The sequence below is a fragment of the Corapipo altera genome, unplaced genomic scaffold (assembly GCF_003945725.1).
Source record: "Corapipo altera isolate COAL_440 unplaced genomic scaffold, ASM394572v1 1, whole genome shotgun sequence".
Taxonomy (NCBI): domain Eukaryota; kingdom Metazoa; phylum Chordata; class Aves; order Passeriformes; family Pipridae; genus Corapipo; species Corapipo altera.
The window spans coordinates 41,989,914-42,134,092 of NW_020884873.1; the positions used below are offsets into that span (position 1 = coordinate 41,989,914).

The 144,179-nt window shown below is 36.5% G+C and overlaps 1 protein-coding gene and 1 long non-coding RNA gene across 6 annotated transcripts; one reads left to right on the forward strand and one right to left on the reverse strand.

Moving 5' to 3' along the window:
- Positions 1-23,655: 23,655 nt before the first annotated feature.
- On the forward strand, positions 23,656-99,242 carry MDFIC (MyoD family inhibitor domain containing). Of its 5 annotated transcripts, none has more exons than XM_027659376.1 (6): positions 23,656-23,663; positions 46,938-46,969; positions 47,434-47,589; positions 58,991-59,122; positions 82,912-83,187; positions 95,639-99,242. In XM_027659376.1, exons 3-6 carry the CDS (start codon positions 47,499-47,501, stop codon positions 95,884-95,886), a joined length of 747 nt encoding a protein of 248 aa, XP_027515177.1. In that variant the 5' UTR covers positions 23,656-23,663; positions 46,938-46,969; positions 47,434-47,498; the 3' UTR covers positions 95,887-99,242. The 5 variants fall into 5 exon arrangements, 4 of the variants coding, with proteins under 4 accessions (XP_027515177.1, XP_027515170.1, XP_027515202.1 ...); XR_003530315.1 differs by lacking the exons at positions 23,656-23,663; positions 46,938-46,969 and adding an exon at positions 45,325-45,420 and having other exon boundaries at positions 95,639-95,961; positions 97,456-99,234; XM_027659369.1 differs by lacking the exons at positions 23,656-23,663; positions 46,938-46,969 and adding an exon at positions 45,325-45,420.
- LOC113954714 lies at positions 32,600-45,232 on the reverse strand. Its single transcript, XR_003530317.1, has 4 exons — positions 45,011-45,232; positions 41,862-41,902; positions 34,692-34,885; positions 32,600-33,919 (listed from the first exon to the last, which is right to left on the reverse strand). It is a non-coding gene; the product is annotated as an uncharacterized LOC113954714 (long non-coding RNA).
- Positions 99,243-144,179: the final 44,937 nt, after the last annotated feature.

A 144,179-nucleotide genomic window follows, 5' to 3' on the forward strand; every position in this document is an offset into this window, starting at 1 on the left:
TTATGTTTCTCTTTCTTATATGTTTTTTATTTTCTATTGGAGATCATATCTTGACGTACATTTTTACTATGATTAGGTCATTTAGGTATTTCCCCCTGTATGGATTATTTGATATAATCAAATCTGCTCACACTGCAGCCTTAATATAATTAAGCAAAAAATGTCAACCAACACAATTTCTTTTGAAAGCAGTCTGTCTTAGTTCCATGGTTCACACAACTCCTTAGTCCCTTCCATTTGGTTTCCAATTTCCTTTAGTCCTTGAATCCTCTAGCTTGTGCTTATATCACATTATCATCTGCAGAATATAAAGCCCTTTCTGTATGACAGATATTTTGTTATAGACATTCTATTTAACTTGAAGAGTTGCACAGCTTGTCCGATGTTTAACACAAGGTAAGTTTCCGCATGGGTGTTATTTTAGAGGAGTTAGAGAACCACAAACGAGCACACCTGCATACCAAACATCCATGTGAACTGAACTTATTCTGCCTTGACTTACTGATTCTGTCTACATGCTTCCCATCCCTCTTCATAACGAAATATATTCAAAACTTAAGTTTATATGATTTCTTTAAAATGTCTTTGTCTTGTCTGGTTGAAAATTTTTGACCAGCTACAGTTAGTGACTGAACTTCCAAAAGAGAATATTGCCCATGATTTGCTTCATGGCTTTTATGGCTTTTCTACCTAGTGGTAGAGTGTTCTATGGGATAGAATAGTCCTCTGTGATTTCAGAAATTTTTTGTGGGTGTTACTGCCTGCTGCAGTTGATGTACCTACACAATGAACTGCAAAAGTCCTGCTATGTTGGTGCAGCATAGGTCAGCAGAATTAGATTTTCTGTTGATGAAGTTCTACCAGTTTCCTGAAAATAAGTTGAACTCACTTCAAATAGCAAAGCTTTTTTAGCTGTGGGGTTTAATTTTTAGGATTTTGTTCCCAAAACACACCTGTAGCAGTAGTATGTTCATATAGCCTTACCTTTTTTATTTGCTGTCATGTAAGTATATCTACTTATAAAAACTGAACCCAACTAGAGTAAGTATCAGCCACGGAGACTCTTTGGTGCATTCCTTTGTACTCACAAAGGAAACATGATTAGAAATTATTTTAAGATCAAAACTTAGTGTTTTTGTTAAAGATATCTCTAGTGTTTTCACGTTACTCAGAAAGCCCACAGGAATGTTGTGTGGGCACAATCCACTTACTTATTTGCAATGAAAGATGCTTGAGTATCTGGCACATGCCAATGAAATGGTGTAAAACCCTATTTCTTTTTATTGAGCCACTAAGTGCTATTTTTGTCTTAGCAACAGGTAGCTCTTCTGCCTTTTTGTACTTTTTTGGAGATAATTTTTCAAAAGAAAGATCCTATTCAGAAGCTAATTTCATTACTTTTATTGTTACTTTTTTCACCCTATGAGATTTCAATATCAATTTGAAATGTTTTGTAACGTTGAGACAAGTGACACTCTGAGCATCTTTCAGAGGAGACAAATAAAAAATTAAGTGTAAATAGTAATTTGGAAAAAATTACTTGAAATGTTCCTTTAACAGTTTTGGGTACCTGCTGTTGCTTTTCCCTGGCTAATTTTAGTGACTGCAATGCTAAATAGGAAAAAAATATTGAAGCCTTTTTTGAAATCTTTAGTGGTCATACCAAATCAGGTTACATACAAGAAAAAAAAAAAAGTCACATGTATTGTACCATGTTATCTCTGGTACATGTAGAGGTGTAGATGTATTTGAAAAGAAAGCATGCTTCAAGTCCATACAGCAATGAATGGAATAAATGGTACCTGCAGAAGCATATGGTACTTCCAAATTTCCACTCTTATACATTTAATTTCATTGTGGACACAGATAGAGAAGAAAATGGTGAAAGATGAATTTACATGCCAACTAGGATAAGATATGAAGAATACTGTTAAGCTGGAGTTTAAGAAACTATTCAAATTCAGAATACTCTAACATGAAAAAGTAAGAGATGTGGCGCAAAGCTGGTATAAGGGTGAAAGTCAGCAACATGTAGGAAAAAAATAATATCTCTAAGAGGAACTGGTTCAGAAATATCACTTACTGTGCCCAGTTAACTTACTAGAGCTTTGCAAATCTGAAACATGTGTGATGCACACCATCAAATAGGGGATTTCTTAAATTACAGTTGTATGCTAATTACTCACTTTAGGCAGTGGTTTGTCTGAAGCAGTAAATGATCCTAGACTTCATGTCTTAACAAGAAAAAAATCTTACCACTGAAATGTTGGGGACTGTTAGTCACCAGTGCAGGAATTGCCACTTTTCTAAATCTTGAACAGAAATGAATTCAATAAAATGGGACATAATGACAGACTTATAAAAGCAACGTTCCTTTACATAACAGATCTTATATTCTAATATTTCTTTACTATAATCCTTTACAATTATGTAAAAAATTTATTATTTAAGTGATAGTAAAGAATTCATTAAAAAATTAATAGTTCTGGTTTACCAATTCACTTACCAGGTCACTTAATTATTTAGTTCATTAATTCTGTAAATGTCAGACTTACCATGAACTCTAGTGATTTCCGTAAGTAAGGTTATAGTTCTGTGAGCAATTGTCATCTAACAACTTCAAAGAAGAATTTGGCATTTCTACATTTCAAATGAAAGAAAGTGTCTGTGTCTACACACACAAGCACACACGCGCGCACACACACACACGCACACACACACAACTACAGATAGTGATGGGAAACCAATCTGGCTGAATGATCTATCAGAATGGCTTGGTGGAGGGGGGAATATTTTTTACCAAATGATCGAGAAGATACCCTCCAAGTTAGACTATATCTATAGGATCTCCTTTAGGAGCCACATTTCTCATTAAAAAAATAATCAGTCTTTGAAGAAAATATGAAACCTTCTAAAACCTCATTTAAAAAAAAATTATTAAATAATTATTTATATTTATTTAAAAATTTTATGTGCTGGAATAGTGAGATGATGGTTCATTGCAATTATCAAAAGGATCCTAGTGCTGAGGTGACAAAACATACATTTACAATATCCTTATGTGATCCCAACACTAGTGTTTACATATATAGATCTGTATGTGTACACACACATGTATACGAGTGTAAACACATCTAGAGATACAGAAGAAATACTTGTAAGAACATTGGAAATAGTCTGAGTAGCCATGAGCTGTTATTTAATCTTTAGTAGTAGCCATCAAGGCAAGACACTGTACAATATGGCAGGATGAACCCTCCTTTAGCATAGGTGAAGTTTTCCATTCACTTGGTAAGCCTGAGTGGAGAACATCAATAGCTGGTCATTATGCACCATGTAAAATAATTTGAAGTCCTGTGATGCATACGGACTAAGTAAGGCCATCTTAAATAATTTTTATTGTGGAATGATTTCTTCCATTACAGATTCTATGCACTGTAAAATAGCATGGGGCTGTAACAGTCACAAGCCAGTGTGTACCCATGTATCTTGCTGCAGTGAATGGCTAAATGTGAAAATGAATCCTTTCTGGCAAGCTAAACTCACAGCCCTCTGTATTAGTGGCATCTGCTCTGGCATGTGAATCAACCAGGCTCTTAGTGGGTGCCTGCCAAGCAAGTACAGGTTTCTAGGGGGTAATACATAATCTGTTCAGATCCACTTCTACAGCCCCCATGAGTGAATATATTAAGTACAATTAATCTCGTAATTAAGGGCCACAGTATTAGACACTTCAAGCATTATTTTTTTTCTCTTTTTGACAACACAGAATCAATTTTGTTATAGCTTCCCTGCCATACATTCTTAGGTCTGGATAAACAAAATGCGAGAATTATAGTTAAAATGATGTGAAAGCCAGCAAAGCATGAGATGCTCTTACACAAATTACACTTATTCATATCTGTGGAGTAAATAGGCATAAATAGAAGCAGAATAAGTCGGTGGTATACATATCTATATATAGAGAGATATATATAGAGAGATATATCAAGGAGCTATAAAGGTGTAAAAAATATGAGTTTTAGAGACAAGAATATTTTGATATTTTCACCTAAGGCACCTACATGTGTTGGATATTTCCTGCTGGACTAAATTGCATCCTTTGCAGTGTCAGTCATTTTGGGAGCAGCAATGTGAGTTTTTGTATGATTATGGGAAACATTCAGTAGTTGTAATATGAAGAAAAGTAGACTGGAAGTTTTGTGGATTGATCAGCTACTTTACGATTTCCTGAGATTGTCAATGTGTGTTTACAGACAGAGAGGTAGGGACTGGACTGTTCTCAGTGACTTTGGGACACAAAAGGGCCATAAAATTCCTACATCCTTTAAAAAGTTTTACCATGTTAAAATGGGGACTTTGAAGGGAAAGAGTTGAACAGAAAAAAAAAATCAACGTAACTCAGCAGAGAGCTGGTTGGGAACAGGATCCAAAGTTTATGGATATTCAGTAATGTTTGGGGACAAACTGAAATGATTCTCCAAAAGTTGCAGATGTCTTATAATCTTCCCCTGCTTTACTTCCAGCTAAAAAGTCAGGTTTTTGTCTGTTTGGTGGTAAGCAATATTTACTCAAACATTTTTACTAGCTCTAAAACCTTTTGGGGAGACGAACAGAAACTCAACCATACTGAAAAGCATTTAAAAGGGTTTAAACATGTTTACTTACAAAATACTTTAGACAAAATTATTGCAAATTTACTTCTAGATTTCAAATTTTCATCAATACTTTTGTTGCCTAATTAGATACTCGCCCAATTAATCTTGGAAATCTGAGGGTCCAATCCAACCTTAAATGATAATATGGCAAATCTGAAAATCCTGTAAAAATCACCCACAGCAGCAGATTTTAAAAATCACCACAAAATCAGATACAGTATGACAGTACTAGTGGCCTTGCTTGAGCTTCTGGTGCTTAAGTTCTTTGTATGTGTTGCCCCTGTGTGACCAATGAAGTTCTTTATGGAATTATATGAACAGTAAAGCAGTTGGTTAATAGGAATGAGTTTGTTAATATCTAATTTAAAATTAAAATAGCTGTCTTCTCTCGGTTCCTCAATTGTCAGGTGTGGTGGCAGAAAGATGGGCTGACAGTAACCTCCCCCATTTAGGTGAGAGGAAACGAGTTAGGTGGGATTGTTGCCTTACCCTCTAAAATATACTGTTTGTTATTTCCCAGATGAGTTTGCTTTCCTACATGCTTTGAACAATGACTTGAATAGTGCAAGCAGAATGACAGAATACAATACCCAATCCTCTGTAGCTCAGTTGGGTTGCTGTGATGTCCTATTAGTAATAAGTATTAATTTTCTAACTTTACAGAACTTGCACATGCAGAAATTCTCTAAATTTTCCTGACCCTTAGACATGTAAGAACAGCAACCTTAAATCTGTAACTGTGGTATGTTGTTTTTAAGCATGTCAAGTACAGAGGTGATACTCCACATCCAAAACTAGAAATAATCCAGTCTGTTAGGCAGCCTCCCAGGTGCTTGCAGATGCAGCTGGTTTGGGTTGGAGGCTGCAGCTGAAAACGAAGTGTGGCTGAATGCAGCTTCTAAATACCAGGCCAGAAGCCCAGCTAATGTATACTGGCACAGCTCTACTGAAGTAGCTACAGAAGCTTATGGCAGTTAGGCTCTTGCTCAGGAGCTTTTCTGATACGCTAACTTGGTGCTGTTGGAATTTGTCGAGATCACTCTTCTGATCTAAATAAGATAATCCTGATTTCTTAAAAGTGCAACATTAGCCTTCCCAATGCAGGGATTGTTTGTATGTGTTATTTATCAAGTAAAAAAAAAAGCTGTCAAAACAAAAGTGGTACTTCAGGGAAGCACAAACCTCACACAGTTGCTTTATGTTGAATTATCCAGCAGTCTGCAAAAAAATAGTAGTGTTGGATTAAGTATGCTGTAATTTGTGAGGAGTATTTTGAAGGCGATGGACGCAGACATTTTATCAGCTTTCTATTACTGAAAAATTGGAGGACTCCCTAATGACAGTTAACAGCCAATGAGCATATATTCTTCACTATCTACTGGTCAATAGATTATTTTGGAAATATCCTTCCATCTATTTTTGGAATATAAATTGGGTCAAAGCTCTGCCTTCTCTATTATTGTGGTCAGTCTTGGGCATTTCTGGAGAATAACTACTCAGGCTTCCTGATTCTAATAGTTCTTTGAAGGATGAAGCTTTAATAATGCTTGTAAATTATGCTGTACATAAACTTAAATGTTATAAAATAAAAATTGAGACCATTTATGGTTTTACAATTGTCTATGTGCTGTTTACATTTCATCCTGTATAAAGTTTTAAATTTCTTTTACTATGAAAACTGAAATTTGAAGCAAAAATATTTGTTCTGAAGAAGTGGAAATATAAACATATTCAATTCTATTTGGAATGATAGAGATAGAGCACTACAAAATAATCATTGGATTAGTAGTCAGCCTGTGACTATACAGACTATTGCTCAGATAAAATGACAAAAACAAATGTGAAAGTTCTATGAAAAAACATTCAAGGCTGTGAAAACCTAAATACAGGGGACATATTCTGTAGTATCCATTCTCCATCTTTCTATGGTTTAATCAAATACCATGTTAATAACTTTGATACTGTAAGACCTTTTACTAGCTTGCTCTGATGTTTTTCTGTCAAGGGCTAACTAATAGTTTTAGCTCTCCAAAGAACAACATAACAAAGATAAGGCAAATGCCAGGAAATGTATTCATTAAATAGTCAAGAGAATGCCAAGGACAAGCTCACTGTATAATGTGTTAGGAGAACATCAATATTTGAGAAAAGAAAGATGCTGCTTTGGTATAACATATTTGTGGAAACTGGAATAAGCATGTTTTAGTCAAGGCTTCTCTTTAATTATTGTCTGAGTTTCACATAAAGTCTGCTTCATCAACTGGATAAATATTTGACTGCTGTTCAGTAAATTGCATTAGTTTACTTTAACTGTATGCTCAGCCTTATTCAGGCATCCTACATTAGGCAATGTAGTGTGTAATGCATCTCTGCAGGTGACCAGAGCTATTCTCTGTATGAGGTAAATTAAAACTCATATTTTAAAAATTAAACATTCTTGCACTTCATGATTTCAATATTTAATTATAACCTGTGTCAGGGCCTAATCTCTGACTGAGTCAGGCATGAAATTAATCAAAAACGAGGCACAAGCTTAGCAGTTCTACTGCACTGTAAAAATAATTTTTTCAGCATTTCTGTGATTCTTACAGAAGTTTTATGAGAAGGATGCTAATGAACACGTAGTTAGGGCAACAATTAAAAGGTTTGTAGCCAAAATAGTGATGATTTTTGTTAGTTGCCTTGGAAGATATCTGGAAAAACACTTTACTCCTGAGGTGTGAGTGCACTGAGGACATTGTAACATTACATAGGTGATCAGACAAGGAAAGAAATCTTTGACTCTTTCTTAATCTATTTCAGGAAGAAAACCCAACTATTTTAACAAAGCACAGCTTTAACTTACAGGGTAATACATCCAATACAGGAGTGGATTATTTTATGTGAAGCTAAGTATACTGCAGCTATAGGCAGTGGAATACACTTCACTTTGAAAAGTCCTTGTGCAAAATAATTTGCTGTAAATGTACTATTTGTAGTTATATTTTTTGACTGATGGAAAAAGTTGATGCAGAGCAGTGAGTTTCTTTTTCACTGTGCATAATAACCATATCTTTCCTCCCTTTAAATTCATTGAGTTCAGTGCCAAACTTTGTAGCTAAGAAAAAAAGGAAATGGTGATGTGCTGAAAAAGACTGAAAACAATTCTCAAAGTTTCATAAAATTCAAGCTTTTTCTCAAAAGTAATGAGATTATGCCTTGGTTTTACACAAAAAACATAGGTTCCATTTATTTTGGTTTATTTTCATGGATTTGTGTATTTTTTGCAGCCTCAGCACTTCCTGAACCAAATCATCTATAAAAACAGGAAGTGTACATGTGACCAACAAAAGTGGAAAATTTTCCAAATGAGCTCCTAAAAGCTGGCTGAACTATTTTTGGTATAATATTATAAAGGGTATAAATATGTTTGAACATACAGTGTAAACTTTCTCCCATCCTGGCACAAAGCTGACTGGCTTCTGAAGGCAATTATTCTATTTAGCTCAGTTCTATATTCTGCTCAGGCACAGGCTGCCTTTGTAGTTTTAGGCTAATCATGTGTGACCTCCTTAGTTTTACCTGTTGTAAAACAGCTAACATTGCAAATGATTTGTCTGAGAATTAGGAGGTTGTTTGGTATATAAAAAATTTCTTATTGTTGCTGGAAGAAAGATTTAGAAGGGAGTAGCTGAGCATGAACTTAACTGCTGGTTTGTTTATTTGGGAGAAGGAGCTGTTCTGCAGGCACAGAACTTGAAGTGCTGCATTTTAAAAGGAAAGAAAAATTTTGCAGAGTTTATTCACATGAGTCTGATGCCCAAGGTGGCCAAGAACAAGTCTAGTCTCTGGTGATAGTTTGAGAACCACCAACATACACCCTCTTTGTCCTTTTGTTAAGATTATCCCTTAGCCCTAGAATCCCACTGGATCTCATCACCAAAAACACCTTGGCTAGCTGCAACTAGAAATCTAGCTGGCTTCACCTAGCCAAGGCAGTGTTCTCAGGGAAAGCCTCTCGCTCCCTCTACATACACGATGTGAGGTAGCTAGTGTTAGTATCATTGCTTTAAATGCAGATGGGATCACTGCTTTCATTCCCATAAAACAAAGTAAGTAGATACAGACTAAATATTTCTCTCCTGTATTCAAAAGCCAATCCAGCTGTCCTTGAGAAGCCAAATCTTGTGAGAGCCATGATGACTTACCAGGTGGGACTTACTAGGCCTAACTCTGCCTGGTTTCCTGATCTTAACTGAACCACACCACCTACACAGGATTTGCAATCATTAACATACCTTCCGGTGAATCTACCAATAATTTTAATGCCACATGTTCATCCTTTAGAATTAATTTAATTTTATGATAACATTAAAGAAAATACAGAAATACTGCGTGTAAAACAAGTTATGTGGTCTAATGCACTGGTAAAATAAATTATTACAAAGCATATTTGTTTTTAATAATGTTAGACAGCTTCTACTATGTGACATGAATATTACATATAGTTGTTGAGAGGACTCTGTTAAGAAAGATTTAGCAGACATGCTGAATATATATTTTCAATAGACTGGAATAGAGTATAGAAAATCAGAACTATGTTTTTCAGTTAAGTGCATCTTAATTAATACACTTTTCTGAGTTCCTTCAGGATTTTTTGTGTTGTTTGAGACCTGGAGTTTTTCTTGTGCTTTTGGTTACAGGATAAAATCTGCTTCTTTATAGGTTTCTAATGTGTAGTGAATGCAAATTATTTCAATGAGTTTGGTGAGACTATATTAGCCACTGTAGCTGTTACTGTCACTCAAGGCTCCCCAGGTTTTTCTTGGAGATTCCTCAGCTGTTGATCAAGCAGATCAACTCCTCAAAATCAGAATCACACGTTTCATGCATGCTACTCCCTTTCCTTGCGGGAGGAGAAGAACTTAGACCCAGGTGTCATCTCAGAGAAGAGATGTTTCCCCTATATGTTGAATAAAAATATCAGCTTAGAATAGGCCCAACTTTTAAGTAAACTCAAATAATTTATTCTTTCTAAAATAATGTACATTATCAATTTTCTTTAAATTTTTTAGACTTGAGTTGATATCCTAAACAGTTATTGCAGTGAATATGTGCTTGTATTTGTGAGCCTTAAACAATTACATTTTTTAAAACTTATTTTAACTTTTTTTTCTGGTTTTGAATTATAAAAAGTACACTGTATTCCGAATAACGGCTGCTTTGCTTTTAAAGCAAGATTTATGACAACAAGGATATTGTAATCCATGTAGTTATATTGTTAACCAGTAGAAGAAGATAGCTGACAAAATATCCCCTCTTTTTCATGCAGTTCAAAAAGGCTTTACTTAGCAGCCTGAGGGTTATTTGGTGTAACACCCTATTTACTAGGAAGCTTCCATAATTTCCCAATATTTTCATTTCTAATAATGGCCTAAAACAATTATAGTTTTAGGAGTTCTATAGCCCTCACTGCTCTAGAGGATTTCTAAATATTTTCATTATCTGATATAAAATGGCTTTCTGCTCAGTATACCATACAAATCTGACCATGAAGTTACTTACTAGGGTAAGTGAAAGGTGTTGGTCTGTGCTTTTATTGCCCTATTTATGGATTGATTGCTAAACCCGACAGTACCTTATAACCTCATGAATAAATCATGGAATCAGTCACTGTATTTATAAAAATGTCTGATACTTCTTTCCAGTTTCCAGCATTTGAACATTTTTGGGTGACTGAAATATATAACTACTACATGGCGAGCAAATAAAGTTATCAGAGTTGGCTTTTGTTGCTCAAAATGACTGCAAGCAAGGGTTCCCCTGAATTAAGGAACTCTGAATGTCAAAGCTAATTCATCTGTGTTTACACATACACCCATCCATATTCTCGTGCCTGTCTGATTAGGAAGAAGTTTTTTTCAAATGTGGACGCAGCCTTGCACTAAGAGGCAAAAATCTCATATTTGAAATTGTGTCACAGTGCTATGCCTCCTTTCTAACACTTGCCTTCCTGCACAGCCTTTTGGACCAGAGGAATGAAGCTTATATGCATGAGCAGTGAAAGCAGCTCCCTAGGCAGGCTGTTAGAGCAACAACACACACTACCATGGGGCAATGACAGCACTGCTGAGTGCACCCCTGGTCTCACTGCTTGCTGGCTCTGCGCAGTGGTCCTCGGCTCCATCCTGCTCCATGACATCAGGAGAGGGAACTAGCAGGGACAGCAGCAGGGCTGCTGCGCAACAGTACTGAACTGAGTTTGTGCTCCTCTTGCCCCACTGAACCTGGCTCTATCTGAGGCTTGAGGAGTTAGCGAGATCTTGTTAACACTTAAAGGCAGAATCAGAAGCATGGCATATGTGCTGGGAAATCTAATGGTACTGCCAGGTCCTGAATGCTTTATCATGCTTCCTTCAACAGTTAGGTTGATATTGTCAGCTATTTCCTATTTCATGGCTGAGTACATCAAGAAAATGGCTACAACCACTTTGTCAAATGCTATACAGAGATAATGCTGCATTAATGTTCCATAGAACCACACATTTGTTCTAAGCTGTATTTTGTATCTTTTATTCAAAATTCCATCACTCCTGTTGATAACTTTACTAATGTGCTCCAGAAAACTGCGGCAGTGATAGACAGCGTCTCAATTTCAAACAAATTGTTAGTGCTACCTCTTCCTAGAAGACAGGTCCTGAACACTCAGTGGTCCTGGAGGTCTCACTGAGCCTGTACTTGCTAGTGAGTCCTGCAGATGGTTGAAAGGGTTCTGTAAGAGATGTCATTTGTACTTCAAATAACCAGTGGATCCTGTGGTCTGCATCACAAAGCTATGACCGTGGCTGTTCCTCACAAATTGCGTACTTGAGCCAGAGTCACCACTTACACTGTCTTTTTGACACCAAAGTATAGGAATATTGCTACTGATTCAGTTCCTTCACATAAGCGGGCCAAAACCCTGTTAACTCTCCTGTGCCTAGTGGTAGTTTAAACAGCTGGTTTTGTTGATTGAAAGCAAGTGAAAAACTCTCATAACAGGGACTGTTGCTCTAAGTGGAGAAGATTTGAGCTGGTTAATTCTTTGTTATATCTTTGTTATATTGTTGTGTGGTATATATTTGGCTGTAGATAGTCTAGTACTGTAAACAGTAAAATGATAAGTTAGTTTTCATTTCAGTACAGTAAAAAATAAGTTTAGATGATTTATCTTGAAGGAAATGTAAACATTTCTATGCAAATTGGGTCGACCTGGGACTCATCTGAAAAGGATAAGGGAACATTTATTTCTTTGAATGTCAAAGATATCTAACCTAACAAAATGTAGATTCAGTGCTTCTGACAGGCACAGACCGTTCCTTGGAGATCTTGTGAACAGTTTCTCTCTGTGTCTGACTTGCCAAGAATAATTCCTTATCTATCTCCAGCACTTGCTGCATTGTTTCACTCCTCGTGAAACACTTGCTCTGGTCCTATTTTGAATTGTTTTATGTCTTCTGTATTATTTTATTGTAGGTTTCAGGTCGCTGAAAGTAAATTTCCAGGACAAATATTTTAATATACGAAAGTCTGGATAAATAGATAGATAGATAGATAGATAGATAGATAGATAAAGTTAAATTTAGATACACAGATAGGTAACTGAAACTTGGACTTTAACATCATGATATTTTTGTGCACTTCTGTCATTTTTTCAGTCTTTTCAGATAGGATTTTCTGTATTTGTAAGTAAAACAGGTAGAAATTCATTAAAAAGTCCACATTTGCCATCTTTCCCTCCCCACACATGCTGTAGTGCTATATGACCGATTATTTTTGGAAGCATTGGCAGCATTCATCCTCCACCTGCTGGTATCTTTGCAGTGACAGTTTCTGTGCTATAGGCATTTTTTAATAGTTCCTGATACACGAGAACAGAATGGACTTCAAATGTAGACCGTTTAAAATGTAAGATTTGCCTTCATATGTAACATTCACTTATAAAAACACCAGGAATATGTAAAAAGCACTTCTCAAGTAACTGTAGTAGTATATATAGGCAAATGCATAGTTTTCCATGTAAATGAGGAAAAAATCCTTCTGGTAGACTCAAGCTTATTCTCAGAGAACTGGAAGTCCATTTTCATTTACATAATTTCAATTACTTATTAAAATTCTGTTAATATTTGGTGGGCAGAACCAGTATAAGGGACAAATATATTTTTCTTAAGGTTCTTCATTGTTACTGTTTTTCATCTGATGTAAAACACCTATTGACAAAGGCAAAGGGAGATTCAGAAACCAAGCATGGTTTATACTACACTTATCTTAAAAGAAAGAACCATTGCGTGCCTATATGAATTTTGTTATTAGTTTCTTCCAATGTTAGTGTCCATGCACATCATTTGGGCAACCTATTATTGCTTTTCGGATGATAGCCACCTATATCTGCAGTGTCAGTGGAAATATACTAAAATTAATTAATTCAAGGGCTAAACAAGCCTGTCTCCAGTTCAGATTTAAAAGCATGTCATTATTTAAAGGCAAGGTAATGTGGGAACTCCCTGAGGCAAACAGAAAGTATGTATCTCATATGAGGAAAAGAAACTCCAGAAGATCTGAGTTTCAGATACACATTCAGGACATTATTTGTATACTTAGACATAAGATTGCAATCTTTCAGGGGAATTTTTTTTCCGCCATGGAAATACAGACTCATGATCAGGTTATCTTACCTGTAATGTGTCTGATTTAGTCTCCTCTGAATGTGGATGTAGAGCTATCTGATTGTATAAGACTAAACCTCTCAACCTTTCTGATGGTACCAGCCCTTTGGAATATTGGATCAAACAAGATGAATACTGCCCAAGCAAAACTTATAGTAGGAAAATCACTAAGACTAGGGAAACCCAGATATACAGTAGCCTTGTTAAAGTTCTTGTTTTTCCTTCAGAATGTTTCTGGTCAGATACTCTGGTAAGAAAAAAATGTAATGTGAGATTACATTTTGTGGTTAAGTTTTATTTTTGCAAATCTGTATTATTTTAAAAATAAAATACCTTTCTATAGAAAGTTAACATGTTTCCTGTATTGTAAACTCCTCAGTATTAGCTGTAATTGAAAAATTGGTTTCTCTGAGTTTAACTTCTTATCTCATATTTAGGGTCAATAGAAAGCTGAAAGTGTAGTTATTTTCCTAATGTCTTTTTACTCTACCCTGCTCTCAAAATTTGTAATTCACATTGATTTTAAATAGCTAAAACTGAATAAATATGTCTTCATGTGACTTAAAGAACATTAAAACTTCCATTACCCATGACTTATGGGAGCGCTGGCAATCTACAAAACAAAGTTACTATGATGTGATGTGGTACTTCATTTCACATATTGAGAATATTTAATGAATAGCTTCATAGACAAGAACTTTTACATCTTTTTAGATACTTCCTCTTGTGATGAATCTTGATTAATATTTCTGTGGTCACTGCAAGAGTCAAGTTGGAAAAAAAGGTTGTAAGGAAAAGCCTGTAATATATGTTTAGCTATCTTAATGCAGTGGCACTGCAACACATGAAAAGAATCAGGCTGAAAAATGTAAGTTGTCATGAAGTAGTATTTCAAGTGTGCAGTGGTCAATTATATTTACTTTAATTTATCTTAGAGCCACTTGACAATCTCTGTGAGTAACTTGCTTATCATATGGAAAGGCTGTCTGTGCTAGAGTGACAGAGACCCTCCATTGCTGGACCAAGGCTGCTGGCTGCTGGGGTGGGTGCTGAACCAGTGGGTGCTACCATTCCCCATGTACTTGTGCACGTAATCACAGTTGCTTTCTTATCACAGCAACAGCTGCCTCCTTTGCTGAAACATTGCTGGCAGTGTTTTATGCCTTTTATTTTTCTCTAACAAGCCAGCAGACAGGTTTACAGACTGATCAAAACTTAAGACATGTAAAGCAGATTTAGGCAGTTTGTCAGTGGTCTCTAACTGGCTCCATTTGTCAGCCAAATAGTAAACAAATAGCATGCTGTGGGCAATGTTTCGCTGTTGGCTTTGGTTTTACCTTTTTAATATATGACATGAAGCACACTAGAAGACCTTACTGCTTGTCAGACTGTGAATTACTGATCTAATGGTTATAACAGAGATTTCAGAAAAAGGACGCCTGGTGCTTCTTCCTACTATTTTCACTGGCTTTCTGTATGACCTTAACCAGATTGTTTCTCTTCTCTTTGTTTTAATTAACTCACCATCTCTGTTATAAAGATATTCATTCCTATCCATCTTGGCTAAATACCAATTATTATTATTCAGTGGTTTCATATGAATGTGCATTTATTAAGGGATATTTCATAAATAAAATTATTTTAATTACTTCCTTTTGTTTTGTGCTATGTCAGTTAGATGCTCTCTTCAAATTTGAACATGGATGACTGTCTCCTGTATCTTAAATGATTCTTCTGTCTGACAATCAAAAAGAGCTGTTTCGATAATGATAAGAACCCCTCCATTTATCTCTAATAGGACCATTTTTAAGACTGGAAAAGCTGTTAGTCCAGTGCAATCAAACAACCTTTATATGCCATTTTGTATGAAAAGTAGTGGTTTTCTTTATTTACTGGGTGCTCAGAATGCACCCAACATCTTTTAGTACAAGAAAGGAAGTTGTTCTGCCTTTTTCCTTCATTTTCTCTGCTTCATTTTCACTGAAGGAATGGGTGGGAAATGTCCTTGTTCTCACAGAATAGGATACTGTAGTGCCTGAACTTTTTATTCCTTTTTTATTTACAGGTGATTGCATCATTTCTTCCATTCAACTAAAATGGGACAGTGCACTTAGATTTTCATATGACCATGATATAGACTGGCAAATAAGCCGCAGGATCTTTATTTTCCTTTTCCTCTTTCAAAGTGATCAGATCATCAGAAATTCAGTTGACAGATTTTGCGAGGGGGCTAAGAACATTTATCAGACTGTTTCTTCAGGAAGATAAAAGTTAACACCCATTTTTTTTGTTTTGCTGTGGGTGGCCAATTATGAAGACCTGTTTTTGGATGAAAGAAATAGGGAGAGAGGGCACCTACCTACTTCCATCCATTTTATGCAGAAATATTTTTCAGTGTGGATCCTCAGCTCATCTAGGTGCTCGTTAGCTGTGCAAGTACCTAAGTTTCAGCCATTGAGCAGGGTGGGGTGCTGATGCCCGTGGGTCGAGACACTTAACAGCTGTCTAAATACCAACAAAATTCTCTATCTTGAGTCCAAAACACAGATTCAAACTTCAGAATTGTTCTCAGACCTTACAGGAATTGGACACTGCAACAGACAATATCTGAAAGATACATTGACCTGGCATGTGTCTCAATGTACAGGGCAGAACCTCCTTAAGATCCTGTAATTAGTGTAACTTGAAACAGGAATCTGAAGCCAAATCTTCCAAATCTAGTGCCCTTAATGTTCTTACCATCAGGCTTCTTGAAAGGAAGGCAGAATTTCCTCAATATTTCCTGTTAAGGCTATTAAATGTGTTAAATGACTAAATATGGATTAGAAGAAAGGTTAAAGGGAGAGGAAGTAGTATTTTCCTGGGACATAGTAAACTTATATTTACATACCTGTTCCAAAGAATACTTAATTATTTATATGAAATGCTGGTCACTTGGTAGAGAGACTGTAACTGTCAGCTAAACATACAGAAAATGAGAAGACTGATTAGGAGACAAATACATTGCTGTTGTGACTTCAGACCTTGTGATATTTCATCTGCTTGTTCGGTAGGTAATTCCCTTTTGATTAAATGGTGAAAAATTAGTCTTTTTTTATTACTCATTTGAGATGGAAATGATTTATCCCCATCCCCTTTTTAAAACAAAGTTGAATGTCATCCTGGTGTTGCATGGAGAGGCAGCAGGAGCCGTGATCTGGTAAACTAATTTTATTTGTCTAATTTACATTTAGCTGCAACCTCTTCTTATGGAACCAGCACTCCCAGTGAGTAATCAGGGAAAGATGGTTTACCTTTGAGTTTATACCAGTATGGCTTAGACTGAATAAATGCTAGGTGTGCAGAGTATCATCTAATTGTCTAGTTTTCCCTACGGGGGTCTACCTCTGTTAGACAAACGCTGTGCCAGCCCAGCAATGGCTTGAACCTAACCTGGGTAATAAGTGCACATGAAATTTAGTAGCTCAGCAGAACCCAAAGCTTTTGACAATCAAATGGTTAACCCTTTCACAGATCTGTTTCTTGGGAATTGAATAAATGAGGGTATTGTAATGTAAAGAACATTTGTTGGCTGAAGGCCACCATGAGGGAGATTAGTGGGGGGTATTAAAGATGAAATTATAAAGTCTCAGTGAAAGAGATTCAGTTGAATTCAACGATAAATGACAGTGAAAGGAAGAGAGGGATATTTCTGAGATGAGCTGTATTTCCCTAAAGAAAAATACTTGTGAGATCAGATTTTTAAAGAAGGAGTATTCTTTTTTTATTATTGAAAAGGTTAGATTATATCATTTTTGAGAGCTCTGTTCTACTGAATGTAATAAAAATTGGCATGAAATGTTTTAAGTTTGTTGATAATTCCATACTATTCTGACCCACTTTATCTGAATATCATAAATTCAATTTCACTTGTAGAAGGTATTCTCATATTATCCTGCTATATAGGCTACAAAAGGCTGGTAAATCCATAGATGTTCACGACCACTCATGCAGAAATGAAATATTTAACTACAAGGGTATCTTGTATTTCAGAAGTTATTTGCTGACACTTCATTTTCTGATCCTTGTAGTCCATACAAAATGATTTGCACATAGGAAATATAAGTAAGTGCCTTACAAATTGACTTTTTGAATATTTTCTCACTACTTCTAATAGATTTTATTAAGTGCTTTCTACTCTAAAATGTTTCAAAAGTTGGGGAGGGGTTTATCATTTGAAAGCACATTGCATGTATTAATCTTCTTAAAGGATTCTTCAGTTTTCCTCAACAAAAACAATAAGAAGATAGGGGTGTACATTCTCATAATAAGACATATGAAAGCTGATGTGTATTTATTATGTTTATTAATTTAAGTTTATTAAAAGAATGATTAATTATAATGATTTCATTATAGGAAAAAATCCTTACGTATTTCACCTAGGTCTAAGCAATCAGTGATTTCTAACAATCATTGATTTTTTTTTTGCTTAGTTTGAGTGGTTATGAATATAGAAATCTAACTAATCTTCCTTTTTTAACATTTAGAACAAATTACCGTGCACATTTTATCCAGGAAAAATGCAGCCTCATGTCATTCTAAATCACATTAAGAAACAGTTGAAGTTGGGGAGGTGGATGTTGAACTGTCAGATTTTAGAAAGAGTAGAAAAACTTGAGATCAGATTTTCAGCCTACAGATTCAGATGGAAGAATTTAATCAGCCACTTTCCATGTGCTTCACTGACTATCAGAAGTTCTGTCTGTCACATACAGATGTGGATGTGAGTGTCTGATGTGTGTTTGCCAGCTCTACCTAATTGGATAACTACAGAACTAGTATTAGAATAGACAGTTAATAGTCAGCACTGCAAACTGGACAACAGTCAAATTTGGAAGAAAAACTATATCTTTTCAGTGTACCTTCTGTGACAATAAACTGGAAAAAATATTTAGCAATGAATCAGCCTTTTCACATTAGATTTTAGGATACAGTTTCTATTATAGAAAATAGGTTTTGATTGTTTGTTTGAAAGAAAAATCTTCAATTTTCATGATATTAAATAGCCTTTATTTTTATTTTTGCACCCTGGAATGGAAGGAGAATAGAATGACCCTTAGCAAATGTTAGAAAATGCCTATCTCACTCCAAAGATTTCCATTCTTAGTCACATGCCCAGGTAACCCATAGGGAGTCCCAAAGTATTAGTAGCCACTGTCATGGACGGAAATGTGAGCATTACAAATTTTACCACTGTAAAACACTTTCTGAGCCTGCCTCTTGTGTTATGCAAAGGCTATTACCCCATCCAACTCTGCAAACAGACTGTCCTTTACTATGTGTGTGATAGCATTAACATCACAGACAGTGTTCATTTTCTTACCGATGCCCACTACAGCACATGAAGAAAAAAGCTTCATGATTGAGGCAGATGCTGTTCAGCAGAATTCGAGCATTGACAGAGCAGGTTAAATAGTAACATACATTTGAGACATCGTATTGTAAAATTCCTGTAACACATCTGGTCAGCGCTGTTGCTAGAAGTCATAGCCTGACTCCACCGGGCACACTGTTTTGCCTCAGTTCAGTTACTTCCATTTAAATACAGCCTAGGCAGAATGGAAAGGCAATGAGATTTTTGAATAATTTGCTGGAGGGCTTAAAATATCTTAGTAGAACAAGACGACTATCTAAAAAAAAATAATTCTCCTGGGTGGCACATTCATGGCTTCATGACTAATTTGAGATGGCATAATTTTAGAGATACTATGACGAGGACAGAGCTGCTGCATCCTAAGACTTCAACCTACTGTCATAATGTGAGGCTATAAGGACTCCTGAAAGGGCACAATACTTGTCATTCAAATTAAAAGTGCCAGGATGGTTGTCCTTGTTGTTGAGTTTCTGAAAAGGCAATATCTCTTGGTTTTTTTCAGATGTCACCAAAACTCATGCTATCATCAATTCAGCTATGGAGCATTTCACAGTCTCTCTGGGGAGATACATTTTAAATCAAATTGTTAAGTAAAGCAGGATATTAATTGGTTTCTTGTTCCTATTTAATTTCGAGTAGAATTTAAACTTTTTGGTTATGCAGATCTAAACAGTTTGAAAACAAATTACTTGTGAGGATATTATCTCTCTGTGAGACATTTTGCCAAAATTGCAGTTGAAAGGATCTTTAAAAGTTTATTCATTTGAGCGGGGGCTCTGGTACATGGTATTCTCCAAAGTGGTTCTTTAAACTGATTTGTTGCCTTGGTCTGAAACGGTGCAAACAGATCAGTTTACAGGGAACACAGAAAAATCAGATCTTAGTTAGGTTCTGAGGAAGGCAAATTATGATGTGAAATGGCACTTTAAGGTATGATGGAAAACTGGTAGGATTTTTCCCCCTTCTCCTTTTTTTTTGTTTTTACCTGTTGTAGAGGAAGTATCTAAAGAATTTTTCTTTCAAGATCAAAATAAAGAAGATAAAGAAATGTGTAATTTAGGTGAGGCCCTCAAATTAATTTTTTTAGAAGTTAATTTATTAAGGGGAAGGGGAGTAAGAGGGCTGTGTGCCTTCTCCACACATTTAGTGCTCATATTCAGTGTCATGGCTGCATCTTGAACATATTTACACTTTACTAGTTGTAAAACTAAACAAAGAAAGAACGAGTCTTTTTAGGAATTTCCTGGAAGTACAAAGTGTTTCAGATTCTGAACTTTGATATCATTTGAGAGTATGGTAGGTCTTATTAAACTACTGATACTACAGAGCATGTCTGAAATCTTGATACTGAGGACTTCCAAGCTACAGCTATATTTATAGTGCAAGACAATAATAACATTTAATTAAAAAAATATTAAGCAGCATTGAAATGCAACTTCTCTGGTAAACAAATCCTGGGTTTCTGTTGGATTATTACAGCTGTTCTTCGGATGAATATACTGTTTTACTGCCTTGCCAACCACCAGGACACAGCAATGCCAGATGGTTGGGGTTTATAGCCAGCAATTTTTGCATATTAAAAAATATCTAATGATACTCTAATCATGCTCATGAGTAGCCTGGATTTAGAAATAATGTCTCAGCCACCAATCACCTGCAAACAATGAGTAACCCCTGAGAAAGAATGCCAGAAAAAACAAGAGAGTATGTATACTTTCCTGGAATTATGAACAGATTCCTAACTTGATGGAAATTCAAGTAATGTCAAAAGTTGTGCAAAGAAAATGTGTAGAAAGGCTATATATATAATAACCCAGAAACACAGCTATATTATATTTCAGTTTAGCATGACAAGAAGTATAAAGAAATTGAGTTGAAGTGTAGCTAGATATGGAGATAGTGTCTCATCGAAATTTTTCACCTCCTGCCTCGAAAAGGTCTCTAGGAAATTTAAATAAGAGGAAAATTACACAAATATTATAGTGCTTGAGTCACACCAGATTTAAAGATGATATTTTCATGTTTCCTGAAAGTGTTGGAGATCTTGAAAATACAAGTAAGGAGCTGAATGCAGAGAAGTAAAGACAGCAGAGTAAGGGAAGTACATGGAACATAAGAAATCAGGCAAATACGGTTATTAAAAAAAAAAATAATTCTGTGTACAACCTCTTCATGCTCAAATAGAGAGAGCTCATCAGTCATTAAAACTGATTCATGGTTCCCAAAATAAGAGCCTGTTTTCTTTACTTGTAATTTTGCCAAGCCTGAAACTTCTGTTCTAAAATTTCCCATACAGACTAAATTTTTGGAAAATTTCAATCCCAACAGATATGTTTCTTCCAAGAACAAGATTAGACTGAAAAATGTGATGATTTATCCAGGGCAACAATGGAAAATTGAAAAATATGAACTAAGCCTGCACCTTATTGGAGCACAGTGGCTCAGTCACAAGTTAGCTCTTCTTTACAAATCGACATGATATGTATGTTTCATAATTGTATGATTTACTAAAAGTCTGCACCCCTTGAGAGAAGCACTTGCCGAAGTCATTTTGGCTTTTTTGTATTAACCTCTCTGCACGTTAAACATGTAGTCATGTGAAATTGCAAGAACATAACTAACTCTCATAACTAAGTGGTATCTCTTGGCTGCTATATGTTGCTACTTATCAGGATGTGATAATGTGGAAGCTATAAAGGAGGGAATTGATCTTGAAGGTTTTTCTTCTTCATATATTTCTCATTAATTACCATGAATAATACAAATGTGTTTTCAGTTGTACAGTGTTGGAAAAATACAAACTGTGTCAGAACATGATGGAGCTGCAGAATTACTGCTGAGGGAGGTTTTATTTTTCTCACAAGAATGGTAGTTACACCAAGAGATTTCAGTTCAGTTGTCAAAAGAGATGACTAGAGTTCACTGATAGTAGAATTGGAGAGGAGCCCTATGCAAACCCTAAATTTAGCCACCTCTATTAGGAGGAAGCCTGGATCATGAACCTGGCTTCACACTTTGGGCCCATTTCCATAAAATTCAGAGGGGTTTAGTTCAACATACACTGTTTAAGATGCATCCAATTCAAATAGCCTTCTGTAGAGAATCTTCAGTGCATTCATTCTTCCACAAAGAGGTTCTCCATAAAAGCTCTCTCTTTCAAGCCAGATAGCTCCTGTACATGAATAACTTTCACCATAGGAACTCACTCAGGCAGCAAACCCTGATCTTAGTGTCTTTTCAGAAATAACAGGCTCTTGGAACAATATTCTCTAAGACCCCTTCGGAAGCAATTAACTGTTTCCAGTACACCTGGAGCGTATTAAGCCTGAGAGAGGCCTTAAAGCTACAGTTCACATTTCACTTCAGTCTGGTAAGAAATCAAATAAAAGAGGGAATTTAAGAACTCAGGTAATGCTTATTCCATATTTCTGGCAAGCAAAATATTCTATAGAAGGTGCTTGCTTCCTTTGGCAAGAGAAACCCTATTTCCAGCCTAGGAAGCTTCATTTTGTAGGAATATTTAATTTCCTTTCACCTTAACTAGACAAAATATACAGTAGGACAATTTAAAGGCTTTTCTCAGTTTCCAGCTTTTTCTGATCTATACATCCACAAAAAGATCTATGGCATCTGCTGTCTGCTTTCAGAAATGACACAGGTGTAACTATGGTCACCAGCTTGTCACATATTGAGTTATTAAGTGATAATGATATTTGATTATATACATTAACTAAAACCACCAAATTAATGACACCTATGTCTCTCTAAATATTCCCCCTTTGGCTTTGAGTCTATTCTCAGCACATGGATGATTTGGAGAAAAATATAATGAAATTATTTGGTAACCTCTGTAAAGTGCATGTACATTCTCTGCTAAAGTTTGTGTCCTCTAGGCTATACAAATTCACAAAGGGTGGCCATTACCTGGATGTGAATTTCTCCTTCTCTGAGAAAGTGAAAAAAAACCAAAACCAACCAAACAAAATTCTTTGGAGAGATGAAAAGCAATTAAAGAATACCTAGAGCTCTAGCCTTTTTTTAAAACTAGGATAAGGTTTTTGAATGTTCTAAAGTCCTGATAGCCAAAGAGGACAAGAAATGGCAAGTAAGCACACATGAGTATGTGGCACTGAGCAGACAGTTTTCATATGCTGATCATACCAATCATACCCTTTAACGTTTGATCATGCTCTAGGTAAAATCTCAAAGATGTGAATGAGAAAACACTGAAAAAAACTTTTTGCTTTGGTAAACTGCAGGAATCTGAGACAGAATCCATCTAATAGGGATCTAGCAGGAAAAGTAAAATACTGATTCCTAATATTAAAGAGCCATGACTTAAATGCAAGCACAATGCACTTTAGAATAAATGTGCTGACCCAATGTGGTTGGCTTTATTAGCTAATATAGGCTATAGACAGCAGATCAGCTTCTTCCTGGTGAATGGATGAGAACTGATTGGTATTTCATTTTTGTTCTGTAGCTTGCCTTGCAACTGGTTAGGAGCATTTATACCTGTTTAAAGACTAGTAGGGTTTTGGTTTTTTCTAGTTTAAAGGTTCCATGTAAGGTCCAGATGGTGTTCTGTGAAGTGGAAAATAATACATGATTGAGAAGCCAAGGACACTAAAGGACATTAAACTGGGAGAAGCTGTTGACTCCCTCAAGGGCAGAGAGGCCCTGCAGTGTAACCTCAACAAACTAGAGAGATGGGCAATCACCAACCATATGAAGCCGAACAAGGGCAAGTGTTGGATTCTGCACTTGGAATGGGGCAACTCTGGTTGCATGTACAGACAAGATAACAAGAGGCTGGAAAGCAGTGCCACAGAAAGGGATTAGGGTTCCTGGTTGATGGCAAGTTGAAGATGAGTCAGCAGTGCCCTGGAAGACAGGAGAGCCGACCATGTCCTGGGGGGCATCAGGCAAAGCATCGCCAGCTGGTCGAGGGAGGGGATTGTCCTGCTCTGCTCCGCACTGGGGCAGCCTCACCTTGAATATTGTGTGCAGTTTTGGGCACAATATAAGAAAGATACTGAGCTATTAGAGAATATCTGAAGGAGGACAATCAGGATGGTGAAGGGGCTGGAGGGGAAGCTGTACAAGGAGCAGCTGAGGTCACTTGGTCTATTCACCCTGGAGGAGACTGAGAGGAGACCTCACTGCAGTCTACAACATCCTCACAAGGGGAAGCAGAGGGGCAGGTGCCAATCTCTTCACTCTCATGACCAATGATAGGACTCAAGGAAACAGCATGAAGCTGAGTCAGGGGAGGTTTAGGTTGGATATTAAAAAAAGATTCTTCACCCAGAGGGTGGTTGGGCACTTGAACAGGCTCCCCAGGTCAAGTGGTGACAGCACCAAGCCTGACAGAGTTCAAGAAATGTTTGGACAACACTCTCAGGCCCATGGTGCAATTGTTGGGGTGTCCTGTGTAAGCCCAGAAGTTGATGTGATGATCCTGAGGGGTCCCTTCCAACTCAGCATATTCTATGATTCTCTAATACAGATATATATGAAATTTGGGTAGATGAACTTTCATCTGGAATTCCCTAATATGTAATCCTGTCTGAAAAACTGGCTATTCAACTTTAATGTTCTTTGAACATATTTTAAATAGGCACAATATAAATGATATTCCCTTCAATTGGCACTTCTCCTGGGATTTGCATGCCTTACAGCATTTTTAATAACTTACAGACATTATATGAATGTAACGGAAAACTGTCTATTGTTCTTCCACTGGCCAAGGAACATTTTACCTTTACAAGAGTACCAGGATATTTTGTGTGTCTCTCTCTCTCTCTCTCTCAAAAAAAAAAAAAAAAAAAAAAAAAAAAAGCTGCTCCAGAAGACTAAGAGTAGAAAGTAAGATTAAAAAACCAAATGGCATTGGTTTAATCTCAGGCAATTTTTCCGACTGGGCAAAGGGACACATCACAGTATGCACATATGTGTCAACTAAATGAAACTATCCACTTAGCTCAAAATGAGCTCAAAAGTTACCATTACCAGTAACTTTTCCAAGGCTGGCAAGAGGTTGCTCTGTGTGATTTCAGCATGCTCAGGAGAAAACAGAGTCAGTTTGGGAACACTGGGGAGAGGGAGTACGTGGGTCTCAAGGGTAAAATTGGAAGGTTATTATCTGAGCATGACTGGTAGTTTGAAGAGTAACATCAGGCTTTTATTTAAATTTTTTCTGTTCTCATCTCTTTTTCTGACTTTTTGATAATTAGCTGAACACTGCCATAATGAAAGTGTCCTGGAAGTAATGCTCTGTTGACTCTTCAACTCAAGCCTTCTCAACATATATTTTGTCCTAAATTTAGAAAGGATTTTTTTTCACTCAACAATTAAATAAAAATGCATAACAATTTCAAAGGGGGGTTTTGTTTGTTTCTGATATATTGGATTGATAATTTTAGAGACTTCCTGTAATCTTTTTGAAGTTCATATTTATAATGTAACAGGAATACAGCTAAATACTTTAAAATAGGACTGGAAAAGAGAAGTTGTGTATGAAAAAGAATGGTATATGAACAGCACAAGAGACATAAGAGAAACTAGAAGAAACTTGCAAATTCATTTCACTATGGCTTTGTGAAAAACGCATGTTTTTGTGGGATTCTGTGTTTTACAACCGAGACAGAAAAAGAGAGCCTATATATTTCACAATTAACTTTATCAGCTGTATATGTTTGCATTTATAACTTTGAAGAGAACTTCTCCTTTTGGAATTGTTCAACTACAATAATTGCTAGAAACTAGTTACAGAATAACTTTATGTTCAACTATAGCAATAATTTTACATTTCCCATGTAATGTTTCTTTCTTTTTGCATTAGATTTTCTGGACTCATTCTCTCCCATTCCCTCAGATTAGTTTATTTCTGGTTTTCTAAAGAGACTTTAATAGAAGAGGAGAAAGTAGTTTAGATCTAGTCTCTGAGAAAGTGGTTTCATTCAGTAAGAAGTTGTCTTCTTTTAGCTTGTGTTTTTGTACTTATGTCAGAAAGGAAAAGGATGTGGTGTTAGGGTTTGAGGATTATTGCTTTCATTTTGTCTGCTTCATGTGATGTTTTGCAGCATTCTCGAAAAATCATATACAAAATAAAATTGCTTTAGCACTTATTTTGGGTACTGGTTTTATGCTTTAAGAGTGTCTAGAAGACACTTTTTCAGCACACATGGATTTTTCACCAGTTTTAAGCTTTAATGCTTCTGGAAGATGGTCTCCAGGTAAGACTTCAGGCCCTGTTTCTGTAATTAGATTCACTGGAGTGAAATCATACCAGGCTTATTCACTTTAAATAACTTGCAGGTACCTAATATTTTCTGTCAGATCTTCAAAGTTATTGTTCTACTGCTGTTGAATGTGTTCAAGGTGCTTCCTATAAAGTACTTGAACCACAACCAAACCAGGCCAAGGATTTCACAAATTTATCTTTTTTCCTCTTATATTTAATCATGTTGATAACCTCAAATTGTACTTACCATATACTTTCTTGCATGAAAAAGACCTGCAAAGAGGTTGGCTTTGTTCTCAGTTGCTCTAACAACTCCAAAGACCTGAGAGACCAAAGAGTTCCTACCTCAGAGGTAGGATTCAAGTGTGAGTCTAGTGCCGGTGAATGTTCTAGTTGAGTCTACTGCATTACTTACACTTGCTAACTTCCTACTCCTGGCTTTCTGCTGTGCCGTAGGGATTAACCTGTGTTAAGTGCCTAAAAACTGAAGGGAGTTCACATCTGAAAACCTGGAGGAGGGAAAAGAGTCAATCAGTGTCCAGCCAGGAGATGGGTGTTCTCTGCCTGGGACTGCTGATAGATAGCCTTACTCACATTTCCTACTGTGTGTCATTTCCCACTTTGTGTCATTTCCCTGCCTTCAGTGAATGCTATTCTCACAAGACTCTTCCTTCAGGGGCTTCAAGGTACCAGGAGCCCATGTGCCTGTCACAGAGTTACAGATTCCACCGAGTAGCAGGGTAATTAGGTTCAACATTGCAACAATTTACTTTGAAGTTCATTACGTGGACATAGCCCTGTTAGTTTAGCTCTGAAGACTGGAGAATGGAATACAGGGATAATTATCGGGAATGGTAGAAAAGACGACCCCAAGAAATAACATCAGGAAAATTAGGAGGTCTCAAAATAAAGGAATTGACCTTGTAATCTATAAATAATGACAAACAGTGGGACAAAGGTTGTGCTTTTATTTTGAAAAATGTGACAAAGGACCTGACAATACTCACAGATAAATAGAAGCATAACATCCACAGGAGCCCCAACTGTCAAAGGTCATTCTGGAGTTACATTTTACAAGTCATAGGCTTCAAGCCTTCTTTGGTAATATTTCACCAAATAAAACAAAACCGAACTTCCAAGATTTCTCACTAACTGTAGCAGCTATTCATCATTCTAAATCTCTGCCGGCACTTTCAGAGCTTTTCTGTCACAGTCACTGGAGTGGCAGGAAATTCCTGTATGGAGCTTGTCTTTTTACCCAGCAGTTCCAATTACTTCGGTCCTTGACTGCCGCTTTGACAGCATCAGTTCTGAGCCATCCAGCAGTGTGATAAAAATTAGGAAACAACAAAAACAACACGCGTCTTTTGAATAGGATATTTCTTTAAAAAGTGTTTGAATATGTGTCAGTTAATTACCGTGCTCTGTGGTCATAAACCAGAGTGGATTTTACCATTTGTATTTCTTTCATCTATAGTCAAGCGTCTCTTCTTCAAGACCTGTCACAATAACTGATACAGTTTCCCTGTGTCTTCGTTGTTAAGCAGAGTTGGGTTTTTTAACTGTTATTGGAATTATCCCATACTTCATGATGAGAATAAATGGATTTTTAAAAATAAATGAGTATGGTTAGAAATTCCTTGATGTTTTCATTCATCAATACTATTATATTTTAAGCATGAACAACTTCAAGTACATATATAAAACTATTTTTAAAGTATTAAAAATCTGAAATAGAAAATAATCTCATTTTCACGAGAAAATGCTGTTGCTGTTTCACCACATTAATTAATAGTCTGTGTTTTGAGTGTAATCATAACCTTAGTATTCCTTGGGAACAATTTTTGCAATAATAAAATTTATTCATGTATTTATGTCCACTGGGCTTGTAAAGACCAATTTTTAGCAGAGTATGAATAAGACAATGACAGTCCTGTTGAATTCTGTGAAGCTTTAAGACTGAGCTTCCCTTTGTTAAAAATCAAAATGTGTCAGAAATCTACTGACTCAGAATAAAATTGCAGGTTACAATTTCACCCTTGGGCTTAATCAAACATGTGGTGTAATATCAAATTTATTGTGTACTTTTGCTTTGAGCTTTGCTGACATTTCAATGCCATCAGCAGTAGAAATGTTGAAAAATGTGACTGTCTTTTTCTGCATTTGGATATGTTGCCAGAGTTCACCTTGGCTTTAACAAGTTTCATAATATTGTCCATTTTTAAGCTCATAGAGGCCATTTTAGAGATCATACTTGTGTATATAAAGAAGCTCATATCTCACTAATGTTATCATCATGAAAAACTACAACACTACTTTTCAGATGCTACTACATAGTTGATTTTACAGTCGACAGTCCTTGATTACCATATTTATGAATGCAAAGATTATGTGACAGAATATGATAAATATCTAAATAATATACTGGATACTTTTTTCCTTTCAGATATTTAATTTATACATTTTAGACCCCAAAGCACAATTTTTCTTGTCTTAATCAAACAAAGAAATAAACCTGTACAAAATGTATACGTTCAGTATCATGTTGCAATATACTTTGTTTTTCAAGCAGATAAAAAGCTTTCAAGTGGCTAGGACACATGCATTATGCCCATGCCTGTGTATAATGTATATATATTGTTTTAGTGTATGAACATAAAAATAAAGCAGAGGTTTGAAATCTTATTTTCTTTCTGTATTATTTATATTGTGAAAAGCACTGTTCTTCTATATCTGGAATTAGTGTTGAGTTTATTGCTATTAATGTCTTAATTAATTCAGGAATCTCAATTTTGTGAAAAGATCTTAATAGTGAATGACATCTTTCTTGTATAAATAAAAAGTAATTCTTACTCTGCAATGTCTTTTCTTCAAGTACCTCACATGCACTGGAAGTTAATTTTTGCACACAATGCTGAACTAGGTATTATTACTGTATTTTAAAAACACAGGAGGTGAGCCACTGTAGGACTACATTGTTAGATCCACAGATCTCGGTGTCTAACTGCATATCTGTGTTGAAAGCCCTCTCAATTCACATGCTCCCATGCTGTGGCAATTGCAGCTCTCCTGTATATGGCAAACCTTGCTTGTCCCCACTACCACCAGAACAAGAGACATAGGGGTGGCAACTCCTTATGATGGTTGTGTCTCTAAAGACCCTTTGTCATGAAGTCATTCCCTCATCTGCCATCTAATCAGGGTGGTGTTTGCACTCTTTCTAATAGAAACTTCCACCAGCTAAGTACATGTTTTTGCATAGGTCCAGACATGCTTGTCTCTGTACTGTGACCTGGTGGACACACATCAGCTGCAATATCACAACTGAAAAATGGGTTCAGGCACAGTGTTAATGTAGAACTGATGCAAAATTTGCTTAAGCATGCACAGGGTCTTATGCCATAATAGAGAATACCCAGGTCTCCCAAAAACCAGAGCTAAAACTTCAGAGCTGTGGGTGTTTTTTCATATTTTGTTCCTGATGCTCTTTAGGAAATCAAAGTCTTTATTTTCTTTCTGTAACTATGAAGTCCATAAGAAATGCTACTTATTCAGTGTCGTGTGAATATCAGTGATTACCTCCTAACATAAGTGCAATTGAAAAGATTATTACACTCTGATTAAGGCTTGTTATTATTGTTTGTTTCTAGGCTCTTGTTTTTCTGTAGATCCTCAGGTGCTGCCTACAGAGAATGCTAGATAGAGCATGAAACAGAAATGAGCTTTAAGTGACATTCACACTTCCTAATCTGAGCTATTTGCAATTATTTTCTAATCTTACAAGAGAAGTATTAACAGCTTGAGACTACAAATGGTGCAGGTAACAACCACAAGAATGTCACTGTTGCAGGTCTGGTTGGAATCCTTCAAACCAAATGTTAAACATTTTCCATAACTGACTAAATTCTGAAATGCTTTTTGGCAGTCCTCCTAAATATGAAATGACTCTGTAGCAGTGAGCATTTAACACCATCACATCAAACAAACTCCTGTGTCCAAATTCTGTCTTAACTATTAGGCGAGTAAAATTTACCACTCTGTCAGGTACTACCATACTGTAGCATCCCTTAGTTTTTTTAACCTTTCTGTTTAAAAGTCTGTGGCCATCTCTGTCCCATTTAACATCAGTTTTGGCAGTGTAATCCTGATTTCCTCTTTCTAGTCAGTGTTTCCTGTTATATTTGGTTTAACATTTTGGGCATTTCCACACAGTTTAATTTGTGGGGGTAATTCTTCATGCATTTAGGGGGGCACAGGCTCCATATAGACTCTTTTAGGTTGGAGGATCATCTTGACATTTGGACGGCAGGTTGGCTGTGCTTGTGAAACGCCCAATACAATGGTTGTGGCCCCAACATGCTGTCCTTTATATCTTTCTAATAGCCATATTTTCTGCTCCATGTGCAACCTCAGCAAGCAGTTCTTTACAGGGACTCTGCCTGTCATTGCTCTTCACCACCACAGTGACCCGACTGCCTGAGTATATTGTGGAAAGACAATATAGATCAGAGGAAAGTGTCAAAAGTGAAGTTCTGGGAAAGAGATGAATGGGTTGTCATGTGAGGAAATATCTCAATGGTTGCTCCCATCTCTTCTCCCAGGCAACCAGCAGCAGGACAAGAGGGCATGGTCTTAAGCTGTGCCAGGGGAGGTTTAGGTTGGATATTAGGAAGAAATTTTTTACAGAGAGAGTAATTGGAATGGGCTGCCCGGGGAGGTGGTGGAATCACCATCCCTGGAGGTTTTTAATATGAGACTGGATGTGGCACTTCATGCCGTGGTCTAGTAACCATGGCAGTGTTGGATCAAGGATTGGACTTGATGATCTCAGAGGTTTTTTCCAAGCTGGCTGATTCTATGATTCTATTCTATGACTCTCCAAACCTTCACTGTGACCGGGGCCTTCCCAGCTGAACTGTGATCTGAATGATGATAAATACTTAGGGTAACTGGCGATGTATCTCTCTCTTAATCATTATAAGACTTTCTTTGTAGTAATGATTATATGCATTGCTAAGTGCATCCTTTCATACACCACTGTTTCTTTTGTAATTCTTTACTATTTTGCACTATAGAAAACTTATATACTTATTCGTTAAAATTGGTGTCTGTATTCCTTAAATCCATCCTCATTACCGGGTAGGGCAGGGGGGGAGGAAGGGGTGCAAAACAGATTGGCAAAACAAAAATGAAATTGAAAGGTGGGTGGAGAGTGAGATAATAACATTTGCTAGTATTACAAACTTATTCAGGACAAGAAGGATGAGGACCAGCTGAAAAAAGTTGTAGAACACAATACTTGGTAATAAAAAACCAGTGAAATTAAATGTAAATAAATGTTAAGTGATGTTTGTGGGGAAAAATAACTTCAGCTTTAACTATATATAAATCCTAACTAAACATACACAACCTCTCACTCAGGAATGAAATCTTCAAGTTATAAATAGTGGATAACTGTAGAGAAACAGTTCTATGAAAATGTCAGCTCAAAACAGAAAATATCATTACACCTCTCTGTAACTTCACAGTGTGCCCTCATCTTGAACAGTGTATATACTTCTGGTTCACTTTTCTCTACTCCCTCCCCAATCAGAAAGATACAGAGAAGACAACCAAGATGATCAAAAGCATGAAACAGTTTCAATAGAATTTTAAATAAAACATCTTAAGACTCTTCAGGCTAGAAAAAAATAAAAAAGACAAGTGAAGAGGAATGTAACAGCAGTTTATAAAATTGTCAAGGTTATGAAGGAGTTGAAGGATTGTGTACTGCCTCTTCTAGTGAGAAAAAGCTATCAGATGAAATTTGAATATGGTAAGTTCAAAACAACAACAAAAAATCCTCTTCATGTAATTAAGTTATTACAGGACATTTGTGGTATTAAAAGTTGGTAAACATTTGAAAAAGAATTGGAAGAAAACTGAAAAAAGCAACTGAATAGCTTTTGGCTGGTTCTGAACTGCAAATATGTGTGGCCTGGAAGAGCAGACTTGGGAAGTATAACTTAATAACTTTCTCTACAGCTTTGCAGAGAAATACTTGTGAGATATGGTTGATGAAACACTCAACATGAGCTGGCAGTGTGCACTGGGGAGCATGGCCAGCAGGTCAAAGGAGGTGATTCTCCCACTCTACTATTCCAGACCCCACCTGGAATACTGCATACAATTCTGGTGTCCACAACATAAGAAGGACATGGAATTGTTGGAGTAAGTCCAGAGTAAGGCCATGAAGTTGATAAGAGGACTGGAGCACCTCATCTATGAAGACAGGATGAGAAAATTGAGGTTGTTCATCCTGGAGAAGAGAACGTTGTGTGGAGACCTCATAGCAACCTTATGATATCTGAAGGGGGCCTACAGGGAAGCCGAAGAGGGGCTCTTCATCAGAAACTGTAGTGACAGGACAAGGAGTAATGGGTACAAACTTAAAGAGGAGAAATTTAGGTTAGATACTAGGAAGAAGTTTCTTTAGTGTGAGGGTGGTTAGACACAGGAACAGGTTGCCCAGGGAGGTTGTGGGTTCCCCAACACTGTCAATGTTCAAAGCCAGGTTGGATAAGGCCTTGAGCAACCTGGTCTAGTGAGAAATGTCACTGCATACGGCAGGGACGTTGGGACTAGATAATTTTTAAGGTCCATACCAACCCTTAGCATTCTATTATTCTATGAAATATAATTGTTCTTGCGTAAGCATCTTCTCCTAGTTAACGTTTGATGATCAAACAAGTGTTTGATCTTGTCCTGCCATTTTTCGTAGGCCTTCTGCAGAGCTGGGTTACAACATGCCTGTATGCATTAAAGGAGATATAAAAGAGACAAGATAATGAGGTACATTGAACTTGGTCTTACCTGGTACAGAGATGAATGGTCTATTATGTTCTCTACTTTTTTTATAAATTTAATTAAATAAACATTTCTTCCCTTATGTATCTCTCTAAACAGAATTAATAAGTGTTTAATTCTGCTTCATGTTGTATTTGGTATAGTTTTCGTTCTAGAAAAGTTTATTTAATTTATTAAGATATGCAAAAGTACCTCAATTTTCATGCTATGGATGGAGCACAGGATATTGTTATTGCAGACAAAAAGAATAGTGACATTTTGAGTTTGAGGTATTCATTGTAATATTTCTACTAATAATTAGCTGGTTTTGTACTAAGATCTGGCTTAAGACTGCTTATGTTTGAGGAGGCACGGATTTCTAAGTGTTTCTTTTTTTTAAGGAGTCCATTAGCCCCACAAATTAGAATTCAATAATAAAGTGAAACATGATATATGGGCTACACCTATACAGACAAACTGATCATCCTTTGTTTTGCTTGAGGGTCAAGTTTGTCTCATTAACACCTTTGCATATACATTAAGTTCCAACCTGAGCTAAAAGTACTTTTGACAGAGAAGCCCAGGCAGGAATGGAGTAGAAATTTATGCAAAGCTCAACACCTGACCTTCCATAAGGACATGGAAGCAGTCTGCACAAGTGTCTTCTGGCTGTGGGCCACAGGGCATTTTTACTGCGGATCAGAAAGAGAAGGCCATCCCTGAGACCCTTTCCTTTCTGCCCTGATTTGTTCTGTGAACAGTGACAAAGCAAGGAGCTTAAAGTCAACAGACACCATCAGGCAGTTTGTCCTGGACAGCTTGCTAGCAGCACTCTATCTTCCACAACTAATATCTGTTACCCAGCATATATACCACATGGCATGGAAATGAATTAATCTTCAGAGCATTCCTATGCTGTAGGTAAATGTTGCTCTTAAAGAAAAAAAACCCAAACAATGAGCCAACTCCTCAAAAGACAGGAGACAGGCAGCAACAGGAGGGCTTCTGAAATTGCCTGGTGGCTGGGCTCACAATTCAGGAATTCTTTTCATTCCTGGTGTTGCGTAGAGGTCATCTTGCTCTTTGATGTAGCCTAGAAAATGAAATGAGCTATTAAAGTCTGGGTACATTTCCCCATTAGATTAGAAACATTTACAAGCCCAGCATTGCACATAAAACACAGATAGCACTTCTCATGCCAAAACCATAACCAGACTTTGTTTCTTGTTCATTTTGGATAGTGTGACCTGTGGTCTCTCTTTCTCTATTTCGCTTGTGGTTTACTGCATTATGTAATTGTTACATCCACTTAAAGGCCAGCCAAAGTAAAAGTACATTTTGTTGGAGGTGAGATGTAAACAAATGTTTGATCTTGTCCTGCCATTTTTCTTAAGCTTTCTGCAGAGCTGGGTTACAACATGCCTGTATGCATTAAAGGAGATATATTTTAGAATCCAGATTGGATTGTTCATAAACACTTCAAGGTACTGCAAACCTAGGTTAAGAGCTATCATGTCTCAGGAACTGCCTAAATAGGTAGTTATTGTATACACTCATTGAGTTCTTTACAATAGAACTGTGTTCAAGAGCAAATGGACATATATGAATATTTATTTTCAATGTCAATTTTCACCACTGCTTCCACATGCTAGCTTAAAAGTAATCACTTAAACAAAGACAGCAAGGAATTCTTACAAACCTTGCTGATCTACATCTAAAATCTAAACACCAAATATAAATTATTGAATACTGTTTTATAAGAACTTAAGCATTTTTTCCCTGTATTTTTACTTTAAACAGATGCTGTAGATATAGATGTAGTCTTTTTGCATTTATATAGGTCTGGTGTTATTAAGAATACCCACATGAGAGAAGGTTACAAAGATGATCCTTGTAAGAAGGTGAATCAGATGGCATATATTGTAATATAGGGTACTTCTTGCTGTAGCTGATTGACACATTTAGAAAAGCTGATACTTTGATGAGAAGATCAACTGTACAATATTCTCGCAGAATCTTCTCCAGAGTCTCAATGCAAACTAACATAAGGATGCAACGTCTGTGTCAAGAGAAATAAACACACACTAAACCAGACATTTATTTTCCTCAAACTAAGCTCTAAAAGCATATGCAACAAAATACTAGGAAAAGGTAGAAATGCCAACTTTACAGCAACAGTCACATTTCAGATAAAGAAAAGCTTTTATATGAAGTTGTATCCACAGTCTCCAGCATAAAATATAAATAGTTCCCGCTATAACACTTTATAACTGAGAAGGAAGCATTCCTAGGAGTGAATAATTTGATTTAAAAAATTCTGCTGTTCAACAAGCATTTAGTATTTGCAATTAAAAATGCATATCCATCAGCTAATATGTAGGAACACTGGTAAAATATGTTTGATGATTTTATTCAGGTGCATGATCAGAGCTTAGCATAAAGACCGTCATATAAAATTGGAAAGGACTAATGTTGAGCACATATACTGAGTCATTAATTTATCTTATTTTTAATAACTTGATTGACCTCTGCTATTCCTGTTTTTCATGTGAGGAGAACTCTAGCTAAATGTTTTATTTGTTAATTCTCTTTTCTTAAAATAGTCTGGGAGGAACTGAATGGCATTGTTCTTCCCCTCACTATATGTTGGAGATCAGGGATTTTTGTTTTGCACAAGGCACCTTTGCTTTACTCTGCCTCACCTCCCTAAAATGTCCAGAAGAGGTGGCAAGCTGCTTTTGATCATATGAAACTTACTACATTCAATGGGAAAAGGGAGCTGGTTGTGGTCAGATGTGGGCATCAAGTTGTCATTTAGAAAAGAGTTCCCAGCTAATGGATAAAGTATTTTTAAGCATGCTGGAATGGTTCCACAGCCAAGCTGTTATAAATGAATAGGACTTCTGTTATAAGCCTTGATCTCTTCCCTCCCTCCTCCCTTTCTACTTCCCCCCACCTCTTTGTAAGGATGAGTCAATATGCTTCTAATTGGGTGTCTTTTCTGGACTTTTTTTCCAGGTTTTAGGCATTAAGAAAGTTCAAATCCTTAAACACATAGCCCAAGTGACCAGAAACCATTTTTTTCTTTAACAGATTTATTGCTTCAAGAGGTTATTAGTTTCAGAAGGTTTAAGTATTGTTATGGAATTTTTTTCTGCACATAGAAAATGTAAAAGGAACTCAGTTGTGCTTCAGTGAAATGGCATTATCATCCCAAGAATGAACAAGCTGATTTGTTATGTCCTTAACAAGAAGCCAGTCAACTTCTAAATAGTGTTGTGGGATTGTTCTCAAACCGTGGCCCACTATGCTTTCACAGATAACTACCCTGGTATCTCAGTGGTAGCTCTGATTTTGTCATCACATCCTTTCTGACTGCCTAAGGAAAACGAAAGTGCGTAAAGCCATCTCTGTCAATAATATGACAGATGAGGTGGGCCAAACTTGAATGCTGATAGTCTGGCAAGATTAAAAATCTGGTCATGGAGACTTCTAATGGAGACTCCTGACAAGGTCCTGGTGAAGATCATTGACAGGTGTGTTTACTGATTTTGCAAATTTTTGTCTTGAGAGTTTTAACAAATAATTTCTGCTTGGAATTCACTGGTACCTGCCTACCCAGGATCCCAGGTGAATATAACCTTCCTGGAAAGCAAATACTGCCATTCTTATTTCACAGATATAAAAAGCAGGCAAGCAAAGATTAAGTGCTTTGTTTGTAGATATAGTGAAAGTTTGTGGTAGATTTTAGAAGAGAGTTGAGGTTTCCTGTGTTAAAAAAAAAAAAAAAAAATTTATCTGGGACTCAAAATTTATATGCACTGAGACCATGTTCAGTTTAAGGTTTGAGTGCTTTTTGGAGAACAAAAATGAAATCCCTCATAATATTAGAATGAAATTTTATACATTCCTTTGTGAAGAACAGAATGTAATGACTGAACTGTATAAGCCATTTATGTGTAGGGATAGTCTCTTATATGGACCAAGTCTGATGTCTAGGGTAAAGAATCAGATTTGCTCTTTGCAAATTAGCATAAGATCTCATTGTGTGTAGATGTGAAGAAATTATTCTACACTTCTATTACTGAATTCTTGCACCTGTCCCTGAAATATCTGGTGTTGCCTGCTCTGAGACAGGCTGCTCTAGGAAAATCTATGGAGTGATTCAACATGCCAGTTCCTCAGGTCTGCCCTCTCACCATGTGAGACTGCATGTGTGATGGGAATTGTAGAGCATCTGTGAGCAAAGAGAAGTGAAAATCAGTGCCCTTCTGCAATGACGTGTTCCTTGGTCTTCCTACCTCCTTCTCCTCCTTCTGAAATTACCTAGGGAGAAGAAACTAGACACTGAAATCAGACACCTAGCAACTGTAAATAAAAGTACTCTTTTGCTGTTCAGTAGTGTCCATCTCTTACCTTTGCCAGAATGCTATTAAAAAACACTATTAAATATATTCACCAACTCAGATTTCCTTCCTGTTACCTCTGTGAATCATTACTAGTGGATATGAAATGAGAACGTCAGAAAACTGAAGACAGAAAACTGTTGGGGTAAATGAGGCCTTCAATTCTTTTTCTCTGTAATGCTATATTTCTTTTCTGACTAACAGTCAAGGAAGTACTATCTTTCCAGTGGAAGCAAAGTTATGTGCTTCCTGTGTAGTCTGCTTGGACAGACCCTCCAAACCTGCCCAGATCTTCAGCATCTTCCTTCCAATTTCCTTCCTCATTTCTATTAAATGAAAAGAAGGTTGAATTTTATGCAGATTTAGACCAATGCATATGAGTTTAGAAGAAGAGCAAAAAGGAGAATGATGATCAGAAATGTCACCAGGCGTGTACAGATTGGTTTCCCCAGTTCTGGAAGTCATCAGATTACAGACTAATATTCTTGGGTTTAAAAAAAAAAATGAGTTCCCCAAACTCTCAACTTGAACTTCCTCTCGAAGCTCTTAGGAGGCTTTTCCACCAGAACCTCCCTTCTAATTCTGCAGTGGAGGTAAAAATTAAATAGGCTTGTTCCCACAAGACTGGAGAATTGTAACCACTCTGGACTTGATTCTAACATGTGCTAACAGGCCAGTTTCACAGATGATAATTGTTAACCTTTTACAGTAGCAATATGAAAATGAGTCATAAATCCTAACTCAAATCACATATGTTCATACTGCAGTCTCAGCCCTCAGTTTCTATACAGGTAACTCCCTCACACAATTATTTGTCCTTAGCCCTGCTCTTAGGGAGAGGAACACATTCCTTCTGAATTCTATATAAATTTTACCTATGCCTGCCCTTCACAGGACATGAGCAGGGGCTCTCAACTGCTTTCAAACCTTCATTTATCCAGAAAAATCTGTCTTTTTAATGTTGTTTGTTAAATGTGCTTCTCTTACTGACTGACGGGAAAAACAGTCATGTGGCTGAAATATTCCAGCAATAAATAGCTCTTGTGATTATCGAATGCCTTGGACCCATTTCAGCATTTAATCACCCTCAAAAGCCATAAATTGCCTCATATACTCCTTTACTACGAACATTGTCTCTTAATCAAACTGGACTACTAAGTTTAAAAGACATTACCCACTTATACGTGAATTTTGGTAGGTTATGAGAATAATGAGCCAGATGTACAGGAGATGTAAAGAGCAATAAAGGTTGAAAGTTCATAACTTACAGCTTATAAAACCTGAGAAGGGCAGAAATATGTGATATTAGCAGAGAAAGCAAACAACGGGTTCATGGTCATTTACAGTCAACATGAAAATGTTTACATTACTTCTAGTCCTTAGCAGTGTCAAAGACAAGCTTAGACCTGTTGACAGGAGTAGGTTTCAGTACGGTCTGATACTTAGTACTGCCTATATTTTTACTTGGGAAGGTCTTTGTGTCCCAACCCAGAGATAAAACTTTGCTCCAGAAACCCTTCTTGTATTGACTTTATAGAATTGTGAAAGAGATTGCTTAAAAGGGAATTGCCAGCATTGTCACTTCTGAAGTTTAAATTTATGTACCAATTTTTATTATATGTTATTTATCCATACTTAAAGCAAATAGTCCAAATAATTGCTTTTTTTATTCTGTTCAGGTGCTGTAAGCATTCTTGCTGATAGTTGTCTATAAAAGTCTACTGTACACACACCTTACCACTGTTTATTAACTGCATTAGAAATTAAAGTTTTTAACTGGTTCAACTACATGGGCTATCACAAAGTGTGACATAAGCAAACCTCATCTGTGCACAGTAGCATGGAGTGTGTGTTTGTGTGTTGAATCATAAAGTTGTAATGAAAATATTTTATGGTAGGATCTTCTCAGTCCCAGCTCAAGAGCTTCAGATCCGTGACCTATGATACAGTCTCTGCTAAGCTAAATATAACACTGACTTGGTTTGGTAGTGTGTGTACTTGCAAATGGAAATTAAACATCTAGATTTTGCTAGGGGATTGTAGGTATAGCCTGTGTTTTGCAAAGATAAGTGAGGTATCATAAACTGAACAAGTGGAAATCTTCTGATTTTGCACAGAGTATAGCATAGGTGACAAGAGTACAACTTTTCCAGTTTTAATAGAGCCACATCCCCTGTAACTGATCTAGTTATACAATCAATCTCCCAAATTGCACATGGCACGCAAAAAACTGATTCCTTCCCAATGGTGATATTTTATGAGATTGGCTGTGGATTTATAAGCAGGCAGAATATTTTAAAATGCAACCAAAATCCAAAGACAGAAAGACTTAAGCAGAAAGAACCGAGTAATAAATTAATGAAATTAAACATTCTTTATACATGAAAAAATAAGTTTTAGTATTGATTAAGGCAGTGAGAAGCACAATTCTATCCCATTGCTACCATATTATTGTCACTTCAACCTGAACTTGCAATTTTCACAAGTTTCAGCATTAATCTTTGAAACTGTCATCTGTTATGCTTAATGAAATTAAGTGACAATTGTATTTCTTTTATTACATTAGTATAATTAGAGTTTTTAGAAAACATACTTTAGGGTTAAAATAAATCATAAAAGTTCATTAACTATTGCACGATAAGAAGTCCATCTTGCCAGTTGTTTTACTAAAATATTTTAGGTTTGTGTTACTGTTACTTTGTCTCTGTTAATAAATATTGATTAGGATTAAATACTTTATAACATATCTTTTTCCATTCATGAGTTCTGGGCATCCACCTTCACAAATGAGGATAAATGTATAATCTCATGGTCTAGTGTAGCATATCCTTTATGCATGCACATTGTGAGTGTAGTTAACTACGGATGTCTAGACAGATACTTAGACAGACATTAATGGATATGTATAGAAATATGTTGTGTATTTCTTAAACACTAGCTTTGTTTTACCAAATTCCCAAATTGTATATTTCCCTGCAAAGTGTAGAGCAAATTAATGTAATAGTTTACAGATTGCTGTATCCATGGGTCAAGATTCCAATTTTGTTTGCATCAATGTGAGGCCAAAGTCATTCAATTGTTCCCAAGTTCACTCATTTGAGAAAACGAGATAAAATACTTTCTGCTTTATTTTAAAAAGTAATAATACAACTGAAAGTATTTAAAAACTAATAGTCGGAATGGTGACTATCCTTGAAATGGCATTGGTAATTTCCTCTTGTGTCTTTCTAGTTATTTCAGCAACTCTACAGGACGAGGAAGGGAACTGAGCAAAAGCCAAGTGCTCCTTAGCTTTTCTTTCTCTTTCTGGGGAAAATCCCCATCCTAACAGTGTAGTCACAGAATTAAATCAAACCTAGACCCAAGATTTGTATTCATTTCATTTAGCAAAGTAAGAAACTGAGGCAGATGACTATTTTTCCTTCATTCCTCATTCCTTGTTTTAGAGAAATGAAGTGTCTCTTTCCATTTTTACTTGCATGGGTTGCAAGACAGCTTGTCTGTCAATGTAGACAAACAGTAACTTTTTGATCCAGATGAAGTTTTGTAATCATGTTATTTTGTAACATTATTTTTTAATTTTAGTTCTGTTCAATGTAGAGAATTGTATATTCCTGGCTGGCAAAAGCCCCATTATTTTAGGCAAGTATACAAACAAATAAAATCATGATAGTTAAAAATACTAGTAGAACTAACTGAGGTTTATTTTTATGTTAGTTTTTCCTATGACTTACATTTTACATGAACTATCTGAATGAGCACTTGATGATAAGACTTTAGTCCAGTCATTTATATGGATGCCAAAATGAAAAGCTAGGAGGATATATTCAGGCAATGAAAGAAAATATTGATTATGAGATAGAACAAAGAGAGGAAAAAAACAACCTCATTAAATACTTTACTTCAAGAAAACTATAATTCCCAGAATTAGTGGTACTGGTTATTTTTTTTTCCAGTTGTAAAGATATGAGTGAGAAATAACTGTGTAAGATGGTACAGTTGTGAGTGAGAAGCATGAGAAAATAAATTCTATGTGTAGCAATGACTTTTTATCAAAGATTTGTCAAAGGTTGTGCATTCAGTATTATGGACTCGTAATATGCAAATGCATTCAGCTGTTAATACACATTCACAGAATACATGTTAGTGATTCCAAAGGAGCTGTTACAATATGTGCTCTGAATATGTATTAGGAATAATACACAATATGTAAGTAAGAGTATTATGAAAATATAAGATAGAATGCACAATGTTTTTAATACTCATTCATAGTGTACTCCCTGGCAGCTCAAAAGGAGCAACTGTACTCTGTATTATGAATTCATATTAAAGATGCACAAAATTAACTAAATTTTTATAGATCTCAGGATGTGTTACCATGATTTCACACAGCAATATATCACAGTCTTCTGTTCCACTGCATTATTGATTCTATTTGTAAAACATACTTGGTTTAGTATTTATAATTTTAAAATTTTTGGGAAGGATTCACTAGGTAGTCTTTTCACATGGAAATATTTTTGGGTTTTTGTAGAATTCTAGATATGGTATTTTTCTAAACATCATTTTATATTGGTGATTAGTTTGATACTGCTGAGAAAAGGTAATGTAAATTTCATGAATACTCACAATTGTAAGGAATTAGCAGAAGCAAAAGGAACCTTGTTACCCTGAAAAACATCAGAAATATTTGGCTTAATTTTTTTTTTGTATGCTATAAATACAGCCTCTAGGACTATTAGGACTTAATGTTTCAGGTAAATTCATTACATGATTATTAATTTACTAAGTCTCTATATAGCTCACATTACAATATTCTGTGTTCAGCTAGCTTTTTAATCAATATTCTCTTAAAATTCCTGCCCAGTTAGCTCAAAAGATGCTGTTGTCCATTGCTTGCCTTTGCTGAGATGTTCTCTAATGTGAATACAAGTTCCAAATAATCTTGAGAGCATTAAAAAATCAGTACTGAGTTTGAAACATTATTTTTTGCTGAATGTTAAGTTTCTTCTGAAATCCTAAATAAGCTTTTTATTAATGAAGGAACAATATTAACTGCAAAGTGAAACACTGAATAACTGAAGGAATATATGCAAAGAAATTAACTGTTGCAATCCAGTACACTTAGTTGTAATTGAATACTGAATACTTCTTCTTGACTTATTAGTAAGAAGGTAATGAATTACTAGTTGACATTTTGTTATGATGAAACGTCATTTTGCATGCCTTAATATATGATCTGTTATTTTTCACGGGGTCTATTACCTGCTTGAGTGAGCTACTTGCTTGAGCTTGCTAAGTAATAGCTGAAACTACCAGAAGCCATGTCATGTGATGTGTTTCATCCTAAGCAGGACAAAGCTTGTCGAGCTGAATTCGTCTTCATGCAACTCCTAGGACTTCACTGGAGTTACATCAAAAATAATTAATCTCAGAGATTTGTTTTACTTAATCATTTATCAATTTTAATGAAATCTTTGCCACCTGTGTGAGATGTTTTACAGAAACAAAATATTTCTTACACTATTATACTTACGATAAACAGAAAAATAAAATAGAGAAAAATCCCTTTTCCTATTTTAAATTCATGTTTACACTGAGTTTAACTCACAATTGACAGCTTGAGCCAGCACAAAGCAGTCATTAAGCCTCATATTCCCTTTCTCCCCACTATAGAGTCCATCCTGCTGCAGGAAAACATCAAACCTGAAAAAGTATCATTTATGGTAGAAAACCCTCTTGCTCCCAGGTCAATATACAGCATTACTGGAACAAGTTGCTTCTCCAAAAGAGAATGCATTTCTTTATTCCATTTCTGGTTATGGAAGGAGTTAAATCAGCATGTGTCTAGTTTCATTTTAGATATTCAACTATTTATTTGCTTCTATGTTTGTGCACTTTGGAGGTGGATTTTTCCTTGGCCTAGAAGGCCCTGTTAGGACCAGCTGGTATCTAAGGCACTGGCAATCCCACAGCACTTTATGCTTTATGAAGTACAAATCCTCATCTAGAACGCAGCAGAAATCAGCTCTGCTCTGGCATCTGAGAATTTACATGTCTATAAACAGGATGTTTTGCGGAAGGATAGTATACAAGCTAGGCCATGAACACCAGGCACCAAAGGCACTCCAAAGCAGGCACTTTTTTTTTTTATATTGTGCTTTTACGCATATACTGCACATATTTCTGCTTCTGATCTAAATTAAAAGAAAAAAATAATTTGTAAGCTTCACTTGTATATCTTTTTATTCACTTGTTATTTTACAATATAATTTAGTTTTAACTCCAAGTTTTTTATTTAGCCCTTTTAATGAAAGCAGTCCTCCCATTTCAGAATTTCTGCACTATAAAATATTTAGGACAGAGATCCTGCCATGATCCTAATACTGAAAAGAGCGATGAAGTTTAGAATAATATAGATATGTTAAAAATGCATATTGGAAAGTTGAAAGTCATATTCTCAGACATAGCAGAAGGCTAATTTAAATTCACAGGTACTAAGGTACAAGCAATCAATCACAAAAAGATTCAATAACATTATTGCCCATTTTTCAGAACTATTTAAGTGATCTAGGGTGTTAAGATTGATGGAAAATGTTTTCAGCTTCCTCTGTTCCTGCTGACAGAAGGAAATCAGCATCAGTTAAAGAGTAGCCTTAGGGAGGAAAGAGTAATGTCAAGATAGGGAGAAAATTTGGATACCTAGACCTGCACTGATCCCTAATTAATAGCTATTGATCATATTTTTTATTGGAAGAGTTATTCATTGTTGAGATGAGCATCTCTGCTATCCACAACTTCCTCCAAAACAAACTATCTGATACCCAAAAAAAGCAAAGACTAGAAGTTTGCCTTGGAAAACTCAAGCTAGAAATATAGCTCCAGATTTTAATAATGTGAGTAAGTAAACTTTGCACCAGTTAATTTTCTGATGTTGTGGGTTACTTTAAACAAACAACAACAGTGTCTTTCTAAAACACTTTTTTTGTTCAATGACAAATCTATTTTTATTGGAGGTAATATCTATTGCATGGTTTGTGTAGGAACTCAGGCTAGGAAATGGTGATAAACAATTTTGTCCTGAAGACATACGACTATATTCTACATTTTGTGTGCTTTTAATAGAGATGTGTTTTCATTTTTTTTAACAGAGAAAAAAAATTTGGAGGGTTTTTTGGTGGTGGTGGTGGCATGGTTTTATTGTGAGGTGTTTGTTTTTTGATTTTGGGGGGGTTTTTTTGGACATTTTTACCTGCCTACAAACTGTACTTATTTTCCATTTAGAAACCTTTTGAGTTTCTCTTCACATCCACTCCAAAATCTGCCATTACTTGCCTATAAGACCTGAATTTTATGGTCTAGCAATGGAAGACTATATTGGAATACTTATGTGCAACAGCCTACAACTCAGTTGCTATAATAAGATACAGTGTATCTCATATTTGTAGCTGAATTGAAAGATTGCTGGTGTTAATATCTGAACTGCCCACTTTCTGAGAATTTTCAATAACATTTTAGAATGATATGTATTACACAGGAAAGTAACACAACAATTATTTTAGATTAGCTGAGTATTTGTTAGAAGTATGTTGTACTGCCAGGAAGTGCTTATACCAATGAGCTTTGCCCATCTGTGATATCATATTAACAGTGACCACATCTGGACCCATCTTTTTAGAATTATCACAATCTCTGGTATGTAATATATTATGTATTGCACAATATTTTTAATGTGCTATTTCAGTGAATTGCGGTTTTTGTGTATTGAATTCTCTTACCTTTTCTTAATCTCATTTTGTTTAGGATTATCTCCCACTACATCAGCTGCAATGTCTGCTGGAGATCCTGTTAATTCATCTAGTTGCTGTAAATTCTACAACTGAACCTTGGGAGGATGAGCTCATCCAGTGATCTTTTAAAAGAAGATAAACTGAAAGTAATGGAGTTTACCATATGGTTTCATAGATAAGGTTAAAAAAACCCAAATCACCAACCCTGCACAGTGTTATCTTTTCACAGGCATTTACTATCCAATGAAATATTTTGAAGGCAGGGTGTGGCTGCCTAAATTATTGCTCCTCCCACTGCTCTCTGCTATGTTTCCAGTTTCAGAGGGAAAAACACAAGCTTGTATGTCGAGAGTGAGTCATAACCTCTCTTCTGCTACTGACTCACTTGGGAGTTTGAGGTAAGTCATTCTACCTTGTGTCTCAATTGCTCTGCCCGCAGGACAGCAAGGAGAGGACTATGGAAAGTTATGCAATGTTTTCAGAGATGAGAAGTGTAGATATTGAAACCAATATTATTATTATTCCACAGTACAATAATAACTTTGTGTGCCCCAAAATGGATTTTTTTACACAGCTTATTTCCTACAAAAAACATTCATTTTTTCCCCATTTTGTTATATAAAAATTTAAAGAAAGACTTAGGTTACTGAAATGCTTTAAAATTATAGTATTTCTTAGAGGAAAGTGTATGCACCTTTTGTCACACTGTTCTCCTTTGCACCAACATCAATAATAGTGCTATACAACGGTGCAAATTACCGAGGACGTCTGAAGTCTGAGTTGGCCCTGAAGAGTGTGGAGTTACATGCAGCACTGGCTTCTAGTCAGGTATTTACACGCTGTCGTGGTTGTTTTGCAAACATGGCAGGGAAATGATAAACTTTAAAAAGTGAACTTTTAATACCTGAGCATATTCCTTAGCATACGTGATATCAGAATAAATATCCACCAGTTCTAATCTCATATGTTAGGATGCAGATAGTCTATAATTTGGCTGTCTTCCTACTTTTGTTTCGCAAAAAACATATCTATCGAAGTATCTCACTGTAATGATACATATCAGTAAAGTATATTTACTAAACCATAACAAAAAACCTCCTTGTAAATTTAAAGAAAAATACATTTTAAACATATACAAGCTTTGATAGCGCAAGGTGACATACTGTGACAAGCAAGGCAAAGCATGTAGGTTGGGGACACCAGCACACACGTGAGCAATAACTGCAGTACCCCACGGTGTGGGCAAGAACGGAGCATGAGGCTCATGATCACATCAGTCGGTGCCACGGGAAAGAAATGTATTTCCTATATGGAGAAAGTCCAGGTAACGCTGCTTGGCAGATGACAGCACAGGAAGTAGTTTGCACTCTAGGGTTTTACTTTTGAAAACTGCTTGTTGTATTCTTCGTGTTCTTTGAATATTTCTGTGTGCCCGCTGTGGAGTCCTTTTTATGGATATATGTGCATGTTACCAGACAGGGGAAGGTGAGGGGTGGAAGAGCAGGCGGGGGCCTGCGGCGCTCCACGTGCTGCTCCCCGCGCCGAGGCGCAACTGGTTGCGGGCGATCAGAGCGCCGCGGCCAAGTCGGGAGCAGCGCTGCGCCGTGCGCCGTGACCCGCACCGCACTGCAACCCCTGCCCGGGCGGGAAAGCCTCCCTTTCGCATTATCCTGTTTTTTCCCTTCTTGCCTATTTCTGCCTGATGGGTTTCGGTCTCTTGGGGGAATTTCCACGGCTGGAGGCCCGGCTGGGAGCAGCGAGGCGCCCCGCGGCCAGCCGGCCCCCCAGACTCGGCCCCACGCAGCCCAGCCCAGCCCAGCCCAGCCCAGCCCGCGGGCCCGTGGCTGGCGGGCGGCAGGACTGCAGAACCGCCGCCAGCCGGAGTGGGATGTTTCATTGTCCGGAAATGATGGAGAAGGAGTGACTGTGGCGGCGAGGGGACAGCGGGTGCGAGTGCCAGGCTGTGCGCGCCACTGGCGCGGGGGAAGGCCCGCGGGCGCGGGGCGGGAGAGGAGGCGGCAGCCGGGGCGGACGGCGCGGCGGCGGCAGAGCGGGGAAGCAACGCGAAGGATCCCGCGGCCGGGGCGCGGGGGAGGGCCGGGCGGCGCGGCGGAGCGGGAGGAAATGCGGAGGTAGGGCGCGCCGCGCAGCCTGCCCGCTCCGCCGCGAAGGACGGGCCCCCCCGGGCACCCCCCGCGGCCGTCCGGCTCCGGGCCCGCGGCCGCTCCCGCCCCGCGGCCGCCGCCCCCTGGCCCCACGGGCGCTCGCCGCAGGGGGCGGGGGGCGCGCCCGCAGCCGCGCCGCGAAGTTGCCGCCGCTTCCTTGCTCCCCCTCCGCAGTCCCTCGCCCCGAGCCGTGAGTTTTCTGCATAAAATACGTTAACGAGCCTTTTCATTTGCTTGTTCCTTCAGGGTCGCGTGTTAGTTTTGTTGGAGAGGGGTGCAGGCTCACTGTTATTCGACGCGAGAGCTGGCAGATGTCCCAAGTGAGAGAACCTCTTCCTCCGGGGCCTGGAGGGCCAGCGCAAGCTCCAACTGAAAACAGCTCTTTGATCTCTGTCCCTCGAGGTAAGTTGCTTTAAAGTTTCTCTGTAATTGTTGCGCCTTTTATTTGAATGATACATTTACTGATTTGTTTTGAGAATTTTAACCCCTTTTTTTTTTCCCTTTCCCCTGCCCTCCGCTCTTTAGTGTATCTCTGTAGCACTTTCACTTCACCTCTTTATTGTTTTAACCAGAAATTCCCATATATAAAGCAAAAAAAAGGTGCAGTGATCTCAGCACCGGTTTTCAGTACTTGAAAACCTGCAGTCGTTCAGAGGCAGATGCTACTCCTTAAAAATGCCTTTCCTATTTCTCAGCTTTGTGTTTGTGTTTAGAAGCTCTTTGCTCTTTCCTGTAGAGCTCTTCTTCCAGGTCTTGAAGTAAGTTAAGGAAGGTTGATCCAACAGCAGGAGTGTTGTTCAGGTTGGAGGTCACCTTGCTGTTTTTTTGTTAGATTACTCTGTGACGCTGCAGCTCAAGTCAGTTTCTGAGAATATAACCTGTTTCATTTCAGCTATTAAATAGATTGTTTAAAAGTACGTTCATCTTAAAGAGAAATTCTTTAAGTTATGTCTTATTTGCATTTACAGAAAATATATTGGTACTCTGATCACCTTCATGTAGGGAAGTTTGACAAAGTGTACTGCAGGTTATCCTCAAAACTGGAAGTATATTTGCCTCTCAAGTCCTGGTCTGTGAAGATGAGGAGGGTTTTTTTTATTTGTTTACAGCTACAACCTTATTTTCCAGAATTCTACAGGAGTTTAAAAAGTCTCCAAAGAACAGACAAATAAGCTTGTTGAAGAACTGTAACTTTCTTCATAACTGGTTAACTGGAGCAGAGTCTGGTAACACAGTTGTGCAACTGTGGATTAAGGATGTAGTCGTGTTTTTGTAACTTGGAAAATCAATAGCTATGTGAAATCAAAGCTGGAGACTCATTTGAGAAACCAGAAAGTATCCATAGCTAAGTAAAAAATGTTTTGGCAGGGAGACATAGCAAGTTGGCTTATACTTATCTTATTGTTGGTTGTTTTTTTTTGTCCTAGAGAATGACTCATAACTTCTAAACAGTAAAAAATAATAACAAAAAAGGATTAGATACAGAAGATCAAGCATGCAGAACTGAACTGTTAGAATCATATTTTTGCCAGAACCATCAGTACCTGTGATATGTGTTTATTTTCAGTGTGTTGTTCTTATCTGTAATGTGATCAAGTGGCCACACTGGTTAAATTCTGCATATAGGCCATAGATCAAAGTTACTCAAGTTGTAAGTCAGTGTACTAACAAGCATGGAAAGTGGTCTCATTCTCACAGTGCCACTTTAAACTGAGTTTTTGCTATGAACTAAAATCTTATGTAAGATTTTCAATACATGGCCTTCTGTTTTTTTAATGAAAAGTAAGTAAACAAATACTGATCTGTCCACTGACAAGTTATGTGCAAAAAATCTGAATGACACAGTTATAGCTGACAGCTTTCTTAGGGATCGGTAAGATACAAACAAATAATGATTCAGGTTTGCTCACTGGCCACACCTTTTAAGGCACATGCTCAGTTTTAAAGCATATGTAAAATTCACATAAAGACAAGGTTGTTTTTAAAACAAATACATATTTTTTATTCTAATGAACTTAGATTTAAGGATAACTGTGGATATTTGTTGCTTTTTTCTAGCTTAAGTCTGTTGGGGAAATGGGGGTGGAAAGAGGAAGAGGTGAGTTCATAACATTTCCAGTCTATATTCCAGCAGTTCTGTTGTCAGCTTTGCAGTGTGTGGTTACAGGGTAAGGTAGTTCAGATATTCCAGGGCTGAAGGTCTAAGACTAAGTCTAAGACTTTCAACAGCCCCTATCCTTTTATTTTACCCCCAGGACACTTGATATTGTGCTTTCTCTAGAATTTGGCAAAAATTTTAAAAGCTGTGATTGAAATTCATATTTTTTCTGGAAATGATTCCATATATTCACAGTGAGATACTTGAAATCTGTGTTCACCTAGAAGTATAGATTCCTTTATCAGAAGAAGATGGCTTATGTTGTATGAATATTAAAGTATTAGGGGCATTCTAGTGGGAAGGAATTTTTGTTTTGTAACACCATACTTTAATGTGCTTTCTATATTTGTTAACTGGTATAGACACCTCATATCCTGAGAACAAACTTCTCCTCTTCTGTAGTTCTGTAAAATATAGTCAGAAAATCCAGATGTTCAAAGTGTTCCTTTTGCTTGCTATCATATGCATTCAGATGCTGAAGATTAATTGTATTTTTCCAGGAAAGGAAATGAAACTTCAATTGAATTTTGAATATTCAAAAATAGCTATCCCACAGCCTAATTGAAAATCAGACAAAAGTAATCAAGCTTAGGCAGATTGCGGGTATATTCATCAGGTTGTAGACGTGGTGAAAACTGTGGGTTTGGACATAGTTTGGCCTACTACATAGGTGTGGCATGCTCTGGTTTTCACAATTAAAGAATTTTTGTGTTACTTTAACCAACATGCTTTCTCAATGTCTCCCCCATCACTGTTCTTCCTTGTTAGTTCATTTTTTAATGAATGCATAAATATTAGTGAGAGTATGGAACTTTACCCCTTCATAATTAGTGTGCTGTGAGAGAGAGCAAATGGAATCAGTGTCCTTTTTTGTGGCGATGTCAAAACTGAACTTCAGTCTTCAAACCATTATCTGTGTCAGTGGAGTCTGCTGCTCTAAGATACACACTACAGGATAAAAGGTTTAACCTAATTTCTGCAAACATGTTAATTGTTGCTACATGCCTCCAAAAGTGTAGCTCTACTCATGCACCCTTGTTCAAGATCCTGGTCATGCCCTCTCTTCTCCTGTAGCTCATTGCCCTTGGAACCAAATTATGACTGCTTCTACCTGTGTGATATAGTCAGCAAATAGTGTCATATCTATGCTCAGACCACTGCAATTTGGCTGTGATCAGGTATTTTCTCAACTGGTACGTACCAAAATAATGGTACTAAGGAAGGAATGTTACAATTAGTGACCACTGCACACTCTGCTCTAAGGAAAATGTTCAGTGTGTTAGAGGTTGTGATGTGATTATTGCCTGGACCGTGGGTAGACTTTTTAAATTATATCCTCTGCACTTGAATAAACCATGGAATATAAGAGAGAAATTCAGTGGACATAGAACTGCATTTAGAGAATCAGGCCACATTTTAGAAAATGTAGGACTGTCACCTATAAAGTATTTGGAATGCTTTTACCTTTGCTTATTGTTTACTAACTGTAACCTAGAATAACAAATGAATAATATTTAGGTTTCTAAATTCAGAAAGAAAGTAAAAACAATAATAATAGTAATAATAAACAACTTATGAAATTGAGACTGATAATTGTACTTCAACTCTTTAGAAGATGGAAATCCACTAGAATTTTTTATTTTAAGGGGGAGTGGGGAGGAGGATGGAGAGGTCTAGTAGAAATATGAAGGGTCAAGTTCTTTAAGTGACTTTTCTCTCTGGTGCAAATCATCTTGTGGTTGCTGGATACCAATGCAGTTCCGAGCTGGTGTCTGAAGAAACCATATTCACCAATACTTCCATTGAGAAAAAGTAAAAAGTACCCTTCTTCAAGAATGTGATTAAGATATCTTTGTGTTTTCTGTACTTAACTATTTTCATGATGGGGAGCACTAAAGGAACCTACTGAGACTGGGTGACAGAAGACTTAATGCAGGGAAAGTTTGGATGTTCTTGAGGCAACAATGATTACTATCACCATAATTATTCCACTTTACCAGCAGTGTCTCAGAGTTATGAGTAATAGATTTTTGTTTTAACCGTTAACCAGTGTACTCAGATTGCTCAAACTTAGCAAATACTTCCTCTATATTTGTGTTCCCACTTGCAATCTGACAAGAGTCGAGAGAATCTGTGTTAATTTGTTTCATTGCTGTGTGCTAGTATTGAGGCATTTATTGCATATTACTGACTAAAATATCTAAAACTTTGGTAAATAGGCATCTGACTCTAGTTATAGTAGATATATATACTACTTCTGCTTTCAGTTTCACATGCATGCCGTTCTAGTGAAATGATTCATGTCCACATGGGTGTGATAGACTTTTACTTCATAGAGTTGACTGTAAAGGTCTTGCATCAAATTTGAAATACTTTTTTTCCATCTCATAGGCTAATTTTATATCACAGTAATTCTTCTTAAATTCAACTCCAGGCCCTCAGAAGTTAGATTTCTCTTTGCTTTAAACTTTTTTCCCCCTCTAATAAGTAACATGCAGCACTGAGTGTGTTATCCTAGTGTTTTTATTTGGATCAGCAATGCAGTTTTGGAGTAATCTGCTGTTCCCCTCCACTTTTGTTTATGTTGCAGAGTGATCCCAGGGAGTGACCTAGATTGAATTCCTTTTGCATAAAATAGTCTGAAAGATGCACTGTAGGAATGTACCTAATACGCTCTAGCTACTAATAAGCCTTGAGTTTTTGAGATTAATTCTGAGACCTAGTCCAAAGTAGAAAGCCCCTGGAACATGTATAATATAGAATGTGTCCTTAAGATTAACTCTTTCACTGTACAGGTCCAGTTTTACTGGCCCATGCTGTTGCTGATACAGCCATAGCTACCAAGTATTGCTTAGCCCTTCCGTGAGACTGGTTTTGTATGCATGTGAAACTTTGTTGGATGAATGACATAAATTTGTAACTGACAGCATAATTAGTGTGTTTATTTGTGAAAAAAATAAAAGTTTTCACTTATGTATTTATTTAATATTTCTAATAATGCAGAGTACCTATTTGCATATTGCTATTAAATTTTAAGTTATCATGACTGGCTCAAATTTGGTCTAGGCTGTCAGATCTCTACTACATTTGTATAATGCTGCTGCTTCCTTTGAGAACGCATGCAGGATCACTCTTGAGGAGAAAAGACAACGCAGAAAGAACCGTGTTTTGCAGAATATACCACCTGAGGAGTCCTTCTGCTGTGCTTTTTGAAATTGGACATGTCTGTCTCGTATTGGCCTTATTAGCCACCAGCGTGCTTGTAACAAATGTGGATAGAGCCTTTCTCAAATCTTCGTTCGTGAAGCCTAGCCATGAATGAATGTAGTTGCTCCATAGCTTGCACCTGGAAAATTCTGTGTAAGAGTTTTCCAAGGAGCTCAGTTAAATTGCTCTAATTTTGAGAGTCTAATTTTTTCAGTGGCATTTTTGAGGTCATTGAAATTGCAATGAGATATTTAAGTGAAAACTATTGAAATGAAATTAATCCAAATAAAGTGGGAGTTTTTTTTAGTTTTAAAACAATCAAACATCTAATTGGAGGCTTCCAGCTCCATAATTTATGGTTTATCAATATTAATCAGATGTTACAACCAGCCCTTAATGAAATGACAGGCAAATCATGAACTGGAATAGGCATGCTGTTACAAGAACTGTTGAACTTAAAAGTTTTAGGCATTTCATATAGTAGATAGTAAGTGTAACTGTTAATGGTTACACTGTGAAACCTGGTATTATCATGGTTCCTTTGTGTTATTGTTGTAAACAGTGGAATTTTCAGTAGGAAATAGCATCTCACTGGCTCCTTGCCAGTAAAGATATTAATGAACAAAGGAAGTGTTAGAAATTCGTCACATGCTCTTCAACCCCTCCCAACAATTGTAGACTGGAGACAGAGAATTGATTTTTATATTTCCTTTTGGAAACATTCTTTGACTTTTTTATTCCTCATAGATCTACTTTTGTGTTTATGTTTTGTGTGTGTGTGGGGTTATTATTTGTTTGTTGGGTTTTTTTCTTCTGTAATTTTGCTTTCCTTTGAAGGACAAAATTTTATTTGGGATGATTTGAGCTTTGCACATGTGGTTTTAAATCTGCATCTGCTTGTTCTAGGATAACTCAAGGCTTCTGAGGATTCATGTTTACATCCTAACAACTGGGTCAAATGTAGGTACCTAAATAAGCTTTGTCCCGTGCTTCCATCTTTCCTCTGCCCCATAACAATAAAACTGCTGGACTGCTAGTGGCTCTGCATTTTTGAAGGTCACTGTACCAGTCTGTTTTGCTTATTCCTCTCTCCTTGAAGAGAATGATGCACCCAAGTCTCCAGAAGCCTTTCCCACAAGTTACTTTTGCTTTACTTCTTATTTGGTGCAGTCCACCACATCGCTGATGAACAGAAAAGTAATGTGTCATAGCAGCAAAACCTTCTGTCATTGCAGCAACAGCATTTTAAATTCATTTTATATACAAACTCCTAAATTTTATAGGCAAACTCTAAACCTGTTTCTCAAGTTCAATTTGTCATTTTACTAGTCATGCACTCTTATGGTTCACATGCCTCTAAGAGATGGCTGAATCAATGTATAGGCTTGTGTGTCATCTAGTGAACAGAAATCATCTGTCAATCACACTCTGAGGACATGCAATCCACTTAATGTGGGCACTTGTTTCCATGTGTATGTTACATAGTTACTGATGCATTAAGATATGATACCATGTTTGAACACAGACCCATTTCTTGACTGAAGAGATGTTGTGCGGCACATGGCAGCAGCTGAGGTGGGAACATAGAAATGGACAAGCACAGAGAGAAGAAAAGTTGGTTATTTGTCAAAGACTTGAGCTCCTTGAGGCATCTTGCGAATGTACATTCATTACCTATCTTTTCTGTATTTTCTGTCAGTTTTGTGTGTTAATTTGACCTCCTCTCAATATGCTCTTTATTATAGCAAAAGATAGAATAAATGTAGCTCTGATAAGAGACATACTTCTGAGCAACTTTCCAAAGGCATAGAAGGCAGAATTGGAATGAATCAGGGGAGATTTCCTTGTATATCCTTTTTATTTAACTATATATAGGTCTGTCTTGACAGTTCTGAGTATTTGTTAAATTTTCTTTTTGACAGGGCTTTTGTAATAATAGTCTTATTGTTGACCCAGACTGCTGACACTGTTTTGTTAGTGGAGTCTTGTAGAATGTATTTGTCATGTTGCAAAGAACTCTGTGTAACCAGAGGCATAGTCTCCAAACTAAAACAGAAGTTAACAATCAATGTGGCAGTAGTCTCAAAGGTGAAAACAAGTTTTGGTTTTATGAAATACTTGTATTGCTGTGTAATTTAAAAATACATATAATAAGATTATGGTAAAAAGCATGCATGTACTATAAAAGTGATTTATATATACTTCAGTAATTCCAAATTAAAAAAAAAAATCCAGTAATTCCCTTTATTCACTTGCTTAATGAAGCACTAATTTTGAGATGTGTTAAAATTTTAATTTTTTTTCACTAAGTGGCTTACCGGTGGTCTGTGTCATAGATATGATTTGGCTGTTAATCATCTCAATTCTATACTTTGCCAGCATGTCATATGTCTTGTTTATTTAAACCTTAAACTTGCATTAATCTCTTTGCACAAGTAGAGTTTTTGCCTGTGCTTACCTTCGGGATAAATTGCAGTGTGTTCTGTGTGGATGTCACTCCCTGGGGCTTTTGACTAGAAGCTCTTCAGCCCCAGCACTGCTGTTAGTTTAGGGGAAGTACATAGCCACCCAGGTAGCTGGTTTGGAACTGAACTGTGGTAGGTAAGAAGTCTGTGTTGCTTTTGTGGCATGGTCTAGAGTAACTTACTGTAGTTTTAAAGAGAGATTGGATTTATACTTCAGCACTGCCAGACTCAGAACATAATGAGTCTTTTCTTTCCATTATTTGAACTACTGAGAAGAGCATCTCTCTTTTTCTTCTCGGCTGTCAGTTTTGGAGAGTAGTTACATGAGAGTGGAAGGGTGTACTAAAGGAAGAAGAAACTAAGAAGTCTTACACAAAAAATCTTAAAGGGTAAGCTTGATTGAAGCAGAAAAGTGTTATAAATTTACTTGAAGATGCAGTAAAAAAACATCATACTTGTCTATGGCCATATCCAGTAATTAATAGTTTTATCAGCTATAGGCTTCCACAAGCATGGCACATTGAAGAAGAGTAAGATCTTTGTGTTGATTCTTCATAAACTACTGTTGTCATTATTCTTATGCACCTAACATAAAAGTAATGACATCAACAAAAGACAGTCTCAGGAATGTTCTTGAGGCTGTCTTCAGGTGTGGTTGGTTATAGTGGGTATGTTGTAGTTCCACCTCTAGTATAAAAAAAAATTCTTATCCCTTCTTCAGCTGTTTATTATAAGGGAATAATCAATAAATTCCTTGGTACTAAAACTGAGACATAGTACGCATTTAAGGAAAAGCAGCAGAATCAAGATAACAGAATGTGTCTGTTTTCAGTATTCTGATGCATCAGAAGTGATGTATGAAAAAAGATAAAGAGAGCTTAAGGTCTCTTTCTATTTCTAAAGCCCCATTGAACTAAATTTGGCTGAGATGGAGTTAATTTTCTTCATAGCAACCCCTGTGGGGCTGTGTTTAAGATCAGTGACTCCAACAAGGTTGATAGGACACCAGTGATTTGGCTATTGCTGAGTAGTACTTGCACAGCATCAAGGTTTTCTCTTTTCCACTTTTCCTCTGAAGTGACTGTACTGGGAGTGGGCATGGGGCTGGGAGGGGACACAACCCAGGCAGCTGACTCAGGTTGATGAGAGGGCTATCACATGCCATATAACGCCATGTTCAGCAATAAAAACTGAGGGGAGGAGGTTTTAGGGGAGGTAGCCATTGCTTGGAGACTACCTTTTATCTGTTTGTGGGAGATGGTGAGTGACTGCCTTTGCATCACCTGTTTCACTTTTCCTTACTCTTTTCTTCACTTACTAAACTGTATCTTGACCCACAAGTTTCTTCCCTTGGGCTCTTTCTGTTCTCTCCTCTAGTCCTGCTGGGGGCTGGAGAAGGAAGGATTGGCTCTGTGGTCCTTAGTTATTGCCCAGGATGAGCCCACCACCCCATAGAGCAGGATCTGTAAGGATGAGGTGCTCCAGTGGGCAATTCTGGAGTGCAAAATAAGATACCATGTACTTGTTTAGTGGTGTAGGTTTCTGTTATGCGCATTCATGGGGAAGTCTTCATGTGAATTCAATAGATCAAAAAAGAAGTACTCAGTGCTAATTGTTGTAAATTTTCAATAAAAATTTTTTGGTGCTCAACTGCTCCATTGTTTCTTTTTTCAAAAAAAACTTTTCAGTAGTTCCTCTTACTTCTTTCTTGTTAACTGCTAATATAGTTTACGTGGTTTTGACTGACCATTTACTGTATCCAGCTAGAATAATAAAAGACTGCATGAAAAATACAGATACAACCTACATAGTAAAAAAAAAGGGGGGGGAGAAAAAATACTGAACTGAAAGTAAGCAAAGGGGTGAAAACTAGATTCATATGAATAATGACAGATTGTATTCTGCTCTCATTTTCAGATTTCTTAGACAAAATTGTAATCTAGAACACTGAGGGCCCCATATTATTAACATTATTGTTTCCTTAGAGCCATTCATTGTTTACTACATGAAATAACAGGGCTCTGCAAAGTTGCATCCTATACAAGAGAATTGTATACAGTAACTCTGCAATTCTGTACTAGCACTGATGGGTGCATATTGTAATTTTGGTGTCACTACCGCAGTGAAGTAATTTAGGAGCAAAATCTTTTAAAAGAGCTCATTTAAACTTAGTGGTTTTGGAAAGCAGAGTGCTTTTAAACCAGCTCTGTCCAGGACACTACTTATTTTTTATTCAGTCTATTTCAGAGCACTTTTCAAATACTTTGAAGTACATTTGCGCCTAGTACTTATCTTCACAAGCAAAATCATCATACTTCAATACAGTTGCATTTGTATTTGATAGACAGCAGGTAGAAATAATTTGTATCTGATGTGTGTCAAAGGGGTTGAAAAACTCTATGCTTTTTTTGTTTTTGTTTTTTGTTAATAGGACTAGGATGAGTATCTCAGTGAGATTAAGTCATCAGGGCAAGGGCAAAACTCATTGAAGTCAAGCAGTATCTTCCCAATAATTTCAATAACTATGCCAATCCCAGTGAAACAGTTCCTCTCAGGATGGGTGTGAGGAAATATTGATAAGTTGTTGAAGGAACGGTGGTTGAGGGAGGCCTGAGAGAGAAGTACGATGGAGGTAGCTGGGTCAGACATTTCTTAAGTGGAAACGGGTAGAAGGGGAGCAGCAGTGCTTGAAGGCACATGCTACTATACATACCAGATAGCATGTATTATTTTGAGTGATGTCCAGTGCCTCAGCTAATAGGGTGGATAACAAAGGCAGAAAGTTAGAATTTAAAATCAAACTGCTGTGGGTTACATTAAGAAACTAACCTTTACTATGTCACAGTAGGCATAAATGATTTTTCTGTGCCTCAGGACTGGAATAGTTGCTTTACTACAGGATATGATATCATTACATTGTGAGAAGGGGTTTATAAACATGTTCGTGTTTGAAACAAGTAAATAGAGCTCACAGACTTCTCAACAGTTGCTCATTTGAATTTACTGTAAATATACTAAAAAAAAATACATGAGACTGAAAATATTTAATGTTTTACAGGTCCCATGAGTAAGTGATATAAGCTGATAATCCGTTACTGTGAATAATGAACAAAGTAATTCCAGATTTGAAAATGTTTCCTTGAATACCGGCAGGAACAATCTGTAGCAATCAAGAACAAAAGGATCTATGTGTGTGAATTTGGTTATTAAAACATTAATGACAGTGAAGATGAAAACTATCACTTGCCTTGGTTTGAGGAAATGCTGGTCTGCATGTGTTAGCTGGCAAAATCATCAAAACAACAGAATCTGTTATATTGTAAAATAAGAATCCCTCAAATAATCTTACTATGGAAATTTGCCTGAATCGTGTGTATACTTGGAGAGAAGAAATACTTTTCTTTTCATTATAGGCTAAATATTGACTTTATTCATCAGTGCCTTTTAAAAAGGTTTTTTTTCAATGAAAAATAGGTACTTGTACTCTAATAAATTTTTTGACTTTCTGTACTAGTCGGTTTTGAAGTTTCATTTATATTTGTCTTATGTTTAATTGTAAACAACAGAGAACAGACTTTTGTAAAATTCTTATAGTTTTTATATGCTAGAGCCACATGTATGTGGGCAAAAAATAATGTTTTTTTTGTGTGTGACAAAACTATTCAAATTTTTATATGAAAATTTTGTGGAAGATAACTAAATATAAAAAAACCCTCAACCATAACTTGTTACAAAATCTGCTGAGTATTATTTGCTCAATTAGATACAATATGACTAAAAGACTTTCTTAAATAGAAATTATTTTGACGTAGACCTGAAAACAAATTGAAAATCAAGTTTATTAGAAAGTAATTCTAAGGAAACAAAATTAGATGCTAAGTTATATTTTATGCTCTCTTAATTTTCAAAATAAGTTTTGCTCACATAGAGAAAAAATATAGAAACTAATATCTTAAAATTTTTTCTGACTTAGAAAAAACTGACCAAGAGAATACTGTGGCAGGAGATAAAGATATAAACCAGCCTTCCAGTAACCAAAGGATACAAGCAGAGATACAAGAGCAGTCCATCTGGGGAAATCACACTGATGGTGACCTCATCACAAGTAAGTATTTCCAGAACAAATTGCTGCCTTTTAGGCTTGCTTTCGCAGTGTAATAGGATACTACTTGTTGACTCTGTTAAATGTGTGTAAATGGAATTGGGTTGCAACTGTAATGCACATCTACTGAATTTTTTTTCCAGATTGACTCCTGTCAGCATGCATAAGCAATGAGTACAAAGAAAGGTGTGATTTGGGTGGTGCAGTATGGTGTAGACCTCTGTAGCATCTACATTTTAAAGCCTTAATGTTATATTCTTCCCTTATCATTAATAGTATAATTAGCAGGCACATGAGTTGCGGTGTGCAGCTGTGCTAGGTGTCATCACCCTCGATTTCCCAGGCTATATATTTGAGTGGCAGAGTATGATGAAAGCAGTTGTTTCCAGATGCACTGAGTACTGGTCAGGTGTAGGTTTTTTAAGAGTTTTGAATCCTCAAGAAGTTATTTCTTTCAAAACTAGAAGACTGCTGTAAGACAAGATTTTAGACTTATGCTATAGAACTGTGGAGGTTTTTAATTAGTTCTTATAGGTCCACAGTCCTAGTGTATGTTATGAATGCTTTAAAACATGTATGCAATATTATTCCCATTTTCCTGTCTTGAATTGAAGATCATATGCTGTCCAAATGCTCACCCACAATTGCACCCTCCTAAGGCAAAAATATTTCTGTCAACTGCCAGAGCTAAACTGCTTTAAAATGCTGTGAATGCTTGAACGTTAGTTGCTAAAGGGAGGGGCAGCATGAGAAACTGTTCTCTAATTATAGGGTGTATTCAGAAAGCAAATGGACTAAATACTGAGTGGTGCTCCAGCTCTCTAAGGTCATTGTCTGATCACACACTTCAGTCTGTCTTTACACTGCACACAGACTACACTGTTCACAGGGGGAAAAATTCATGTTTCTGAACTTGCTGTTCTCAGAACTGGAATTTTTGCTGGAGTTATCTATTTCTTTTTAGTTTTGTTTTGTTTTTTCGGTGGGGGGGAAGGAGGGTGTTTTGCTTTCTTGTTTTTTAATCTTAGCTATACACTCAGCTTCTCCTGAGCTTTGTGTTAGTATTTGAAGTTCTTTTAAAATCTTAGTTAATCCTTTTTTTTCTAAATAATGAATCCCAATAAATACTTATACCCCTAATGTATTGAATAGTTACATAGATCCTTTACAGGAAACCTACATTTAGCATGTCAGATATTTATCTGACAATTTAAAATTAATTCTCAAATGGCTATAAAGAGGGACACTTGTCCTACACAGATTGAGAGTTTACTTAATACCAAAAGATTATTTTTTTAGACTTAACTGTCCCTGGACAAGCAATTGCTTTGCACTTATGTTGAGTATATGGAAAGGTACGTGTGGCATTGTGTGCTTTTGGAATGGCCTCCTTCTCATTCCCTCTTTTTAGAAGCTTCCTTATTCCCAGACTCATGAGAAAACAGATTTATTTCGTAGCAGTTAGCAGCATGCTTGAACTATGGAGGAAAGGAACAAGGACTGTAGGGTGGTGCTGTGCTTCCTCTGATCTGTTCACCACAAAGACATAGTACAGTGGCTGCACTGAGGGAATGTGAGGGAATGATATGTTTTTTCAACACACAGTAGAAATGGACGCAGAGTGTACAAACCCCTGGTAAAGTAACTTGATGATTGTATTTAGTTCTGTCTCTATGATGGGAGGGTTATTTGCTGCCAAATTAAAAAAAAAAGTAACAGGAAAAAGGACAAAGATAGGATAAAATTCAGAGGTGTAAGGTACTGCTGCAGTGTACACAACTGTGCTCCTCTTGGAGTCACTGGTAGTTTTACCTTTGACTTTGTGAAAAGCAAGTTTATGTGAAAGCTGTAAGTTTCTAAAACACTTAGTCTTGATAATTGTGTAGTAGAGGCTTTATTATGGTTCATATTTGATTAGATGCTATGATGCAAACCTCTCTTTTCTTCAAATTAATGATTTTTTTAACCTTTAATTTAAAGTCTTCTAGATGGAAGAAACAAAAATGATGAAATTAAAGCAACTTTTTCTTCATTTTTTTTTTTGATAGATGAGTTATTAGTGTGGAAGTTTGTTCTACTTTTAAAAATTGAGGTACAGTGCTTGACTCAATTACAGATACTTCTAGTTTGCAGACGTTTTACAACTCGATATACCTAGTAATGAAAGTTTGAAAACTAGAAAAAGTGGAGCAAGGAGAAGCTTGTTTATGACAAAGATTACTCAGGTATTTCACTTTAAGTAAGTATTGAAGCTCAGAATGTTCTTGATTGAACCAGATCTATTACCCCACCAGACTAAATTTCGCAAATTATTGCATATTGAAAGAAGCTTTCTTCAAATAATTTTAGACAGGCCATACTTCAATTTTCTGAAGTATTAACAGCTGTTCACCACTATCCTAATGATTCAGTTTCTTTTTTTCCCATAACGATTGTTTTCCGCCCCCACAGTTGATGCATACTCCATTTGTCTTAGCATTAGTTTTTACTGTATAAATGTTTCCAGCATTTAATTTCCAAGATTTTCCTTGTTTGCAGCTGTTTTATCCTGCTATTATATGGAATCAGATTAATCAGTCAGTTTTTTTGGCACACCAACAACGAAGTCCAGTGTTGGAGCCCCTGTAATGACTTCATTATGTATGATTTGTCATTTGCACTTGTGAACTCAGTTTACCAGGCAACACCAATAAACTAAAATGCTGCCCTGGTTTTCCACAGTGAGATGTTTTACGTTCACCTTGCTCTGCCCTTTCAGTCCATTTTGCAAGGTCCCTTTTTTTAACCTCTACAGATTTCCTTCAGATTAGCCTTTCCCTCACCTCCTTTGGAGCATCCCTTCTCTCCATGAATAAAAATGTTCATAAGACGCTGGTTAATCTTATGGGAAGCTTCAACCAAGAAATTAATTGTTTTCGAAGAGAGCTTGCGAATCAAAAAGTTACTGTATACTGATATATAAACAAGGAAGAGCTATATAAACAGGAAACAGTTGTATTAACTGTATTAATTGTTAATGTACTTGCATAACTGTTACTGGAATACTGTATTAGTTGGAGAAGGGTCAGGGGAGAACCACAAATATCTCAGGAATGACTGGAGTAGTTGAAAACATGCCTTATTGTGGAAAACCTCCTGGAATTCAATCTGTATAGTGTTAAAAAGGAGGCTAAAGAGGGCTTTGCGTAGTCCCTAAGAAGCATACCACAACAAATAGAAATTTGGTAAGACAGTTCTTCAAGTGTAACACACAAAGGGAGAACTAGATATAATGTTTGGAGGTTCAATTAGACTAGAAATAAGTTGTATATTTTTTAATAGAGTATTTGAGAACAAGAAGAACTGCCAAATATTTGGTGTGTTTAGGTGTGTTAAATTGGCTTTATTCATTACAAGGTGTCCATTGCTATCCATATCTTTCAATTTTAAAACCTGAGTAAAGGAGAATATTTCCATAGTAGTTCCCCCAATTGGGATGAGCTCTATCTTTTTCAGTGCAGATATTTTTCAAGAAAATATTAAGACCTATTCCCTTCACAGGCACACATATATTTTCTATTTTATTTCAGGTTGTAGAGGTTCTGCTTTTCAAAAGAGCTTTCGAATAACTCCATCTGCTATCTTCTTTTGCAGTGCATTTTAAATATCTACAAACACCTTCTACCTGATTTCATTGCCTGGTCTAGTGGCCTGTAATGCAGTGGTTCTGCTTCTGCTATCACTCACCACTGACAAATGAGGAAGAGCATATGTTAAAACAGCAGCAGGGTAACCTGTGGCTGTAGGAATGAAACCATAGCAGTTTTTGCTACTCCATATTACCACAATGCCTTGCTTTGTTTTCTGGAAGAGGTTGGGGAATTTTTTTCCCTCTTAGAGAAAAAAGGCTATAAAGGTGGATTTCAGAATATTTAGGGAGAATTTTTGCAAAGGGCACTAGGTTATCATCAATTTGTGCTGTTATGCAGGCAAGGGAACGTTTAGGAGGGAAGAAAATGCCAGTCTTGAACACTATTTGCTTGTGAGGGTTTAGTCTCCTTTCTAGTACTTAAGCAGAACCTTAGCTAGTGATATTTAAGAAAACAAAAAACATCTACCATAGATTCAAATTTTCATGAATAATTGATTAATAATAATCCAATTCTCAAGATTAAATACCTAAAATATGCCCATGTTTTACAGATAGAAAGGTCATTGCTATCCATCATTTTCTAGCTTCAATTGCCTCTTTCTCCTCTATGGAACACCCCTCTCATAAGCATGATTCTTCAGAGAAAGGGATGCTTCAATCAGCTTTGTGGGGATCAAACAGTTTTACATGTTCTTGTGCCTACTATTTTATTTACTGTATTCTTCTTTATTTTGTTTTGGTTTATGGCATATAAACCTAGATATTTTTCTCTTTTGGTTTTCTATATTTTTATGTTGACATTTTACTTTATTATTTATGTAATTTTAAGGTCTGGAGATTCCCTTCATTTGGCTAAGTGAGTGACTTCTGTAGTTTAAATTATGCTGTTTGGGTTTAGGACTTTTTTTTCCAACAAGAAGAAGATAATCTGCTGTTAGAACTGTTCATTTTGTTTGATATTAATCCAAATATTTTTGTTTGCTATTTTATAGGGCATGCTCATATTACAATTACTGTGATTTCAGATGATCCTGTTTATTCTGTCTATAAAATAATGCAAAGTGTTAGAGATAACATAAATGGTTCTCTTCAAAGCTAGAAATTATGATAAATACAGTCTTCTTGCAGCAAAATAAAGTGTGTGAGTACAGAAATTGTGCAGAATAGATTAATGGGAATTATCCAAAATATATTGCTGAGCCTGAAAGGTGCATTCTTTTAGTTAAAGAAGTGATTTATATACAATGTTCCAAGTATACCTAGGTATAAAAAAGTGTGAACCTATGAATGAACAAAACTTAAGTCAGTTCAATACTTACATACAGCAAAACATATTTCAAACCTTCTTTAAAAAAGATAAATCTTAGAGGAATCTGCTACTCGAAGTAATGGAGGAGTAGAGGTTATCCCTGAAAGCTCCTTCCCCAGAGAGATTTTCTAATCCTCTCCCCAGCAGAGAGCTACCCTGTGTTACTTCTGTTTCTCCCCCAACCTGACAAATCTCTTACTACTTCTGTTCCAAAAGTCCTCAGAAAACCTCTTCTCATGCCTATCGAGAGGCCTGGTAAGTTGCACAGCCGTAGCCTTTTCATTTCGTTTTCGTTTTCACAGAATCACAATATCACAGCATATGCTGAGTTGGAAGGGACCAACCCTTAGACCTGCAATGGACCGTCCCCAAGAATCACACCATGTGCCTGAGAGCATCATCTAAAGGCTTCCTGAACTCTGTCGGGCTTGGTGCTGTGACCACTTCCCTGAAGAACCTGTTCCAGTACCCACCCACCCTCTGGTAGAGAGGGATTTTCACAGATAGCTGTACCCTTACAGTTACAGTCTGCAGAGTTTAAGACAGGGTCTTTGGTGTTAGGCTGGAGAAGAGGAGTTTAGGGGTGACCTTATTGCTCTGTACAACCACGTGAAAGGAGGTTGTAGCCAGGTGGGGGTTGGCCTCTTCTCCCAGGCGCTTAGCGATATGACAACAGGACATAGTCTCAGGCTGTGCCAGGGGAGATTTAGGTTAGACATTAGGAGGAATTTCTTCAGAGAAAGGGTGATAAGACATTGAAATGGACTGCCCAGGGAGGTGATGGAGTCACTCTCCTTGGAGGTGTTTAAGGAAAGACTGGGTGTGGCACTTAGTGCCGTGATCTAGTTGACATGGTGGTGTTTGGTCTTGATGATCTCAGAGGTCTTTTCCCATCTAATTGATTCTGTGATTCTGTGGGATTCTGTGTTTACAGAAGTCACCTGTAAAATGAGCCAAGTGTCGCTGAAATTGGTAGTCCCTTACTTATAGAGAGAGATGCTAAGATGCAGATGTTTTCTGTGTAGCCTCTTCCCTTCAGCTTTAGGCTGAATGCTCTAAGGCGATGCAGTTAATGATGGACTGAGATAGATGAGGAATTTGTATACTCTGTGGTGACTCCATGTGAGGAAATAAACTTATTGCTATTGTTGGTCCATTTACAGAACAGTAGTTAAACTTCAATGAGAACTTTAAACTGCTCCAGATGACCAAAAGATAGGCACATGTATTCTGCATATCACTAGTAGCCAGAATTACCTGGAGCCTTTTGTTTTCAGTTTTACCTTACTTGTGACTCTCAAACTGTCATCTGAATTTATGGTCTGAGGCTGGGGAAGTTTGGATGGCGGTAATCAGTATAAGACAAAGGTGAAATTCTTTAGTAACGTTGAGGTTACTATGCTTGCTGTCTTGGGGCCTGAAGTAAATTGTATCTTAATTTCAGAATATTTTTCTCTGTTGTATTGGTACTGTCATAAGAATTAATGTGCTCTTATGCCTGGATGGGAAAGAATAGTGTTTCCCGATTAGTTCCACGTATAAGGAGAAAAAGTACAATATGCTCGTAGTAATTCCTTAAAGAGGAAGAGTAATAAAATTCTTGACTGCGTTCTATGTGAAATATAAGATAGAAACTAATGAGTCAGTGTGGTTTTAGGCTCCTATTCTCAGTACAAATGGTATTCAGTTAGCCATATTTAGCAAAGAAAACACAAAATTACAAAGTGTATGAAAGTATCATCATGCAAGTTGTACTTTTATGAACCTGTCTACTGGCAAAAATGTTGAACTTAAACCATGGCAAAAGTTCTCTTTTTCACTTTTTAGATTTAATTTTGTATTCACAGTCATGCTTGTGAAAAGCTTGGAGTAAGTTTATGAAGCTGAAAAGTAGTACTGTGTGCTGTGTGTACATCAAAATAATTAAATGAATTCTTCAAAATTTTAAGAATCAAAATAGTTTTTAATATTTTGATTTTTTAAATTTACTGATAAAAAAGTGAAAGATGAAGAGGGACTCATGGTCACAGCAGAAGCCTTAGCTAAGTAATCATGGTTAAACATTTTTCTTCTTTATATAGCTATGCAGAGGAAAAAAGGTCTGAATACTGTTTACTTCTTCAGCGTTCTGGCAATATCTCTAGTGCAAAAGTACCCACAAGTACCTTTCCCTGAAAGTATTTTTATAAAAGACAAGGAACAACAGGAGCCTCTGACCTATTTGTGTGTTGTTGTGTTGGTGGTTTTCTGTTTTCCCTTAGAAAATTCTTCATGATCCAAACCCAGAGGAGCCTTTGAAAAACATTGAAATGTCAAACAGCTGCGGTCACTCAGGCTATTTCTAATACTGGTTTTGTTAAATCATTTTACTGTTGAGATAGGCCTCCAGACATATTTAAGAGAATGAAGAATTTTTTGCCACCTGAGCCTTAACTATTTTTAAATTAACTCTAGTTCTCCTGCATGTGAGAAGCATGTATGGAGACTGCTCTTCAACTTTGTCATTATAAACCTCAAACCTGTGCCATTCTAACACAAGAACTTTGAAATTCTGAGTTTATGTCTGGGCTCATGAATTTTAGAGTCTTAAATTTTACTTCTAAACCTCCTTCCCTCAAGTTCTGTGCAGTATCTCAATTATCATGTTTTCACTTTGAACTATAAATATTATGACACTTGTTTAGAGAAAATTTGGCAATGCTAATGTTAATTACAGCAGAATCTCAACTAAGAGACTATTTCCTGTTGCAGAGCTTCCTCAAGCTTAAGTGAGCTTTATTGATTTGTAGCTCAGACTTTAGGTTGTATAATGTTTGCATAAAATGTTACGAAGTTTGCTTTTGAGACAAGTCAAGTAGAGCAAACAGTTAGGCAAGCCTATAAAAAAAGTGGCCTGTGAGTCAGATTTGACCTTCAGGGCAAGATTTTGCCGCTGAGAGACGCATAAACCTTTTGCCAGTTCCTTGGTTGAACAGGGGCAAGCCTCCCTTAAAGTATGGGTAGCTCTGAAATAGATCTTCAGAAATCAAATCTCTTAGCCCATTAGAAGGCATCTACCTTTCCCATCTCCTTTCTTTATTAGGGCAGGTGCATATTTTAACTGTATTCTCTAAGTTGCAAGATGAAATAAAATTCATATTTTGACAGAAAAGCAATGAAAGATTGTTATGCTGACCAGAATTGGTCATAACAGCAGTGTCAAACCAGAATAAATATCTTCTAGGTCTGTACAATTCAGAAATACAGATCGGTGAAGAATATTCTTTTTACTTGAATTTCAAAATGAAGGAAACTAAGTTTTGGTGAGGAGATTTGGGATGAACCTGCCTGGAAAGGTTTATCTGAAGGATCAAACTCAGTTTTTCACAGAGATGATATAGAAAAATATTTGGATGATGAGGTAGGATGCACAGCTAACTTTGGGTAACGCACATCGTTTTCTTATAGGTGATTTTATCGAATGACACCATCTCATTTAGTATTTCCCAGCTTACTTTGTAACTATGACTTTGTGAAGTTTTTCCCTACCTCAAGAGATATTCTTTTTACTGTGTGATGAGTTTTTAGTGATAATGGTCACTGTCATATTTATAATGTAAAATCAGTATTGGTAAATAGTTTTGTATGGTAATAGATCTTTCAGTGGGACTAAACACTAATCACTATGAAGTAACTAGCAGTGTGCATTAATGCATCTGAAGTAGTTATAAGGATCTTATACATGTTTCTTAACAGTCTTCATTGTAGCCTTTCTATCTTGGAAACTTGAAACTAGTGTGAGTTTTATATTTGCCACAAATAAGACAGTTTTTAACTTTGGAAAGCTATGGAAAGGAAAAAAAACAACTTGCCACATCATTTTAAAGGAGGAATTCTAATAAAAGGTATCTTTTTTTTTTGTCCCTTTCTCTTCTTGTTCCCTTCCTTTGACTGTTACTTTTTCTACTTCACCATCCACTTGATTTTCTGATTCCTGTCTATAGCAGTGTGTTATGCCTGCGGAATCTTTTCCACACAATTTAATTGATAAACTCAATTGTAAGTAAATTACTATTTGTTTTTGACTCTTTGTGTGTTACAGAGCATTTGCTACTCTAACTCTATGAGAAGAGCCTAACAGCAAGACGTCATTTGCTGTGCTGTGCTCCCTTGTTGAACAAGAGAAAATAACCTGGCAAAAGCTTTTGGTCATTATCACATCCACACCAGGGACTCTACTGGGATAGCTGAAATAGGGCAAGAAGTTCAGGTCATTAATATTTTGTTGAATATTTGTGGGACAGGTCCTTATGGAAAAGATTTGTTTGGTAGCACAGGGAAGGTTCTCATAGAATAATACACTTTGCTTTCAAAACTTAGAGATAGAAATACATTTCGCAATGGAATGGCACTTCAAAGTTTTGATTTAAAAAAAATCCTTTAGAATTTGGGGTAACTTTGGAAGAAAGTAGAGGTTATATAAGAGATATGGTTGAGAGTAGTGGCTATCATGGTGGAGTCAAAGTTGGAAGAGTTCTGAAAGTTTATTCCCATTTTTAATAAATTATTCTGCATCCTCTTCCCCATATTTGTTTTATAAAGTAAAAACAGAAAAGACTGACCCAACTCTATTATAATTCTGGCTCCAAGCCATTTTTCTCTTTTCTGTTTGTATTATTTGCTCTAGTGCCCCCTTTCCCTCCTGTTTATTTGTTTGCTTGAACAGTCCTTTTTTTCTATTTACCCACTTTTTTCTCTATTACAATGACTATTTGTAAGCAATGACAGTAAGGTTATGCTTAGAGACCGACTGGAAATATTTTTAAAGTGCTTCGGTATAAAAGCCTGTTTCAGCATCTCAGTGTTAACATCAACGTTTAAGCTGTTTTGTAAGTAGTAATGAATCTTCTTATTAGAATAAATATTCTGACTATTGGACAATTAACAGTGAATTAAACATTAGGAAAAAATACTGTGCAATTCAGGCAAAAGAACCTGAGTAAAATTTTACTACGCACTATGAAACTTGGCGTCTAATCATGTGATTATGTGAGATTTAAATTTTCATAAAATAAAAAAATTAACCTGGTCCTAGTTTGTAACTACTAACAAAAGTGGAAAGTTAAAGACTGAAAACTGAGGATGCCAATAAAAAGGATGTATATAAAAATAAAATATTGATGATTTTTGAGTATTTTGGCTTCTCAGTACTGCCCTGTATAGAAACAGGAAATTTTGGCTAAATTGTCATAATGCTAATTCAATATAAGGGGGTAGGGAAACACTCCCACTGTAAGTTGTTAGTTATATCAACCTAAGAAAATGTTATGGCACAATAAAATGTTGCCAGTTATGCTGAAGGAACATTAAAGAAAAGGGTCCTGGAATTAACTCCAAGGGCAGCAATGCAAATAAAATGGAAGATGTGACTCTTCAGCAGTGGACAAGGTAGTATTGAAAACGGTGGGGTTCTGTCCTTGTAGCAGTCACTTGAGTGTTTCCTAAGCTTTTTTGTTTGGTGCTGAGAAATGCACAAAGTGAGGCTGAGATGTTTCCCAAGCAGAGAACAGTTGCACAGCACAGAGGGATGGAGGCAGCAGTTTGGCTCACCCATCACCAGCCTGGTCAAGCAGCTGCTGTTGCTGATGATGCCATGAATGCTTTTGTGGGGCTGAAGCCTTGTGTAAGCAGCAAAGGAAGGTTGTTTGCGTTTGATGTAGTTGCTGTCTTTGCTATGAGGTTGCTGCTGTATTTGGATCTTTTTGGGTAAGAGAAGCTTGCCGACTCAGCTGTGACTTTTTAAAGGTGTAGAATTGCAAAAGGACAAAAGAAAAGTATCTAAATTCTAACGCTTTCACTTAAAATGCTGTTTCTTTTCTGTGAAATCCTTCAGCTTATTGCAAAACCTTGTAACAAAATGTTTTAAAATGTATAAATGGACATTTTTCAGTATTGTTAATAATACTGACATAGCACAGATTTCATTGCTGTATCTGCACTCCGTTAAAAATAAATTGTGATTAATGTGCAAAAAGATTTTCTTTTTTTTCTGTGAATAAAGGGAAGTATGTCTTCTAAATAAGACAAAACAAAAGATTTTCATTAAAAAAAAAGATCCTTGTTGAATCCAGAATTCCAAGCATGGGCTTTATTCAAATTTAAATGCCACTTAGAGGTATTTTTTTAAAAGTGTTAATTAAATAAACTTCAGTGGGTCAAATTGCATAGTTTTGTAAGTTGAAAGAAATATTTTTAGTAGAGACTGGAAATTATTTCAAATGTAGTGCTGAATGCTTTCAAACATATTGAAGTAAAAATAGCTCCCATCTGAATGTTAGAGATAAAAACTAGTATTTTTCTAAAAACTAGTATTCAGTCACTTCTGCAGTTATAAGGACTTGCAGATGCTACTGGCCTCTACTATGTTAATATCATTTAGACACAACAATTTCATAGAGAATTGTATCTTCATGAACAGAGTGAAGAATCAGAATTCTTCACTCAGTTGTGGAATGAAAGAAAAATGTTTTACAGGTGATTTCATTCCATTAAGACAATTTATCTGTTACTTCAGCTAATCTGATGCTTTCTTCTTTGCATTAATGCATTTGTTTCTCTGAATTTTTGTGCTTATAGCTGTTGGTCACTGATGTGACACTATTTTTCTAGCAGGACAGATTTGTAACTGTGTGGCTCAGATATCAGAGCTTTCTTGTGAATTGTTTGAGCTTCTGCTTTGCTTCCTTTCAGGAAACCAAGTGCATCGTTACTACAGGAAGTTTGGTCTTCCCTAGGCACTGTCAGCAGTCTGACTTCTCTGCTGCTTGAAGGGATATGCCTGTGAGCAGCAGGAAAAAGCTCATTTAGCTTTTTTTTTTTTTCTTCTCACTATATTGAATTTGTGTAATGGAGGTGTGGGTTTTTCCAGCTGAGTCAAAAAGAGGTCTTCCTAGATCATTTTGGTATAATACAGTAAATAAGCAGTGAAGTAAAAAACATTTACCTTTGTGCTAAATATTGATGACAGTGATTGCATGCTAAGTGCATTCAGTTTGGAATTTAGCACACAAATCTCTTTGTTGAAAAGTGTTTATATTATGATATATTCCATTGCCTTTTCCTTTAGCATACGAAACTACCATTCTTCAGTAAAACAAAGTTAAACTACCTGTGGAGTGGGGAAGGGAAAAGGCAATGAGCTGTGATACAGAAATGCAGGCTTTAGTCCTTGGTTGCTTGCGGTTTTGAATCTAGGGAAGAAAAAAGAGAATTTAGGTTTTTCAAGGACTCTAGTGTTTTCTCAAGAATCTTGTTTGTACAGCTTGCAAAAAACCATTTTGATCAAGGGAAACTAGTTGATGTAATCTTTTTAGATTTCAGTACAGCTTTCAATACTGTCTCTCACAGTATCCTTCTGGACAAACACATCATGTGATGGGTAAGCAGTTGGCTCACAGGTCGAGCACAGAGGGTAATAGTGAATGGGGTAACATCAAACTGATGACCTGTCACTAGTGGGGTTCCTCAGGGCTCCATCTTGGGCCCTGTGCTCTTCAACATCTTCATAAATGACTTGGACACAGGACTGGAAGGGATACTAAGCAAGTTTGCAGATGCCACAAAACTGGGAGGAGCTGTTGACTCCCTCAAAGGCAGGGAGGTCCTGCAGAGAGACCTCAACAAATCAGAGGACTGGGCAATCACCAACCGTGTGAAGTTCAACAAGTTCATCCCAGATTCTGCACCTGGGATGGGGGTTTGCACAGACTGGGGAATGAGATGCTGGAAAGCAGTGCCACAGAAAGGGCCCTGGGGGTCCCGGTCAATGGCAAGTTGAATACGAGTCAGCAGTGCCCTGGCAGCCAGGAGGGCCAACCATGTCCTGGGGGGCATCAGACAAAGCATCACCAGCCGGTCGAGGGAGGTAATTGTCCTGCTCTGCTCTGCACTGGTGTGGCCTCACCTTGAACATTGTGTGCAGTTTTGGGCACCACAACATAAAAAATATATTAAGCTCTTATAGATTGTCCAAAGGAGGGCAATGAAGATGGTGAAGGACCTTGAGGGGAAGCTGTATAAGGAGCAACTGAGGTCATTTGGTCTGTTCAGCCTGGAGGAGACCGAGGGGAGACTCATTGCAGTCTACAACTTCCTCACGAGGGGAAGAGGAGGGGTAGACACTGATCTCTTCTTTGGGGTGACCAATGACAGGACCTGAGGCAGTCGCCTGAAATTGTGTCAAGGAAGATTTAGGTTAGATATTAGAAGAAGGTTCTTCACCCAGAGGGTATTTGGGTGCTGGAACAGACTCCCCAGGGAAGTGGTCACAGCACCAAGCCTGACAGAGTTCAAGAAGCATTTGAACAACACTTTCAGGTACATGGTGTGACTCTTGGGGATGGTCCTGTGCAGGGCCAGGAGTTGGACTCAATGATCCTTGTGGATCCCTTCCAACTCAGCATATTCTGTGATTCTGTGATTTTGGATTAGATTGTGCCATATCACTTCAAGGCACACCAAAACAGTTAGTTCAAAACAGGAAAAAGAGCTCTGATTTCTAGGTCATCCTGATGCCAAGCTGTTGAGTTAGTAGCATAGACCACCCCAAGAGACAGCTTTGATGACAGTAGCTCTGCCTCGACTTTCTGTGTGTGACTCAAAATCTGGGGTTCCTGGAGTTCTTTGGGATGGGGAATCCCCACTCATCCTGCCCGAGGTCATAGGAGCCATGTGGATTGGTGAGGAGGATCCTGTGCCCATCTGCTAGACCTGCTTGCCATGAGGGAATTCCTGTAGCTGAAGGACATCCATATCAGAGACTAACCCTTCTCAATGTGTTTAATGTGATCTGTGCAGATACATGCTGCTTCTATTTCTCCTCACACTTTGATTTTTCAGGATCAGGAAATGGATGGACACTTGCTGCTCTCTTTACTATGTTTCCACATCTTTTTTCTCCTACTGACAATCACTCTATAAACTATGCAGTCGGTAGTAATGAAAAGTCAGGTCATGAAGAGTTATTGGTGTGGACCTCAAGTCCTCACCCTGCTTTCTAACACAGAATTTTCATTTTCCATTATGCTGCTATTGCTGAATGTGACTGATTTTTAGCCTGGGCTCCAGGAGCCTTTCTGACCTCAAGCAGAAGGGGAGCTATTGCTTCAGCACTAGATCACGGTAGAAGTATGATGTGTTTATCTTTGTTTTATTTCACTGCTTATCAACTAATGATTTATCATTTAATTCTTTTCTTACTTATAAAATTTGTAGCAAATACTTCAGATCTAGTGGGATTTTACTTGTGATTTTTTTGTTTCTTCTTCCATACTCTTTTGTGCCCTTGATGCCTTAAGCCCCTAATGTTTTTTTATTTCTTTTAATATTTGTAAGACTTGTAAGTTTTATAAGCAGTGAAAGTAGAAACCCTCTCTTCTTTGCCCTTGTTCCTTTCCCTTTTCCCTGTAGCACCCTTGTTTACACATTCCTTAACCCTCTTACCCCATTCTATGCTCCCCATATCAACCCTACTCCTGAATCCAATAGAAATGTTTAGTCTTTTGTCAAGGTTAGGCCTAGACAGTTGACAGAACAGCATATCTGGGCCTAAACCACAGAATGAAGTCAAGAATTAGATAACTATGTACCCTTTGTGCTCTGATGATGATGAAGATGGGATGAATGGAGGGTCCCGAAATGCACCCCAGACTCATTTTCAGGGGGTGGACCCCGGGGCGGTCCAGAGGAAAGGCCACAGGGTGGATACATCTGGGATTGGATGGATGATGTTATAAAATGTAACCTCTTGGGCACAGGGGTACGCGCGCGTCTGGTAACATCTTAGCCTTGGCAAATAAAACCCTTTCTTATCTCACCCCTAATTAACTGCTCCGGAGATTTTTTCAGCACCTAAATCCCACGGCAACACCCTCATAGACTGAAGTGACTCAGCTCACTATGTATTTTTTCCCTTTGTCTCCTTCCCCTCCAGTGCTGTCTTTTTTTGGGTGGTTGCTATCTGCTCTTTTTTCTTTTGATGTTTTTGCCGTACTATTTTTTTAATAATGTAAAATCCTGAGTTTTAGACTGTTCCTCATAGTTACTGTCCATTTGTTTCTCCTGTTCCATTTTCCTTGCCGCTGTGCTTGCTTGCTTTCTTTCTTTGGTTTTCTGGAACTTGCTATCAGCTGATGCAAACTTAGCATCAGCTATAGATTGCAAGAAAGAATATCAGAGAGAAAATAAGTGCAGCAATGGAATCAGAAACTCAGTTATCAATGTATCTGTTTTGTTTCTTGTTTTGTACTAATGTTCTGTGTTTTCCTGCTACCTTTTTATATTCTCTCTTTGTTGCTGTTATGTCTTTATTTCTATTTTTGATTTCTGCATCTAGTCAGTATTATTAATAGTAATATTGGGTATTACTTACAGTTAAAGAGATTACAAAAGATAGTGCACTGAGAGCAGGTGGTCACACTTGAAATGGAACAGTTTTTGGGATCTTCTGAAATTCTGTTACTTACATGAGCTGAGGTCTAGAAATCAAGGGAGCAGTGAACATTAAGGGAATTGCTCATTCCAAGCATTTGCCTTCATGTTCTTTTTAAAACCACAACCAGTTTATATGCATTTTTGTATGAGTTTAGCTGAGCATTGTAATCTTGACATCTGAAAACTCAGGGTATATGGTCAGTGGAAAATAAACCTGACCTCTGTATATTTTTTCACCCAGAGGCGAATGATGAATAGACTAGCCTTGAGAAGCTGTTTGCCTCACCATCCCACATTCTTTCCTGTAGTGAAACAGTGTCTAGTTTGTCAGTGGTTGCTGGGGTTTTGAGGAAGGGAGCAGGAGATGCTGTAGGCAAAAGGACCTGTTTGTGTACTTGCTCAAGTTATGGCTGTTAATGACATTGAGGTTATCTCTCCTGTCTGGTACATCCTGCTGTGCTGCTTATGAGGCAATACCCAGCAAGTGATATCCTGTTGTTTGTAGCTTCTCTTTGATGTTTATTATTTGATTTGGGAAAAGTAGCATGATGGCGAGGGGCATCAAAACTGTTTCAAATATTTGACTTAATGTCTTAAATTCCACGGGATACCAGTGTGTCTTTATACAGTGGTATAACTACATGTTGTAGTAGGTACTAATTGCATAACTACTGTAATGTCATGCCAACAGCTTGGATTACCTTTTTTTCTGTGTGTGTGTCTAGTGATTAATTAACCTTCCTTTTAAAATTAGAGCTCCAGAAGCAAAGCTTTCTGTTCCTCAGTCAGATGGGATTGTATTGGGTTTGCACCCCTTATATCCCATATCGTTTCAGGGACTGTCTTCACATTTATGAAATTACTGATTATTTGTGTTGGAGAAATAGATCGATTTCATCACTTTAAGAATTAACAAAAAACTAATTCTCCGATTCTTAATTAATTGATTATTTTGTTCTCAGATCCAGTTTCTACAAGCCACTGTGCATTGTAAACCAAGATTTAACAACAAACAAAAACCCTCTCAATTAAATTAAGGTTCCTCTTAATAAATTACTTATGTAGAAAATATGTAACAAAATAACTAAGCATTTCACCTTTAATTAAAAAAATTTAAATCAGTCAAAAACCCAACAAAACCCCACAAACAACAAACTAACTGCAGTAGTAATGAATATACTAAACACCATAAACATGCCCTGGGAGAGTTGGAATGGTGACCATGAGTAAACCTGTGATTCCACATCTGTGAAACTTTTACCACTGCCATATATAGTTGCAATGCTATGAAACGTAAGAACAAATACAGTGCAATTCTTTTCCAGTCCTAGCAGAATGTATGAGAAGAAAAATGGATAGATAAATGTTGCAAGTGGAAAACTTACAGTAAAATTTCCCACTTCTGAACACAACTTTATAGAGAAATTTATTCCCCAAGTTTGTGGGCGTTTGTTACCTATAATGCCCTGGTTTGTGTTTGGTTCTTGTATTTTTTTGTGGTGAGTTCTTGCTGTTTGTTCTCAAGAAGCAACAAACTCTATGCTACAGTAAGAACTATATTCTACTCTATGTAGGTGTAGCTTCACAATCATTGCATTATGTGAATTATCTTTATTTCTAATTATATTATGATTTACCAGGGATTTCCAGATCATCTGCAAAGTTTATCATAGATGCCAGTATTTGCAGTGTCAGAAAAAACATTGTTGATAACAGCAAGATATATGTATGATAAAGAAGGAGAATTTACTGACAATCTAATTAGAAGCCAAAGGATATTTTGATTCTGAGATAACTGTTACAAGGTAGGTAACTAAAAATGTTAGGGATTTACTCAGTTTAACAAAGATTAAAAATTTGCCATTGCTATCATTAAAGAAAATCAGCAGGCATTTATTCATTTTGCAAAATCACATCAGGAAAGAGGATTTGTAAATAGAGAAATTCACTCCATATTTTCAGTGGGAATATCTATCAGTTTTGTAAACCTCTGGCTACCAGCCTTTTTCATGCTTCCCTGTGGTAACTGGATCTTTCTGGGTATGTCAAAGACATCTTTATATAATTCCTGCAACCCTTCAAACAGTGTGTAAGGTCCTGCAGTGCTTCCAAAGGAAGGCTTTGGTGTCTTTGCACACACTTAAGAGTACTTTTGGCACCTTCTTGTGCACTTGTGTTCCCTTCTCAACCCATAAACATGCGTGCACATGTGTTTGCCATTCTTGTCCACCCTTCACCAACTGGGAGCTAATGGGATAAAATGTCTTTTCCCTTTGTCCTCTGTCAACCTCATTGCTGTTATACCGGGTGTTCCCTGGATGTGTTCTCAGACGTACTTTAACAAAGTGTTCTCAGTGTGGGTCCTGTAAAACTCATACCAGCAATTTTACTACAGTATTTTCATTACAAAGGGCATCTTGTTTCATAATAATATGTTGTATTCATTTTGAAGATGTCCTCACATCTTACAAGAAGCAATTCTAAAAAGGTGGCTGATGCTGTTAGTTGGTACTTTGTTTTCCTTGTAAAGTCAGCATGGTATAAAAAATTCAGTGTAAAAAAATGATTTTAAAAGCTAGATTGTGCCTTGATGGTACCTTGTTATTTAGTTAATGTATGCCTTCTGTGGTATGGTAGCTGCAGTATATGCTATTTATGTCCCAGAAAATATTCAAAAATAATTGCTGACAAAAGCTACTTCACAGGTTGACTCAGAGGTACATCTTGTAATCTGAATGTTAATATTCTGGATAGCTAGGCAGAGAAAACTATTGATGTGGTTTGAAGATTGTGTAGAGACTAGTCAGAATTTTAGTTAGAGAAGTGGGGATGGAGAGGGATTGAGATACTTGAGTTCTCCCAGCTTCACTGAAATTTTATGTCTATTGAGTGTATAATTCATACAATATGTAATATTTTTGAACAGGTAAGATTTTTTGCTAGTCAGTTGGAAATGTTGACTTTTATATCTCAAGAAATTATGTCTTTTCCAGAAGCAATTTAGAATCACCTTAATTTTACTCTAGAATCTGGGCAGCCCCTGGTTTTACTGTGCAATTCTTGACTATCTGTCATCTGCTTTATTTTTTGCCTTAAGCTTCGGTTGGTGTTACAAAGAAGCACTGATAAAAAACAGAAGTCTGAATCTCATGTCCATTACATATGGTCTATTCCCGTGTGATCCATGCAGAGGGAGTAGGAGCAGCTACCACTGAGATCAAACAGTTTTTCCAGCTCAAATTATCATGTAGGTCTTGGCTTTAAGTTTTAATGGACTCAATCAGGACTTCTGTATTTCCAAAAAGGAGATCATCCTTTTATTGGTGTTGCAGCTTTTTTGGGAGCAGAGAACTGTTGAGAATATTGTCAAGTGAAATGATATGTTGTATTTTTTCAGTAATACAATTTTTACACCCAGGAGTTGAACATTTTATTCCTCCCTCAATCACCTGCAAAAATATTGATTCTGTACAGGCCTTTGTTATCATACACTATTGTGCCATAGACAAAGGTAAACAGCATTCTTACCTCTCTGGGTGTGTAGTCAGATAACCCAGGCTGTAAACTGGAAAGTATTTTTCCTATCAGACTCGTTGGCCAGCCTAGCAAACTCCACCGGTATCTGTATCAACTGCCTTGGAATTGCTTTTGATGTGATTAGGCTACTAATTAGCTGTCTCAATTCTTTTTTCCCTCCTGATGTTTTCTTTTGATTCACTTTGAGTCAGAGGAGTCTGCATTCAATGTATGTTTGTTTTTGTGTTTTGTCTAAAATCCTTAATGATAGCTTAGACTGTCCTCTTTTGGTTGAGAGTTTCCCTCTGTAGACATAATTTTTCTGTTAAATAGGTGCATCAGGATTTTTCTTTTAGATGGTACTTTGCAAGGTGTAAAAACAATGTATGGTCAGGGAGCATGTGTATGTGCATATTCATTTAAAGTGTGCTAAGAGTTTTACAGTCTGAAAGAGAATGTGCATAGTTACTTCAAAACCATCAAAACCATAATACATGTTTACTACTTAAATTCATCAAATAGTAACCTTACAATTAAATTGTTATGTAAAGTTAGTTAAATAACAGCAGAAGTTATTGTATTAAGGCCCACTTTGCAAGGAAACCAATGACAAGGAAACCATGAAACACACTAATAGATTATATGCCATAGCAATATATTGCCTTTTTATTACTTTTCCACAGGCAGCAGATTCCTGTACAGTTATTATTACCTACATTATCTGCTAGTTTTCTATCAAAAAAGATTCAGTCTATTGAATCATTAATCTAATATTTATCATTCTTATTGAAAATCCACTAGTGTTAGCACTGTATAAAATATTGACTCAAACCACGACAACTGGTTTTGCTAAAGATTAAAAACATATTAACCTGAAAAGCACAGTATTTCCTAAGACATTTTAAAACTACTCATTGTGGATATTTGAAATGACAATTTTTCTGTGTTGTCTGAGGAATGATTTTTTCTTAAATCTTTAGCATACAGTAAGTGACCAGTCCCATCCTGATTTGAAGATGCTGAGTGTTCATCCAACACATATTTGAAATTTTGATGTGTATTGCATTAGTTACTGAATATCAAGAATAAAATTTTTGCTCATACATAGAGTGTAAAATGGGATCTTTTGTAGCAGCACACGGTCTGTTTAGAATGATATAACAGGTGCTGAATGTTCAGATATCAAACAAAATGCCATCTTTCTGTAGAAAAGAGGTGTCAAAAAGTTTCTTTGTACCTTTAACGCATGTGATTATGTAGTACAAAATGCAGAGTTTGTAAAATTTCTTGAATATACAGGCAAAAAATGAATAATTCAAAACAACTCATAAGTTCTACATTCTATTGTATCTTTTATAACGCAGGCAGAAGATAGCATTGTGTTCCCAGTAGAGCTGAATTTGCACAAGTTACACCTCGGAAAATGCCAGATGGTCTATGGTCTACTTTTGAGAGCTGTCACATATGTAAAGATTTGAAAAAAGAAAGACAGCTGAATGAGAGCAGTGGATCATTAAAGAGAGAGTGAGAGTCCCTGGGTATCACTGTGTTTTAAGAAGCATTGTGTCGTTCCTCATATTACACCTTTTTTTTTTTAAGATATACACAACCTTTAAAAAATAAGGTAAAAATATTTCTGTTTTAAACTGAGGTGGTTGTGGTTTAATCTCAGAACTGTCAATTGCTTTTGTTCTTTATGCTAGAATGCGGTCATATGGTTCCTAATTGGTTTCAAGTGTGTTTTAACCATAATATTCAAGTCTCCCTAGTGCAAAATTATCAATAAAGTTAAAATAAATTTAAATTGAGATAACTAATCCATTTGGGGTTTTATTCCATTTTGATTTGACCTGCATATAACATTTGAATAGTGTAAAGCCAGTCAGCTAAAAAGTTGTATGTTAATGCTAGAAGACTCGAGTACTTTGGGAACAGGATAAGTTAATAAAAAATTAAAATTAAAAAAACATAGAAAACTCCAAACCCTTAGTAAAAATAATAATAAAATCAAAACCATAACTGTTTAGATTTTCCAGGACTTTTCATTCACTCACAGTTTGACAGAAACACATCTAATTTTGCAGATTGAATTTTGGATAATTTGTCAAGTTATTGTATCATAGCAAAGACCCAAAAATACACAAACAATTGTAAACTACCGCCACCAATTTAGCTGGCTTGGAAAAGGTCATAACTGTCAGTTTTAGAAACTGGCATCAGACACAGAGAATTTTTAGAATAGTTCTTTAGAATAGTTTAGAATAGCTTTTGTTTATTGAGGAAGGTTAACCCCTCCCCAGTAATTCTACTTTATTGATGCAATTGCACCACTTCACACTTGGAGATCATAGGCAGTGCAGACTGAGGAAACGTCATTACATGGACCATGAAAAACACTGTTCCTTAATTATGCGATTAAATTGAAGTGGGATAATGAAAATAAACTTCTGGGGTGCTATGGACATAAACATTGAATTTTGATTTCTAATGTTGACAGATATTTTTGACTGTGGTTAGGTCTCCATTGCCTATTTTTAAAATGGAAGGAATGACTAGATTTTTAACAAAATTAATTTTGCACATACATGGAAAGAGAATCTACAAAAATCTGTGTTTTTAATGATATTTATTCAGATAGGGAAAAACTCCCTAAAAATTTGTTTTGGGACCTTTATATAAGTCTGGAGAAGTTAACCAAATATATACTACAAACTGAATTTCAAAGTGAAGAAAGTACCTTGCTTATGCTTCTGTTTGTAGGTTTTGCAAACACTAATGCAAAATTGAAGAAGCATTAGTGTCAGAAGAAGCTTTGAAGAAGCATTTTCAGCATTGTCAATAAAAAAGTCTTTGGGCAATAATTAATTGTTCAGGTATCAGATAGTGTTGTGCTCCTACTCTGTTGGCTTGGAGGTTTGTGAGCAGTTACTGCTGGTAAAGGAAGTGAACAATCTTTGATCTTTGTCTTCCCTGTAAAATCTTTGAGGAGGCTACAACCTAAATGTTTCCCGCAGCCCTCTCTTTATTTCCAGCAACACAAAATTATCATTTTGGTAAAGTAGGTTCAAGCATGGTTACTTTGACCTGGATTGATGTGGGCAGTCAAGTCGATTTGCTGAAAATCTTAGTGACGATGAGCAAAAAAATTGAATAGCAAGAAAAAAAATGAACCATTTCATATTTAAACTATTTGCCTGTGACTAGGTGTAAAGTTTAAGATTTATATGAAGTTTAGTCTGAAAAAGTTTATGATAGTTGAAGGAAGCAATCTGAGAATGGTGTCAGTGTCCTGAATAAAAGGGAAACATTGAGGATTTGTTAGGCAAATTTAGAACTGAGAGTCTTTTTAGAGATCATGTCGGTCTATATGACCCAGTCATATTTGTCTGAAAATTTGGTAACTTGTACCTGAAGTGATCAATGGAGATGTTTCTTTTTAGAGAAAGCTAATTATAATTATCTATATGTGTTGTTACCTTGTACACAGCGTAATATGTATATGAACGTGTACTGTGAAAACATCTGAAAATGGATGTGAACCATCTGAAAAGAGAATGAACTGCAGCACTGTTTTTCTTTACCCCTGACACTAATTTCTCTTCAGTTGAGTCTCTAGTAGAATCTGGACTTTCTCCTTGACATAAAATTTATAAATTGTTGGAGATTGGACTGTCCAAAAACTTCTTAATGTCCAAGCATGATGCAGTGGTGTTTTGATTAGGAGAGGTGATTGAGCTTATGTTTTTTGATTGTGAAATCTTGTTGTGATACTATGTGTATAGTTTAATTAGTTTTCCAACAAAGTCTGCTTTTTTTTTTCTATATAAGAGCTGTTAAATTGAAACCAATTTTGTATTACAAAACTTTACATTAAAAAAAAAAAATTCCTACATCTTTTCTTTAGTTACAGACTTTAAATACATAGGCAGTCTCTTTTCTATGTTATTATAATTATGGTTCTGTATGATACAGTAGCTCAACACAGAATGATCAAGTTTCATGCTTACTCATTAGAATGAGTTTATGACATGTACTCTCAAAGTCTTAACTAGGTCACTGCAGATTCTTGCCTTGACAGGTTCTGTACTTTTTTATCTTTGACCATTTCAGTGTGTTGCCATTAAATTCCCAACCGGCCCATTACAGCTATTTCTAAAATTGTGATTCTGAGTTGAGGAATATGGAGGGGGGAACTCTGGCTTGCCACAACTGTTTGAATGCATGTGCCTTCTGGTTACCTCCTCCACAAAACCAGATTTTGTTTGGTTTTGTACTTCCCAGCATAAAAATTCATGATCTTTATGAATTAAGCTCAAAATGTTGTTAGTTATCTGGATACTCCTGTTCTTCTTTAATATAACGGTCTGTGGTGGCTGTGTATTGGGGGACCCCTACTGTGTCACTGAGGTTATTTTCTGAAGACTTGCAGGTTGGCCAACCTGCAACTGAAATTCTGTTCTGCGGTCTGTGTGTTCACTCCAATACCTTTTTCTCTTATTTGATTGCATTTCCCCCATTATTCACTTGGCTCCCTTAGTACAAGTTTATCTCAGTTTTGCTACTTTGTTTGCCATACTTGACTTTTTCTTCAAATTGCTTGTCTTATGCTCTCCGTGTAATTCACAGTCTTGCAAACCTTTCCTTGCAGTACTGGATGGGGAATCTAGGCCTCATGCACATGATGTGCTTTTTGAATACTTAATAATTATTTTTAATTTAGAGATATTTTTTACGCTCTTGTTTTGCTTTCTTGTTAGTCTAATATTAGATCAATAAGAGCAATGACAGTTCCGTTCCCGGTCTAGCTTAAAGTGTTCAGTTATCAATTTACAATTTAAATTAACCCTTTCTTTCTTTCCTTTTAAGCGCAACCTCAACGTTTGCCTCAGCCGAACACTTCAGCACTGGAAAGGGGTGAGGAAGAAAGTGGCAAAATCCAAAATGGCCACGTGGGTCTGGGTAATGGAAGTGGACTTCACAACGGGGTCAAGCACATACCTGCAGACAGCAGAACACTTTCTGCTCCCGTTTCAGAAAAAATGCACAGAAAAATTCAGTCCACCTTGTCTGTCAACAGCAACAACAGTCAAAAGAGTAAAATAAGCTCTGTGTTTTCTCAAAAGCCAGGTACTTCACCAGAAGGTAAGCTGATATTCTTAATTTAAAAACCCCAAACTGAAAAAAGACCAACCAAGCACCATTCTCACCAAAAATTACACAATTAACAGAAAATAATTGAAGAGTGTGAACTTATGCTCTAGAAGCAAATAGAAGCCATTATGATAAAAGATGATTCTTTCCCAGAGGAAAAGATTAAGTATTTGAAGGAAAGGAAAGCAATTGGAGAGTTCTTGTTTTCAAACATTTGATCAATATAGTCTGATAATGCGTAAGTCTCTGTAGTTAGTATCCTGAACTGACAGAAACTCCGGTCAACATTGTCACATATGCACCAGAAAAAAACATTAAAGTACTACTAGTTTAAAGCATAGTAAGTATTTAAATCCAGTAATGGCAGGCTCCATGAGGGTGGACTTTGCTTTTGAAATATTCTGTTAACAGATATCCTGACTAGCCATGAAGTCTGAACACTAGATAATAAAATTTCAGTGTTTAGCATGCCTTATGCTATATTTGGACAGTAAATAATGTGCATGAAAATGCTTCATAGTCCTTCTGCACAGCTTAAATAAGCAAAAGTAAATAATTTCCCTTATGTTTTAGCTCTATCTCTGTGTTCTCACTGCTTGCAATTACACTCGTGGTCCCAGAGTTCCTGAGTCTCTCCTCGATCCACTGCCTTCGCATTAGCACTAATATACTTGATGGGCTTTGCTACTGCCCATTACGAGAGGGGTACAGGCACGCTGTAAATTTTATTGGTTTGAGGCAGGCACAGATGTGACTGGTTAAAAAAAACCCTCCAGACCGTGGGTACAAACACAGATTCTTAGAGAAATGGGAGATAGTACTACTCAGTGAAATGGGGAGGATTCTCGGCCTAGATGAAAGGAAGAGGGATCAGAAGGACTGCATGTAGTGGCCTGAACGAAGCCTACTGATGTCAGTGGAGTGAGTTCTCTTGACTTCAACTACTTCAGTCAAACTTAGTGAATCTGTGTAGTGATATCAAGAACGGCTTCACTCAGAGTATTGCATGGGCTGGTCTCCCTTGCTGTTGTTTATTTTTATATTTATCTTCAAGAACCTACTACTGTTATTTTTCTGTTGTATTTTCAGTCCTCCAATGTTTCTTTCCAAAATCACATCATACTTCCTGTATTCCCTTTTCTGTTATGTGAAATACAGTTCACCCTCCAACCTGATGTTTTTCTTGTATCTTTTTCCTCAGTGCAGTTTCAAAAAAACTAACTTACGAGACATAGATCTGTTCATGTGACTGTAGAAAGTCAGTCTTTAAATTCAGGCCTCTGAATTTAAGAAATTCAACCTCTAAAAAAGAAGAACCTGCAGAGTTCTAAAGAGACAGTGCCTTGCCTGTCCTTTCCCCTATACAATTAATTATGGCAAACACTTCTTTTTTTCTTCTAAAATTATGTTGCAATAAATACAGTTGGTGGAATTTTTTTTATTGTTTAATAACCATGAAAATAATTATGTCAAGTTACTACATAATTTAGAAAATGGATAAGATACCTTCAGATTTGGCTTTAAATTCTAATGTCTGATTTTAATATCCAACACATAATTGTGTTAGTTGCCTGAAACTGCCAATATACAGTATTTTTATATACAGTCAGAAATGTTGTTATTTTTAAAGGCATATATGAGTACAATTTAGATAATTACATAGTGTTGTCACACTGTATTACTTGCATTCTTTCAAAGTACAGAAGTACAGGGTAATCCGTACTGTTACTCGTGGTTTCTTGAGTCACCTTAATAGCTAAAATTAACTACAGTTAATATTGTGCATCTAACTTTGTACTGTTCTCATTTTGGATGTGGGAACTTGGATATATGCTCTCAATAGGTTGAGCGGTGCTGCTAATGTCTGTAGCTCTAAGTTTTCTGTTAACTAATCTGAGTGAAGCACAAGTTTTATTGTGCAATGATTAAAGTATGTCTGGTGTATTGGGATATGCCAATAAGAGAATATCTGGTTTTTTAAAATAATTTTCTGGTTTTGAAATTTATTTTACTTTACAGTTTTTTGACAGACATGTTTTATATTTGTGTAACCACATCTGCATGCACACATATACAACCCTTCTGACGGTTTCTTCAGCTTTTCAGTGATGTACCCTGTGGGGGGCATCATGGGGGAACTAAAAGGCATAAGTAATACTCTTATCAAGCTGTTGCCTTGCAAGAAGTATCATTATATACTTTATTTGTCCTATCATCCCACAGTGTTTTTTATAGATTACACAGTCAGAGACTCTATCTAAATATTTATTTAATATATATATAAAATGATATAAATATAAATATAGAATGATTTATCCATAATTTTAAAATAATTTTGTTATTACTATAAGTCATGATAACCCCTTATGACTACTTCTGGAAGATTTGCTCTCTTCAAAAACCTTATATACTTAGCCAGGTTATTTTTTCAAAGGAGTTTAATTTCATTTAAACCATATATGTGTTTGATGAATGCATCTAACTCTACTAAACCAGAAGAGTATATCAGGAAGCTCAGTGACTGAGAATTGCATAAACACTCTTTCAAAATGGTATACATAGTTTAATTTGAACATAACTTCTATAACTTCACTGTATGATGAATCATACTTTTGTGGGCAAAGAGACGTTTTTCTGATCCGTTGCCTCTTCTGACGTTTTGTAGCAACTATTGAAAAGACTTACAGGAAGATGGAAAAGATAGGAAACTACTGGAAATTATTTGCAACATTGCTTAACTGCTTGGCTTTGCTTTAACTTGTACCATGTTAACCTCATAAGCCACTGGTTACTGCTGAAGAGCTGCTGGGTTTGAATTTCCTTGAAGGTGTGTGTTTGTGTTTGAACACATCTATATAGTAATATAACTTCTATGCAGTATCTTATGTAGCCCTATGGAGAAAGAGACAAACTATATTTATTTTGTACTGTGAGTATCGAATAATGAATCACCTGAACTAACTCACCAACTTAGTTTACTGCAGTATCCAGAAAATTTTAGTACAAAAAAGTACGGGTAAACTTGTACACTTCCAGATATTTCAATTAATTTTATTTTTGCTATTTCTTATGTAGTACTTTGGATTTTTTAATCTAATTAATAAAGTTTTAATAATTAATTAATAGATTTTCTAATTATTAGATTAATTAATTTCCAGGTTAAAACTTGAAAATACACATCCTGTAATTTTACTTCATCTGCCTTATCTTCCTCCTTGAGTGTTCTGCTCTGTTGTCAGTCAGGAGAATAGCTGAAATCAAGTAAAGGAAAGTGGCCAGAGAAAAGAAATATGTTATGTCCTCAGAAGGAAGAAAAGTGAGAATTCTGAGTTTAGACTACAGAAAAGAGAAAATATTTTTCACCTTTTCTTATTCCCTCCCAAAAACTACATTCTTCTTGATTCTTCCTAAAAGACAAGATATGAATATTTCTGGAGCACCACAGCTATTTGTAATGCAAAGGAAGTCCAGATCTGGTACTTACTTTGCTCTAAAATAGCGTATCTGTTGACAGAACAGAAAACCTGGAAGGGCTTGAAGCAGGATCGAATCAAGAAACATTTGGGCTTGCTACCCATTCTGTGCAGGAGTTTATTTGGGCTCTTGCTTATTTAAAATGTAGCATGCTGCTTCATATACTGCATGTTTCTGTATATGCACTAGAAAGCTAAAAGAAGTTCAGTATTACTTTACCCTGGATATCTCATCTTCCCATGAAGATCAGTAGTGCTCCTGTTGGTCTCCAAAGTATTAGACAGTCCTAATCCAAGCTGTGAAGCCCTCCATCCCCCCAAATTTCTCCCACCGTAGTTAAGAACTCTTATTAATTGTTCCAGCTGCAAAATCCACTTGTACTGTGGGTCATATCTTATGAGCTTTTGGAATTGAAGTTGGATTGCAAATTCTTAAAATGTAGCAGAAATTTTGGTAGCAGTAGTATAAAAGCATTAAAAACTCTCTTTTTCAAATTAGTCAGTAGTATATATGACCCTGGGATTAGCTCAGTTGGTTCCAGCATGGTGCTAATAAAGCCAAAGTTGTGGGTTCAATCCCTATACAGGCCATTCACATAAGATTTGGACTTGATGATCCTTGTGGGTCCCTTCCAACTCAGAATATTCTGTGATTCTGTGATGTGCAATCGTGTCAGCATTCCAGAATATGCTGTTTAGAAACACATCCAAGGAGACTTAGGAGGGTGTGAGTGCACTCACCAGTTCTGCTTTTCCTCTGCATCTATTATTAATTCATATTGTCCCTGAAGAAATCTTACTCAGCTCCATTACTTACACTACAAAAAACCAAAGTATTTATGAAATAGTAGGAATGTCGCTCTTAAAAAGCAGTTTTTAAACACTGTTTCAGTTCTAAAGATTTTTCAAAGGTAGTGGGTAGGTTTCAGTGCATATTGGGAATTTAAAAAAAAATTAACTCAAAGAAATTTTAATAATATTTTAAATTATTGATGCCATAGGTGTCACAGTTCATCCAAAATTCTGGTTGGTAGGCCACTAGCAAAGAGAATTGTTACTGTCTTGTACTTGTTATGAGTAGTGGAGAAAAACACCTTGGAAACATGAAAAAGCAATTGTAAATGAGTAAAAAGGAAGACAGTCTAGCTGCTGTGTTCAGAAGCATTTGTATGTGTCCAGAGCAACTTAAAGAAGAGAGGAGATCTAAAGGAGACAGCAGTGAGGCAGCAAAGCAGTAGATCTTGATGTCAGGAAATGAAAAATGAGTAACTGAAATCCTACATATGTGTATCAGAGTGGTGGAAGGTAAGTAATAATGACATATGCAGATTTGGAGGAGAAAAGGGAAGAAGTTGGGCAGGGAGAGGGATGGAAGAGGAATTTAATTAAGGGGGTGGAGGGGGCCAAAGTAGGTACTTATTATTTTGTAAAAACCAAAGCGAGTTTTCCTACCAATTAGGAAACTTGCTGTTATGCATTTTTTGAATCAAAGCAATCCTTTATGAAAAGTTGAGGATGGAGAGAGGGTTTAATTCAGGGTTTAATTCAGTTTTGAAATGGAACTCTTGCTCTTGGTCAAGTTTTTGGGACCTCACAAGTTACTATGTTTGTCAGGGAAGTTCCCACACTTTGAGTGATAATTTGAGTTTAATGTGGTATTTCACATATTCAAAAGGCTTTGAGCATACACAAATGCTGTATTGGTTTGGAAACAGTAGATGGTTAAACAGTGCTAAACAGATCATGAGCCTGCCTCCTCTGTGTACAGTGAGATCTACTCTTTATTCCATCCCAGGCGAAACCAGAAAGACACTAGAAGACATCTTCTTTACAATGTTTTGTTTTTCAGGACAGGTCTTTAGGAAGTGTAATAAGGCTAGATGCAGGAGTGAGGTAGATAAAGCCTGCAGCACAGAAGTGAAGCTTTGGAAAAGGACAGGCAATGCAGGCTTGCCAACACATTGAAGTTACCACTCATGCTTTTCCAGAAGAAAAGACTGAAGCAAGCTTCCTCAGCTTTCTGGGCTGTATATCTTGTGCTACTGAGCTTAGAGATATGATGAACAATTTTACCCAACGTGTGGGGTTTTTTTAAATCCAATGTTTAAAATTCAGCATTTCAGGGTGCATTTGGATGAGACTTCCCTTACCTCCTCCCTCTTCTTTTTAGTATAATGCAACTTCATCTGTTCTAGATGTTGAATGCAAGCATGGGGTTCCTGGGCACTGTTTAACTCATGCTGCTGACTACATTAATTTATTAGAGTATCCCAAGTGATACTGATGGCTTAACTGAAGACAAAGCAAGTCCACCAAGTACCCTTTATGTTAAGCTAGGGTCTTAACAACCACCAGGTGCATATACATGGAAAGTAATGAGTAGTCCTAGCACAGTAGCAGACTTTTATTTGAACTAAGAGTGTTTTACTTTGGTTTATATAATTTTATATAAACAGAAAAATTGTTCTCAGTAAACTTTCCTTTTGGGAACATGATTTTCAATAGGATTGGGTTGGGTTTTTTTCCTCTTGAGTGACACAAGAGCAGCAGTAAGTTTTCTTTTATAAACTCTTCAGTCATTTGATCAGTATTATTTACTGACATTTGGTAAGAGCAATGAATAGCATAACATTGCAGAAATATCTACTGACCATCTTTCTCTCAGTCTTTCTTTTTTTTTAAGCATACATACACTCTGAAATCCATTAGGTAGCATTTGGGCGGCTACTTGTTAGTGTCCTGCCAATCACTCTACTTGGGCAAAAATTTTCATTAACTTTTAGAAATTGATTGAAAGTGGATTTATGTCTGAGCAGGAATTGCTAAACAGAGGTTTTTTTTGTTAGACAAGGTTGTATCAGAACACAGTTGTCAATCAGGCAGTGAGCAAATAACATTATCATACAGTCAAATGTGTGTTTTTTTAAGAATGTTGAAGAATGTTGTGTTTTAAGCATAGTTTTGAAGAATGTTGTGTTTTAAGCATAGTTTACTTTTTTTTACATAGAAGTCTTGGAAGGTAATTTATATATTGTTTAAGAGTAGTGAGTGGAAAACAGGACCTGTAACAAAAAAAAGAGGTCTTCCCATGGCATCCATTTTACAAGGTCATGACCTAGCTAGCATCTAACTAGTCTCAGTTTTTGCAGTGATGAGCAGTGGCAACGAAAGCTTCAGATTCTAAGGAAGTCTTAGGTATTGGAAATTAGGAGATTTCTTAGTATATATTTATGTTTCAAATGGATCATTTTACTCCTTGGGTTATATATCAAGAGTTTAGAATGTAAACTGTGATGAAAGTTTCCATGTGTTTTGCAGTGTGATTTGCCTGATCAGGCAACATTTTAAGTTTCTTTATCAACAAAGATAGTTTTTTTTTGAAATGCTGAAATATCACATATACTAGGCTTTGTAACTGTGTTTTCCCCTGTCTAAAAAAAAGTCGCTCTATTATCTAGAGATAACTGTACTCCTTGCAATGTGTCAGTTTATTTTTGTACCTTTCTTATTTTTCCGTGAGCATTTTCCTGGGGGCAGTGAGTTTTCTCGAAAGAAAGGTGATGGGTAGCAGAGGCTGCCCGTGAACCCTGTATGCTGCAGGATCGGTGGGAGGCGTGAAGGCTGAGTGCCACTGCTCGATAGATTTACGCCTCACCTCTGTGCAGTGCCCACTCTTAAGAAACCTGTGCCGGGGTGGTTTCTTGTTGGCTGACTGTGCTGCTCTCGCTGTCAGTTGTCTCAGCCGTTGGCGCTGTGTATTCATCCCTGCCGCTGCCAGCCCCACACTGCCAGACTGCGGGATGCCTGTAGCACCTGCTGGGGCTTCTGTTCAGGGCTCTGCAGGGGCCCGGAGTAAACCCCCGCTGAAGACCTCAGCTTCACTTTGATTGCGGGTTTGCCCTTTTTGATTCTCTCTGTGAGACAGCACAGTGCCTGGAGATTTGTCTTGAGTTGTCTGAACTTGGTGAATATAGTTAGTAAGAAGCTGACCAAGGTGACCATCCTGTAAGTGAGTTTATTTACCACTGTAGACATGAAAACCTTTTATCATATGTGACCTGCCTGCTTAGTATGAAAGCTTTTTGGGTCAGTTTGTGAAAGATTGGTGTCAAACATTATAAAAGCAGGAGATATCAGCCTGTACATGCATTTCTCTGTACATTTTTCAATTCTCCTTTTGTGTCCCTTGTATAGTTTTGATGGTCTCTTAAAAGCCTGTTTCTTAACTAGAGCTACACCTTTTCATAAAAATGAAGTGATAAAAGGGAAATTGAAATTAAAAAAATATTTACTTCAGTATTTGAAAGGAATTGGATACCAGGGTATGCAAAGATTTTAGAAGTAAAAAGTGATATGTGCATGCAAATATTTAAAGACATGGACCAACATAAAAATAGTTGATATTGTTTCTTTTCCTTTAATGAGCGTAGCAGTTGTAACTGGAGTAAGTTATAAGTGGGGCCTTCTGGGCTTTGAATAACAGTGTGTAAACAGTTTGAAGGGATTTTAGGCCTGTATCTTCTCTGGATATTGTCTGTGGTAACATTTATAAGCCTGTTAAAGTAGATGTTATATGTACTGTATACAATCTTTGGTTAGATCTGCACACAGTAGCTGAATGTATGCGTATAGTATAAAGCAGCAAAAACTTGGATGTGTTGGTTGTGTTTCTCTTTGTCTTGGCATTATTTAACAGTTTTGATGAAGTTTCATAACAAATCTGTAACTTTTGGGGATTTACCAAAAGACTAAAAAACAGCTTCGCTTGTTTTGCTTTTTAAAAATGCTGTATGGGATGACCCTTTTAGCATCAGGTCTAGCTTTCATCCCAGGCAAAATGAAAGAATAATTGAAGATAAACTTGAGTGTCTGAAAGCTCATCTTTTTTTCCCAAATGTGACTTGGTCTAGTAAAGTATGCTATCACTGCCTACAGAACAAGTCTATTGTAATTTATGCCATTTAGCATAGCTTTTGGTAGCTTGGATCATAGTCAACAAATGTGATACTGTACTTTGATGAAATCAAATGCATTTGATAAAGGAACTAAGGTAGATATACTAGTTCAGAGTATTTATTGTTTTTCCTTTCAAAGTTTACCTCTATACAGTGTTTTCACCCCACATCCTCACTTTTGTATAGTGACAATCCGTAGTGCAACATTTCTTCACTAATTAGAAAAAAGTGTAATATAAGAATTGAAAAGTAATGGAAATTTGAGACTGCTGTGGTGTAGTGTGGCAGTCCTAAGGAAAGGGTTATCTTCATTAATGGTTGGCCTATGTAATGACACTTAAATACATTCACAGAGAAAGAAATTAGTTTAATGAAAACTCAAACCTCAAGAAACTTGAGAGTTAACTTATCACCAACAGTACTGCATCCTGAACATCAAGGCTGATGGAGTTTGGTCCTCAATAAAGACATGCCACTAATTCTTAATTGCATTAATATATCTAATGGGAAAAGAAGAATGAGAAAATCTCTAATTCTTAAAAAAACCAACCAAACAAAAAAGAACCCAAAGAAATAGATAATTTTAAGATAGCACCAGTGTCATAACTGATACTACTATATCATTTCTTCATTAGAAAAGACTAAAATATACTCAAAAATGCATTGTCAGACATTAAAGTAATCCAGTTTACAAATATATAAATTATGTTTAATTCTGGTTAGATTAAAGTGTTCCACTCCTCACTCATCTGCAAAAAAAAAAAAAATAGGATTTTGATGTGGTAAGGTCAATGAGTGGAAGTTAAATATAGTCTTTATTCTTAACGTGTTGAAAAAGTTTTGAAATTTGGAATAATGTGTAATTTAAAATAGTCTCCTTGGTCTTGTAATCACAAAAAAATTATTGGAGTGTCTTATGCAAGCAGTGAAATATATTTTAGTAGTCTCCAACATTGTAATGAAAAGCTTGTGGTCATCTCTTTTGGAGCGAGCTATATGTATAATACCCTCATGGCTGCATTCCACAGATCATGCCACCCAGCAACAGCAGTCAAAGGAAGTGGTTTTTTTAGCTGTAAAATGTTTTCTGTGGAACAGACAGGTTGCTGTAGGAATATGAGTATTAGAAAAGGATGTTTTATGTGGCATGTAGGTTTGTTATTACTACAAAAACACACTGTGACTGTATTTTTATCTTATAATTGCCTCTCTAGATAAGAAGCTAAGAAAGAGGGGTAATTTATGGAAGAAATTATTCTTCCACCCATTTTATCCAACTGTATTACAACCCTTTAGAGTCATGATTCTGAACTCAGCAAGTTAGGTAGGACTAGGTAACAGCATGCTTTGTCATGTGTTAAATAATTGCTACCTGGATAGCTATTAAAAGTCAATAACATGAAGAACATAAAAGCATGATTATTTCAGATTTGTCCTTGAAATGTGGATCAAAGTTTATGATCATTGTACAAATGAGTCATTGCAAGAATAAAGAGAGCAGTAAAGGATATCTCTACTTTATGTTAATTGTTTGTGGAGGTTAAGTAAAATTGTTATATAAAGATTTTCTGAATGGAAAATTAGTTTTGCCGTCTGGGGAGAAGGAAATAAAAATAAAAAGGGGGTAAAAAAATCCTTTTAGTGTTTTAGTCAGCGAAGAAAAGATGGAAAAAGAGACCCTCTACAGAATTTCTGTAATAACACTAGTGGCCAAAATTTCTTACCAGATCTTGGATGATTTTTGATAACTTTTACCTTTGAAATACCTTTATTTGAATCAACACAGCCTCTTCTTATAAGTCTTGATTAGGTGGGTTTTATAGATTAGGAGGGAAAAGTTCTTTTGTGGGTCCAGAAAGTGCTTTCTAAATGTAGTCCCTTTTGTTTAACCTATGGACTCTGTCTCTTGCCTATCAACAAGTACGTATAATGTCTGTGAATGTTTATTTCTTCTCCTGCAATTTTTCATATGCTGCATGAAGCAGGCAAGATTTGTTTGAGTGTTTTATTTTTCAGTACCAAAACACATAAATGTTGATTATGGTGTACTAAAACATTTGTAGAAAAACATTTGTTGTTGTATTCGCTTCTTTCAGCTGTATTTTAAGGACGCAAAATAGTAAAACCTCAATTCCTCAAATATGAAGGCTTCTTAGATAGAACTCTTGGCTCCTTTATCTTTTTCCTTCATATTAAAAGAAAATCTGAAAGGAGATTGTACCTGAACAAATTTAACACCATCTCCATGACAACCAGCTGATTAATCGCTATCGGTCTGGCTTTGGTCCTCTTCAGTGAACTGATACTCCCCAGGTTTTTTTTAACATATCCTCTGTGTTTTCTATGAAGGTCATTTATTTAGTGACAGTATGACTTTGTGAAAAACAACCTTTTGATGCAAGCAACAACTTTCTTTAAAACCAGGTTAATCTTACCTGTGGTTTCCTCTCAGTTTTACTTCCTGCACAGTAGTAGGGAGTTTTGAAGGTTAGGGGTTTTTTTCCCCATCTTGCCTTTTCTGATATTTCAGTTTTCCTTTGAGCATAAGTGTTCCTCAGTACATTATGAGTGTGACTAGTTGAGGCTTAGGACCTTGCAGTACAGGTATATCCAAGCTAAGTGTTGTATCTAAGTAGTATAGTAAGGTCTGAGCCTCTGTTGCTGCATTGCTGAAGTATTCATACTTTCTTGTGTAAAGTCATCACTGCACTACCCTGCAGTCAGAGTTTCTGCAATGTTAGAGGTATTTTGAATCAGTCAAGATACTTGTGATAGCTACTGCATAATTTTTTACATTTATAAATTTATTTAGAAGGCCTGAGAATAGTATAACTGTTGCAAGTAATTGCAAGTTTTCCCCTATAACAGAAGTAACAGCCTGCGAACTGTAAGAACATAACATCTATAGAACATAAGATCTGTAGGTGGTCAGACCAATTGCCCATGTGGCTCAATATCCTGTCATTCCTAACAGCCTCTCACAGAAGATACCAGTGATAGACAGGGAAAGGGTGAGATTGTGCAGGATATTTTCCCCAGAACATTTTCCCAATCTTCACCTGTCTGTGGCTAAAAAGTTCAAGGTTTGCAAGCATTAAAAAGAAGAATGAAAGCTGAGACTAGGAAGGAAGTATTTCTCCATCCTGAACACTTCTTCTATTTTTAAGTTTTTGCACGTTTGGTTCCAATCCTTGTATTTACCTGTCATGTCTCATGGATATATTAGTTGTTTGAAGTTATTCCATATATTTACTCTTTGGGCGCTGTATTTTTTGCAGATGGTTTGTGGGACACCTTAATTATCTCATATAATTTCGTAGTACTTGTAAGACGTGGATATTGATGTTCAGGTGTAGTTATGAACTCTGTGGAAGATTAAAGTAGTACATTAAAAGGTTTGTATAGAAAAGCAATAGAAAAATCTGTTTTGACTGCATATTTTACATACTGTTGAAAGTAAGAAATGCATATAACACGCTATTATACTGTTTCTAAGGTGCGCATAAAACAATACAGAAAGTAAAAATGTTGAGGCAACTCTTTTATTTTCCTTCATAATCACCAAGTCAACAAAACAGATTTAGAAGGGTGAGATGCACTTGGAGAGGCTGAAAATAATTTTAGGTAATTTCCCTCACTAGCTGTTTTTCTAATTTTATTATTTTCAATCACTTTGTAGAAGAAGTTAAAACTGAAGATAATAGGTACAGATATTTTACATAATAAATGACTGGAGAAATTTATCTAAGCAGATGTTTTGTACTTGGGAAGTGGTGACAAGAAACTTGCACCAAAACCAGTCCTGAAAAGATGGGAAACATTTTTTGTGGTGTTAGTTTATATCTAGTCTGAATAATTTTCATTCAGCTACTTATTTGACATAGTGATATATCTGGATTTACAATAACATATTAATTATTTCCTCTTTTTTCTTTCCTTTTTGTTTGTTTGTTTGTTTGTGGTTTTGTTTGTTTTGTTTGTTCATGATGTGCTACTGAACAATTACATATGAAGATTGCTGTGTTCACTGTATCCTGGCTTGCTTGTTCTGTGAATTTTTCACCCTCTGTAATATTGTTCTGGGACAAGCATCCTGTGGCATCTGCACATCAGAAGCCTGCTGCTGTTGCTGTGGGGACGAGATGGGAGATGACTGTAACTGCCCGTGTGATATGGACTGTGGCATAATGGACGCATGTTGTGAATCTTCAGATTGCTTGGAGATCTGCATGGAATGCTGTGGGATCTGCTTCCCATCATGAAATATTTATCCCTTTTTATTTTAATCTCTGTAAAACTGGAGAGCTTTTCTTTAAAAGCATTTAAAGAAAGACAAGGTAAGATTTTCACACAACCAACTGGTATTGCACTGCTAATTCCCTTTATAGAAATGTTTTTTAAAAAGCAATCCTCAAATCTGTATTCTAACGCAGGTTGTATAGTTTTGTATGTGAAACTAAAGCTACATTCCAGCTTCCTTTTGTCTTTGCAAATGGAAGACTTTGTTGAAACCAAATTATAGGCCTGATACCACAGGCTGTATGAAGGCAAAATTACCATTTGAATTGAGTGATAGGTTTTGGTCAGAGAACAGACTGCAGAGCAAAGCCTTCAGTATTTGCCTTTACCTACTTTAGTGTTTAAACACTCAAATGCCTCCATGAATAACGTGCCTTTACAGACTTTCTGAAAATCAAAACATCTTTATTTCCATCTCTTTGGGTTGAAAGCAACTTTGCTCTATTATTTTAAGCTTAATTCAAAAACCAGCATCAGAAATCTACTGTTGGTTTTGCTAGAGTGGTCAAGTAAGCAATATTTCTTTTGTTTTTAATATCTCACTGGTTTGAGAGAGAGATTCCTGGTATTTTGCATTGTCAATATTGAAACTATCAAAAAAACTGTAGTCAAGTGTAAGTTTTGTGAAGGACTAGAAGAGTACCAGGATTTCTTTGTTATTAATCAAGGCAGAATAGAGAACTTATTTTTACTTCAGTACTATTATTACTTGAAATGCTTCTTTTTAGAAAGAGACTTTTGAAATCTGTCTAGACATGACATATATCCTTAGAGTAACAAACTAATAGACTAACAAATTTTCAAAATTTGGTTGTAAGGGGGAAATTATTAGAAGTTAACTCAAGAATCTCAACCTGTGGCCCAGTCAGTGTTTGTGGCCAGTGTCACAAAAGTTAGTATTTATTTCTTCACTGTGTGAGAAAGATCCACAGAGGGTAGCAGAATTTAAACCAAATATAAAGACCAAATTAAAACTCACTTGACTAAGAAATTCTGTCATTGAATGCAAAAAGCAAGTTAAAAAAATGTTTATTCTCAAATACATTTTAAGTGTTATTTTAAAATAACTGTATAAAAAAGGACATTTTAAAAATGTATGATAGCCTTTGAAAATAAAAGGACTGAGATTTAAAATGTTTGAAAAATACAGTTAGGATCTGTTGGACAACCTTTTCCCTATTATACCATCAGGGTTTTCCAAGAAATACCTCTCTTTGTAATTGTAATTGTGAAATGAATTTTTTTCAGCACATAAAAAGATTTATCACATTCCCAGATTTAGGTAATCAAGATACCCATTTTCTTTACCACCTGCTAATTTCTTCCCTCCATGTCTGTAGCTCGTGAACTTTTCTGTGTAAACCACCTGCACATCTTGATCTCACATACTTAAACTTTCCTATCCACACTTCAGAATTCCCATTTGTAGATTGCTAGATCTCATAAATTTAGGCCTTGTTACAAGAATCATCAATAGCCAATAGCATATATGTGTTGAGTGAATTGACCATAAATGTCTCTTTATTCTATAGTGAATTCAGTTTATGCAAATGTGACAAGCTAAAGATCACAGGAGTGTGAAGCTAAATCAACAAATTGTCTGATATTAACCAAAGCTTCTTCTTGTGAACACTGTCTAGTAGTGCCTACTACTGCAAGTTATCACTGAAGGTAACATAACCAAATCCTCAACTATACTGGGGAGCTGGGAAGTGTTACATTTTGCCTTAACATATGCAATATTGTGGTGTATTCTGATGCAATGTGGATTCACCTGCAGAGGGTGTCCTACTCTGGTTTTTATGGTTACTACAAGGATTATTTCTTATTATGTTTTTTTTTTTTCCCATATATTGGGCCAGATTCTGATCTGCTTGGCATCAACTACACACATTTCCATTTATGTCAGAATTTTCCATTGGTTTAGCTCCAGTCAGAGAGCAAAAAAATATTATGGTAATAGGCAGGCTAATAAGGAATCACATAGTTAAACTGATAAATTCCCAGTGCTCAGAATCTGACCTATGGGGCTCAATTATGACTCCTAAAAGTCTGAACCACATTGGGAGGGGGGAAGAGGTGCCTTGGCTGAGTGGCATTGCCTGGAGCCGTTTTACCTTTGTAAGACTTAATGCCTCTGGGGAAATTGGGGGCATCACAGTAAGCACTGGGACTCAATGCACCTTGGGAAAAGTCGAGACAGTGCTTTGTCCGTTGTAGGTCTATAGTTGACACTGTCATGGTGGGACGTTCTCTGGGGCTAACCAGCACCATGAACTGTCTTTCCTCATGTCCTTCTGGTCGCAGAGAGGTGAATTATGGCTGTTTCTTGTCTCAATGTGCCTTTGGGGACAGAGAACTGGTCTTCCAGTCTCTTGTCCTACCCCAATATCCATGCCTGCTGGAGCAGTTCCAGTTTTGTGCTTGGAAAACTGCACATTTGTATATGATGCTTTTAAAATACTAAATATTACTAGATGTTACTTTTACCACAGGATGATATATATGGTTTAAAAAAAAAAAAAAAGAGAGAAAATACCAATCTAGGGAGTCCTGTGTATAAGTTATCTATACAGTTTGGCCTGTACAAACCCTTGTTTCTACTTATAGGAACTCATAAGGGGTTTTGATTTGTCAAAATTATGAAAACCTGGGAAATGTATTTTTTTTAAGCATTCACTTCCATTACTGTTAAAATACAAATAATAATTACAAAAACTTGGTTCGTGCATATATGCATATGTGTTCATACTCTGTCACTCGCATGGATGCACACATACAGACATGTCTTTTCCCACTTCATTTGTGAAATACTAGGAAGTGAAAATAGTGTTATTAAACCTCATAGTGATTAGAAGTATCAAAGTATTACAGACAATTGAAAAAAATAAAAAATTGTGTGTTTTGTTCAACATTTAAATGCAATCTGCTACTGTTTGTCATAGAGATATTAGCACTTTTGGAAAATGTATCTTTGTAGCAGAGAATATTAGCATGTAGTTTAAGGAATTCCTTTCTGTATTTATATTCTTAAATTCTGTTTTGTAGTTTTCACTCTATAAACAATCTTGTAAGCACCTTGTGTAATTAAAACAAGCAGAATTAGGAGTCAAATGTGAAAATAGAGTTTAAATAAAATTAAAATATCAGAACTTAATTGTCTATTTTATAATAGTTTTTGTAACTTGTACAGTGTTTCAGTATATAGTTCTGCAAACTGGCCCATTTGAAAAACTTGCTGTTTGTATTTTATATCAACTGGATGTGCTACTTACAAACACTATTTTGAAATAAAGATCTTTATTTTGAAACTTTGGGATATCTTTTTCTTCTAATCTTGCATTGTTACTCCTCTGAACATTAATTTCATATAATTACATGTCTGTTTGTGGTTTTTCTTCCATTATGACACTTCCTGAAGGTGGTATGTTGGTCTTTGAGTGATTTACACAGAGGGTGAACCAGTGTACACAAGTTGTCTTACAGGTGGAGCTAAGCCAACTCAGGTTCTAAAACCAAGCTGAACCAAGAGTGTAGTCGGTTCATAGTATTGCAGAAGCCATACTACAGTCTAATTGTCTATGTGGTCTGGGAAACAAAGGCGTGCACACAGTACCACTGTTTTAAATTAAGGTATGTTTTTAAAATCAGTTAGTTTAAACACAGATGGAGTAGACTTCCAACTGTGATTTAACCAAAGATTTTTTTCATGTTGTCCTAAGCTATGTGAACATGCTTATGTTACTTTAAAACTGCAGAAACTGCATGTCTACAGTCTTTTACACTAATTTTTCTATCTCTATTTTAAGTTTATTGAAATTCTACCATGTCTGTGTATATGTGGGCCCTTGGAGGGTCTAAAAAAATTGCTTCTCTGGGTATTGCAGAGGAAAGATGATAAAACTGACAGAAATTATGCTGGAGTGTGTATCATGAAGTCTTGCCGTTGAGACCATTTGCGAAAATAATTGTTTTAGTAAGAGAAGTAATAAAAACAGACAAATAGCATCATTTGAGAATTATTACAGGTGTTCTAGCCAGTAGCTATAAAACATAATATTTCTAGAAAAAAATGGCTGTTGTGAAGAAGGATCAGGATTATTCAGGAGCTTTTTGATTGACTAATTACTCTATTTCAGCCATAGTACTCAGGTTAAGAACTGTTTGTTGACTTTGATGAATCACTGTATTTATAATATTCTAAATGATAAACTTTTCTGAGCTCTTCACATATTTAGGTGGTTTTTTTTAAATTGTCTTAATGGTTGCAGTATTTGATATATGTTCTTGGAGAGCAATACCAATTGCATCAATGTATCTCCAGATAAATCTCATATTGTCTGCACTCTTGTAACTTTCTGGAAGGCAACATATATATCATCAAATGAATCATACATCTGAAATCTTACTCTTGGCCACAAAATTAAGCTAAACCTTAGAGAAATATCTCCCTGGTGTCTTTTCTCTGTTGTTCTCTCTGTCTTTATTTAAGTGCATACACCATGTGTTGGAAGACTCCATATAGTGTTGATGGTGACACTAGTAGCTCTAGAATCCTACAGGCATTAATCGTACTTTTTCCTCTACCTTCTTACCCTTCTGCCAGTTCTTAGCACTCCCAAAGAGAGCAGGGGGACCTTAACTCAATTTCAGTGTCAGGATATTGAAAGAAGTTTGATAAAAATAATACTGTGCCCTCACTTCCATGATGCACTTGTTGAGTGTGCTCAGTACGCTTGAATGTGAAGTTGGTTGCTTGTACAAAACACTTGCTTATGCTATTTACCCATGGTTTCATGGCATAAAAGGATTGCTCTTCTATTCTTTAGAAATCTTTAATATGATGAACTACTTTTACTATAGTTGGAAAGAGAGAACTTTCTCTGAATCATCATTCTGCAAGAGTTTCATTAGGTCATCTTAATCTCTATATGGTTTTTAATGACAGATTCATAGAATGGCTTGAGTTGGAAGGGACTTTAAGCATCACCTAGTTCCAACCCTCCTGCTGTGAGCAGGGGCGCCTTCAACTTGCCATCCAGCCTGGCCTTGAACACTTCCAGGAATGGAACATTCACAACTTCCCTGGGCAACCTGTTCCAGTACACTGCATACAATCCTGTTTTCTTCTTTTATGTATGCATGTTATAGCATTTGTTAGTACATAGCCATCCAGTATTCATAAAAATGGGATGTTAGATGAAAGATTGTGTAATACCTTTATACCTTTAATACTATCTTACTAATTTTTATTCTGATATGCATGTGATATTTTAACTGTCAAAATACTCCACCTTAATTGAGGCTCTTTATATCATCTCAGTAGGGTATGTGATTGGTGCCCAAGCACTACACAATCCCTCTTCAATCAGTGATGTAGGATTCAGCAATTTGTCTCATCTCCGAGTTGCATGAAGTGACCACACTGAGAATGGTCTGTACTCTAACTTGTATATGTTTCGCATTACAATCCTGCTTTTTTAGGCACCAAATCCACGGTGTCTACCTTAGTTTCTTTAGCTTTATCACAAGGTGATATATTTGGCTTTGTTTTTCTTTTAAATCTTTGTTGTTCAAAGAGAACAGAAAGGGCCTTCATTGTGGAGGTCTAGGACAATACAATACATGTTACATTTTAAGTTATTTCTTCATCTTTTTTACATTCACTGCTATATGCAACTTCTAGTCAAACAGATTTGTAAAAATTATGTCTTTGGAACTCTGGACTTCACCTAAGTAACTGTAGCTCAATAGTTGTTTATGTTTAAACAAAATGTATGTTTAAATCAAAATGTATTGATTCTGTCTTGCTCAAATAAAGAACGAAAAGTTCTGTTGAGTTGGATTCTGCAGAGTCTTGCAGACTGGCAATATTCAAAGTAGTTCTGCTCACAAGAATAAGACTAGTACATTAATTTCAAATTAATATATTTTACAGTAACAGATATGTATATATGCTAGTTTTTACATTCTGTGCTACTTTCAGTTACTGAGGACTAATAAGAAGAAACAGGGAAGAATAAATGTATTAAAAAACATGGGTTTGCTTTCCTCCCTAGGAAATGCAACTCCATTTGTCTGTTTCTTCATGTGAGGAGGAGACACCTTGATTGCATATTTAATGTAGACTAACAGCAGCGATTTAGAATCTGCAGTAACTTCAAGGTCATTAGAAGTAGCATGTGAAGGATAAAGGGAAATGTGGTGCAAGGGACTCACTTCTATTGACCACTGCTCTCTCTGTATCAGTAATCTGCTTTGCAACTACTAAGCTTTCATGGGGTTAAGTTTAAGAAAATTAAGATATCCATGACTGAAATTTTATATTCAGTCTTGTTTCTTCAGAAAGAATAATTAGACATATTTACACAATTACATTTTAGTAAACTATTATGTCAGCCTAACTGTAACACATATTCTGGTTAAAATACATTAAGCAGCAATCCAGAAGTAATTTAGCTGCTGAAGGCATTATTTTCTATCTAATTATTCACAAATTAATGAATAAAATTAAATTCCAATCACTGAAAAAATGAAGCAATGGTGAGAATCAGAACTACAGATTAGTTAAAGGTATGCAATGCATAACAGAATTAAAGCCTTCTTTTATTCAAATTCAATGCTTAAAAAAGAACAAATCCATCATCTTGAAATTTGACTTGTAGCTTGACATTAAAAATAATATGAGTAGAATTTTCAGTGGGGTAAGCACAAAACTAGTTCAAGTAGTGTCACTCTCAATTAATGTACTCAGGTGGTGTGCCCATTAAAATTCCCACTTGTGGGTTCAGCTCTCTATGCAAATGGGGTCATTACCTGGAGAATTTAATTGGGTATGACACTGGGAGTAGGAATTGTCCTTTCAAAATAAACCTTCTTGCATACATTTTCACTAGAAATTTGATTGTTACATATACTTCATATTGTTTGGCTCTATAAATATTTACCAAATTGAGAATGTCCTCAGTTATTTAGTTTTTTACAGGTGATTCATAATGCATCAAAATGATTTTTAAATTGTTCCATGTATTGCATATGCAAGTCTTGTAACAAAAACCTGTGGTGAAAATGTATTTCTTGGTGTTTCACATCCTTTTAAAGTTGATAGTAATTTTTATAGCATCTGAAAGCAAAACTGTAATATTTTTGTAGTATGTGTACATGTAAATGAAAACAGGTTACTTCATACTGAACTCCTATCTCACAAATTGTTTGGAAAGGACAAAAACATACTGTGTTTCTAAGTTATATTAACTTCTAACTTTTGCTGGAAATTACTTGGCATAATCATTTGTATAAATAAGGCTAGTACTGAAAGAGATTAGTCCCAAAATGTGCACACAAATCTTGTGGAAACACAGAAGTACATGGTTGGAAAAGACTTCTAGAGAACTTCCAGTTCAGCAGTCTAAGCTGAAAGAATATCCAGAATCATGCTCTTGGAAACCTCTGATGGAGGGAATTTTGGACACTAGAGATAATTGTCACCAATGCTACAGTAGTTTCATAGATAGAAAGCTTTTTTCTAACACCCCATTTAATCTTATTTTCATTTCTGCAAGTAAGACTCATGTACCTATGTTCCATTCCCAGTGGATGTCTAGAACAATCACCATTCTCTTGTATCACTTTTATATATTAACCTTTCATATAGTTTATATACTCCTATCTGGTTTTCTCTTACCTAATCCAAAGAAATCTAGTTCCATTTTCTTCAACCTGTCTTTTTCAGTACAACATTAATTTCAGACACTAAAAACTGTATAAGCTATGCTTCTCATTTTAAACTATCACAAGACTCAGAGAGCAGGCATTTTTTTTCTGCTAATAAGAAACAGAGATGTTGGATGGTATATTGAGATAAGAGGTATATTCATGTCTATAAACATGCATGGATTTCGGTAGCATGAAAGGTGACAGTATTTCAGTTGCACCTTAACTTCTGTAAAGGGAACAGTCCAAAGAATCAACATTGTGATCTTCTACATAAACTCTTGAAAGATTTTCATGAGGTTTGTATTTTAAAATTTCCAGGATGGAGACCTACAAGTACTGTCTTAGCAAATAAACTGAGAAAATGATTCTACCATGTCATTAAAGCTTATCTCCATTTGTTACTTTTGTATTTTCACTCCATCTCAGCTTTCAGCTGCTTGCCATTTCTTTTCAGCACTCAGTTTACTAATCCAACATCCTCTGTGTTTTCACTAAAACTTCCTGTCCAGTCCTATTGATTCTCACTGCTTCTTTGATGCTTAATCCATATTTATGAATTAAAAAAAAGCTACTAACGACTGATGTTTTTCTTATTAAATTTACCTATAACTTTGTAGTAGCCTTGCACTATGGTTTTAAGAGCATGGGTTAGTGTGGATTTTAACATAAAAAACTGTATTTCAAAAGGTTGAAATACTTACTACTCCTCATTTTCAAAAATGTAATTAGAAACTCATTTATTCACAGGCAAAATCATTGGTAGCTTGATCTGAAAATAATGACAAATTAAACTATAGAAAAGTACTAATGTATATCCATATAGTTTTATGGAAAATACTTCTCAATTATTCATTAATGAGAATAAAAGTTTGTCTGATAAGAATAGTTGTATAGCCATAATGTACTTGATTTCTTAACACTTTTGACTGAGGATTTATATGACATCCTGATTTGCAATATTATACTTTAATATGTGCAGGTGGTGTAGACTAAAACCAAGTAACTGATAGGTCTCAAACAGTAGTTGTCAAATGAAAATATTGTTAAAAGGGTGATTTTAGAGAGGTCCTGAGGAAATTGGTACTGTGCTCTCTTCAACATTTTAATCACCGATCTGGAAGCATTTCTAGCAGAATTTGTAGATGAATCAATAGCTGATGGAACAGTAAATTAAATATGTATCTTTTCACAAGGTGCTTATTTAGAGCAATCTGAACCTGGTAGGATGGACCTCTTCTGAGAAAATGTTTTTCCATGCTATGAAAGGGAAAGAAAATATTTAGAATTTACTTCATAGAAAAAAAAGATTAATTTTCAACACTTTGAAAAGATCAGAGGGACATGGTGAAGAAGGTACTGAACAATGGTTTTCAACTGAAATGCTGTGGCCTTTTGTGCTGACCTTTCAATATTTAAATGGATCATGCAGTAAGTGGAAGCAGGGAAGAGCACGTGCTAAGGAAATCAGTTTCAGAACACTACTTTCTGTTCTTCACATTTTGAAAAACAGAAATAGTCCATAACAGAACAATAAAAATTACTTAGAGACATAAAATCACTTTAAAATAGAGAATTGCATAGCTTATTCTACTTAGGTTTATCCACCCGAAGACTGAGGTGTGACTTCATCACACTGTACTGGTATCTTCACAGGCACAAATTACAGTGCTTTGAACCTCTTCTTATTCTGCCAAAGAGATGCAAAAAGAGCTAAAATGTAAAGCCAAAATAAAATTGATGTCCTATTTCTTACCTGAATGTAGCTGTGAAGATAGTAATGAGTTGAACAAACTATCAAATTCAGCATTTGATTACACACCTCCTGATAGTCTTGACCCACAACTGATGCTTTTCTGAAAGATATGCTTACTCTTAAAAGTCTGTGTGTGTGTATGCATACATACATACATACATGCATACATACATACATACATACATATATATACCATATATAGAGAAAAAAATGTAGTGAATAAATGCTGAACTGGATAGAATTTTACTCTTTTTCATATTAGAGAGGTTAAATGAGATGGTGCAGTAATACCTCATGGATTTGTTTTCTAGTGGCAGGAATAGATTATCCTAACTGCAAATGGGGTTCACAGAATTCTTACTTATGTCAAACATTAAAATAAATAGAAATAAATATTTAAAAAAACCCCACCTTTATTGGCACAATATCTATATATTTTAGGTGTGTAAGGAAAGTAGTGATATTCTGTACTTTTTATCAGCTGTGCTCAGAGAGATTATCTAATGAGGAGGTGATGTTTTCTGACCTGTGCTCTGCAAGGAAGATACATGCATCAGATGCAGTTCTCCTGGGTCCACAAGGTGGATTGCTCCTTGATTATCTTCCCATAATAGGTTCTACAGCATCTCTGTGGGTTGGGGTTTTATTTGCTGGGATTTTTTTCTTGCTTTTCTTCTTTACCCTCGCTGGTGGGAGCATGAGAAGTACCAATATCTAATATTGTAGTACCAAAGTCTAATCTAATAAAGTGGACTTTAAGTGGTGCTGGGGTTTTTTTGCCACTGCAGGATTTCCACAACACAGATATGTATGTCCTCTCTCACAGAAGCTGTCTGGGATAATGTGGTGGTCACAGATGATTAGATGATTCCCATACCAACATTCAAATATAGTGAATGTAGGTTATAATTCTGGACTAATAATTCAAATAAAGATTAATTTCTATTGCAAAAATGTAAAACACATTAAATGTTAATTTCAAGGGCAAAATGAAATTGAAGTCCCTAAGAAAATACCTTAAATTGGATGAATTACCTGTAAAACAAACATCATAGATAAAAAGCGAATTTACTTAATATAAAAAAAGTTAATAAAATGGGCTGTGAAAGGAAGATAAGCACCAGCGCTAAGATAAATAGTCCACTCACACTGAAATAAAGCATGAAAGTTCATCTATGCTATAAAAGTTTATGGAAAATTTACAAGACAAAGTGTATTCCGGTGTATTAAACAAAGGACCAATGGGATTTGTGTGTTGTGAGCTGCCAGTAGGCTCATCATAACTGTTACAAATCTACTCTGAAATGTTAAAAGAGCAAAAATACAGAGCTAGAAGGTCTAATTCCTCTGGGCTGGGGAAAGGAAGTGGGTACTGACTCTTTGCTTTGTACACTATCCTTCCACACGTTGCAATGCAGGAAATTATAGAGCAGGTGGAGAGGTCAGATGTGTGTGGAGACTTAACTGCATATTTCACTTCCCTACTCCTTAGTTAGAGGTTAATATAATGCTGTGTTACATTGATTCAGCAATACTTTTGCATTCCCCTACTCCAGGAGAAATTTAACTCACAAACGATACCATTAGGTTTATTTATTTATTTATTTCCCTCAGGTTTCCTTGGACCCGGGTTATCCTTAAGGGAGTCAAATGATAAAATGAAAATTGACCCCTATGGAAATTATTAGTAGTTTGTTAGACTGTGTTATGAGACATACGGGGATTTCTCCAATGACCAAAATGGATTTTACACTTTTCTTATCCTGGTTTCCAGAGACAAAAGGGCTAAATAATCCACTGTGATGTATATGCTTCCATCTGTGTTAGGCCATTTTTTTATTCAGTACTAATAACTTGTAAGCCTGTTGGTCCCATTTAAACCAAGTGTAAGGTGAGAGCAATTGAAAAAAAAACAAAACAAAACCCAAAGCAAAAACAAAGGAGAATGGCCGTATTCTTACCCCACTGAGAGGACACTTGCAGAATTCGATCAGCTCTTATAAACCATCAGGGAATCCATGGAAGGGAGACTTACTAAAAATGTTTAATTGTGGAAAAACCTACAGCTGAAATTGACATTTTATTAAATGCACAGGAGTCAAACTGAGTGACTGAAATCACACAAATGAAAAGTAATTCTGCTCATGGAACAAGCCGCTTTGCATAGTTTAAGCTTGACTCTCGTAAATATGAATAGTGTAAATTACTTTCAAAATAATTCCTACTTCTTTGTCTCCAGTTTTGTAACATTTACTTTTGGAAAAGTTATGGTATTCCCCTTTAATGATTCAGGTTCCCCCCGGGCGCTCTCCCGTGCAAATAGCTTTCTAAATCCATTGTTCGAGGGTAGTCTTCAGGAATAAAACTAGAAATTACTGAAAAAATAATTTGGTAGTGGCTAAGAAAAAAAGCCCGAAGGATTAAAAAAGAAACTTTGTTGGTATTAACACATTTGCTTGTTTATTTTCTTTTTACCAATAACTGTTTTTGACTCAAAACTAAATTTATAAAATTTTTGATCCACATAGCATGCTGAAGCAAGTTTTTGAATTAAATGTCTTCTACTTAAAGCAATAAATAATATACTGCATAATTGTGCTCACAGTTAGCATTAATAAAATATTGTATGTGTAATTTTTACGACTAGAAGTATCGCTGTGGATGTCATATTTTACTGTACACATAGCTTGATTGTTGCAGAGTAGACATCTGCCAGAAACATTTCAGTTTAGCATGATGAATTTACTGTAACCCTGTCAAAAATCACATTGCAATGCCAAAGTATCGCTTTGAATATAGGTTGAAAAACAGAAATAAGTGTGTTGAGGAGGGTTTTCAAATTCTCTCAGAATCCAGTCATTACTGCTGTTATGGCTGGGCACATAGGAATGCTATTGCTCCATGGGGGATTCCTGGGAAGTGAGCATTCCTTACTTAATCAGGTTAGTGCAAAGCAGGGTCCTGTTGACTGTAGATGCCCTGCATAGTCTATCAGCACTCCAACGAGGATGCTGGTGCACAAAGGGCAGGCAGTTTGCAAAAAAGTGTAAAGACTTTTTGAGGTCTTTTGTGAAAATTTAAATGGAAAGGGCACAATTGTTTGTGATATCTTCTGTGCTGATTGTATTTCAGATACTTTATTTTTTTACTAATTTTGTATGAAACACTTTATCCAGTGCTGCTTGAGTTAATATGCACGTTAAACTCTTGTGTTTGAATTATTTGGGCCCAATTCTGAGCTCAGATAAGCAACAGAAGAGACTAAGGAAAAAGCTGACTGGAGGCTTAATGGAAATTCTCTAGGATCCTGACATTTCAAGAAATAGTGTATCAAGAAAGGTAAGTACCTCTGCATCTTTGATAAAAGATGCTTCAGTGTTGTATGTGGTTTAAATAAATGCAGGATAGCTCATTTTTTTTCTCAGGTTAGATCTTTTTGTATTTTCAATAGAGGCCAAAGGTGTTCTAGCATGTTTCAAATAGAAGCTAAGATATGATCCTGGGATGTAACTCAAACACCACATTTGTATATTTTATAAAACTATTATTTATGAAAGGGAATTATAAATCTGCATCTGCATAGGCCCACTGTCTGCCTACCTGTATGAATATTTCCATAGCCTTCAGGTTTGAATTAAGGGGATCATGCCAATATATAGTCTTCTTTAATGGACTTTTAAACCATGGACAGCAGAACTGATTGCTCACATGTAGATACAATTAGTGTAAATGACTATTTCCTGACATTAATATACTAAACAATAGACATGCATTGTTTTCTTTATTATAATTTTCTATTGTTAAGCTGATTTCAAACACTGAATATAAAGGTCTGATGGCAGAGTAGCAAGGGGAACTTTGTATAAAAAAAGCTTCACAGTTGAAACTAGCATTAAATGGAGGAACCTGTATTTTCCTCTTACCTTCCCTTTCTCAGAAATGTGCCTCAGGGTGCTGGGACAGATGGAGCCAGGCCACTGGAGAGCAAAAAACCCCAAAATCCAAACCAAAGTGAAATGAAAACCAAAACCTCCTGAGAGGTAATAGCCTGGAAAACTGAAAACCATGTTCAAAAACAGCCAAGGAGAAAATTTCTTTGTTCCTTCAAAGTGCTTTGGTGAGGTATGTGGGAAAGTGTCTGTCTGTAAACTTTCCTTTCAATATCTACAATCACTGTATTTATGTCTATACAATGTATTGCTATGTGCCTGTAAATGTTAATATTTATACTCATGTACATGTACATGAGTTCCTCTCCAACTAAATATTCTTGCTTGGACTGTTTATGGCTCACATCCTACCCTGCCTTGCTCCTGTGAATAACCAGCCCAATGTACTGACAGACTGACAAGACACCCTATTCTGCTACAACTGAATTAGGGCTAATACACATTACGCACAGTGCTGCCTGACAAATTGAATCAGCTGCTCTAAGTGATTTTGCCTGTTTCAGAGTACTGGGAAACTCAAAGGGCATCAAGTCAAATTACACATTGATCGCTGTTTGCCCTGTAGCTTTTGCACACAGAAGGAATCACATACAAAACTTAGAAGATTAGTGGAAGAGACTGCATCAGGGGAATATCACATGTAAGCATGTACAAGTTGGACTTCTCTGGTTGGTAGTAACATTGCAAGTCTAGCCATCCAGGAAAAAACAAAATTAATGTTAATGTGTGCCTCCCATTTGACACAGACTTAGACTTCATCATCCCTTCTGTAGAGTTTCTAATTTCCAACTTAGCCATACAATAATTTGTGTTTGTTTTAGGGTTATTTTTCCTTTTTCAAATAAACAAAATGTCAGAGTATCACAAATTAGAGGTGTGTCTAGATTTTTTTTAATGTAGAAATACAAATCCATATGTATTAATGCTTATGAGATGCTCTATATTAGAATATCTTTAACAACAGACATCACTGATCTACAACTGTATGATTTACAATTATACAGAGTCTGGGTGACAGCCTAGTAGTCAGATGCTTGAGAACACAACTTTTATTTTCAGTCTTTTCTTTGGAACAGCAGAGGCTAAATGGTTCTTTAAAAAGCAGTAGCAAAAAAGAAAAAGTCAAGAAAGCAAAGATTCTCATATGAAAGGAAGTCGTAGCCAAATGGGGGTCGACCTCTTCTCCCAGGCAATTAGCAACAGGACAAGAGTATATAGTCTTAAGCTGTGCCAGGGTGGTTTAGGTTAGACATTAGAAAGGAATTCTTCGCAGTAAGGGTGATTTGACAATGGAATGTGCTGTCCAGGGAGATGGTGGAGCCACCATCCCTGCAGGTCTTTAAGGAAAGACTGGACACAGAACTTAGTGCCATGATCTAGTCGATATGGTGATGTTCTATAAAAGGTTGGACTCCAAGATCTCAAAGACCTTTTCCGACCTAATTGATTCTGTGATTCTGTGAACTATTTATTCCAATAGCTGACATTTAAAAGAAACCACTAAACCACATCACCGAGCGCCAGATCCAGGCGTCTCTCAAACAAAACCAACTCACAGCATGTTTCTCAGAGGAGTTTCATAAATATTACTAAAATAATTTAAATAAGCCTCTGTGTTCTGGATCTCAGTTTACTGATTTGTTATTTATGTAGAGTAGGATAAAGTTCACCATGAATCTATGTGTTTCAGCCTTTATGAATGGTCTCCCAAGCATTTAGTCCACTAAATGATCATGAAGTTTCTGATTTCTGTCTATTGCTGTGTAAATATTTGTTCCAGTTTTCTTACAGTTAGTTATTAAAAGCACTAACACAATTTCTCTAGAATTTCATTTCTATTTCTAAGAAATGAGCCACTTCATTTCTATTCTTGCTGTACTTTCTTGTAGTCATAGACTTGGTAAACATATCAAGAAAACATGTTCTATCCCTGCTTCTATGAACTGAGGTTGCCAGTCAATGAGAGGTGACAGCAAATGAAGCTGAAGTGTATGTACACACTTCAGGGTTGCTTCCTGTCACATTCTGTGTTTTGGACACATCCTTTACTTCTTTCACCTAATGCTTGCTACTCAGTCATGATCAATATGTTAGGAAGAATATGCTGCTCAGAACTCTTCGTAACACAATTTCTGTTTGTTTGCTTAGGTTGAAAGCTTTTTTGTTTGTTGTTTCAGTGAATTCCTTCCACAGAAGGAAAGAAAACTTTCATTTTCAGTAGCGTTCTTCACCAGATATGAAGTGGTTTGGATTCAAGGACTAATAGTCTTTTGACTTGACTTAAAAATCTACTGTATCTGTTGTTTAAGGTCAAATGTCTCAATAAAACCTTCCATAGAAGTGACTCGTTATCTTGCACTTTTATCAGGTCCCTTCTGCAGTTTTTCCCCCAGCTTTCTTTATTTCAAAAATGACAATGATGGTATTTGAGTTTTCTGGAAATGTCTGCACTGTGATGCATGTTGTGAACAGAGATGGTTTTTTTCTAGTTCTGCTTCTGGGCTTCCTCTGATCTTTTTAATGTACAGTGCAGCGCTGTCTTCCCTAGGCAGTTCTCTTATCATTTTCTTAACTTGTTCTGTTCCTCATGCAGAGGTAGCTTGTGGAGCTATGTAAAGGAATCATTCACAATAGTAGCTAAACTGCAGAAAAACATTTCTAAGGATTCAACAAAAATGAAGAATTATGAACATTTGTCCTTTTTTAAAGCTCAAAATGAGGAAAAGTGAAGGTCCCACAAGCCTCCAAAAGGCCCTGCACCTTGACCTGTCAAACCAACAAAAGTTTTATCCATTATAAATGCAACATTCTTCTCTAGGAATTGCTTTGCTTAGGATTGTATTAAGGTCATAACGAGTAAACAAAAAGACTTGGACCAAAGCTAAACATTTGTTGATAAACACATATTTTAAAAACTTAAACACCTTTTCTTTCCTCCCCCTCCCTGCATGCACCAGCAGATCACCATCTTTCTTACAAAGCTAATACACAACAGGAGTAGATTGATGTTCTCTCTGGAACATAAGATATTTCATTTTTGAATAAAAATCCAATTGTAGGGGTTTAAATCTGTTTTTCAGTTATTGGTACTATATGAATTGCTGAATTTGATCCTCTTGATTTAAGTTTGAAGTTTTGCTCCCTGCCTTAAATCACAGTTGTGGGTGATAGAGTTCCTGTGGGCCAGACAACCTGCCTCCTCGTGGGGCCTGCAGCATGCATCCTGCCAGCTGGCACTGAGAGAAAATCTACTTTTTATCTTCCCCCCATTTTGGCTTCCCTGGTACATGTGTTGTAAATATTTACTTTTTTGTGTTGATTTGATTTCTTGTTGTAGCTACTTTGGTCTTGAACCGGTGTTCACTAGTGAAGCAAGAAAGAGATATTCAAAGAGATTATCAAATAGATAATATTTCATCTTGAAAAGTAACCGGTGCTTATCCTGAAGTATTTGAATCATATGCTTGAGGCCACAAAAGACCTTGCTGGAGCAGCTTATAGTCTGTGTTCAGGTCTGTCCCCATAAGCTTGATCATACACTAATTGTTCAATTTGTTTTCTGCTTAATACCAAGTGTTTCTTACTTATCGTGAAATTATTAGACGCTTAAACTGAACCTGCAGCTTTCTTTTTTCTGATTTTTTTTCTTATAATGCTGTGTTTATATATTAACTGTCTCAGTTTGGTAGGACCAAACTAACTGATAGTTAAAGAAACATTTTTAACCTGCTACCTGGTGTTTTGTTATGTCTCAAGATGGATTACCATATAAAATTTCCAGAAGAGGCAGCCAAACTAAGAATCCTCTAAAAACTGGGAAATTGTCCCAGTTGTCCTTTAATTCTACTGGTGATTTTAACAGGAACATTGGTGCTATTTGGAAATCAGAGAAATTACAGCACTTGTGTAGCAACCAACTACACCTTTCCCGATCATACAAAAAGCATGTTTTCCCACAGATGGTTCAACAGTAATTTGGGATTTGCTTTTTCTAGTGTAACTCTGCTGTGTTTATTTATCTTAATCTTAAGTGTATTTATTTATTTATTTTTCTTTCCACGTTGTTGCACTGTGAAGTTTTTAGGCCTTTTTCATTGCTGTTCATGACAGTCTTTTGTCTATTTTCTACTCTTATTCTTTTCATCACACCATAGCCAGTCAGCCAGTCTCTCAGAAAGGAGTTAACTGGAACTTGAGTACTTTTCCAGTCAAAGGACAAAACTATTCTTCCTGCAGCCTGTATTTCAACAGTGAGTAAAGTGAAGTTTTGTGGTCAACATTAAATAAAAACACATGGTTTCCTGCAGTTGGATTCTTCCCACAGCTGGTGCTGCAAGTGGCAACTTTTAAACACTGGTGGTACTACAGCCCATGATTTTCAAGTTGCAAAACTCTCCTTTTGGTTAAATTTGAGTTTATGGCTGTCATTACAAAACTATCAAAATAGAAAGCACTTTTGCAGCTTCTTGCTTTTGGAATTGCTGCTGGGAAATCAGTGGAGCCCAGTCTTGTTATTTTATATGTACGGAAGGCAGAAAACCACTCAACATTATTTAGCAGCACTGCTCTCCATTTCACTAGATCTCCCATCCCCCTGTCCTGGGATATCCTCCTTTCTGAAATTAGCACTATTAGTTCTCTAATAGTGGAGTTGTATCACTTGTAAAAATTATGCTAATCTTGTTGTTTTAACAGCTGCATGTGTTAGTGTTCACTTCCTATGTTGATCTTGCAGAAGGTGCCATAATCTTAAACCCTCATCTGAAAATGTTATGAGCTTGTCACTTTTTTTTCTCTTGACTCACATTTCAAAGAGATTTGCTTCTTTTTATCATCCTGTCTGCCTTCCCATTACAATTTTACATTATGATATTGAAGCAGTCTTTGATCGTTTTGTAGTTTGTGTAGGTCCTTGTGTAATATGTTCACTTGCTTGTCTAGTAGCATGTTCACTTGGCAGTCTAGAAGGCTGCATGTCAGTGACACAACCTGCACAAGCATAATCTCATCTGCCCCGGTTTTCTGAATAGCTAGTGTATTTTGTCTGATGTGCTATATAAATTGTCTGAGTGTTTGGCTGAGCCCCTTTTTATAATTAATATATTATTCACTTGGGATTTTTATAAATAAATTTACTCCACCTTCCCCTGCTTTTCCTGAATAATAAGAATTGGATATGCACAGAGTACTGTCACTATATCTTCCCATTTTCTTCCCACCTCCTATATTGACATGATTTTACCACAATGATAGAAAAATTGGTGTTTGTTATGCTACTGGTAATTAGCATATGATAGTTTACTGTTGTCAACAATGTTCACTCTCTTCAAGCACTTGTGTTAAGTTTCAGCATCCCTGTACAGGGACTGTTCTCTTAGAGATCTTTTGAAACAGAAAATGTGCTTGTTATGTTGGTAGAGGTCAATTACATTTAAGTTATACGTTTGACTGAAATGAAGAAGGTTAGTGAGTGAGGAAAAGTGTGACTGTGAATCTGTGTGACAGAATCTGTTTCACTGGGCAAATACTGTTTTATGGGCAAATACCACAGACTGTCTTCCCATCGTACCCATTAGACTGAGTTTTGGAGGTTGTTGATTTGTAAAGTTTATTTCTAATACCACAGATTGATGATTTTGGGACTCATTTTTTATCAGGAATATGTGTGAAGTGAATTTATGTATATTTGCAGGTGTATTCAGAATGAATTTAAGAGTAATATAAATAAGACAGTTCTGCAAGCTTCCATGAAAATGTTTGGGGTTTATTTTATTTTATTTTGTTATATTTGAGGAGGGGGGTTTTAAGGGTGGAGGTGAATCCTTTTCGGGGGAGGGGGTTTGGGGGAGTTTTTTTGGCTTGTTTTATGGTATTGCCTTACAGAAGAAAGGGTAGAATTTCTGGTTGCTGTGTAATACTTTGGACTAGTCATGAGGAACAGGGAACAGCCAGCAAAGTTCCTCTAGGGAGAGGAAGGGGAAGGAAAGGGACCTAAACTTTCAGTTTGGCTGCATTCTACATAGCTTGAAGGCCTCAGGGAAACTTCCAAGTGTTATGGTAGGTAGGCTACAAAGTACTGATCCAGTCGGAAGATAACCCAAGTACAGCTGAGGGTGGGGAGTCTTGAAACTGATTAAAAGTAATCACAGCCCTGTGGCCTGAGGCATGCAGAAAACAGAACCATTAATGCTATCCGGGAATCCATATAATGTCCTACATAGCAATTGCCAGTAAAAGGAAGAATAAATTTCTCTAGCACTTCTTCTTGAAGCCAGGGAATTTCTTATTTCTGCTGGTGTGGTGAATGAGAGAGTTATCCTGAAGTGTCTGAGTGTCAGCCCTGATGCTGATAGGGAGGTTAGAGCTCTGTCGCTCAGTGAGCATTCCATATCCAAGGGGTGCCTTGACTTTTTGTGTTTCCTAATTTACAATCCAATTTATATCCATCTTAATTCGTAACCCAATACAAGTTATACTGAGAGATACCAACATCTTATTTTGTGCTCTATGTATTGTCATATATAGAATAACAGTGGGAGGAAATTGCTGAAAAATAGTTGCAATAAGATATTTCAATAATGGCTTGTACAGAACCTGCTGGGAATACCCATATACTGTTGATTTCAATAAGAATATTTACTGTAATAAACACAGTAGAGCTCTATTTTTAATTTGATATAAAGATTTGTGGGGAAAAAAAAGATTAATTACATTACTCCATTCTATCTCTTGAATTATCTTAACCCTATGTGGTTGCTCTTAGAATGAACCAATTTATTATTTTCTAAAGAGCAGCTGGGGAACTATTACATATATATAAAACTGAATGCAATGTAATTACAAACAGAGGGGCAGAAGTAATATTGTATAGTCACAGTTTAGAAACTGAGCCTTGAGTATCTTAATATATGCCTACATAAATGATTAGTATTAGTTTGTTTCAGCATTTATCTCAATGGGATGTTTTTGCCATAGCACATTTATTCCACCTGTTGGTAAACCTATAAATCACTTCATTCATATTTCTTCTGTGATTTTTTCCTTCTAATATGTACCAGTTTTCATGCCTGCATGAAAATAAGTTCCTTATTTTCATGAACACATAAAAATAGAGCAAATCAGAAAGGACGTCAAGAGCACTTGGAATAGATTTTATGAAATGTAATTATTAAAAAAAAAAAGATGACATTTTAGGAGTTTTTTTAAGCTCACGTTTTTATGTATGCATTTGAAATATAAAACTAAGTTAGTCTTTGTGAAATATGTTTCAGCACTGAAAGATGTACATATATACCCCCTGAATAACTCCATGATTTTTGTGCTTGGTACACAAAGTAATTATGTGTGTGTTGGTTAATGATGCAACCATTGCCACTGGGTCTAATTAACCTACATAGATGCCATATACAGTATCTGCCCATGTATTTTTAAGGGTTAAAATTATAGAGAATTATATTTTTTTACCGCAGATGACCACTATCTTTAAAAATAATGGTCGTAGTTTTAGAAATTAGGGTATATTCCCACTTCTTAGCAGAAATAATTCTGTACAAGTGTCATAAATTGTTACTCTTTTGCATTATTTAGGGTAGCTCAGATAGAGTGCTTTGAACTAGAGGATTTTTTCTCATTTTAATAAAAATACTGAATTTTCCTTATTTTTCCAGTGTCATACATTTTATAGTGCTTCCTTATTAATGCCTTTGTTTTAAAAATGGGGCAGACAGACTCCTGATCTCAGCAAATATCTTAGTGAGTATACTTTTGCTTTGGGGCAAGCACAACTTAATATTCATAAATCTTGAAATGCAGAGGCAAAACGTGAAGAGAATCAACGTAGATTCTCAAGCATTAGGTACTGGGGCTAAATATCTGATGTGAACAACTTATCAGAGGATTGGCAACATTATTAAAGCATCATGTAAGAACCAAGCTATTTCTAAGTTTCAAAAAAACTATGGAAAGCTCCCTAGCACTAGTTGACATTTCAATAAAATATGGCTAAGAAGAAAATAACTCATATAAAAAGATCTCAACAGACTAACATAAAATGAAACAATAGAGTAGAAACCAGTGCAATAAAGTAAAAATAGTTCCTTATAATGATGCTTGAAATATGAAAATCAATTAAAGCTGCATTTTAAATTGACAAGCAAATAGTTCATATGATAAAAGATACAACAAATCATATGTTGTATGTATAGTTTGAAAAATGTTTATTTCTAATTGATGAAAAAGTCTCAATAGGTGCCCATATTATGTGGTACTTGCTCCATAGCCATGTTAACATTAAAAGTCATTGTCTCAATTTGTACTATGGATAAAAATTTGAAGGCAAGTATAATAGAAAATAGTCCATAACAAATATCCATCCCTCTAACTGAAGCTCAGAGTTGCGCTAAAGATGACCCAAGAGAAAAGAAGGCTTTGTTACATATTGATAACTAGGAAGTCAAGAATGTGACAGATCAATGGCAAAAGCCAGTTCCCATGTCAACATACCTTTGGAGAAAGCATTCTGCCAGCAGTTCTCTCTCTTTGATACTAAGGGGAGTCTGCATTCTGCATTACAGAATCACAGAATATGCCAAGTTGAAAGGGACCCACAAGGATCATCAAATCCAGCTCCTAGCCCTGCACAGGACCATCCCCAAGAGTCATACCATGTTCCCAAGAGTAATTTGTGGATTATAAGGACACAGGATGGTATGGAGACGGTGGGGGGCAGCATAGATACCAAAGTCTTATCTAGAGTTGTGTGTAGGACACTTGATTATGGGGTTGTCTCAGCTGCTTCAGAATCAGTGGGATTCTGGTTGGAAAAGTTCTGTGATTATACCTAAGTGACTTTGGGAATATGAGCTGTTTTTCAGTGTGTCTCCTTCTACATTTGATTTAGGGAAAATATGTATTGCATCCAAGTCATTTATGAGGCACCTGTCCTGCAAACCTATTTGCAGGCACAGAATCCTGCTTCTTTAGCACAGTTCATGCCTGGGAACTACCACATTTAATGATCTATGTCAACTAGACATTTTTTCACTGTCACTTTAAAGAATTCTATTGAGGATGAACAGGAAGGAATGGAATCCATCTTTCTCAGCTGTGATGGTTTTGCAGGTCTAGCTGCAATAAAAAGCATTAAAACTTTTTTTTTTCCTTAGTGAAGTCAGCAGGTCCTGCTCAGAATGCTCAAAAGGACTGGCTCTATGGAATAAAATTGTGCTCAGAAATGGTAGCACTTCAGGATAGAAGAGAAAAAAAGACTTGAGAAGTGCAGGACTACTCCATTTTACCTGTGGCTCATTGATGTTAGTTAGTGTAGTTTGTCAAATTCCTATTCCTTTGGTGATCACTAGTGATATTTTCTGGAATATACGGCTTTAATTTCTTTTCTTTGTGTAGATATTTCCTTTTTTTTAAAATTTATTTGAAGTTTATAGACTAGTATTTGAGTAGGTTGATACCAAATGATAAACTAATTACACTAGTGAAAACTGTAAATCTCTGAAAGCAGATAAGTGAAACATGACACTGAAATGTTCATAGAGAGAGCCATTTTACAATTCTGGTAAAGGTCTCTTTGTATTTATCTTATAACAGGGAAGGCAGAACCTACAAAGTTTATGTCCTCATAGGACAGCTAATGGTACCAGAACTACGACTTTGTAACGTTTTTGCAGCACTCTAGGAGTATTACCATCCCAATAAACACTGAAATTACTTTAATATTACTACTATTACTTATTATTATTATTATTATTATTCCTTCTTAGAAACTACAGCTATCTGTATATGTGAGCACAATTTTACAAGATTTTTCAGTGTTAATTTCAGAGCTGTGAAGATTTTATTTTTTTTTTATTTTGAGCAACAGAGATTTGAAATGATCTCTGTTATGTGTGCTGTGAAAAACACCATGATCTAGTAGATAAAAGATTTTTGTGCCTCATATCTCCTCTACATATTTTTTATAGTTTATTTAAACTTTTGAGGTTTGGCCTACCAGCAAAATTCAGAGCTTAATTTGTGAAAATATGCTTTAAGTAATTCCCTGGCATTTCAGCATCAGTAAGGCAAGTTTATGAAAAACATTGATCTTATTCTCGGCAAAAAAATATTTTTGTCCTTAAATCCCCAGGGATGAATGTATGTTATTTAGCATGTAGAAAAGTGTAGAAGCCTTTCAGAACAGAGTTAGGCAGACAAGTACTGTAACAAGGAAAGCTTTTGGCCTGGGGAGTGCAGGAGAACATGAAGACCCGTCAGTCAACTGCGGACTGCCACCTGGTGCTGGCAGGGGTAGGATCTGCCTGCCTGGGCTCTTCCTAGCCCTCACCTTCCAAATTAATTGAAGTCAACAAGACAGCTTGCCCATTTCCTTAGTTGTTCACAACTTCAGAACTGCATGATCCGAATTAATACATTTCTTAGCAATGTAATAATGTAAAATGACAAACTTTGTTAAGATTAAATTGTATCTTTAAATTATTTAGAGGTCTTAATTGTCCCTTAAAAAAATCACTTTCATAAAACACATAATTATGTTTTTATAGAAGAAAATATATATATCCTGACTGTTGCAACACTGTAAAAGTTTATCTAATTAACTGTTTTTGGACAATCCTTTTGAAAAAATATATGTGGGCATGATTTTACTTGGTATGAGTTGTCTCAGATTGCTTCTACAAAAAGAAGTAATCTGAGACAACTCAGATTACAACTCAGATTCAAAAAGAATGGCCGAATACAGCAAATCCTGTAAATATTCAAGATGATTCTTTAAGTGTGTCAGAATCCCATGGGTTGGATGGATACATCACATTTTACTCTTTTCATATAACTTCAGGTTCATGTTGTTTAACTTCAGCCATTACAGTGAGGCAGCTGGGCTCCTTCTATGATCTGCAGAAGCCGAGGGCCACTTCCAGAGAGCAGTGCATCTTATATGAAATTGGTCTCCTAAGACAGAAGAAAGATGGAATCAACTCTAGAAATGGCCATTTCTCCCACTGACTATAGCCTTAGAAGTCAGATTAGAAAAGTAAAGTTAATGAGAGGAATTTCGCTTAGTCTATCTTAGTTGGAAAATTGTACTTTTTGATACGAAGAGCGTATCTCAGCTATGAGCCATGACTGGATGATGCTACACATTAATTTTCAATAGATTTCCCTCCATGCTGTGAAATAATAATTTAATAAAGCTTTCAGGGGCAGTGTGAACCTTAGTAATATAGCTGTAATAGATCTGTTGCCTGGGAACTTAAATCAAGGCTTATGTCCAATGCCAGTATTAAGATAAAGACTCCCATAGGCAGCCTTTCCCCTTGTGTAGGTCTTAGACAATATGAACCAGTTTTGGTCATATTTTTGTCAGGGGGAATGTTTACAATAGTGCTCAGTGCAGACCTGTGATGGAGGAAAAAAACAACATCCCAGTTTAGAAAATATATAAAAGTACCAAATAATAATATTTCCACTGATGAAATCCATCTTGTATGATCTGATTACAAACCTTAAGAGGAATTATTGTGATACCTAAAGGAGCTGAGAAAAAAATATTGTGTTACTTCTGCTCCTCGTGTTGCTTAACAATTTTGAAAGTGGTATGTTTTAATACAGAAAATACTGAAGTGCTTTTATGACCTTGTTGTGTGAATTACTGTTAAGTAAGTTATGACTTTCTTGTGGTTTTTAGCCAGGGAACCAGATCTTCCTATCAAAAAGGGGCTGGAGACAGGTCACTCCGTTGGAGCTTTAGAGAATACAGTATGAAAACAGCTGTATAAAAGCACCATACTGGGTGTTGATACAACGTTTTTTCTACTCTCTACTTACCTAGTTCTAAGAGCTATATTGGAGAGAACTTTTACATCACTTCTTCTCTGTTTAGAGACAAGAAAAATAGTTGTGTCTTTGGGCTCCATTAACATCAGCAGTCCCTTTGTGATGAGATTTTGTGCAAGGTCTGCAAATAGATTAGTAAAATGCATATGAGAATTATTATATGCTTTCTAGCACTTCTGCCATAGAAAGTGGTAGCCAAAAGGTTCATCACAAATTCTTGATGAAATAGGTTCTCTCATAATGAGGCTTTGAATCAGTGACTGGATCCATCTCTGCTTAAAATAATATTTTGTATTACAAGGTGGTAATCATCTTTAAAATCTTTAGGTAATACATATTTTTTTTAAATTATGTTCTGTGTAACGTAAATAATAAAAATTCCATGAACATTTTTAAGATGGTTAAATTCTGATTGGATGAGACTTCGTTCTTTTTATGTATAAGTAACATACATATGAAAGTATAAAAGCTTACAAAACGTTACTATTGTCATTTTTAATAGTATATTTAAAAATACCTGGACAGAACATTGCCTAGTCACACAACACTAGATTTGAGCATGTAAACAGATGAAGGTGCAGCACGGTGTCTAGAATCCCCAGTCTGAGACTAAAGTGTAATTAACATAATTAGCGTTTTATTGTTCTTGTAGCAAAACAAATTCAATAGAAGTGGTTGGAAAACTGTAAAATTTGAAAGTAGTTTCCAACAGGATAAATTTAAGATTTGATGATGACATCTTAAAAGACTGTACAATTAGAGGATTAGAGGTGTAGGACTGTCTCATAGTTGACAGCTCATCAATTACCAAATGCTTTAATGACACTTTAATCAATAACAAATAAATTTTTAAAATCCCTATGACTTTATTGGTCTTTCAAATCTTGGGGGGGAAAAAAAAGCTAATCTCAATCCTTGATTTCCCTTTTGGTGGCTTCTGCAAGTGAGCTGGAAAGTGTTTGTTAAAGAGGAATATTTCAACTGAAACAAATTCCTCTTGCTTTTGTCTCCAAGTGAACTGCACTGTGAAAGGACATGAAATGTGAATGCACTGCCTGAGAGGTTTACTGTAAAAGATAATGTACAATCTGAGGGTAACTATTAACATCTCCAATGTAGAACAAATACTTAGAATGGTAAAAGGTTGTTGTTCAAGAAACAAGAAGTAAAACAGAGCTTTAGTGTTTTTTAAAGGTTCTCTGTAGGTATTTAAATTTTTCATGTGAGTTGTCTTTGTTGTCCTGTTAAGAGCTGTTATTAGAGCTGCATGAAGAAACTCTTAGTCATTCAGGTGTATGAAGTTATATGCACCAAAATATGTGAGAAGAGAGGAAAATGCCCCTACATTCATTAGTGACTATATTAATTAATATATTCTGATTTTTAAAATTATGTTTCAATTTAGTAAGAGAAATTTTCTTCTAACACTTTTGCTGATTTGAGTTTGTGTATGGACCAAACTTTCAGAAAAAAAAAATTTAAGTATTCAAATTTGTATGAAGCATTATATGTTTACATTTGTGCATGTAATTTTTCCACAAGGGGGTCCGGATAGGAGGTTACTTCAAAGTTCATGGTAAAGTAATCCACATTGATTTCAGTGGATTAGTCCAGGCCTTATATGCACATATAGATAATTGCTAACAGGAATTTGAACATACAAACATTGAAGTAACTAGTATTTCATTTGCCTTTATATATCTGGGCTCCTGGACCAGACTCCTGAAAAATATCAAAAATCTGACTTTCTTGATACCTTCATGTTGTGACAGGCAAAAAAGAAAACTGTATTGTATATCCTAGTTAATCTCCTAAGCGCTGACCCTTCCTTTGGGATAGAGGATGAACTGAATGATCTCTCCAGATCCTCATAGTTGTTTTCTATTATTTTAATTGTATAGGTGTAAGAATAGTTGATTAGTGGTGTTGAACGGATGTAAAATATATATGCTAATTTATACTTTTTAAGTTTGATTCATTCATCCATCTCTTTTTTACAAATTTTGGTGGCAAAGTAACCATAAATTCTTTATTAAGATAGCAGTTTAAAGAAAAAAATTCAAAGTTCAAAAGTGGATTTTTGCAGCAAATTTTTATGCATTCAGTGTAATGTGCCATAAAGTATGATTACAGATGGAGTCCTTCTACTAGGAGGAAGTTAGACTCACAGAGTAGACTGTTGTCATTTACTCTGGACTGAGTCCACTGACTTTGAAGAAGTCCATGTAAATTTAAAATATTGTACTTGATATGTGATTACAGACCACAGACTAGCATTTCTTGAAACTTATTTCAAAAATATGAATATGGTTAAATTAAGTAGAATTACAGAAATATATCAAAATATACATACTATATTTTATTACTTACTTCCCTGAACGGAACAGGGAAATTAAACCAAAACCCCTATTCAGAACAAGGATGTTTTGTTTTCTTTTGCAAAACATAAGCGTAGCTTTGATTGCTGAAATTTTGTGTGAGGTACATGGAAGTAGAAAGAAGAGATGGGACTGAAAATTTCTGTTTCACCACTCTTCAGAAAATGGTGAGAAAGTCTCCTAAAATAGATCCGTGAAATAGCAACAAGGGTTGGACAAAAAGAGCACAGAAGAGATAGAAAAAGTAACTTCCTAATCCAAGGAAAGTCTTTTTCCCATTTCTTTTCTCTCCTGCTAGAACAGTGTGTGGCTGAAGACCAGAGCCACGACAGATCGCACCTAGTGCTGTAGATCTGTATCTGAATGAGTTACCCCAGCAATTTTGGGAGTCCATAGAGAGAAATAGGCACTTTGGGTGAAATTTATGTGTCCTGTTTTAGCAGAATTGTTGCTCATAGGTGACTACTGCTCCCAATATGAAGACATCATGAAGACATAGGAGAGTCTTGGGTCAGAGGAGTGTGAGAAGTTCTATTTCACTATTTGTTTTTGTTTTCAATGGCCAGCTGAGATAGTGTCCTAAACTCATTTCTTCATTCATGGAAGAGATCTGGGTTTTGTATTAAAAAAGAGTGTAAGAATCATGTGTCAGAAAGCTGGAATGCTGCTATTCCAGCGCTTTTAGTACGGAGATTAGAAGGGCGGTAGGTCATCTTCCCTGTCTCTCTACTAATAAATGGATAGCTGCATTGCCTAGCTATATCACGTCTTCTGGGGATTTTCTTCAGTCGTTTTAGCTAAGAAAGGCTACTATTGTATGTATAATGTCTTGATCATTCAACACTCTCCCAACAAAGGAGACTTGGAGGACAACTCTTGTCAGACAGTACGGCAGGATTTCCATATGAAAATATTTCCACTTCTTACATTTTATTTCCTATTTGAAATTTTCTGCAGGATACATTTTCTGACTAATTCTGACTAAGTATATTTCAATGAATTTGTTACAGTATTCTAGCCTGTATCCCAATCCCAATGGAGAAAATAGTAGTTGTCCAAAATAACCACGATGAATGGAACTTCAAGCCTAATTACGATATTAAAAATGCTAAATTCAGCCAATATAAATTATTTTATTTTAAACACTGATTGTTTTGTACAATTTTTTATTCAATAAAAACAACTCATATAAGTAAAACTGAATATACTTACTCAAAACCCATTTGATGGAAAAAGCAAAGCATTGTTTAGGTAACTTTATTTTCTGCTTGATAGACAAAGTTTTGACTTCATTTGACAACCAGGATATTTTAACAAAAATTGTTCTCCCCAAGGATGAGAAACATTTCCCACTTGTATGTAAATTTCTATATTCTAAATAAGAAAACAACCACTGTACGGCTTGTAAGAACTGTGAAACAGTTTCATTCTTTTCTAACCCACTGCAGATTTCACTACTGGAAAAGTAAGTAGTTTATTACATTAAGTTAATTTAGATTAATCAGACTATTTTAAAGTTAAAGCTGTAGAATATATTACGTATCTTAATTACACCTCCTGGTTATCATAGAGTAGTAACAAATTTGAAATTATTAGCTCTCTCAGGAAGTGTCGTCTCCCCAACTTACCACCTCAGAAGAACAGCAGGATGTGAATGTTACACACATTCTTAACTCAAGGGGATACTTCTGGCTTGAGTTACCTTATTTCTACTGACTGCTGTCCTTCACAACCTTCTTGCACCATCAGACCGTGTTTCACCATAAACATGTTGTAGGCTGAAGGTGTTTAGAGGCCTTGTGCTGCTCAAGTTAGCACACATTGCACTTTCAGTTCATCAGTAAAGTGCCTACTGTACTGCAGCACTGAAAAAGTGAGCAATGATAAACCCACAAATTGCAGTGTTCTCAGGGAGGAAGGAAAAAGGTGGATCTGTAGTATAAGAATGAAGGATACACTGGAAATATAAAAAAGACATGTTCCAAGAAATATGAGAACAATGAGAAGATAACCATGGATTTCAGTTTCTTTTGGATATGGCTCAGGAAGATAACACAAAAATTAATACTATATAGAATATGATTTATTGCAATAAACATGTACTTTAATATAGAGAACATAAAAGTAAAAATGTGTATCATTGACTGACTTTGGTTTAGTTTTTGTTGGTTTTTTTTTCTTTGGATGACAGCAGTATTGCTTTTCCCTTAAAGCTGACTTCTAATCACTAATGCGTATGTATTTTAAACAGAACTAAAGTACATATCAAATCTAGTTACATGTGAAATGTAAAAATCTTATGTAGTATTTTAAGCATGAGGGTAGAGTTTGTGGGAACTTTCTATTGTCAAAGAAGTGTGCAAACAAACACAATTGTTCAAAAAAGCCTTTGAATAAAAATGCTATAGATAATGCTTTAAATTTTTAAATAGTTTGGGGTGGTATTTTTCTGTGATAGTTCTATTCTTTTTGATGTTAGTGATAACATACATTCTATTGATCTGCCTCCCCAAAACTATTGAAGTTTGGTGGTATATCTATTAAAATATTGCTTACGTTCATCTACCTTGTTTTTTGTACAGTAAGTTATCCCTTCACAAATTATCGCATGTTGAGAGGTAGCAGGAAAAAACCCCAATATTTTCCACTGGTTTTGAAAAATCAATTAAGAAATGTTCCATTTATTCTTCCAAAGCCAATGTTTACCTGTTTGGATATTTTTTATTATTTTTTCTCTCAACTTATAGTATTGTTCAGTTTTGCTTATTGCTTTTAAAGTGTTTCAATGCTCACTTGTGTTAGATATTTGTAATTTCCAGTGAATGATAGATTATACATGAGATTGAGACAAATTGCTGGAAAAAGGAGAGGAAAAATCAGGATCTGCAGCATCATTCGCATTTTCATACTATGTCATCTATTTTTTAAGACATTCTTCTGAGAAAAATACATCTATGAAATTACATTATTCTTTAAAAGTTAAAGTATTATGAAGCATTTTTTTCTGAAATCAATTAAATAGTTTAGGATAAATTTACATAATCATTAAAGGAAAAGGAGTACAGTCTTCATTGCATTTTTATTGTATATTTAATTGTGCTGCAGTAGGTCATAAACCTCCAAATCTCTTTCAAAAAAATGTTCTAAAGTACCTACAAATTGTTTCATTTTGCACTGTTTATCCTGAATACACAACCACTTACTCTCACTATGTGATATTCAGACAGATTTTTGCATGCTGTACTCAGATTTATACAAAGTGAACATATTTGTTGTACTGCAAAAGAAAAATCCCACTGAGGGTTAATCAACACTGGAAACATGGTAAAGATTCATTGAATGAAAAAATTAGTTTCTACTGTAATTTAGGCATGAACATTTACATTTTAAATTATACTTATTTAGGTGTGAATAACAGTTCTATAAAATCCTTTGGTACGGATGTATTGCAATAGAAAATATTATAAAGCTTTAGTTACAGACTGTGTAAAGTCGATATTTCTTAGAAATTAAGATTATTAAAAAAACCCCCAAACATAAAATGCATACATAAGAAACCTTTAGTATTATAAGCATTATAGTAACTAAATTCTGGAAATTCAAAGTCTCAAACAGTTCTATAACTCATCCTATTCAAACCTAATGCAGCACAATGCAATTTTTACATTGCCCTTTGTGCTAGTATCCTGGAGCATTTTAAAATGAATAAAGTTAAAATTAGCAATGTAGCACTCGATTTCCTAAAGGAGTTACTTTAGAAAAACTAAGTAAAATTAATGCCTTAAATGTTTGGATTTAAACCACTGCCAGTTGAAGCTCTTTTTATTTCAAGTAGCAAAGTATTTCAAATCTCCTGAACAAAATGTCTGAAGGCTCTACAGGTTTAGGATATCAAAAAAAGTATTTAAGAATTATAAAACCATCATCTATTAATCTCTGAGTGCATACATTCCATAGGCATGGAAAGTATATGTAATGGTTAGGTAGATCTATGCAGCAGTCTCTGCATCAAATAGTAAGCTAGTAGTTTATTTGCATTTCTATCACACATTTCACCTGAAGACCTCAAACTGGTCCCTCTGTTAATGCCAGCAGAACAGTATAAAACACTTAAAAAATACCACAGTGAACTGCAGTAGTATGCTGGAAAAAGGAGTTTTGTATGAGCAGCAGGCGAGGTGCAATCCTCCAATAGACCACAGGGTCAATTGCACATCAGGTGGCATCACCTGTGTAATGAGCCTCTTTGTAAATGTTTTTATTGAACTATAGTTCTGAAGATGATTATTGCAGGTCCTGTATTTACATATAGAACCATCATTTACAAGAAATGGTTTTATAGAAAGTTGCTGCTACAATTGCAGTTGTAGCAGCAAGCCTTTCTTAGTTCGTTGGGTGATGAAAGACCGCTAAAATTTTCGCACTCTGAAAAGGTAAATATGAAAACCTTTGCTGATGGATCTTAGGGAGGTGGCAGGAGGGCCTGGGAGGGAAAAGAAGTCAGACAAAGACTTTTCAGGAGAAAAAAGTTGTCTTTGCACTGGAAAGAAATGGAGTGTCAGAACATTTCATGTGTCAGGAGGAATGAAATACATTGGTGTTGCGAAAGTTACAGATCCAGAAATTATAATCTGCAGAGGTTGTAACAAGAGGCTGCAGATGAACTCTTGCTCTGTTGAAGTTCATAGTAGTCTTGCCACTTGCTGCTGTGTGACTCAAGGTTTCCACACACTTCTGAGGTACAAAAAGGTGTCTGAAATTTGATTTCTTTTGTCATATTCTGAATGACCAGAAAATAACCCAAGGAAATATCTAGCAGAAACTCAGCGGCCTCTATAGTAAGAAGAGGATTTTAAAGAGGGGCCCTTATTAGATGGCGCAACTAGGAAGAAGCACAAGGAAAGTACAATACCCTTCTTCCCTACCTTCCTTGTGCAGCTGGGCTCTACAGGAAGGTGGCCTGGAGGAGGAAGGAGCAAGCATAGTCTCCGTTACAAATGGAGTCTCTAACGAGTATCTTGTTCCTTATCTCCAGACTTCCCTCTCCAAGGGTATTTTGGTATTGTGCTCTTTTTTAAAAATGTTTCTGTATTAGGTTAAAATAACACAAAAGTTAGCTTATAACTTTCTGCTACATCTAGCAGAAGCACACATATTAGCTTAACAAGAGGGTAAGCATGGGCACTTTCATTCCAACTTCCCCAATAGGGAATTCCAAATCTTGTTTTAATGTTTTAGGCTTTTTCCCGTTCTCTCTATCCACAGTGTGGCATCTTTCAAATGCAGGCTCTCTGTCACCTGTTCTATATCATTAGTGTTTAAGATGATTTTGTGTGTCCGGTTGTATGGGTTTTGGCTCATGAGAAGAGGCTATTTACACTTCTCCATATAGGCAAAGATGTAATGTAGTCATAGGAGAAAAGGATTGACAGATGGAAAAATTATGAATATTTTCAGGCAAGTGGGCTTTCAAAAGTGATATATTTGCTGACAGGAATAATTTTCTGACATTGTCATAAGGTCTTTTCTTCCAATTCTTGAAATTTCTGTATTGATTGCTGCTCTTTTACATAGTTCACCCCTTTTTCTGAACCATTCATAAAACAACCATCATGTTTTCATGGTATGGTTGGCCATATGTGCTTCTATCCTTGGAAGGTGTGCACATACTCCATTCCTTGTCTGGCATGTCCTGGTAATGCAATCTGAAAATAAAGCTTCTGGTTGAGAGGAAAACTCAGTCATTATCTCTGCTGACTTTGGTGGGATTTAAGCCATGCTTAACATTTAAGTGCAGGCTTTATATTTTCCAGAGTGGAGAAGTCAAGGAAGAAAATGAAGAAAACAATTTCAAATTCTAAATGCCATAAACAAGTAAAGAACTGTTTTCCAAGAAACAAGGACTGGATAATTAGTTATTTGATGTGCTTTTGTGTGCTTACTAGGAAGGAAGAGATTGAAAAACAATGGTAGAAAACGATGAAGTACTTGACAGATACTTTTTAAGTGATAATAATATCTACAGTAAGGATAAGACTGTATATTGCTCGGGGACGTTTACTGAACTACCAGGTATTCATTTGGCTATAGGCAAACACAGATCAATGGCAATTGACTGAAAAGGAGTAGGGGTAATATATTTTTTCTCACCAGTTCTTCTAAAATAAGTCTCTTTAAATTTGTGACACAGTCGGTCATGTGCATCATATTATGGCAGGTTACATCACATGATTTTATGTAGCCTGCTGGTAACATCACTTTGCATTATACATTTAAAGAAATATCACTTCACATAGGGCAGAAGACAGTAATCAACTGACAAGTATTCTCCCGCTACCCATGAGAAGAAGCCAAGTATCTGATCTAATACTTTCTACCCCCAACAAATAATTTTCTGTAAATGCTTGTGCACGACAGAATGCCAGCAGATAGTGGGTATTTCACAGCTGGTGACTCTCTTATTGTTTAAATGTGATGTCTGCATCTTATCACTCTGTGCAAATTATTTAGCAACTGCCATATTATTTATAGGTATGAATTGCAAAAATTAATCTCATAAATAATTCATTTTTTTGCTCTGAATTAACATTCTGCCACAGTTAAAAATATGGTGTGGGTTTTTTTAATAGTATTAATTTCTATGGGTATGTTGTGATTTTTCAAGCCAATGGATTTTGAAAAACAAGTTTCAGTGAAAAGAAGTGTTTTTTTCTTGAACTTTACACACACTTGGCAGAATCTTTCAGGTTGTGAAAAGTACCACCATGGTTTTTAATAAGAATTATGTCATGTTCAGGCATTTACAGGAAGAGGAAAACTATTGGACTTCATCCTAACTGCATGTCAGTCCTTCATGAGGTGACACCAATTTGTAAACAAAAAACTAGCTTAAATGAATAATGATCCCTTTTTATAATTGAACCAAAAAAAGAAGAACATTATTTTTCTTTCCCCAGTAAGACATAAGAATGTCATTGTGAACCTAACGGAAAGATAGTCGCAAGTTTGTTTGCTAGTAGACTCCTAGGGAGCTGAACACAAAAATCCAATAAATAATTAGCTCTCATGTGACAGGCTTCTGAATTACTGTGATACATTAATTGGACAAAATTAGCATGAATTAAGGCAAATAAGTATAACATGTAATTTATTACTTACTAAGCACGGTGCTGCGGTGGAAGCCTCAGATTTCCCTTAAGATTGCTTTAACAGCTATAATGCATTCCTTAATTTACTCTGTGGAAAATCAATTTTTTCAGAGTTCATTAAGCACCAATATGTTACAATGCAAGTCCCTAGAGCATAGCACTACAATACGTTATGCAAATTCATACCAGTGTGTTACCAATATGTAAATAGCAATAATACTATTGTCAGCTTTCTATTGATAGATATACTGAAAAGGATAATGCTTAAAACTTCTTCAACTCTTTTGACTGGTTTCTGATATTAATCGCTACTCCTTTTAAATGCTATTTCTTAGGAGAGCTATTGTTTTAAAAAAATCTGTTTCATTTATGGTTCATTAATGAAAGTGTTCTGAAGTCTCTGTTTGCAAAAAGTGGCACATAAAGCTATTTTACATGTTCATAAGCATCAGCCTTTCTTTAATGAGAACTCAATATTTCCAGTAGATGCATAAATGGGCAATGCTGCCTGATAATTATGGATATACTATACAATAAATGTAAGAGAAGGCATTCTTAAACTACAAGCTCTATAAATAAATAAATTTATTTAAGCCTTTTTCTTCCCTTTTTTAAGACAAAAAATGAATATAAAGTCACACATAGTAATAATTCCAACTCTTGTGGTTTAACCTAGCAGGTAGCTAAACATCACATAGACACTTCCTCCCCCTACCTCTACTGAGCATGATGTCATATGGTCTGAAATATCGCTTTGGCCTGTTTGGGTTATCCATCCCAGTTGTGTCCCCTCCCAGCTTCTTGTGCCCCACAGCCTCCTTACTGGTGGGGTGGTGTGAGAAGCTGAAAAGTCCTTGACTCAGTGTAAAGATTGCTTAGCAACCACTAAAACATCAGTGTGTTATCAAAATTATTCTCATCCTAAATCCAAAACACAGCTCTGTACCAGCTACTAGGAAGTAAATTAATTCTACCCGAGCTGAAACCAGGACACCAGACAGTCAAATGTGAGCCGCAGGAACTGACATTAAGAAAATTAAGTCCCAGACTGTTCGATATTCACCTAATCATATGACAGACTCCAAAGCAATAACTGCCTCCGGAGCTCTTTGGGGAGACAGATGTCACCAGTGGAAGGATGATTTCCAAGTCTTGGCACTCTGCAATTGTCAAACTGAAGGAGGGAAAAGGAGAGGAGGATTCTGCAAGGGAGGATGCATCCTTTGTGGAAGGAGGAGCCAAGTCTCATTCCTGTCATTCTCCCTTTTATCAAATTTGTTTTGAATAAAATAATTTCTGGCTAAGTCTCACTCTGAGAAGTGAGGAATGACTTTGTCCTAAACTATAAACGCCTGTATTTAAATCTACAATTTGGCCCTGACTGGTGACAATCAGGGCCAGGTCAGAAGAGCTGGCTTAAAGGTTTGGACCTGTGAAGGCAGGGGGTTTCTTTTTAGTATATAAAACTGATCCTTTGAGCTATGGTGAGACTGATAGAAGAGCAAGACATTTGGTCATGATCTTTTCAGCCTCAGATGAATCAACAATTGATAAACCAATTTAGCTTCTAACTATTTCAGGATTTAGCCCACAGAAGAACTTGTTATTATTGTCTAGGTCTAAAGAAACATAAAAGATTTAATTTGTTAGAGGATCCTTTTTTATGAAAACAGCAAAGTCCATGTAAGGTGAAGTTTGTATGTAATTTTGTTTACTACAATTTTTGTTGGTTTTTTTACTATAAATACAGGAAATACTGTACTGGAGATATTGTGTAATAAATGTCCAATAATACACAGTGGTAAAATATATTCAGGACTTTATTCAGTCCAGCATTTCATACACGGTGATTATGGCACCCCACACCTCGCAACTGTAATCAGAACGATCACACAACCACAGAATATGCTAAGTTGGAAGGGACCCACAAGGATCATTGAGTCCAATTCTGGTCCCTGCACAGGACCATCCCCAAGAGTCACACCATGTGCCTGAGAGTATCATCCAAATGCTTCTTGAACTCTGTCAGCCTTGGTGCAGTGACCACATCTCTGAAAAGCCTGTTCCAGTACCAGTTCCAGTACCTGTTCCAGTACCCAACTACCCTCTGGGTGAAGAACCTCTTTCTGATATCTAACCTAAACCTCCTCTGACACAACTTCAGGCCGTTCCCTCAGGTCCTGTCACTAGTCATCACAGAGAAGAGATCAGTGTCTGCCTCTCTTCATCCCCTCACGAGGATTTTGTAGACTGCGATGAGGTCTCCTCTCAGTCTCCTCTTCTCCAGGATGAACAGACCAAGTGACCCCAGTTGCTCCTTGTACGGCTTCCCTTCAAGGCCCTTCACCATCTTCATTGCCCTCCTTTGGATACTCTATAGGAGCTTAATATCTTACTTATATTGTGGTACTCAAAAAAGCACACAATATTCAAGGTGAGGCCACACCAGTGCAGAGCAGAGTGGGAAAATCCTCTCCCTCAGCCAGCTGGTGATGCTTTGCCTGATGCCCCCCAGGACACAGTTGGCCCTCCTGGCTGCCAGGGCACTGATGACTCATCTTCAACTTGCCATCCACCAGGATCCTCAGGTCCCTCTCTGTGGCACTGCTTTCCAGCATCTCGTTCCCCAGTCTGTGCAAACATTCAGAGTTGCCCCATCCCAGGTGCAGAACCTGGTACTTTCCCTTGTTGAACTTCACACGGTTGGTGATTGCCCAGTCCTCTGATTTGTTGAGGTCTCTCTACAGGGCCTCCCTGCCTTTGAGGGAGTCAACAGCTCCTCCCAGTTTTGTGTCATCTGTAAACTTGCTTAGTATCCCTTCCAGTCCTGTGTCCAAGTCATTTATGAAGATGTTGAAGAGCATAGGGTCTATGATGGAGCCCTGAGGAACCCCACTAGTGACAGGTCATCAGTTTGATGTTACCCCATTCACTATTACCCTCTGTGCTCGACCTGTGGGCTAATTGCTCACCCACCACACCATGTGTTTATCCAGCTGTGTACTGGACAGTTTGTCCAGAAGGATCCTGTGAGAGACAATATCGAAAGCTCTACTGAAATCCAAAAGGATTACATCAACTGGCTTCCCTTGATCATCTAGGTGGGTTACTTTGTCACAGAAGGAAATCAAGTTTGATAAGCAGGACTTTCCTCTCATGTAGCTATGCTGGTTGTGACCAATCACTGTATTGTGTTTCAAGTGTTTTTTAATACTTCCCAGAATAATCTTTTCCATAACTTTACCAGGCACTGAAATGAGACTGACAGGTCTGTACTTTCCAGGGTCCTCCTTCTTGCCTTTCTTGAAAATTGGGACAACGTTCACCAGCTTCCAGTCAGCGGGGACCTCTCTGAATTCTCAAGACCACTCAAAAATCATCAAGGCAGGTTTTGCAATGACATCAGCCAGCTCTTTGAGGATTCTAGGACCATCAGGCCCCATAGATTTGTAGGGTTCTAGTTGGAGCAAAAAATCCTGCACAATTTCAGGATTGACTGGGAGTTGATCATTCTCGGAGTCATGGTCTTCCAGCTCAGGGCACTGAGACACCCTTGGTCTGTCATCTGTGTTGAAGACAGAGGCAAAGAAAGTGTTAAACACCTCTGCCTTGTCTCTCTCTGTTTGGAGGTGACCATCCTTATCCTGGAACAGGCCAATAATATTTCTGTACTGCCTATTGCCATTAATATATATGAAAATACTCTTTTTATGTCCCCCACATTTCTGGCCAGTTTCAACTCCAGCTGAGCTGTGGTCGCACAAAGTTTCTCCCTACAGTGGCAAGTAGCATCTCTGTATTTTTCCCATGTCACTTGACCTTGCTTCCACTGGGCATACACCTTCCTTTTTTGCCTTATTTCCAAGAGAGGATCCCTGCTCAGCCAAGCCGGCCTTCTACCTTCCCTGCTTGACTTCCAACATTTGGCAATTGCCTGCTCCTGTGCCCTTAGGAGATGATGTTTGAAAAGTGACCAGCACTGATGGATCCAAGAACCTGGAAAAACATTTTCTCCAGATATCTTACAGGCCTGAAGTCTGCTCTCCTCAGCTGAGGTTTTGCTGGCACTTCTCCCCCTGTCGACAGAGATTTTAAACTCGATTGCTTTGTGGTCACTGTGGCCAAGGTGACCACCGATCTGCGCTTTGCTCACGAGATCCAATTATGTTGAAAAGTGGCAGACCTAAGAGGGCATTTTTTTGAGCGGCTACCTTAGGACCTGTTCCACAAAATTGTTATCATACCTGTCCATTGAAGAGCACTACTGTATTCTTCAGAAGACAGATAAGGCAAAACCAATGCATCCCAAATGTTTTCATATGTGTATGTACTCTGGAATAATTTTTAAAATAAATATATATTTGAACCTGATCTTATAGTAGAGATGAACTCAGTCTGCCAATTGAGATTTGCTTCAAACTTAAATCTTACCCTTTGATATCCCCAACCATTCAACGTATTGCAGTGCTGGTACTTGATGCTATAGTTTGATTCCAGCGGAGACTGGGTCCCTCTGGAACTGAATCAGGTGCTCGCAGACCCTGACTCCTAAGGACAGAAGGGGAATGGAATAATCTGAAAATATTTACCTTTTTCTTATGTTAATGACAACTTTAAATAAGGAACAGAGAGCATCTCTGGCTCCATCTATGCAAGGATTGCACACAAAAGACATTCTGAATTTGTGCTTTCAAAATCCCTGTGATCATTCGCAGTAGTATCATATATATTCTGGTAAAAAATAATTTTCAAATAACTTTATGTACCAAAGTAGGTGGACAGTTAAAATCAGATTAGGTTTGTATATTCTATGGACTATTAAATATCATGTTTTAAACTAGTCTCTCAGAGGCTCTTAAAGAATCTGGAATGGTATGAAAGGTGAAAAAGCTGTGGAAATTCTGTTATCCTTATTGTCCATGTAAACTGAGTGGCAGAGAACACACGCAGAGAAATTTTGTGGTCCATATATGCCACATGTACATATCTGTTTCACTTTCCTTTCAACTGAGATGGTGTACAGTATTGTAAGACAACTTAAAAAAAAAGCCTGATGAAGAAAAATCTGTGTTTAAAAAAGAATACAAGAACAATAGTTTTTTTCTAATCTGAAAATACATGGGGTATTTTTTGTGGATTTTTTTTCCTTTAAAAAAGAACCTACTAAATGCACAGGGCACATGTGTTTACAGATAGCATGAGAAAGAGCAGCAGCTGCAGTGTTTGCTGGCTCTGAGTTAGACCAAGTTACAGTGGCAGAAGTGTGAGAGTTTAAACCTCTGAGGCTTCTCTTGCCTTGCCGCTGTACTTCACCACTAGTTTCAAGTCTCCCGGAGGCCTGCCCTGACTCACTGCCCGGTGCTGAGGAGTGGAGCAGTCATGTTTGTGACATTTTCTGATTGGGTTTGAAAGTTCGTTGTTTTAACACATTGCATAGGGGCAGCAGTGGCTCAAAAATAATGTGCGTCAAGGATTATTACTGCTGTACTGACTGTGAATCTGTGCAAAGTCTTCCACATTTTACTTACAATGCCACAATTAATGCTGGAAATATTTCTGTCAGAACTAGCTTTCAGATGTCATGGTGTTTTTCTATTCTGTTCATTCTTAACCACCTCCACATTCTTGTCTACAGTTGAGAGTGAAGGCATTTTTTTGCCATCCCACTGTTTATCAATTGAAAATAATAATAAAAAATAATGTACAGATAGTGTACTGAAATTTTATCTAATTTTATGCAATTTAAAAACTTTTAATTACCAAATACTATGAATTTATAATGCAATCAAACTAATTTTTCAGAATAATTTGTCCCAAACTCTGGGCATTAATATGTCACGTGAAGTTTTTTATCATCACTTATGACTCGATAATGGAGAAACAAAATGTCAGTTTGACTAATTTTCTAATCATACATGTTTCTTTTTGTCATCTTCCATCTTACAGAATATTGAAAGCTACAAGAATGAACATTAACTTTTCTATCTTTATCCACCGTATGTTTCACAAATAAATTTTAAAAAGTGTTACAAATGGCTAGATAGTGGACTCTACCTACCTGTACATAGGTGGACCTATCTCCACCTATCCACAGACTTCAAAGTTAGACGCTCAGTTCTGTATTGTGTTTTGACTTCAAGATTTTTACTCTTTTGACTGCGCAGTGGCCCAGTCTGGAAAGAAAGGTTAGAGAGAATCTTCTCATTAGCCTCTTTTACTCTTGCATTTAGCTCTAGTTTGATTGTAAGGCACTCTTGTTGGGTATAGCATTTTGGGGATCAAATCTCCTTAAGCTGAGGAGAACCTGGTCACTAAGATGTTTTGCAAAATGCCGATGCTTAGTCATGTGTCGAGTCTGGGGCTGGAGCCTGAAGGCAGAGCCACAGCTGAGCTTTTGCAAGAGGCCAAAGTTCAGACACAGCCCTGATCCTGGCCAACTCTAGCCAACCTTGGGGTTTTTGATCTTTCTTCAAAGTAGTTTCACTCTGTTGATTGTAGAACATGTTGTATGTTGGTGCCAGGTAACGCATTCTGGATGTCCTGATTGGGATCAGTTACTTAATTTTTCTAGCACTTTAAGTGGTTTAATATTACAATTAAGTCACTGTGATCTGGATTAATCCAGCTCTTATTGGTTACATAGCAGCTGTGTGAAGAGAATACAAAAATACTACAATACTTCCTTTTCACATAAGACTCATTTGTCACTTCTCTTGTTGAACTCAAGTATTTAATAACTGGCTACGGTGATAGGAAATTTGACAGAACTGTGCCAGGAATTTATTCAGTGTATGGTTTCATGTGGAAATCAAAAGAGGGGTATGGGGTGTAGAAGGTTTGATTTTTTTACTCCCTGTTGGAATTACAGGTCATTATTTTCCTGCTTTCTTTTAGCATTGAGAGAATAGTGACACATACTTGATTTTATCCTTTAATTTCCAATCACATTCTCTCCAAATGTAACAATTCCCTTCTGATCTTTGTTGTTACTAAAATTGCTATAATATGTCTGCCCATATGTGTGCCTAATGGTCCCTCACTTAACCCGCATCTCTAACAATGGCTTACCAATATATGTTTGTGTAAAGAGATAAATGTCACCTGCATTCTTCTCAACAAAGTCAAAACCAGTGAGAGATAAGGCAAACAATTCAAATGGTACTGAACAGTGGGGGAAGTTGGCTACCCACGGGTATGGCAGGGTAATTATCTATCTGCCCACAATCTGTCCACAGCTGGAAATTGAGTTAATTTTATTTACTCTTCCATAGAAAAATTGAAACCCCAAGAACAGAAGATTCTCATAAACCTCTCCAAATAATTAAAGTTAAGGTCCTGCTTCAAGGTTCTCATTCTTTATTATGCAGTATACTCTTCTGCATCTAACTCATTAGATCAAGATTATTTACATTTGCAAGGGAAATAACCATGTCCAGAGTCATCAGCCCAATCTCTGAAACCTGCCTTTTTCTTTAAGAACTCCACCTGAAGGTATTTTGATAGAGTTAAATAAGAGGAATAAAAATATTAAAGAAATCTTATGTTGGTGGTTGTGTTTAGGAAAGTGTTTACCTGGTACTTTTGGTGAGAAAATACTTTTTGACTCTTTGAGAATATTTCAGGTGTCTCATTGTAGATGTCAAGTGCCATTTGACAAATTCTAAGGTAATCTGTTTGACTTCATGGTTCAGAGTCTTCTGCCAGAAGAAGATATATTATCCCAGATATTCTAATGCACTGTATTATCTAATTATCATTATCTAATTGTAGTATTTAGGGTACTAAAGTTGCCTTTAATGTTTTGTTTCAGTTATTTATGTTTTCTACCTTTGCACGCTGAAAAGATGCATTGGATGAATTAAGCAAAATGAATAGATGGTCCTTATATTACTTTGTCACTCTAGTAAATGTGCTTGCCATGCTGTGATATTCACTAAGCTCCCTTTGACTCCACCCTCCAATATTTTCATATTTCCCTTAGGCCTATGTAATACTGCTTCCATTAAGCTATTGTTGTTAATGTATATTTGGCCATTTTTCCTGTTCTACTGATGAATTTAGCATTCATACCACACCTCACCACTGTTGTGGAGTACTTTTGGCTTGGAAAGCACTACCATCTCTTCCTTTACAGTAAGATACCTACAAGAAATCTGTATGAGGAGAGGCACCTGAAAGTTGTTTCTGTACAAGACTAACACTTGAACTTTGTGTAGTTAGACCTCTTCAAAAATTGGTACTGTTTTGATTTGCAGATGATTTTTAAGTTTAAGGAAGAAAACAAGATGCAAACAGTTGCATAATCATATCCAAACATATTTTAAATTGGTAAGACACACACCTGTGTTTTGTCTTTGTTGTTAAACTTTTAATCATTGCCAGGAATGTTTTGTTTCTGAATAAATTTCATTGTGTCACTTGATCCTGCCTTTGGCCAAACTCATTTTGACATCCATTCCTGTTTGTAACCAATAAACCCTTTTGCATGCTTGCCCTGCCTGGAGCCTGATAGGCAGATGGTGGCAAGCTCTAAGGAAGTAGGGAGAATGTTATCTGTTCAACCCTATCAATCCATTTACTTTCAGATATTATTCCCCTTGTTTCTAATAATTGCCTTTGAATCTTTCTTTCTGATTACTGTTTGTGCTTATTTTCCTTCTCTTGAGTACTAAACACTTTTGAGAAAGGATTTTGAGTTTTGGTGCTCTGTACTCCATTTCTTCCTTTTAGGTACAACTGTAATGTAGAAAATATCTCTAAGGCTGCCAACAAGGTTTGCAAGTTCTGAATGTCGGTTGCTTTCATTTTTTTTTTTTTTTAAATGGGGTATTTCTATTCCAAATAGAGTATCATTACAAAAGTAACTTTAAGGCTTCATAAAGCCCAAATCCTCTTCTTTGCCTTCTCTGCATGGTTTCCAATATCAAAAGCTTCCTTTCTTGTATTTTTGTCCCCAAAAGGTCTTTAAGAATGAGACCTCTCTGGATCCCACATGAATTTCTTTTTTCAACACCCAGAGTTGGTTAATAACCTGGTCAAGTCTTTCTTTTGTGACTACTGTTTATTTGTTCCCACATATTCTATATATTGATGGGAACCTCAATATAATTCAGGCTGTGCAGCATATGATTGTAACAGATTGGTTTTCACTCCCAGAAAGCAGCACATCAAAGCAGACACAGATCAATAACGCTTTCCCCTTCCTATCTGTGGATGGTGTTGCAGGTTTCTGTTCAATAGCCATAAGAAAATGCCTACAAAAATCCAGACAGTGATCACTAAGTAGTAAATACAGAATCAAACAACTGGCACAGTACCTGGCACATGAAGTATCACCTGAAGTGCAAGTTGTTGGTTCTTAGTAAAAGAAACTTGAAGTGTATATCGTTAAGAGCCTTTTTTTCCCCCTGTCTTATTTCTTCACTTTTACTTGGCCTCCTTCACACAGTGCTATTCTCCCTTTTTATACCATAGCTCTGAAAGTAAATGCTTCCAGTCCCAGCTAGTCATCACAGGATGCAAACATTAAATGAAAACTTTTTCAATTAAATTTTATGTTGGTTGATCAGCCAGAAGTGGGAAATGTTTAGGTGAATGTGAGTAGTGGGTATCTGGATGGCAATTAGTGTCAACTTCCAATACCCTGAGGCAGGGACTCATATTTCACCTGTGGAGGAGGGGGTCAGGGCTTTTTCATCCATTCTTTTCTTTTTCTTTTAATTCCCTAACTCCCATAATCTGGCAATGTATTATGCAGCACAGACCAGGAAGGTGGGCTGCAGTAAATGCTGCTTTATGGATCAAGCAGTAGGAAGTGCTATACTCTTCCCCCCAGAGACTGAAAGCTTTACATCAATCAGCATACTGACAATGACTGCTTTTGAACTTACCTGTAGTATAGCAGTGTGGAAAATCATTATCCAGCATTCAATTTTTTTAAAGAACACACATAATTTGAACACTGAAGCACCATACGGCCATTTTGCCTGACTTTGTGCACCTTTTTGATTGATCACCTCTCTCTGTGCCACAAGGAGGAGACAGGATATATTCTTTGCCTTTTGCATGTGGTGTCCAAATAATTTTGCATACTATAAAGAAGTGTGAGAAAATTTGTGCCATCAACATTTCTGTAAATTTATATATAGCACGAGATGTTCCAATTCTTGTTAAGCACGAAACAGTGAAGTTGGGAGCTCTGTACCACACAAACTCAATGGGTGGCAAATAAAAAATGTAGTGCTGTGGTATAAATTCAGATCTTAATCTTATTTTGCTGTGAATGATGTGATGGGATATGGTCTTGGGAATGATGCAAGGGTACAAATATGGAACCTAGTGCTTATTAATCAGGATCTTTCATAACAGATATTTAGTTGCAGATCCAAGAATGTTTTCTGTCTATGTCTGAATCATTTCATTGCAGGATCAAGACTGTCATAAATAGGATCAATAGCATAGAGAGCTCCGTTTAGCTTCAGTTTCTTCATGTGAAATAATACTGCACAGACTTAAAACAGTGGCAAGAATACAAAGGCAATTACACACTAATCTGATCAGAGAAAATCCAGCTTCAATCTTCATGGCAAGTAGGCGGCTTCATCTTCTTTGAAAAACAGATTATTTCACATCTACATTTTAAAATAGATTCTCTCTTGCTAGCTATTGGATCTGTATTTGAGATAATGGGAGTGTTGGCTGTAGTCACTCTTGATCCTCATCCAGACCAAGATAACAGGCTCTTAATTTCCTGTCTTCTTTTCCGGATGTTTTGGGTTAACCTTGGCTGGACACCAGGTGGCCATGCAGCTGCTCTATCACTCCCCTTCCCAGCCAGACCGGATAGGGGAGAGAGTAAGATGGAAAACAACTCATGGGTTGGGACAAGGCAGTTTATTAAAGCAGAAGCAAAGCAAAAGCTGGCATGCGCAGCATGCACAAAAGCAAAGCAAAAGATAGCATGGTTTATTCTCTATTTCCCATCAGCAGCGATGGTCAGCCACTTCCAAGAAGCAGGGCTTCAGCACCTGTAACAGTTCCTCAGCCATTGGAGACAATGAATGCCTGCCTTCCCACTCCTTGCCTTAGCTCTTATATCTGAACTGATGTCACATGGTATGGAATATCCCTTTGGTCAGTTTGGGTCAGCTGGCCTACTTGTGCCCCCTCACAGGATCTTGCCCTCAGCTGAGGAAGGAGTGTTACAGTGCTGATGCTGTGCTCAGCAGTAGTCAAAACACCGGTGTGTTACCAACACCCTTCTGGCTATCAATGCAAAAACACAGCACTGTGAGGGCTACTATGGGGAAATGAACTCCATCTCAGCCAGACCCAATACGCAGGGATAGTCATTGTATTTCTTCTTCTATTTTTTTGTTTGTTTGTGAGCATCTGTTGACATGGTTCTATATTGTTGAATTTCTCTATATTTCCTTAGTTAATTCAGTGCTCGGGTCCTGCAACATTTGACTTTTCATCGCTGGACTTAAATGTGAAGAGAGAAGAAATGCTAATGCTTAGATTTAAAAAACAAAACTGTTGGAGATGATGATGAAGTGGACAGGGACGAATGGGAGCGTTTTGAGGCATGGAGGAAGATTTACAATCCATAAATGGACTTGCATCACTGAAATGGACCTTATATGCCTGAAAAGGCTATACCCGGACTGGAAAAGTTTACCCCTGTTAACTCCAGTTATCCTCAGTTTATTGTCATGTGGTTAATGGATGTTTATACCCCTGATTGTTGTTTTAAAAATCCCATTTTCCATGTTGTCTTTGTCTCCCCTCATGATTTTCCTGCCAGAGCCTGTTGCTCTCCCCTGTTTTCCCGCTCCTCTGCCTGTGATTGGCCACTGTTTGGTGCAGTGCAGAGGCAGCTGCCATTGGCCCTTTCCCTTAGATACCTGAAGTTACCACCCATTCCCCTCCTGAAGTCCAATCCCTGCCTTTCCTGACCTGTCAATCCTTCTCTCCTCCCCTTGCCTGAGCCCAGCCCCTGACCCTATCCTATGTAAGCCTGTGTTCCCCTCATTAAAGTTGGCATTGCTTCCTCACCCTCAGCTGTGTCCTAGTCCTTTCTGCAGTGCCCTATCCTATTCCCTTTCACCCATGAGCTGTGGCACAAAACACAAGCTGGAAGCATGTTTTCTTTATTAATTTCATTTATTTCTGTGGTTGGAGTTAATGTTTTTTTCCAACAACCTCACTCTAATAGTCCAGGACTATGCCTTCCTCTCAGTATTTTGTATCTCTGGTCTAAAGCTGTACTTTAAACAAGACATCATTTCTGAGACAAATCTTCTAGTGGCAAATCTTCTAGTGGTCTGCATTGTTCTTTGAACTTCACCTAGGCAACTGTTCAGATCAAACTGCAAAGCCTACCTCATTACTGATACTTGCTCCACTCATCTTGTAATTATTTCTTGGTTCTGCTAGAAATAGGAAGGCTGGGGGAAAAAACTGAAAAGGAAGGAAAGAAAGGTTGAAATATTTCAGAGCAGTGAGTTGTGAATCATTTGTATCTTAGAAGGCAGTTTCTGTAAGTTTTAAGTTTTTGCATTGTATTTCAATCCGACAGTTTCATAGGCTAAGATTTCCCCAATTCAGAAGAGGCTCCTGGAGGAATCAGTTCCATACAGTCCTGAAAACACCCTTAAAGGTATACTACTCAGTAACCCTCCTTTTGACTGAGGAGACCTTAAAATTACTATTATGCAGTTGTCTGTCAACATTGTTTTGTGTTTCAGCCAGAAGACATCATCCCAGAATGACAATAGACTTTGTCCATTTGCGGTCTTCTTCTATTGTCTTCTTTGAAGGCAGTGGCAGCACTGTCTGCCTAAGGACTACAAGATTTTGCATTCCTGAAGTCTGTGAGCATTACTGAGTTTTGATTGTCTTTATCATATTAGATCAAAACTTTGATCAAATTCAAAGTGCCAAAAAATATCAGAGGTTTTCTACATATAAGACTCTTGGCTTACATATAAAAATTAGGTCTTACTTCTTTCTGTTCTCACTGTAATGCTTTTTACCTCAGAGCTGAATGTGTGCACAGATGACATCAGTATGTATCTTATTCTGTCCTGGCAGAATAATGACAATGGTTTTATTTAGTGCCTTTCACTTTGTACTCAGCAATGCTGAGAATCTAAAATAACAGAAATTTGTTAACAAGTGCCTAAGTGCCTTTCTGTAAAACGTCAGACACAACTCTTCCCACTTCATTTTGCTGGGAAGAATACCAGCTTTTTACAGGCTATGTGTGTTCTGTGTGTGTTGCTTTGTGGCTTAAAATTGTTTGGCTTCATTTGAATGTGTGAGCACTGAAGCTGTAGGAAATAGAAGAAAGACTATTCTGTCCTCAACCTTCTTTTTTTTTTTTTTTTTAGTACAAGTAGCAGGACATCTAATTGTTTCTTGAAGGACCTGTAAACTCTTTGTGGAATGAGATTGTTGTCT

Coding starts and splice junctions, on each gene's coding strand:
- MDFIC (XM_027659376.1), top strand. CDS start 47,499: ATGTCCCAAGTGAGAGAACCTCTTCCTCCGGGGCCTGGAGGGCCAGCG. Junction 59,123..82,911: donor TGATGGTGACCTCATCACAA/GTAAGTATTTCC, acceptor TTTCCTTTTAAG/CGCAACCTCAACGTTTGCCT. Junction 83,188..95,638: donor GCCAGGTACTTCACCAGAAG/GTAAGCTGATAT, acceptor TTACATATGAAG/ATTGCTGTGTTCACTGTATC.